This window comes from Odocoileus virginianus, chromosome 15 (assembly GCF_023699985.2).
Source record: "Odocoileus virginianus isolate 20LAN1187 ecotype Illinois chromosome 15, Ovbor_1.2, whole genome shotgun sequence".
In the NCBI taxonomy this organism is placed as follows: domain Eukaryota; kingdom Metazoa; phylum Chordata; class Mammalia; order Artiodactyla; family Cervidae; genus Odocoileus; species Odocoileus virginianus.
In genome coordinates, this window is record NC_069688.1 from 55,615,995 (window position 1) to 55,760,173 (window position 144,179).

Here is a 144,179-nt window from a genome sequence, read left to right on the forward strand (position 1 = left end):
AAGTTCACTGTTTACGTATTGCTGAAGCCTGGCTTGGAGAATTTTAAGCATCATTTTACTAGCGTGTGAGATGAGTGCAATTGTGTGGTAGTTTGAGCATTCTTTGGCATTGCCTTTCTTTGAGATTGGAATGAAAACTGACCTTTTTCAGCCCTGTGGCCACTGCTGAGTTTTCCACATTTGCTGGCATATTGAGTGCAGCACTTTCACAGCATCATCTTTCAGGATTTGAAGTAGCTCAGCTGGAATTCCATGATCTCCACTAGCTTTGTTCATAGTAATGCTTCCTAAGGCCCACTTGACTTCACATTCCAGGATGTCTGACTCTAGGAGTGACTAGGTGTGGTGTCTGTCACCACACAAAGGTATAATTTTTTTCTTGTGATGAAAACTTTTAAGATCTACTCTCTTTAGCAACTTTCAAATATACATCACAGTATTATTAATTATATTCACAATGCTATTGGAGAAGGGAATGGCAACCCACTCCAGTGTTCTTGCCTGGAGAATCCCATGGACAGAGGAGCTAGGTGGGCTGCAGTCCATGGGGTCACAAAGAGTCAGACACAACTGAGTGACTAACACACACACACAATGCTATACATTATATCCCCATGAGTTATTTTATAATGAAAGTTTGTACCTTTTGAAGCCTTCCACCATTTTTTCTCACCTCCTGCCTCTGGCAACCACCAATTTGCTCTTTGTATCTATGATCTCTGTTTGTTTTTTTTTAAGATTCCACACATAAGTGAAATCATATGATCATGTGGTATTCTCTGTCAGACTTATCATTTAGTATAATGCCTTCAAGATTCATTTATGTTATTGCAGATGGCAAGATTTCAGTCTTTTTGGTGGCTGAGTGATATTCCATTTTGAATAAATGAATATATATCTATCTCCCAATTTCTTTATCCATTCATCTGTTGATGGATGCTTAGGTCATTTTTTATATCTTAGCTATTGTAAGTTCTACAATGAACATAGGGGTGCGTACATCTTTTTGAACTAGTATTTTCATTTTCTTCAAGTAAATACTCAGAAGTAGAATTGCTGGATCATATGACAATTCTATTTTTAACTTTTTAAGAACCTCCATGTTGTTTTCCATAATGGTTCACCAATTTAAATTTCCACCAACAGTGCACAAGTGTTCTCTTTTCTCTATATGCTGGATAATGCTTCCTTCTTGTCTTTTTGATAATAACCATTCTCACAGATATTAGATGTTATCCCATTGTGATTTTGATTTGGATTTCCTGAATAATTAGTGATGTTGAGCTCCATTTCACGTGCCTGTTGACCACCTGTATGTCTTCTTTGGAAAAATGTCTATTCAGATCGTATACCCATTTTTAAATCAGATTATTTGGGAGGGAGTTGTTACTGAATTGTATGAGTGGTTTATATATTTCAGATAGTATTATTAGATATTTGTTGTTGTTCAGTTGCTCAGTCATGCCCAACTCTGAGACCCCATGGACTGTAGCATGCCAGGCTTCCCTGTCCTTCACCATCTCCCAGAGCTTGCTCAAACTCATGCCCATTTAGTTGGTGATGCCATCCAACCATCTCATCCTCTGTCGTCCCCTTCTCCTGCCTTCACTCTTTCCCAGCATCAGGGTCTTTTCTAATGAGTCAGTTCTTTGCTTCAGATGGCCAAAGTATTGGAGCTTCTGCTTCAGCGTCAGCCCTTCCAAGGAATATTCAGGACTGATTTCTTTTAGGATTGACTGGTTTGTTCTGCTTGCCATCCAAGGGACTCTCAAGAGTCTCAAGACTCTCAAGAGTCAATACCACAGTTCAAAAGCATCAGTTCTTTGGCATTCAGCCTACTTTATGGTCCAACTCTCACATCCATACATGACTACTGGAAAAACCATAGATTTGACTAGACGGACCTTTGTCAGCAAAGTAATGTCTCTGCTTTTTAATACATTGTCTAGGTTTGTCATAGCTTTTCTTCCAAGGAGCAAGCTTATTAGATATATGATTTGCATTTGGTAGGTTGCCTTTTCATTTTATTTTATTCATGGTTCCCTTTGTTGTGCAGAAGAGTTTTTAGTTTTATATAGTCTCACTAGTTTATTTTTGCTTTTAGTGTCTCAGGCATCCCATGTTCTTAACCACTGTGTTATGTGAGCCCTCCTTCCTTAAGGGAGTAAACCAAGACTAAAGAGAATACACAGTCTATTAAGCTGGAAGAGGAAAAGAGAGGTCTCAAGTTTAGTGGATTATACATATCCTCTCTTTTTTGGTTCACTTCCTTGTTTGGGCAAAGTACATACTTCACCAGCTTCCTGAGAGGCTGCATAACATGTAAATTTCAGAGAACTTGCATGTCTGAAAGCATCTTTACTCTTTCCCCACACTTGGTAGTTTCACCCCTGTGTGCTGATCGAATTCCCCAGAAATTATCTCCCTGAAGGATTTATGTCTGGCTGCCAGGTTTAGTGGGGAAATAGAGTGTTTCATGATTCAATTTCATCATTGACATGATATCCTTTTTTCTATATCGAGCCCCTGATCTCACCTATACTCATTGTCCCCTAGTCGTACTCTCTCCAGAGAATAAACCTTCGATCTTGTGCTATAGTCTGGGAGAGACAGGTTTCTTGTAGGAAGGAGCCTTAAGAGTGTGTCTTCAGGGCTTTATAAATTGATGTTCAATCAGCTATTTTCACTTCCTTCCCCAGCAGAATGTATTGAAGCCTCTGAGAACTTATTTGCTGAATATCAGGTCACGTCTTAGCTTTTTCCACTGTCAATTCACAATCCTCTTGGATTCACAAAAGAAATGATAATCTATCCATCTGCTTCCCACTTGCAAAATTTTATTGCTGCTGTCTCCTACCCTATCTTCTTCATTCTTGTCAGAAACCCTGTAAAACTTACTTTTCTGACATTTTATTAGGACTTTTGAAAGGAGTGAAAGTAAATACAGTTTAAACTGTCACCTTAAACTGGAAGTCAAAATAACCTGTTAACCTCTCTCTACATGTACATACTCTTGCCACAGTCTAATCCATTCTCCAGAACTCAGCCGGAGTCATCTTTTGAAATGCAAGTCTAACGTGTCACCTCTCTACTGAAAATAGTTCACTGGTTTTCCAGTGGGAAGCTCAAAGTCTTTACCATGACCCACAACCCCTAGCAGGGCCTGATTTCTTCCTGCAGCCTCTCATTGTCCTGGACACTCTGCCCACACTGGTCTCTCTCGGTCCTCTGTGGCCGCTGAGCCTGTGCACTTCTCTGCCTTCATCACCCCTCCTCCTCTCCGCTTCCCAGCGAGTTCCCTTTCCCGTATTAACTCATCCTTTTCTTCCAGCTCATCTACTGCCTCTCTCCCTGCCTTCCACCACCAGGCCGGCCCTTCTTACGAAATGCTCTTAGAGCAACATGTACTTCCCTTTCATAACTCTTATCCCTGTTGTAAATTTACATTTAGCTGAATAATTCTTTCATTTGTTTTCCTCTCTTCTCCTGGACTTACAGGCTTCACGAGAGCAATGACCATGTCCATTTTTGTTTACCATTGTCTCGTGGAATTGTGTGTCATGCATTATAAGCATTTAAAGCACGTTTGTTGAACTGAAAAAGAATGGGTCAAAACTCGCTTCTTTTCCTCAGTCTCTGGTTTATTGTCACCTTCCAAACTCTAAAGGGAGCTCGGTGCTCTCTCCTCTCCTTTCATCCCTGGGAAGGGGCCAGAGGACCAACGTGGGTTAGACCTAGACCACCAGGCCTCTGGTCACAGTCCTTAGGGCCAGAATTTTTGGTGTCCACATGGCATGTTGTCAAGCAGAGCACCGTGCCCTGATGATCAATCCTAGGGGAAAACTCCAAACACTTCGGCCCATTGCATCTCGGTATTGATTGGAGTTTCCAAAAAAAAAAAAGATACAATGCAGTCAAGCCCTATTTGGGACAGCATTTTACTTACACAGAGAAGAGGCAGAACAAGATCAGCTTTAATAGTGGGCATCTGTACCCCATAGCTAGGGGGTATCTCTCGCTGCCAACACAAGGTAATTCGCCAGGCACTGCACCCATTCATGCTGCAGTGAAAGGAACCCTGTTCCCTCACCTCAGAGGATGTCATAACAGTTAGGATTGGCCAGGTACCATGTGACACATGTGTTTTAAGCAGAGACAAGAGTACTCATTGAGATTATAACAAGGAAAGATTTTCCCACACAGGTAATAAACCAGATGTAGTCTGTATGGGCTCTTTAGCAGTTGATAAGGAAGTGTTGCAGACCTGAGGTCCATTCTTATGCAGCTGAGTGGGGGCTCCATGAGGCTGCCTTTTCCAACGCGAGTTCTTCTGGCTTCTCTCTCTCTCTTTTATTTTTTGGCTTTCTCCTTATGTTCTCTCTTTGGAATTTCAGTATAGACTCTTAGATCTTCCTCTTGCTTCTTCCTTTTGCTTTACATTCTTAGGTCTGGATGGAATCCAGGGGAAGAAAGCCTAAGGAGAATGAGACATTTTGTTTCACACATGGTTTTGCCTATTCACTAGAAGTATGTTCCACAGTGAGATTCAGGGTTGAAGCTTCATCAGTAAAACCCAGAGATTTTATCCAGTACCCGTTCTGCATGACTCCTTTTGGAGTTAAGCTATAGCATCTATGGACTATTCAGAACTCCGTCACCTCCACATTTCTACAGTGGAGACAAGACTGTCATTTATATCAGGTAAGAGGTTATCCAAGTTATAATGCAGGGGTCCTCCTCAAATCTGATTGACCACACATCATCCATTGATTCTGTTAAGTCTTTGGGATCTGACTTCGGTCACACACAACTGAGCCAGTTCCTTTATGGAATCAGTAGTGTCTAAACAGTGCTCCAGCGATCCCTGGAGAACCACTGCAGGGGACAAACTGGAAAGGAGCATGCAGGCCACCAGAGCGACATGTAAGATTTCACGTTATATGCTTTTCTCGGTGCTTTTATTTACACAACTACTCTACTACTGTCATCTTCATTTGATGGGTGAAGAAACTAGAGAGGTTTAGCAACTTAAACGATACAGTTAGCAAGTGCTGGATTTAGGCTCTGAACTATTGTATTCTGATTTCTGAGCCTACTTTCTTGATATCTAAGTTATACAGTTGGCCCTTTGTATCCATGGGTTTCACATCCATTGATTCAACCAACTGCAGCCTGAAAATAATTGGGGCGAAATTTCAGAAAGTTCCAAAAAGCAAAACTTTAATTTGCCACATATTGACAACTATTTAGCTTCCCTGGTGGTTCAGTGATAAAGCATCCAGCAGCAAAGCAGGAGATGAAGGAGACTCGGACTTGATGCCTGGGTTGGGAAGATCCCCTGGAGGAGGAAATGGCAACTCCAATATTCTTGCCTGGAGAATTCCAGAGACAGAGGAGCCTGGTGGGCCACAGTGACATGGGGTCACAAAGAGTGGGACATGACTGAGCTACTGAATACATATGCATGGCAACTATTTACATAGCATTTATACTGTATTAAGTATTATGAAAAAATATCAATAACCTCAGATATGCAGATGATACCACCCTTATGGCAGAAATTGAAGAACTAAAGAGCCTCTTGATGAAAGTGAAAGAGGAGAGTGAAAAAGTTGGCTTAAAACTCAACATTCAGAAAACTAAGATCATGGCATCTGGTCCCATCACTTCATGGCAAATGGATGGGGAAATAATGGAAACAGTGAGAAACTTTATTTTGGGGGGCTCCAAAATAACTGCAGATGCAGCTATGAAATTAAAAGACGCTTGCTCCTTGGAAGAAAATCTATGACTAACCTAGACAGCATATTAAAAAGCAGAGACATTACTTTGCCAACAAAGGTCCATCTAGTCAAAGCTATAGTTTTTCCAGTAGTCATGTATGGATGTGAGAGTTAGACTATAAAAAACAGCTGAGCGCCAAAGAATTGATGCTTTTGAACTGTGGTGTTGGAGAAGACTCTTGAGAGTCTCTTGGACTGCAAGGAGATCTAACCAGTCCTTCCTAAAGGAAGCCAGTTCTGAATACTCATTGGAAGGGCTGATGCTGAAGCTGAAACTCCAAGACTTTGGCCACCTGATGTGAAGACCTGACTCATTTGAAAAGACCCTGATGCTGGGAAAGATTGAGGGCAGGAGGAGAAGGGGAAGACAGAGAATGAGATGGTTGGATGGCATCACCGACTCAAGGGACATGAGTTTTAGTAAGCTCAGGAGTTGGTGATGAACAGGGAGGCCTGGCATCCTGCAGTCCATGGGGTCGCAAAGAGTGGGACACAACTGAGTGACTGAACTGAACTGAACAGATGATTTAAAATATATAGAAGGATGTGCATAGGTTATATGCAAATACTATGCCATTTCATATAAGGAACTTGAATATCACTGTATTAGGGCCTGGAACTAATCCCCTGAGGATACCAAGGGACAAATGTACTAGAGTTTACTGTGTGTTAAGGGCTGTTCTTAAGTGCTATATAGGAAATATTTCATTCATTATTTCATATTGGCCCTGCATGGAAAGTACTATTAGCTTCCTCTACAAATGGAGAAGCTGAAGAATAAGGAACCTATCCACCGTCTTGAAGCAGCAGAGCTGGGATTTTGAGTTGGATCTACTTCATCCAAGAGTCATGGCCTTGATAGTCCTAGGTTCTCCATGTCCTCCTGTATGTGATGACGGGCTGCCTGTGTGGGCTTCTCTCTCCTGTTACAGTAAGAACTTCTTGAGAAAAGAGAACTATGATTTATTCAGCTTTGTTTTTCAGGAACCGTGGCAAGATTCCTGACACACAGTGCATGCTTACTAAATGTCGGCAGAATTGCATGGAAGTCAGGATTTGCAAGAGGGTCCTTGGAGTTGAGAAGATGGAGGAACTCTGAGACCAAGTGATGCAACGCTGCTCTTGTGGATGTTGAAGAGCTAGGAGGGACAATTGAAAACTATCTGATGCTAAAATCATGCAGGAGGGTAGGGAGAGCTGTCTTGATGGCAACAAAGCTGACTTGGCAAAGCTGACTAGTTGGCGAGGCAGAGCCCCAGAATGGCCGTGCCTCAGTGCGGTTCCCATGTTTCAGGGGATAATTTCTTCTGTTTTGTTGTTCCAGAACAGTTCTTTCTGTTCTCAAAAATGATTAGGTTTTCATGTTAATACACTAAAGGCTCATGGAACTGTTCAACAACCAGAGTCCCATGTATTAAACTCAATTACCTTCTCTGGAATTTTCTTCTTTTGATGGTAATGGTGCAGTCATCAGAGAAAGGCAGAAGGCAGACTAGAAAAGACAGGCAATTACTATACTGTTTTGTTTGGAGAAAATCTGTGTGGATAGAAGGGGGATGGTCATCTCTGAAAAGCAAAGACAGCTGGCAATACCTGCCTAAGCATCTCCAAGGGAAGGAGTCTGATCTAAGCACACTTGTTCAGATGAACCTTACAGTAAGCACTCATTAGATGACAGTCATTACTTTTGTTAAGAAGGTTTTCTTAGGCACCCTTAACTGAAAAACACTTGTTGACATTAGGTAACTCCTGTTCTATTTTCATGCTTCATAAACAACCCTCTCCTCCTCTGACTTTATACAAGAAGCGTTTCGGGCTTCCCTGGTGGCTCAGATGGAAAAGAACCCGCCTGCAATGCAGGCGACTGGCTCCATCACTGGGTCGGAAAGATCCCCTGGAGAAAGGAATGGCTATCTACTCCAGTATTCTTGCCTGGAGAATTCTATTGACTGAGGAGCCTGGCAGGCTACAGGCTACACTCCATGGAGTTGTGAAGGGTCAGACACAACTGAGCAACTAATGCAGAGCGTGTTTATGGTGCTAGTGGTAAAGAATCTGCCTACCAATACAGGAGACATAAGAGATGTGGGTTCAATCCCAGGGTCAGGAAGATCCCCTGGAGGAGGGCGTGGCAACCCACTCCAGTATTCTTGCCTGGAGAATCCCATGGACAGAGGAGCTTGGGGGGCTAGAGTCCACAGTGTCGCAAAGAGTCGGACATGACTGACGTAACTCAGCACACACGCAGAGAGTGTTCACAGCCCGTAAGGTGCTGGTCAGCCTGGGATGAGCTCAGGTTCACTATACTAGTGTTTCTTCTTGTGAACTAATATTGACAATATGGACTTTTGGAGCACTGTTTCTGTGTGCTTTTAAAAGAGAGCCTGCCTCAGAGGAGAGAACCTCTCCCAGTGTGAATTAGGGCAGTGTTCTCTGGAAACAAACCACTAGGGTTCAATTCCTGGGTTATATTATTTCTGCTACCTTGGGCAAACTATGCAATCCTTTATGCCTCCGTGTCTGTTATTTGTAAGATAGGAAAAATAATAGTACCTACCTCCAAAAGTAGTCATAAGAATAAAATGAGATAATGCACAACGGTTGGCACATAATAAAGCTTCAATAAATGTTAGCTTTTAAGTTCAGATTCCTGAGCTTGCTAGGCTAGGACCAAACCCTGGAGTTTTGGAAATAATCAAGGTAAATGCTGCCTAGTCCTTGGACCTAACTCTCTGAGGTGACATTTTCCACTTGTCTGTGGGATCGCCTTGACATTTAAAACAAGTCACTCATATGGTCTCAGATATTTACATATATTTGTTCATTCAACATTTCTGGCAACCTTAAGAGAAAAGAACTCATATTCCCATTTTACAGATGAGGAGACTGAAGTGTAACGAGGCTAAGTAATTTCCCTGAGTAAATGGTGGCTTTCACTCAGAGAACGACCTTTTATTCACTTGTTAAACTACCTCTTCTTTCTCAAAGAGAATGGCTATTTTTCAGTGAGAGAAATTTTGAAAACTCATAGTTTTCTCTATGTAACAGTGCTTTAAAGTAACACTTTCTCAGTAAGCTTTGAATACACTTGTACATGTATCAGGTAACTATTAAATGTGATGGGCTGGTTTGTTATTTGCAAATAATAGCACAAGGTTGTTCCCCAGTTCTTTCAAAGCAGGCACCACAGAGCATGCCTGGAACTGTACTTCTCGTTTCCCAATTTTCAAAATTGGCCTATGTATTCTCATGTTTCAAAAAACCCCCCAAAAGGTAGAAAGAATAACTGTATAAAGGCACTTCTTCAAAAATGTCTATAAAGTTGTATATGCACATGCTTATTAACCCCCTTGGGTGCTGGCCTTGTACCTGGAACATCTAAGGCAGTAACATTAATATTTCTCTGGCCTTTTAAAAGTATTTACAAAGAGGGTTTCTGAAGATGTTTAGCACTAATAACTGGAGCGATGAAAAGATAAACAAAGTGTTGCCAAAATCTCAGCTCTCTGTGCACCAGTGCCAAACAGAAAAACGGAGGCGGAGTTACGGAGAAGGAATGAGTGGTTTATTACCTTGGCAGGCAAAGGGGGAACTCAGTAGGCTAGCGCCTCAAGAACTGTGTCCCCCCTCTCTGGTCAGTAGGGAGAGGTTATATATATAGACAGGCAGGAGTATGTGATAAGGAATAAGGCAGTAACAGTCTTGTGTTTTCTTCTGCTGCTGAGATTAGGGTGTGTGCAGGGTCTTAGGTGGTCTTTTAATCTTGATGAGCCTCTTTGGTCTTTTAATCTCCAGGTAGTCTAGTTGCTGTTCCTACTTTGATTAGGAACTGTTCTTCTGTTTGGAACTGAGGGAATGTCATGGAGGCTTGGTTTCGCCTATAAGAAGTGAAGTGAAAAGTTGCTTAGTCGTATCTGACTCTTTGCAACCCCATGGACTATACAGTCCATGGAATTCTCTAGGCCAGGATACTGGAGTGGGTAGCCTTTCCCTTCTCCAGGGGATCTTCCCAACCCAGGGATTGAACCCAGGTCTCCCGCACTGCAGGTGGATTCTTTACCAGCTGAGCCACCAGGCAAAACCCTGCCTATAAGAAATGAGGGACAAAAAGGCCTCCGTGTCCAGGAGTCTCCCAGGGCCCTGCTCAGCATCAATCCTGCCTTTTGTTTGATACTCCTCAATCTTGAGGAGCATAGAATCTTTTCCATTTTTATTCAAGCTGCTGCTCACACATTGATCTTTTTCATAATTTCTGCAGTTCCCAGTCTCCTGCTTTGAAGAGATGTTAGGGAGCATCCAGGAAAGGGGGGGACCCACGGAACACAAACCGATGCATAGTGGCTAACAATTGTCCAATCTGTTGGAATACACTGCTTAATTGTACCTCCCATGTTAAAAAGGTTTCTCTTCTTTATCTTGAATGCTTTTTATTATTTCTGTTAGCTTTACTCACATGCTTAAATTAGAATCTTCATCTCTTAAAACCTTAAATTCTTGTGAAAACTAAGAAGTAAGCAATTTTGAACTGTCGTCTACATTAGTATGTTGTAGATTGGTAAACAAACATCAATGCTAATTTCTAAAAAAAAACACACAAAAAAACCTTGCTTTTTGATTGAGAACATCTCAGAATGGCACCAAACATTAATAATTCTATTTAATAATGTATATAGTTTCTCTGTAAGAGGAAGCCAATGTACAGTCATTTATGTCTCAGTGTCTTATTTTCTTTGAGAATGACCCAGCTTTTCAATAAATTTCTTTCACTTAGTTTGCAACTCTAAAATTTCGAGTTAGTAATATCTGGAGAGACAGACATTTTCAAAGCATAAGTATTCTTAGCAGTTTATCTAAAAGCTCTTATCTCATTTACATTTTCTATCCTTAAACGTTTCTTTACATCACCACCCACTGGCAGCAGGTTACTTAGCTTGCTGATCTGCTATAAAGAGTAAGGACTACTAAACCATTTTGGACCTACTGCTTCTAATCAGTCTATGTCATGTCCTTAGGCGATGCCATTCCTTCAAAGTTTGTGCCCTCCCCCTTCTCTCTTGCTTCATTTCCCTCTGAAGAGATTTGACTCCCACATTCCTATGGGAAGCAGAGGGGTGGCATCCACCCTCTGTGACTGCTACAAGGCTGAGTAGAGGCATCAGATGCTGCCTGTCAGGGCATAGAAAAAAATCTCTGTATACTGGATTTAGGAGCTGAGGCACAAGACAGCTCTTGAAGATCATGGCATCTGGTCCCATCACTTCATGGCAAATAGATGGAAAAGCTATGGGAACAGAGACTTTATTTTCTTGGGCTCAAAATCACTGCAGATGGTGACTGCAGTCATGGAATTAAAAGACTCTTGCTCCTTCAAAGAAAAGCAGTGACAAACCTAGACAGCATATTAAAAAGCAGAGACAGTACTTTGCCGACAAAGGTCTGTCTAGTCAAAGCTATGATTTTTCCAATAGTCATGTACAAATGTGAGAACTGGACCATAAAGAAAGCTGAGGGCCGAAGAATTGATGCTTTTGAACTGTGGTTGTTGAAGAAGTCTCTTGAGTGTCGCTTGGACTGCAAGGAAATCAAACTAGTCAATCCTAAAAGAAATCAGTCTTGAATATTCATTGGAAGGACTGATGCTGAAGTTGAAACTCCAATACTTTGGCCATCTGATGGGAAGAGCTGGCTCTATAATAATTGTAGGGGGGCCCTCTAAAGTATCCTAAAGTTAGCTGAAACTCAAAAGAACTTTAATTAAAACTTGATATTTGGGAAGTGTGTCAAAAAGTTTTAAAATACTTGGTCAAGATCAGTCATTGTGGAACAATATCCATTCTTTAACCAAAGTAACCAGGGATCTCAAAAGCAAACATTAATACAAATTCCTTAAAGGCAAAGAAACTCATACAGCCATAGTCAACATCTCAAGAATACTAGAGGAGGAAATCAAAACCAGTCTTGTTCTTGCCCATTTCTAATAAAATCCATTTACCTAACTAAACAGTCCAATCTTAAAAATTCTGATAATGCATAATTCAATATCTTTTATTCCTTGCACCTTCTACTGAAAACACATATATTATTTTCCTTAAAAATTTTTTTCTTACACTGAGTTGCTTTTATTGTTAACAAATAAGTAACAGATGGAATAAGGTCTTATTTGACCTCTAGTAAATCTAGATTCAACAGATACTTAACACTGAAGACTCTTATGACATGTCTATATTAATCAAACCAACAAGCCTAAGCCACCTTCAATAGCAGATAGCAGTTCAGTACAGAATATTTCCCAGATCGTGGATTCTAAAATTTATCTTAGCCAGTTTTTTATAGATTTAGATTTAATTTATAAGCACTTAATTTCAAGTCAGTTAAAATAGTTCATTTACAAGTTAACTTTTACATAAAGACCAATCCAGAAATCTCAGTTTTTTTCCACTTGAGTTCAGACAATGAAAGATCCCACAGGAAGCAGTAAAGATCCCACATGCTACAAGACCTGACCCAGCCAAATAAATTAACTAAAACACAAAGATTAGGAGATGGACGCCCTAGGACCCCCAGTTCACTTCAGTTCAGTCGCTCAGTCATGTCTGACTCTTTGCGACCCTATGAACTGCAGCATGCCAGGCTTCCCTGTCCATCACCAACTCCCGGAGCTTACTCAAACACATGAATTGGAAGGCTGGAAGATTTCTCTGAGGTCAGGCCCTCAGAGTCCCCCTGCTGTAGGGCTGTGCCAGGGTTACACCCCATCTGGGCTACAGAACTCCAAGTTCGCTGCAGAGAACAGGGGAGAGGTCGCCCTAGCAGCTGCCTAGGCTTTCTTTGCCTTTCTCTGCAGATTTCTACTTTGAGAGGACATTAACTTTTGGAGGATTAGAAAGAGGGCCTTTGGTACATTGCAACATCGTTGTCGTGAAGTCGCTCAGTCGTGTGTGATTCTCGGCAACTCCATGGACCTTAGCCAAACGGTAAAAATGCCCCAAGAGGACGGCAGAGATGCTCAGAAGTCAAAGCCAAATGGCGTGAATGCCCCAAATATGATTTCCCATTCCCACTAGACCTGTGACCTTGTCCAAGGTGTGCCTTACAAAAGGAATTGCCCTTCACAGGGAGAACTCCCGCAGTTGAAATTAAAATTCTCCAGATTCGCACCAAAGTTCCCCAAATTGGAACCAAAGTTTCCCAAATTGAAACCAAAGTTCCCCCAGAAGAGGCAAGGTCAAAGAGGTCCTGGTGTACACTCCACAAGACTTACCAAACTGCTGGCAGATAATGTTGCAATGTAGGGATTCCCTGGTGGCTCAGAGGTTAAAGCGTCTGCCTGCAATGCAGGAGACCTGGGTTCGATTCCTGGGTTGGGAAGAGCCCTTGGAGAAGGGAACGGCTACTCACTCCAATATTCTGGCCTGGAGAATTCCATGGACAGAGGAGCCTGGCAGGCTAGAGTCCATGAGGTCGCAAAGAGGCAGACACGACTGAGTGACTTTCACTCACTCAAAGCCAATAAAAGGGTCTAAAACTAACAATTAGACCTTTACTGGCACAGGATGTGAAATTGGACTGAAGTTTCCCTCCCCTTGTGCCCAGGTCCTCAGGGGAAAAAGTGGGGAGCAGGGAAAAGCTTTTAAAACTCAAGCATAAAAAAATGAGATTTCTGATTTGGTCTTCATGTAAAATTTACTTTGTAAATGAACTATTATAACTGACTTGAAAGTTGTTCAGTTGCTCAGTCATGTCCAACTCTTTGCAACCCCATGGCAGTATGCCAGGCTTCCCTGTCCTTCACTATCTCCTGAAGTTTGCTCAAACTCACGTCCATTGATTGGGGGATGCCATTCAACCATCTCATCATCTGTTGCCCACTTCTCCTGCCTTCAATCTTTCCCAGCATCAGGTTCTTTTCCAATGAGTTGGCTCTTCACTTCAGGTGGCTGAAGAGGAGAAGTACTGGAGCTTCAGCATCAGTCCTTCCAATGACTATTCAGGGCTGATTGCCTTTAAGATCGACAACAACAAGGGCGTTTGCCATCTGCCTCTGTGGAGACTGAGTCCTGTGCTGCCGCAGCTGTTGACCTTCAACACCCTCTGAAGGAGTCCAGGGTGGAATGAGGCACTCTGTGCGCCAGGGAATCTGGTGGAACAGGTCTTTAGATATTTTCAGGAGCTGATTTCATGATCCCAATCTTTAACCTTCTTCAAATCTAGAAAATCACTTAATTCCTTTCTGGTGACATCAGCTCCTTGTGACCGGCAGCAAAACTTTTGTAAAGTAAGCCCTTGATTGCACTGAGCTCCCCCTTCACTGAAATGTTATATATTGACTTTCCCTGACTCCCTCTTTGGGGCAGTATCTCAGAGCTATCTGAGGTACTGCCTGCCGGGCTGTGGCCCTCATTTCACCCCAAATAAAACTTAACTCACAAATCTCAAGTTATATATCTTTTTAGTTGACAGTGGTATCATCTCCATATCTGAGGTTGTCAATATTTCTCCTGACAATCTTGATTCCAGCTTGTGCTTCCTCCAGCCTGGCATTGTGCACAATGTACTCTGCATCCAAGTTAAATAACCAAGGTGACAATACGCCTTGTCATACTCCTTTTCCAGTTTTGAACCAGTCAGCTGTTCCATGTGTGTTTCTAACCAGTGCTTCTTAACCTGCATACAGATTTCTCAGGAGGCAGATGAGGTGGTCTGGTATTCCCACCTCTTCAAACATTTTCCAGAGTTTGTTTTGATGCACACAGTCAAAGCCTTTAGGGTGGTAAATGAAGCAGGTTTTTCTGGAATTCGTTTGCTTTTTCTATGATCCAGTGGATGCTGGCAATTGGATTGGTTCCTCTGGCTCCTTTGACTTTTCTAAATCCAGCTTCTACATCTGGAAGTTCTTAGTTCACATACTGTTGAAGCCTAGCTTGGAGGATTTTGAGCATGACCTTGCTAGCATGTGAAATAAGTGCAATTGTGCAGTAGTTGGAATATTCTTTGGCATTGCCTTCTTTGAGATTGGAATAAAAACTTTTTGAGTTTTCCAAATTTGCTGGCATGTTGAGTGCAGCACTTTAACAGCATCATCTTTTAGCTTTTTAAATAGCTGAGCTGGAATTTCATCACCTCCACTAGCTTTGTTTGAGGCCCACCTAACTTCACACTGTAAGATGTCTGGCTCCAGGTGAGTGACCACATCATCCTGGCTATCCAGATCATAGAGACTTTTTTTTGTACAGCTCTTCTGTGTATTCTTGCTGTCCTTAATCTCTACTGCGTCTGTTAAGTCCTTTCCATTTCTGTCTTTATTTTGCTTGTTGGCATGAAATATTTTCTTGGTATCTCTAAGTTCTGAATTTTGAAACTTGAAAGCAAGCACTTAGAAATTAAATCTAAATATATAGAAAATTGGCCAAGATAAATATTAGGACCTGTATTCTGGGAAATATTCAGTACTAAATTGATATCTGCTATTGAATGTGGCTGAAGCTTGTTGGTTTGATTAACAGAGACATGTCCTTAGAGTTATCTATGTTAAGTTTAATTCTGTTGTACCTAAGTTTACTAGATGTCAAATAAGACCTTATTCCATCTGTTACAGATTTGTCAACAAGAAAAGTAACTCAATGTAAAAAAACCCACAAAACTTAAGGAAAGCAAGATATGTGTTTTTGTTGCAGTCAGTTCAGTCGCTCAGTCCTGTCTGACTCTTTGCGACCCAATGGACTGCAGCATGCCAGGTCTCTCTGTCCATCACCAACTCCCGGAATCTACCCAAATTCATGTCCATTGAGTCGATGATGCTATCCAACCATCTCATCCTCTGTCCTCCCCTTCTCCCCCTGCCCTCAATCTTTCCCAGCATCAAGGTCTTTTCCAATGAGTCAGTTCTTCCCATCAGCAGCCAAAGTATCAGAGTTTCAGCTTCAGCATCAGTCCTTCCAATGAATATTCTGGACTGATTTCATTTAGAATGGACTGATTGGATCTCCTGGCAGTCTAAGGGACTCTCAAGAGTCTTCTCCAACACCACAGTTCAAAAGCATAAATTCTTTGGCTCTCAGCTTTCTTTATAGTTCAACTCTCTCATCCACACATGATTACTGGAAAAACCATAGCTTTGAGTAGATGGACCTTTGTTGGTAAAGTAATGTCTCTACTTTTTAATATGCTGTCTAGGTTGGCCATAACTTTTCTTCCAAGGAGTAAGCATCTTTTAATTTCATGGCTGCAGTCACCATCTACAATGATAAAGTCTATCACTGTTTCCGTTGTTTCCCCATCTATTTGCCGTGAAGTGATGGGACCAGATGCCATGATCTTAGTTTTCTGAATGTTGAGTTTTAAGCCAACTTTTTCACTCTCCTCTTTCACTTTCATCAAGAGGCTCTTTAGTTCTTCACTTTCTGCTATAAGGGTGGTGTCATCTGCATATCTGAGGTTATTGATATTTCTCCCAGCAATCTTGATTCCAGCTTGTGCTTCCTCCAGCCCAGCATTTCCCATGATGTACTCTGCATATAAGTTAAATAAGCAGGGTGACAATATACAGCCTTGACACACTCCTTTCCCTATTTGGAACCAGTCTGTTGTTCCATGTCCAGTTCTAACTGTTACTTCCTGACCTGCATACAGATTTCTCAAGAGGCAGGTCAGGTGGTCTGGTATTCCCATCTCAGAATTTTCCAGTTTGTTGTGATCCACACACTCAAAGGCTTTGGCATAGTCAATAAAGCAGAAATAGATGTTTTTCTGGAACTCTCTTGCTTTTTTGATGATCCAGCAGATGTTGGCAATTTGATCTCTGGTTCTTCTTTCTTTTCTAAATCCAGCTTGAACATCTGGAAGTTCATGGTTCATGTACTGTTGAAGCCTGGCTTGGAGAATTTTGAGCACTACTTTGCTATAGTGTGAGATGAGTGCAATTGTGCGGTAGTTTGAACATTCTTTGGCATTGCCTTTCTTTGGATTTGGAATGAAAATGGACCTTTTCCAGTCCTGTGGCCACTGTTGAGCTTTCCACATTTGCTGGCATATTGAGTGCAGTACTTTCACAGCATCATCTTTCAGGATTTGAAGTAGCTCAACTGGAATTCCATCATCTCCACTAGCTTTGTTCGTAGTGATTCTTCCTAAGGCCCACTTCCAGGATGTCTGGCTCTAGGTGAGTTTTTGTTGCAGGGAGGAAGCCAGTGCTGACTGCATGTTGGAAACTGTTCCTTTGACTTGCTTTTATTTTTATAATGAGACCCACTCAGTGACTTGCCTGGAAGACGCTGACCCTCTGCTTGACTGTAAGCTAAAGTGCCTTTGTCCAGCTGATGAAGAGATAGTTTGTCCCTGCCCACATGTGAATAGAAGAGATTAACACACTCCTTCTGAAGGCTGGCCATTCCCTTGGAGATGTTTTTCAGGACTGAAGACCCTTTCACTTTAGTTCCCCATTGCTTCTCCCTCTCTATTCTGCCTTTTGTCTTAGTTCCTCGTTGCTTCTTTCTGATTGATAAAAAGAACTTGGCATCCAGACCCTGATAAGATGGTTATTTTGAGGTGCTAGCCTGCCATCTTCTTAGTCTCCTGACTCCCCAGAGATGTCTCTTCCTTGCCTCAACACCTCATTTCTTGGAGTCGTTGGCCTGTTGTGTGATGAGCAGAGCAAGCTTAGGCTCGGTAACATTTTCTGTGGAAGGTATAAGGAATAAAAGATATTGAATTGTGCATGATCAGGATTCTCTAAGGCTGGACTGAGTTTAGTTGGTCAAATGGATTTTGTTAAAAATGGGCTGGAACAAGACTGGCTACGTTACCAAGTTCAAGCTTGTTTCTCTCTTTCTCCTTGTCCCTATTTTTTGTCTCTTTTGATTTTACCTTTCTAGACATTTGCTCTCTGTATCTTTTTTAGCATTAGAATCAAACTGCTGTACATATTTTACTCATATTTATTACAAATCACTTGCATTTTTTCTAATTTAAAAATCAAATAAATACATCATATAATTATCTTAAAACTTGCCAAATTATGAGGAAATTTTTCTTATATAATTTATATCAATTATTTTTCTCTGGGTTTTGGCCCTCAGTATTAAAAAATGTCCTGTCCACTGGGTGAGACTCTGAATATAATGCTGTTTCCTCTTTCTGGTCCCCTTTATGGGCTCATAAGCCCTTGTAGGACTTACTTCCGTTAAGGCCAGGATCCCAGCTGGGTTGGAAGCTGCCATGTCATTCATTCAGTCTTGGATTCAGTGATCTTTCCTGCAAACAAAAATGCTGCCCAATTTCCCTCTCAAGTCACCCTACATCTGAGATATCTCACTACACCTGCCTGGCCCCACTTCCATCCGGGAAAAGATAAAGTGTGAGATACTATGGCCCCTCTACTTGTGGTGAAGCTGCCTACTTTTCTAACTTTTCTCCTTTGAGAAAGCCATCAACCCTGAATCCCTCGTTCTTTCGTTCTTTTATTGAGTTCAAGTTTGCTCTGCTTGCCGCATGATAGGCCAATAAATTTGAGAGATGAAGGATTAAGACAAAGGAGCCAGCTTGTTGTAGGAAGGGGGACCCCTTCCAGGGCCCGAAAATGGGCTCTTGTCTAACACTCGGAAATGAATTGTCCGAGGAGACACATGCTGACAAAGCAAGAGATTTGATTGGGAAAGGGCACCCGGGTGGAGAACACGAGGGTAAGGGAACCCAGGAGAACTGCTCTGCCGCTCGCTCGCTCAGTCTCAGGTTTTATGGTGATGGGATTAGTTTCCGGGTGGTCTTTGGCCAATCATTCTAATTCAGAGTCTTTCCTGGTGGCGCACCCATCACTCAGCAAAGATGGATGGTAGCGAGACGGAATTCTGGGAAGTGGATGGAAACGCGGTGTCTTCTTTCAACCTTTCCCGAACTCCTCTGGTTGGTGGTGGCTTATTAGTTCTGTATTCCTTATCAGGATCTCCTGTCATAAAACAACTCACGCAAATGGTTACTATGGTGTCTGGCCAGGGTGGGCAGTTTCAATCAGTGTGCTTCCCCTAACAAGCTGACCAAGAAGATGGCAGGTTAGTGCCTAAAAATAACCATCTTATTGGGGTCTGGATGCGAGGTTCTTTTCATAGAGCCAAAGAGAAAGAAGCCAGGAGGAACTAAAGTCAAAAGACAGACCAGAGAGGGAGAGGCAGTGGGGAAGTCAAGTGAAATTGTCTTCAGTCTTGCAAAACATCTCCCAGGGAATGGCCAGCCTTCGGAATAGGTGTGTTAATCTCTTTTCATTGTAGCTATTCACAGGTGGGCAGGGTCAGATCATCTCTCTGAGAATTGAACAAAGGCACTTCAGTTTACCCTCAGGCGAGGGACAGAGTCCTCTGAAGCTGGCTCTTAGGTATGATCAGAATATCAAAAGCAAGGAAAAGCAAGTCAAAGAAACAGTTCCAACACAGAATCAGAATTGGCTTCTTTACAACAGTTTTGGTTTTTCCCTCCAGTATTGTTGAAACACTGCTTTTTACTACAGACTATGTAAATATCTTGACTTTATGGGATTTGTATTAATATTTGCTTTTGAGATCTCTGGTTACTTTGGCTAAGCAATGAGTATTGTCTTACAATGATTGAGCTTGACCAAGTGTTTTAAAACTTTTTGGCAAGCTTCCCAAACATCAAATAGTAATTAAAATTCTTTTGAGTTCCAGCTAACTTTGGGATACTTTCCAGTGCCCCAAAGTTCTCCTAGTGAGAAATATTTAACTAGAATTATTTTGTAGGTTAAATGTAATCATTCATAATTCTGGTTACTGTAACCAAGTTTATCTATCAGATGTTTACCATATCTTTTGTTATTTATGTACACTTTTGTACTCTGATGCTGTTACAAAAAAGGATTCATTATTAAGGAGATTCACAAGAGGGCTAAGGAAGCAGTCACATTTCCACATCATAGTGATGGCTAGGCGAGGTTTCCATCCCATGTGAATTAAAACAAGGAGCTGTCCTGCCCCCGAGGCCCGTAGATCAGGCATCCAGAGATCTTCATTCCCTGCCAGGCAGCGTCGGTGCCCCCTACTCAGCCTTGAAACACACAAGACAGACCGTCACCCCTCTGCTTCCCATAAGAATGTGGGAGTAAAATATCTGAGAGTAGGAAATAAAATAGGAGGGGAGGGGGCTGGGCACAACTTTTGAAAGAAAGACATCATCCAAGAAAATTACGTAGGCTGATTAGAGGCAAATAGATCCAAGATGGTTGAGTAGCCCTAGAGCCTCAGTGTATGCTCTTTGTAATGGATCAGCAAAATAAGCGACATCCCCAGCTGGTGGTGGCCCAATTCAATATAAAGAAACTTTTAGGGACAGAAAATGTAAATGAGATTACAACTTTTAGATAAACTGTTAAGAATGAATATGCTTTGGAAATCTCTGTCTAAAATAGTCTGCAATTTTGCTAACTTAAAATTCTGGAGTTGCATTAAAAAAGTGAGGAAAGTTTATTGAATATCTGGGTCATTCCCAAATAAGATACTGAAACATTAATTACTGAACACTGACTTCCTTTTACAGAGAAACTAAAGATATTTAACACTATTAATGAATGTTTGGTGCCGCCCTGCAATCTTCTCAATCCGAAAGCATTTTTTTTTTTTAATTTTAGAAATTATCACTGGTATTTGTTACTGGTCTACAAAATACTAATGGAGAGGACATTAATTGCTTACTTCTTAATTTTCACAAGAAATGAAGGTTTTAAGAGAAGAGGATTCCAATAAAACTGTGATTAAAGCTAATAGAAATAAAAAAATTTTCAGCAAACAATAAGAAAACAGGGTTGTAAGTTATCAGTAAAGATGGCTTGTGGAATGGAGTTGAATTTTATCGAGGGAAAAGGAAATAGGTCTGACTTACAGCTGACTGTTTGATTGGAAAAAATAAAGTTGTTGTACAGAAAGTGGTGAACCGTTTGAGGAAAGCAGACCCCAAAGAAAACAGCTTTGGGCATGATCAGGAGTGACGCGGGGCTTCCCTGGTGGTCAGCGGCAAAGAACCTGCCTGCCAATGCAGGACACAGGAGGCACAGATTCAAGCAAAAATATTCCAGTCTCCTAATCTTGGTGAGTTTCTCTGGTCCTTAAATCCTGCCTGTGGAGACTTCGTTGCTGTTCCTCCTTTGCCTAGGAACTGTTCCTGCCTTTTACAGTTCAGGAGACAGCAATCTGCCTGCAACGCAGGAGACCTGGGTTCCACCCCCGGGTTGGGAAGGTCCTCTGGAGAAGGAAGTGGCAACCCACTCCAGTACTCTTGCCTGGAGAATCCCGCGGACAGAGGAGCTTGGTAGGCTGCATGCAGTCCATGGGGTTGCAGAGTCAGACACGACTGAGTGCCTTCACTTCACCCACCATACCGTAATTATTATCATTCTCTTATTTGCATAACTGTTGATGTTGACGGCTGCCTCTGGGAACTGAGAGAAGACCACGGAGGCTGGAGTCTTGCCTATAAGGAACAAAGTGAAAGTGAAGTCGCTCAGTCACGTCCGACTCTTCGCGACCCCATGGACTGTAACCTACCAGGCTCCTCTGTTCATAGGATTCTCCAGGCAAGAATATTGGGAGTAGGTTGTCATTTCCTTCCCCAGGGGATTTTCCCGACCCAGGGATCGAGCCCGGGTCTACCACATTGCGGGCAGACGCTTTGCCGTCTGAGCCTCCAGGGAAGCCAAAGACACAAAAAGGGGACAGAAAAGCCTCCGCGCCCAGGAGTCCCATGGGGCCGTGCTCAGCATCCAAAAGTGTTTCCTCTGCTGTTGCGAGTCTTTTCGTAGCCCTTGGGAATCACGAACGTTCGTCCAGTGTACTTCGGCTGTTACACAGGTTTCCCATCACAGCCGTGTGCTGACCGCAAACTTCTGTTAACGGAAGCTCTCTGCCAGCCCCGAGGAAAGTCCCGCGCGGCCCAGGCTCTGAGCATGCGCAAGAGGTCGGTCCCGCCGGGCCCCCAGGCGCCGCCTCCCTCCCTCTTGACAACGGGAAGCCTGCGAGCGTTAGGGCGCGTGCGCAGACGGGGCCGGGGCGGCGGGGGAGGGGGTAGGGGGACGCCTGCAGAGCGCATGGGCAGAGCCAGTGTACGTCCGTTTGTCCGGAGCGAAGGGGAGAGAGTGGGCGCCATCTTCTTCTGGGCTCGCTGAGGGCTCTCCCGGCTCTGGGGAGGCTGCTACGGTCGAGGAGTGCTCCCCACCCCCAGCCTTGGGGTTCCGACTCGGCGGCATCGGTGTGTGTTTGATCGCCCGAGTGCGAAGCAGTTACCGCAGGGGCGTCGGGCGTGGGGAGGGCTTGGCGGCCGGGAACGAAGCGCAGGGAAAGGCGGGGCCGCGCCAGCAGCGAGCGTAGCTTCTGCCGCCAGGGCACCCTCTTTTCCCTGCTAAACGCACCCGACTTCCCCGGCACCCTCCATGTGGTGTTGTGCGTGCCCTTGCCAGTCGGCTTGAGAGAGTGGAGATCTGGAAGGATTCGTAGGTACTGGTTTTTCTTTGCTATGTCATCGTAGTCAGTGGTGGCAGGAAAAGCGCTTGGAGGCCCTGCTAGTTTTAGGGTGAGGGGAGCCCGAATGTTTAGATGTAGGGACAGCTCACCCTTGGGCGAGTCGGGGCGGAATGTTTGCCCTTGAGCCGGTGTACCGGAAAGGCACGGAGGTTGGGTGGTCCAGGTTGATTTGAAGGCTGATTTGGCTGAAGGTCTGTCTGGCAAGAGCATCGGATCCCACGTAGAAACTTTGGCCTGGAGCAAAAGAAGGAAGCTCTGACCCCTGGGAGTATGGACAAAGGCTTTTTGGGCTATAGAAGCGATGCCTTCGGATGACCCCCATTTGAGGAGGATGGATGGTAACGGGAACTCCTGTGCCGTGTGGATTCGTCTTCATTTCCAGTTTCCGCTGGGGACTCGGCTCTGTCGTCATGCCTTTGGCTTATGATTTTAATCATCTACGTTATAAAAGGATAAAAAGGCAAATCGTCATAAAGCATCCTTATGGAGTGGGGTAGATTATTTTCTGCAGGGTTCACTCTTGCATTTTAAATGTACTTCATCATGACTTTAGGTTTTAAGAAATAGCAGTTATCTCCCTCACCATGTCTGGAAAATGACTTGCTATTCTCTAGTTAAGATAAATGGATCTGAGATAATACCATTTCAAGTTAGCTTTCCTCCCTTTTCCCTCTAAGACTTGATTAGAAAATAAGCATTTCGTGGGGTTTTTGTGATAATGATTAAGTAGGATGAATCGTTGGATAAAATCAGCTAAGTTATTTAAAATGAGCTTGTTAATTTCAGCCACTTACCCTTAAATGAGCTTTTAAGGATTCACTTGCCTTTTTTTTTTTTTATAGGTTAGAAGTTGTAATAGCTCACTGTCTTTAAATCAACACAGCTATAAAGATGGTTTCGTTGCATTCATAAGAAGAAACATTTTAAATGTAGAGTAGGGTTTTTTGCTTTTTGTGTAGTGTTCTAAGAATAGAGTTTCTGGGGTATTTGCTTAGGTAAATCATGTGGAAACCACAGGAAAGTTGCTCATTTTGATAGCTGGTTTCTTATAGGTGATCTCCTAAGTGTATTTCTGTAGAGGGATAAATAGTACATTACCCTTCTATTTCAAGGGCAAAAAAATTTAAGCAATAGTTATGTTTCACTGTGGCAAATTAGAAAATTTTTTAATATTCTTGAATTGGAATTCATGAATTTGTACTCATGAAACTACTTAAAATATTGCTTTCAAATTAGGATAAATTATAAGACTTTAAAAAATTTGACAGTAATTATTTTGTGAAATGTTTTCAGCTATTTTTGTAGATAGGTTTCCTTTCACATTTTAAAAAGTTTAGCAGAGATAAAATGTTTTACACTACTTTCTAAAAGTAACAGGAGTTAAGTCGTTTTGCACAGGAAAGAGTCGTGGAATGTTAATGTGAACAACTATTCCAGAAGCCATTTGTAGTTTTTATTAAAATGTTGGTGTGGTGTGGGTTTTTTGAAGAAGTTAAGTGTATACTCATTTTTGGGGTGGTTGAGGGGTACCATGCAGATATTGTCTAATAGACTAAGTTTTAGAACTATTTTTTATGTTCACAGTAATATTTAGTGTAACGTATGAAGGTTTTTGATATGTCCTATGTCCGCCCCACCATTTTCATGCATTAGTATTTTCTAGTAAACCTCACTAATACTTTTAATATCAGTTTGGCATTGATAATTCAAATGTGTAAAAAATGCCAGTTAATTTCTTGGTATCATCGTTAGTTGTAGTTTGAAAAGTAGTCTATGGACCCTTTTCAAAGGAAAATAGACTTTGCAGACCTCAAAGGCCATGTTTTCAGACAGCACTTTGTGGATGAGTGGTATTTAAGTGTAAGTACTGAATTAAAACACTTGCTCATTAAAGACATAATTTATAATCATTAACTTAACAGGTCTTAAAAAACATATTTGGTAAGAATACTTAGTTTGGGTATCTCTGAAAGTATTTGATATAAGGAATCTTGAGATTTTTCAATAGTTAATACTGATATCCCCAAATATTCCAAATTAATGTATTCTTACTATGTTTCTACCTTTCTGCATAGTCATTTGGGTTTCCCCAGAAGGCAGGACAGTTGTTCAAAATAGGGTAAATCTATTAGCATAGTAAAATTTGAGTTTAAGATACAGAGTAGCAATAGTAGACTATAAGAGTAGTAGAAATTGAGATTTTAGATTTTAGGGATATTTTACTATTTGTCTTAGTGGAGTCAGGAAATTGGGTTCCATGTTTGGAAGTGTGAGGTGTTTCTGTAGAACTTAAAATTATGTCCAGATGGTAGCCATTGGTTTGGATTTATTGCTTTAAAAATGGTTTTCTTCATTTATTGTATCATTTATTAATTTTATTTGCTCTTATGATTTGAAAGATTTACAGGAGAGTTGGAAATGATGAATTAGATATTGGTTTTTTCAAGTGGAAGATAGGGTTTCGGGAATTTTTGGTGTTAAATTGCCATTTTACTTGTAGAAAGGATTTTTAAAAATTGGTTGTAAAATTCACATACAGTCAAATGCACAGACCTTAAGGATGGATTCATTTAGCCTTGATAAATTTATACTCTCAGGTAACCAGTAGTCCAATCAGAATATATAACATTTCTGTCACCTTTTTCTGGGGCCACTTTCAATTAAGGACCAGTTGTTAAGTTTTCAGATTTTTTGTTTCTAAATAATTTGCAGATGTCTCCTTGGAATTTCTACCTTTTTGCTAAAAGATAATTAATTTTCCCCTTGGAACAAAGACAACCATTTTGTAATACCCTTAGTTATGCCTCCTTATATTGCTTCACTTTTAATAGGTAATTGTGAAGTGAATATCCTAATTCTGGCATTAAGGTCAATTACAGGGTCCAAGGATTAATTATATTTCATTTTCTTTCCACAGTTAAGTTGCTTTTACAGAATTAACAGGTCTGCAAGAAATAAAAAGGTAAGATATCCAGAGCTTAAGGCTTTTCACAGAGGCTTGACAAAAAAAAAAATTAGAATAGTACACCTGGGTATGCATGGCTTCTGTACTTTATGTCTGGCCAGTGATGCACCTAGTGGTAGGCAGTTTGTTATCATGAGCAGAAATTATATACTGTCCATAGATGGCTTTTATAAGTATGTAAAATTTGTTGTGGTTGGTAAAATTCTTTAATCTACAAAGCTCTCATGTTTCACTAGCAGATCTGTCTGAAAATAGTTTGGTCTTGTTGTGAAGTAGCACTTGGCAGACTTTCAGAGATGTGACATTTTTTTCTACTCACACTGTATAGGATAGGTGATAGGAAATGTTTCTTCAAAGTAGCTGGTTTATTTGTTTAGTTGAGAGAAAATTTATTCCATTTGTTATAGAATTAGATACAATCAATATCTTTGTGAACTCATATCTTGTTTTCATTTATAAATGCTGAAGAAGGTAGGGACCAGTAATTATTAAGCTTAGTTTTGGATTAGGTACTTCAAAAATAAGACTTGCTATTATGTGTACCTTTCTGTCTGCAGGTCATTATTGCTGTGGTTTGCGCTCAGCATGGCTGTAGTCATCCGTTTACTGGGGCTTCCTTTTATTGCGGGGCCTGTGGATATCCGTCACTTCTTCACGGGATTGACTATTCCTGATGGAGGAGTGCATATAATTGGAGGGGAAATTGGGGAGGCTTTTATTATTTTTGCAACAGATGAAGATGCAAGACGTGCTGTAAGTCGTTCAGGAGGGTTTATCAAGGATTCATCTGTAGAGCTCTTTCTTAGTAGTAAGGCAGAAATGCAGAAGACTATAGAAATGAAAAGAACTGACCGCGTGGGAAGAGAGAGACCAGGATCTGGGGCATCAGGGGTTGGCAGCTTATCTAATTTTGTTGAGGCTATTAAAGAAGAAGGAAGTAATTCTGGATATGGTTCTCCGATTAATCAAGATCCTGGGTTTCATACTAATGGTACAGGACATGGTGATTTAAGGCCAAGAAAGACACGGCCGTTGAAAGCTGAGAATCCTTACTTGTTTCTACGAGGCTTGCCTTACTTAGTAAATGAAGATGATGTACGTGTCTTTTTCTCTGGTTTATGTGTGGATGGAGTAATTTTCTTAAAGCATCATGATGGCCGAAATAATGGTGATGCCATAGTAAAGTTTGCCTCATGTATTGATGCTTCAGGAGGTCTTAAATGTCATAGAAGTTTTATGGGTTCAAGATTTATTGAAGTAATGCAAGGCTCAGAACAACAGTGGATTGATTTTGGAGGTAATTTAATTAAGGAAGGTGAGACTTCTATGAGGACTGAAGAACATACACCACCAAGAGGAATTAATGATAGACATTTTCGGAAACGGTCTCATTCAAAATCTCCCAGAAGAACGTGTTCTCGTTCTCCTCTCGGATTTTATGTTCACTTAAAAAATCTGTCTGTAAGTATCAACAAAAGAGACTTAAGAAATTTTTTTAGAGATACTGATCTGACAAATGAACAGATTAGGTTTTTATATAAAGATGAAAGAAGAACAAGATATGCCTTTGTGATGTTCAAGACGCTGAAAGACTATAACACTGCTCTGGGTTTACATAAGACTGTTCTACAATATCGTCCAGTTTATATTGATCCAGTTTCTAGGGAACAGATGCTGAAGTTCATTGAGTGTTATGAAAAGAAAAGACCAGCATCAGCAGAGAAAGAGAGACTTGGACAGGTCTCACAAAAACATTCTCAAGAAGGCTACTCTGGCCAGAAACTGTGCATATATATAAGAAATTTTCCATTTGATGTTACAAAAGTTGAAGTGCAGAAGTTCTTTGCTGACTTTTCTCTTGCTGAGGATGACATTTGCTTGCTTTATGATGACAAAGGAGTTGGTCTAGGAGAAGCGTTGGTGAAATTCAAATCAGAAGAACAGGCTGTGAAAGCTGAACGTTTAAACCGACGGAGATTCTTGGGGACAGAGGTGTTGTTGAGGCTCATATCTGAGGCACAAATGCAGGAGTTTGGTGTAAATTTTTCTTCAATGTCTAGTGAAAGAATGCATGACCATTCACAGTCTTGTGATAGAGATGATCATTCCCATTCATTTGACTCAAATGATCCACCAATATACGCAGTTGGCCCTTCGGAAAACTTTAGGCATCAGCAAGAGGACTTGAGGCAACTGGACAATTTCAAGCATCCTCAGGGGGATTTCCGACCACCTGATAGACGCCCTCCAGAAGACTTTAGGCATTCCCCAGAGGATTTCAGGCGGTCCCCGGAAAACTTCAGGCGCCTTCGGGAGGAACACTTCAGGCGGCCTCCTGAGGAGGACTTCAGGCACTCTTGGGAGGAAGATTTCCGGTACCCAAGGGAGGAGGACTGGAGGCGGCCACCTGAGGAGGATTTCAGGCGACCTCCCAAGGAAGATTTCAGGAGACCCCAGGAGGAGGACTGGAGGCGGCCCCCAGAGGGAGACTTGAGGAGGCCACCTGAGGAGGATTGGAGGCGGCCTCCTGAGGAAGACTTCAGACGACTTCCCCCAGGGGAATGGAGGCGACAACCTGAGGAAGACTTTAGGCGGCCCCTGGAGGAGGATTTCAGGCGACCTCCTGAGGAGGACTTCCGGCGACCCCACCAGGAGGACTTCAGGCGGCCCCATGAGGATGACTTCAGGCGGTCTCCTGAGGAGGATCTCCGAGGTTCTCCCGACAACTTCAGGCGGCCGCCCCCGGAGCACTTCCGGCGGCCGCCCCCAGAGCACTTCCGACGGCCGCCCCCGGAGCACTTCCGTCGGCCGCCCCCGGAGCACTTTCGACGACCACCTCAGGAGCATTTCCGGCGGCCACCACAGGAGCACTTCAGGCGGCCATCCCAGGAGCATTTTAGACGACCGCCTCAGGAGCTTTTCAGGCGGCCACCCCAGGAACATTTCAGGCGCCCTCGAGAGGAAGATTTTAGGCACCCACAGGATGAAGATTTCAGGGGCCCTCCGGACGAAGACTTTAGGCACCCTCCTGAAGAGGACTTCAGGAGTTCTCAGGAGGAAGATTTTAGAAGCCCTTCTGATGAGGACTTCAGGCGGCTCCCGGAGGAAGACCTCAGGGAAGCTCCAGAGGAGGACTCCAGAGTTCCTGACAGTTTTAGACTTCCTGGTGAGGAGTTTAGAAGCCCCCCTGATTTTAGAAGTCATCGTCCTTTTGTGAATTTTGGTCGCCCAGAAGGTGGCAAATTTGATTTTGGAAAGCGTAATATGGGAAGTTTTCCTGAGGGGAGATTTATGCCTGATCCAAAATTAAATTGTAATTCAGGTAGAGTAACACCTATTAAGATAATGAATCTTCCATTTAAAGCTAATGTTAATGAGATTTTAGACTTTTTCCATGGTTATAGAATCATACCTGATTCAGTTTCAATACAGTATAATGAGCAAGGATTACCTACAGGGGAAGCCATTGTTGCCATGATAAACTACAATGAAGCTATGGCTGCTATTAAAGATCTGAATGATAGACCGGTTGGCCCCCGCAAGGTTAAGTTAATTTTGCTCTAGAGAGCATTTCTAAATTCAGAATTATCTCCCCACAGTATTGATGCAGTAAAATGCATTTTTAAGTGTTTATTTTTAATTATCTAATGAAAAGAAACATTTTGACCTGTGAACAGAAGAAATGTAAATAGAATGTGAATCTGGTTTTCTTTTGCTTGCAAATTGCCATTCATTTTTTCTAACTTAAAAATATATATGCTTTTTTTTTTTGATGGGGGTGGGGTGGGGTGGGCTGGGGGGAGAACTAATTCCCTGAGTGCAGTAATTTTTGTTGATGTCATGGGTAAATGTCAAGACTTGTATAAAGTAGAAAACTGTTTGGGGAAGACAAGTTTTATGTTTACTTTTGTTTCCATTCTGTAGTCTACATCTCTGCTCATATTGTATAAGGAAATGGTCAGTGACTGACTGTTCAGGGTTAGCATTTTTATTGCTAACTGCCTGCAGAATTAATGCCCTCTTCCTTGTCTGAGATATTACTGTGTTAAGCCTCTCCTTAATCATAAATAGTTCAAAATTGACAGACTGTGAACTTGAAGTTTACTTATGTAAAAGGCTTAGGAAATTAACTTTCAAAGTTTTTATAAAAATAAAAAAATTGCAACTGAATAGATGAACTAATTAACTTGTATTTGTATATAGAGAAGAAAGAATTACAGCTCCTTTTGTGAAGGTTTTCAACAGCTATATTAAATAATATGACAGGAGGGACCACATATTCTATAATAGTGTATGAGTTCTTTGTGTAGTTCTGTGGTTTCTTCCAACATCTCATCAACCAAACTGGTAAGATTTGCTCAGTACTTAAAAGACAAAAAAGTAATTATAGGTACAAGGGGACCTTCAGGTTCTTGTTGTGACGTATCTGATAAATGGACATAGTTTGTGTTTATAGGAAGAATTTACTGATGATTTATATAACTTGTGGTTTTTTATTCTTAATTTCAAAACTTTTTTATCCGAAGATTCAGTGACTAACTGTAACAAGAATTTTGTGAGATTGAATTTTTACTTCTTTGATATTTGACACTGTAGAAATTTTGCAAATACTGGATTTGATTTTTCATACCATAATAATAATGTTAACATTGGGCACTTTCTATGTGCTAGGCAGTGTAAGTGCTTTACATGCATAATGTCAATCTTAATATTCCCTAAGAGGCTGACAAGTATTTAATTCACAAATGAGATAAATTCAGAGTTTAAGTAACTTGCCTAAAATCATAGTTGTAAATTATAAAGCCAGTTTCAACCAGACTTACTCACTCTAGTTCACGCTGTTAATACTTTGGCCTACTAACTTTGTTAAATGGTAGTTTTTAATTTTAGTAAGACCATGCTGGGCTTTCTTGGTGGCTCAATGGTGAAGAACCTGCCTGCCAGTGCAGGAGACATGGGTTCAATCGTGGGTCCGGAAGATTCCCTTGAGAAGGAAATGGCAACCTACTCCATGATTCTTGCCTGGGAAATCCCACGGACAGAGGAACCTGGCAGGCTGTGTCCATGGGGTCACAAAAGAATCTGACATGACTTAAGTGACTAAAGAAGACCATGCTAAAAATATTTTCAAAACAGTAAAGGATATTTTCTTACCTCCATTATTGCTTTAAAAATAGCATTAAAAAAGATGAAATTAATATGCCCAAACATCATGAATAAAAGACAAAGTTATTAGAAGTTATTATATATCCAGGGATTCTCTATGAGACAGACAATATATATTGGCTTCTAATTTAAAATTGTTCATTTTATCAAACATGGTTTGATTTTGGTTGGTCTTTTATAATTTACATAAAAGTTTATTTCCCTCAATTTTGTGATAGATATTTGCCACACTGAACAAATAATAAAATTTGAATTTATATACAGTAGTTTGGAGGGTATTGTAGACTACTTTTCAGTATTTAGCCATTTAGTACTGTAGTACTCATCTTTAGTGATATAAAGAAGTCTAAGAAAAACCAACCGAAGTTTCTGTGTTTTTAATTATGTTGAACATCCTACTTGCTAGTAAAATGAATTAACTGGTAAATTTGGTTCAGAAAAGTACATCAGTATGGCACTTGAAACTAGTAAGCTTACAAGCTAGGAAAATGACAATAGGAAGAAAAGATTTTTTAAGTGCTCAGAGATTGTTTGGTTTATTTGATCACTCTTAACTGACAAGTGTATTGGAAGACCTAAAAATGCTTCTCAAATACATATAAATAAATGAAAGCTATGATGAAGCTTAAGGTGAAGTATAACTTAATATGGAACTGCTTCTCAGTCTAGGCTAGGATGGAATGGTGGTGGTAATTAAAAGGCTATCACAATAGTAAGCACAGGCTTCGTATTTTGATTGTAAAATTACTGGATTGATAAGAATTCTACTCCATGATCTTCAGTTTAATATGTTTTTTAACTTTTTAAAGTTTGCTACAGAAAACTGGCTTCTACTGCTTGGGAGCCATTTCTGCACATCTGTTCACGACTTTGCCTTCACTGACATGTTGGTAACTTAAATTGGCCATGATAGGAGTTATTTATACCATGGAAACTGGTAAGTGCAGAATATCAGGGCATTTTCCACCTCAGTGAGCCAGTTTACCAACACACCACCAATTTCAAACATGTAAAAGAGCACTAAATCCTCATAAACCCATTGCCCAGCTTCAATAATTATCTCATAGCCAGTTGTGTTTCCTCTCCTAGATTTATTAGGTATTTTAGTGGCATATTGTTTATTAAGTTTAATATCCAGTGGCATTTTAATTATCTTAAAGCCAAACATTTTTGACTTGAGGCATCTGAAAAATATAGATAATGCCTAGAAAGTAAGCTTAATCTCATAACCAAGAGATAGTAAGACTCCTTAGGAGTGCACACTTAGCACACTTAATGACAATACTGTCATGAGTATTGGCTCTTGGTCCATATATCACCTATTAAGCAGTGACCCTATCACCTCCATCTCTGCATTAAATGTTAGCTAATATTTAGTGAACTGTAATAGGTACTATATGATCTTTATATATGAATTAACTGTATAGTTTCAATAACCCTAATATACCTATTTTGGAGACAAATGGAAGCCTGTAGCCAACCAACTAGTCAGACTGGTTGCCTGTCTTTTTATAAGGAAGCTAAAAAGGTTTTTATATTTTAAAGTATGGTTACCTAAGTATGTAATAGCCTTGATTTTGTCTCAGCTCAACAACTGTAGAAATAGTTACTTTATAACCCTTTTAAGACCTTACCTTGTGGCTTTAGTGGTAAAGAACCTGCCTCTGAATGCAAGAGATACGGGTCCGATCCCTGGGCCACGCAGATTCCTTGAAGGCAATGGCAATCCGTTCCCAGTATTCTTGCCTGGGAAATCCCATGGACAGAGAGCCCTGGTGGGCTCCAGTCCATGAGGTCACAAAGGCTGGACACAACTTAGCGAGTAAACAGCAACCCTTTCAGGTTTGCCAACCTGTTGCTGGCCTAAAAATTAATTATATGTGAAAGTACTATGTGTAATAATCCTTTTGTCCTTAGAATATTTTTTAAATAGAGCATAGGTTTTATATCATAATTTGATTGCTTTAAATATCAGGCACTATTTTAATTTTACAAATAGGGCAACTGATGCTCAAGAGAAGTGAGTTGTGATCAGAATCTGCAAGAGAAATACAATAACCTTGTTTTTTTCACCAAGCTACAATACCAAGGTTAAATACTGAGAAAATGCAGTGACAGCCTCAGTTTTTATGAATGTAAATTTATTTGTGCATGCTGTGTGCTAAGTCACTTTAGTTGTGTCCGACTCTTTGTGATGCTGTGGACTGCAGCCCTTCAGGCTCCTCTGTCCATTGGGTTCTCCAGGCAAGAGTACTGGAGTGGGTGGCCATGCCCTTCAGGACATCTTCCCAATCCAGGGGTCAAATCAACCTCTCTCCCATCTCCTACATTGGCAGGTGGGTTCTTTACCACTACCACCACCTGGGATATTTATTTACAGTTTTTAAATGTTTTGAATATTTTATTTACTTAAGTAACTATCACTTAGGACTATTTTCAGGAAGCAATGCTTTAAGAACAGATCACAAATAATTTCAAAAGTCAAAAAAGCATTCTAGAAAAGTATTTTTGTTATGAATAACTGCTTTTTGTGGTAATCCCAGATAATATCAGTTTCCTAATTTTTATATGCCAGACTGGGATCTATGAAATAATAAGTACAGTTCTCCATCCAAAGAAATAAAAGCATGAGATATACTGAAAGGCTTTGATTAGATTGTTTTCTATTTTCAAGAAAGCGAGTGACTGTGTACTCTTATTGATTATATGGTCGGCTGATAAAATATATAACTTTTTACTGATTTATGATTTGCTATATTTTTTAAGGGAAACATTCCAACCAGTTCTAGCTTTCCAAAAGTTGTGGTGCCATATATAGTGCTTTAGTTTGACAGTGGTTTTGTTTTAAAACCAGAATCAAGCTGAATGTAGCTTTTTAAAGCTAAAATTTATGCTTATGTATAGTTGTAAAACACTGATAGTGCCCTATTCCTATTATTTGAGAGTGACTATAATACTCTTGTTGAAAAGTAAATTTATATACTGAACGAGGAAACTTTAGGTTGTAGTAAAAGTGAAAAAGAAAGTACAAAGGAAAAAGAACACGTCTTTTTGATGAATGCTTTATGGAATAAAATTTGTATTTAATCAGAATGACTATCTAGGACCCTGTTCTGGTGTTGAAAGCATGGTGTCTTAATCTGAAGGAAGTAAGTGGAATTGTTAAATCTCTTTTTGTTATTTACCTACTACAACCAACTAGGTTAGTGCATTAATTTGAAACAGTTCCAAAATACATTGTTTTTAAGAAACAATGGAACCTATAAAAAAGATAGTATGATGCTAGATAGAAATGTTGAAATGACTGATGGGTAATATTTTTTAAAACTTCCATTTTTGGTTGGCATAAATTTCCTTTAATAATTTCTACATTTAGGATTTCATTTGAGGTTTAACATATCAAGCCAGTATTGTTTTTCAGTTTTAGTAATTCTGGATTCCAGGTCATTTAAGATGAAAATGGAAATGCAAAGTTTACTTAAGAAATTTAATTTTCTTCTTCTGTAACATCTAAGTCTTCATCCTCTTCATCATCTTCTTCTGTTTGCTGATCCTTTCTTAGTCGACAGGTCAATACCTGTTAAAAGTTAACATGTTTTAAAAATCATTAACTTAAAAATATCTTTTTTATGCCCTGATAGTTAGATAAGGGCACACAGAACAAATATCAGAAAAATGTCCATAAATAATATTTAGTAATGAAAATTCTAAATTATGAATTGTATTTAAAGGTTTGAAAACAATCACAAAATTTTTTCAAGAACAAAAGTGTGAAATTAGCCATTTGAACTGCAATTGGATATCAGTACTTTGATAACATACTTCCAGAGAAAAGTACATTATAAAATATTAAAAAAATTTTAAGTTAAATAATTCTTAGGTTACAAAAACATGAGAATCATCAAAGGGATGGCAGAACAAAAGGATATTTCAACTAGGCAAAAATATTAAACTTTGAACATAGTGTGATTTAAAATTAATGAGATGAGAATCTGAATTCACGACTTGGCTTTCATTTCTGACTGTTGCCACTTGGGTCATCCTGCTTCAGACTTTTCAGAGGGTGACTATACCTCCCAGGGCACATCTGCAATGTCTGGAGACACCTGATTGTCACTTCTGGGGGAGGGTAAGGGCATTACAGAGCTCCTGTAGGTAGAGGCTGGGAATGCTGCTCAGCATCTGTCCAATGCACAGGACAAGATACCACACCCCTGCCCCCCCGCCCCCCAAATCATCTGGCTCAAAGTTGACAGTGCTGAGGCTGAGAAACCTTGGCATTATGTAGTCTAAAGTGCTACACAGATCTTCGCTAACTGAGGTGATACTATTAGCTCTAAATAGTCAAAATTCTCTACGTACTATATACTACAGATTTATGGAATTTATTTAGTATTGGAATAATAAAACTATAATTTGGTTAGGGGGAGAGATGCATAAGTGCTTAGAAGATATAAATGAGAACAGAAGGTATTTGGTCACATACAACTGAATGCTCAATTTTAAATTCTGAAGGCTAGATACGAAAAAAACCATAGCTTTCTAAATCAGAAGTTGGCAAGCTAAAGCCCAGTTTGTCTTGTTTCTGTAAATAAAATTTTATTACAACATGTTGATTTGTTAATGTATTGCTTGTGGCTGCTCTTGGTTGGGGCAGAGACCATGTGGTCCACATAACCTGGTATTTTCTCTCTGGCTCCCCAGGAAAAAGGGATATCGCCTACTCTAGATACCAGGTAACTCAGGCTTTCTGGATATAGAAGAAGAAAAGAGAAAATTGATGCTTTGCCTAAAGATATGTGCTTCTAGATCTATGGTAACATTCAGGAAAGGTCCTTTCTAGATATAATTTCCAGTAAGCCATGCTAGTGGGATTTAAACCCTAGGCAGTTTGATTTCAGAATCTTCACATTATACCAGAGAACAAATGTAAATTAGCATTCTCCTGCCCATTCTACCTTGCTACTGAATGTTCTGCTTCAGAGAGTCATATATCTCACAGGAAAGAAGTATCAATAATAAAGCAGAACCTAGTGCAGTTTCACATTTTATATGTAAGAGGGGAAGAGCAGGTTATTCAAGATCCTATGATTTAAGGAGAACATTTTTAATACTGAACAAAAGGCAGTAGCTTACATTCCTTAAAATTATGGTTTCTAGCTCACCTGTCCTGTTCCAGATACACACTTAGCTGACAATGATCTTTGAAGAGGTGACTTCGAATTTGCTCTTACAATATCTAAACGGGATGGATAATCTTGGGGATACAGAGAATGTCGGAAAACCTGTTGCAATGATAAAACAATGTTATAAACTAGATACTAAACTGGAAATCTAGAAAGTCATGTTCCCTTTAGTGAAGAATTTATTGAAGCAACTCCCCTCCCCTACCCTGCCCCGGGGACATTATTTATTGCCAATTTAAAACAAAAATTTAAGAAATATTTTACGTTGAAAAGATGTAAGCTAAAAAATTCTACTGAACCATATAAAATGACGGGTCCTGAAACAGTCACTTAAGAGCTTTTGCTGGTGAAACGTGAAAAGTTCCTACCTTCAAAGAGTATGCAACCCAATGAGACAGTAAGTCACCTTTGATTCTTTCTGTTCTGCCTATCCTCAACTCTTACCAGTTTAAATTCACTACAGTGCTTTCCCAATATATCACAGAAGAGTAAATGGAGCCATTCTATGAAATGCCAATGTCAGTAGCATCTGAAATGTCATTGCTTGTTAGTTCTTTTTCCTTAAAGCAGTAGTTCCAAGTATTACTGCACTCTTAAGCCTCCTTATTTATCTTTTACACCACCACTTTGTAACGTAAAACAGGCACGTCTATCAGATGTGAATTTCTTCATATGCCCTCATTTCCCCCTCAACTTGTCATGCTCTCTTTGCTTTTTAAAAGCAGGTATCACTGAGTCTCCACAGTGCATCTTCCCCTTAGCTAAAACTTCAGACCAACAAACAAAAACTTGCTCTTTTTTCTGCTTTTTTTTAACATTAAAGAAGTACAGCACATAAAAGCAATCAAGGGATAAAACTTAACAAAAGAGCTAAGATGTGTTTTAGGGCAATCCAAGCATACTGATAATTATTTAAGAGTTTTACTGAAGACCCAATTATATTTTGGTGCTAGACATGGACCCTGGCATCCTGGTATGATATCAAAAGTGGACTGAAGTCACTGGTATTTGGGAGAAATACATTTTTGTTAAAACAACATTCTTTTCTTTGGGTTTTCTAGCAAAGATAAAGTTAAAAGTGGGAAATGGAAGATAATATATCACCCTTGGGATAAAAGTCTAAACCAGTTAAATATTAATTTACTGTAAAAGAACATATTTATAGGGATATTTATTGGCAATACTGCATTTTCCAATATATGGTCCAAGATCTTTTCTAGGAGTGAGTCTCAAGATCCGAATATGCTCTGAACTGAATGTACAGAGGTGATCTTTTGAAGGGGAATATGATAGCACTTTTAATGTTAAGAACAAATCAGGTAAGGTGGTTTCTGATGTAACTGGATGCAAAAAACTAGCTGCTGTCTCAATAAATCAGCAATTCTCATGTAGTAAGGACTAGAACCTAAGAATATGAAATTATTTCTCTGTCCCTCTCTGCATCTTTTCTCTACTTGTTTCCAAGAAACTGTATTTAAAGTTTAAAGGGTCCTTTCCTCTCCTTGGTTGCTGATGTAATTTTACTTTGGCTTGTCCCACACAACTTTTCCCCAAACTGCTTTCCTCTCCTTTCCATAAGTTACGGCATCATAATGCATTATACCTCAGGATGTTTGTATAACTATCTGTACTCTGCCTGATACTGTAGACAGGGATTCGACATACCCCTCAAACTTCTGAATAAGAAATCATTCTTTGATTCTCCAGACTATCTAGGATCCTCCATCACATACACTCATTCGCACAACAGTATGTTATCTATATTTTTTCCTTCATATTATGAAATGTATCTTTTTTTTAACACCTGAACTCTTTTTTAAGTTTCTGCTTTTTGACTACTTGGACCAACGCTATAGTGCTGAATCCTCAGCACTCACAACAGTGTCTGGCATATAACAGATGCTCAGTAAACAGCTAATGAATGTACATAAGTATCTCCATTTTAGAGATAAGCAATGAAGTGTGAAGAAATTAACTTGCTCAATAGTGCCCCATCAGAAAAAGTGGGGAAGTTGATACTCAAAAACACATCTAGACAGCACTGAGATTTTGCGTGTATGGACCTCTCCTACAAGCTACCTAGCTAGCTGATAAAGAGCAGTGTTAAGAGAAGTGGTAAAGGAAGTGCTGTGACAAAAGAAGATACCTAGGACCTATGGAACAAGAAAGAAAATCTTTGGGTCCAGAGGGCTTGAGGAACTTGAAAGTACATTAAGTCAAGGGTGTTAGAAAATGGAGAATGAAAATACTTGTAATGGGAACTTCAACCTTATAGCCAAAGTGGGGGATCAATTTTAAACCTGCCACTCAATGCAGTGTTGTTTCTTGCAGGAAACAGTTCATGTCACTCACCAAGAACCATGCTTCTGGCAGTGTAGATAGGATAAAAACAGTGTAGTCAGACTACTGTTTGGCTTACGGCTATGTTACTAGCTATGGGATCCTCTGGAAAGTTCCTTAACCTCACTATGCCTCAGTTTTTTCATCCGTAGAAATGAGGACAGTAAGTACTTTTATTAAAATTCATGGTAGGATTAAAATAATACAGTGAAAATGCACAGGTCAGTAGCTGGTTAATCACTGTATAAACATTTGCTGTTTTATAAATTACAGTTAAAAGCTTGATGGTTATTTTTTTAAAAGGATGTAAAAATGAGTGAAAATTAAGAAAGCTTTAGTATTTGGAGGGAATAGAAACCATTCTATTAACAAATAGAAATATGATTGTGTATGCTTTACTGAGGTAAAAGATCAGATTTTGGCATTGGAAAACATACTAAAACATGTACTTCTCTTCATTTTGGCCAAGCTGTATAGTCTGGTTTTACTGAATTCATGTTTCTTGAAACCAGTGGAGTAGTGGGAAGTGAAGCCTTGGGGAATCTTGATAGATATTTTACTTAAAAAAATAAATGGATCCTTGAAAATTATGGAATTAACTTATATAATTAAAAAATTTTGGCTATATCTTGAGAATACATGGCTGTTCTCACTTCTACTGTAGAGATATATGGACAAAATACATCTTGAATATTTAAGAGTTAATATTTGCATTTAACTATCAATACAAAGCAAGCCTGGAGAACCAGTATTGCCTGGAGAATCCCATACATAGGAGCCTGGCAGGCTACGGTCCATGGGGTCACAGAGTCAGACATGACTGACTGAAACAGACACACAGCCATCCCCCCTCCCCACCTGTATACAATCTACACTTATTTCATAGCTTACAGATTAAGTCTCACAAAACTAGTTAGAAACAGATTCTGCTCTTTTACTAGCTAAGTGGTCAAGGGCAAGTTAAGTTACTTAAAGCCTCTACACCTGCTTTCTTTAGTTGTAAATGAATCATCACAGCACCTGAGTTACAGGAGTGAGTGAGAAAATGTAAAGCTTTCAATGTTGTGCGTGGCATAAATACTCAAATTTTGGCTTAAATCAATAAATAGTATTTTTAACACACATAAGTGACTTACACCACTAGTCAAAATGATACCTTATTTCACATTATGGCTTTGTTTCTATGTTTTACTAGATATTAATCCTTTGAACTTAACCATGGTTAATTTGAAAAGTTAACTAGAAAGTCATAAAGGTTCAGCTATTTGGAACTGCATACAATGACATCTAAACCACGTAGTGTTGTAATTTAAGATATTTTTACCCAAACTGTAATGGTTTCTTTTAAATATTTCCATATCAATAGAAGAACTGAGCTTAGATAGACATAGTCCTACCTCTAAATCTTCTTCTTCATCAATCTTTTGTATATTTTGGTAGGCAGCAGTGTAGACCTCTAAAGCTTTGCCGTGAAATAACATTTCAATAGTGATAAATTCTGAAAATATAGTCTGAAAAAACAAGGATTTGAATTTAAACAAATTGCTTCATGAATTTAGTAGAGTTATTCTCTACTATAGTCTTGACATTTTATTCAGTACAGAGGTTTTTCAACAGGGAAAATGAAGTACAAATGATAACTGGAATAAAAATAGTTGCAGATATCTTCTGCAGCAAAACTTTCAAATTACACAAAATATTTAGTATCTTATTATTTACTTCCGTTTTTAAGTATGTTCTATTAGACATTTGTTTAAAAAAGATGACTGTCATTACACATCACTAAAATGTTTGTCACTATGTACTCTGTTATCAATGCCTATAAATACTAGCTAAAGAAGTTCAGTTCTGATGCTTTTTTTTTTTTTTTTTTAGCAACTCCAACTGGTGTTTAAAGGGATGTTTTTAGGCAAGAATTCCATCCCAACATATTATATGTTGCTTGTATTCTCCAGCCACAATTCCTACTCCTGATAACAGCACAATACATTTGCATGGAGCTTTCCAGTTTACAAATATATGACATGCTCAGCATTGCTAATCGTTAACAATGTTAAGACTTGGGTCTGATTCTTCAAGGTTATAGCTCCTGCTCATTTTACTGTGCTGTTCTCACTGGACTCAATTATTTCCTTTGCAAATACACTGCAGGTAAACTCTTTTTTTTTTTTTTTTTTTCAATTCATCTGAGTATCTCAGGTAAACTCTTATAAGCAAGATGACGACAACTTTTGGTCAGGAAGGCTATGAGAAAAGAGAATGAATAAGGGTGTGCACCTTGATCTAAGCAGGGTGGGAGAAGAACTGGTAGGCAGAAAGTATGTAAGCCAGATACGTTTTCAATAAAAAAGGGTCTCATCCTTCTATCATTTTGTCTATCAAGATAAAAAAATCGGAGCATTAACATAGAGAGCAGTGGAGAGAGTAAGAATAGGATAGAAAATACTCAAGCACTGTCCTTAAAGGGGCAGTATAGATGAAATGGGTTAGGCTCAAAGGCAATAGTCAAATACTCATTTTCCTTCATTTCTGCTCTCCTGTCTTAACCACCCAGATAGGAGTGGTCCTGCACCCTGGAAGACAGCCATACAGCTATCTTGTAGTATCATATTTAGAAATAATTTTTCTCAAATAAATACATCTTTCAATGATCACATGTAATCTGCTAATCTGGAATGGGTCAATATGGTAAGAGACAGGCATACAAGGAGTTTCGTTTACCCCCTTTTCAGTTTGACTACAAGGCCATTTGGGTGGGTACTTCAGTTTTATCGGTGGGGGATGGGGGAGCTAATGGAATTCTCTACTCATTGGTGAGTACTCAGTAAAGCAGGTGGCACAGCAGTTAAAAATACGGGCTCTGGATTAAGATTAACCTGATTTCAAATCAGGGGTTCCTAGATGGCGTTAGTGGTAAAGAACCTAACTGCTAATGCAGAAAACATAAGAGACGCAGGTTCAATCCCTGGGTAGGGAAGATCCCATGGAGGAGAGCATCCACTCCAGTGCTCTTGCCTGGAGAATCCCACGGACCTGGCGAGCAAGGTCCATGGGGTAGCAAAGAGTCGAACACGACTGAAGTGACTTAGCAAGAGTTCAAATCAAGACTGAAACAAATCAGCTGTGTAATATTAAGCACTTTATCTGTTCTTTTTCCTTAATTTCAAAACCATAGGTTTTGCTTTAAGGGTTAAATGTAATCAAAAGTATAGTATGGTTACTGGCTTAGAGTAAGTGCTCAGCACAAATTAGCTAATTTTATTGCTAAAGAAGTTAAGCCAGATAAATTAGAAATTATTCCTTATGTAACATTAAAATCTCCATCCTGGTTTAATTGGAAAGCAGAATATTTAACAAAAAAGTCATTAAAGGTCTTGTTAACAATTTTTGCAAATAAAGGTAAAATGACAGCTCTCTAGAGTAAAGGCTATTCAATAAATGATTTCAGGAGAACTTTCTATTCATTTGAAAATAATAAATTTAGACATTTAAATATTTAAAATACTAAAAAATCATACGAAGACTAGAAGAAAATACAGCAAATAGTTATATAATCGATGAATACTCCTTTCTAAATACAACATCAAGGCAGAAAGAGAAGACCAATAGATCTGGCAGCAAAAAATAAGACTAAGGTGGCAAAAACATAAGCAACAAAATGGGAAAATATATTTCAACATACCTTCTCTTTAATATAATAGGTTAATTGTCTCAGTCTGAAGAGTTTTTAAAAATTAACAAAAAATGCCAACACTCTAAAAATATAAGCTAAGGTCAAGTGAGTAATTTATTGTCATTAAATATATGAAAAAACACTTCCTCAACAGTACTAACTGAAAATTAAAATGATACTGATTTTACACTATCACACTGGGTACTATTAAAAATACTACTACTCAGCATTGTTACACTGGGTGCTCATGTAATGTTCTGCAGAAATGTAAACTAGTCAAAGATTTGTGGACAGAAGTTATAAATAGCTATCCAAATTGAAAGTGTGTATGCTCTTTGAACAAGAATGCTACTTCCAGTAATTTATCCCCCACAAAATAACTGAACCAGCAAAAGGGTGGATGTTTAATGATGCAATGAGATCTATAATAGCAAAAATAATCTAGATGTCCACCAACAGGTGATGGTTAAACATATGAATATATCCATGTAGCTATACTATTCCTCATATAGTATAGCAAAATACTATACAAGGATACCAAAAAGGACAACATGGATCTTTGTTTCTTACCACAAATATATCCATGATATATTAAATTTTAAAAAGAGATGCTACATATAGTGTGGTCCCACTTAAATATAACTGTATAGGGGTAATAATATTGCCTTTCTCATAAGACACTGTGAGGAGGAAATGAGTTTATCCACATAAAATGCTTAGAATGTGTAGCATAGTTAATGTCTTAAGAAATATTGGTTGTTGTCATTCTCCTTAGTATACTTCTTGTGTATGTTTCATAGAAAAAAAGTCTGGAAGGATATAAACCAAGATGCTGATTATTTCTCAGTAGGGAATTATGTTTTCTTCCATAATTTTATGAAAATTTATGGTCATTTTATATTTATAAGAAAAATAAAGCTGATAAAAACTAAATCTTGAAGATGTTCTTGTTCACATCAGCTACTTTACCAATACTGAATTGCTATCCCTATATGTCCCTGGAATGACCCCTGATGCAGATCCTTTTCATAAGTCAGAAAATTCCCTTGACAACATATAACTGATGACTTTTCCTATTACATGGGAAAGAAATAAAACTATGAGTTTTCTTCCACATTCTATACAACTAACTAAGTTCATAGCAACTTCTCTCAGAAAGACAAACACTTTGCAAGGTTTGTAATGAAGTCTTTTACTAAGAATTGTGCTACCTTACTAATTAATGCTGCTACTAAAATTCAGATGGACTTGTTGATAAACCCCACTTCATAGTTAATACATTATGTGCAGTGCTCACTATTGTCAATCATTTCTACTCTCAGGGAGATTTAAGCACCCAGAAGTTCTGCTTCCATCTGCAACAGTAGCCTGAAAACAGGTAACAATAAGACCATTCTTAAAAAAAAAAATGTTTGTTGTTCGTTTCTCCCAAAATATGAGTGGCATCAATGATTTTTTCCAAGAATTTGTCTCACAAATAGAAGTGTTTGTAAGACATGCTAACATCAACATAGCAGTACCTGAATACTGTTTTTATTAGAAATAAGGGTGTGGTAAAGTAACCCTTTTTATTTGATTTTTAAGGCTCTTGGGTGTAGGATTTGTGCATCCTTCTTTGTCATAAAACATCTCAAATGAAGCTTAGCTTTGAACAGGAACAGTTTGACAGATAAGGAGGAAAGATACAGAGATCAGAGATTCATAATCCTAACAGACTGGAATTGATTACTGGAACTGATAATTCTGGGATTTTGATAGAGTTTGTATTAAAAGTGTACATTTTCACAGATGACGTGATCTTATATATAGAAACCAGCCCCCCCCACAAAAGAAAATCCAAAGGAATATGCAAAAAACTATCAGAGCTAATAACAGAGTTCTGCAGGGTTGCAAGATACAAGGTTAGTACACAAAAATCAATTGTATTTCTGTGTATTTGAAATGCACAACTGAAATGAAGTAAACAATTCCATTTATAGTAGCATCGATAATTATGAAATGCTGAGGAAAACATTTAAAAAAGCACAAACATACATTATTAAAATAAGGATGCTTTAACTAAATGGAGAAACAGCCCATGTTCATGGATTGGAAGAATTCATCCAAAAAGGCACTACTCCCCAAACTGATCCACAGATTTGATGCAATCCCTATCTGAATTTGGTGGCTCAGATGGTATCTGCTTGCAATGCAGGAGACCTGGGTTCAATCCTCTGGAGAAGGGAGTGGCTATGCACTCCAGTATTCTTGCCTAGAGAACCCCATGGGCAGAGGAGTCTGTCGGGCAACAGTCCATGGGGTTGCAGAGAGTAGGACATGACTGAGTGACCACGCATGCACATGCGCACGCTGTCAGGATCCCAGCCGACTTGTGGAAACTGATAAGCTGATTCCAAAATTCACACCAAACTACAACAGATTGAGAATAATCAAAAGAATCTTAAAAAGGAACAAAACAGAGAATTTATACACCCTGATTTTAAAACTTATTACAAAGCACTGTTAAAACAGTATGATACTGGAATAAGGAGAAGGAAATGGCAAACTACTACAGTATTCTTGTCTGGGAAATCTCATGGACAGAGGAGCTTGGTAGGCTACAGTCCATGGGCTTGCAAGAGTCAGATGTGTTAGTGACTAAACCACCACCATACATCAATAAAAGAGAATGGAAATTCAGAGACAAAACATGTCAACTTTCAACAAGAGTGCCAGGACTTAAAAAACAGTCTCTTCAACAAATCACTGGAACAACTGCGTGGACAGATGGAAAAGAATGGGGTTTAACTTTCAGTTCACGTGATACACAAAAATTAACGGATCAAAGACTTAATAGTGAAAACTGTAACAGTGTTAGAAGAAAACCAGGATAAATCTTTATAATTTCAGATTTGGCAATGGATTCTTAGATAATGACGCAGTCCACAGAATTCTCCAGGCCAGAGTACTGGAGTGGGGAGCCTTTCCCTTCTCCAGGGGATCTTCCCAACCCAGGGATTGAACCCAGGTCTCCCACACTGCAGGTGGATTCTTTACCAGATAAGCCACCAAGGAAACCCAATAATACTGGAGTGGGTAGCCTTTCCCTTCTCCAGGGGAACTTCCAGACCCAGGAATTGAACCACGGTCTCCTGCATTACAGGCAGATTCTTTGCCAGCTGAGCTATCAGGGAAGCCCAAAGATAAACTGGACTTCATCAAAATTAAAAAGCTTTGTGCTTCAAGGGATACCATCAAGATAGTGAAAAGAACTCACAGAATGGGAGGAAATAACTGCAAGACATTTGATAAAGGATTTGCATACAGAATATAAAAAGAACTCTTAAAAATGAAATAAAAAAGAAATCCAATTAAAATAATCTGAATAGACATTTTTTTCTCAAGGAAGATATACAAATGGCCATAAACATCAGCAGGAAAATGCAAATCAAAACCACAATAAGATACCACTCTACACTCACTAGGATGGCTATAATGAAAAAGTCTGGTGAGCAACAAGTACTGGGGAGGATGCAGAGAAATCAGAAGCCTCATATAATACTGGTGGGAAAATACAGTGGCATAGCCACTTTGGCAAACAGTCTGGCAGTTTCTCACATAATTAAAGATAGAGTCACCTTATGAGCCAGCAATTCAACAGGGTATATGGTTGAACTAAAATGAAAAATGTCTAAGAGAAGTATGTCTCAACAAAAACTTGTACATGAATGTTTATATCATTAATCATGACAGTGAAAAGGTAGAATATGGTAATATCCATACAATGGAATATTATTCCACCATACAAAGGAATGAGACAGATATTGATACATGTTACACCATAGATAAACCTTGAAAGCACGCTAAGTGAAAGAAACCAGTTATGAAAACCATGTATTTTATGATTCCATTCATATGAAATGTACATTCAGAAGAGCCAAATCCAAAGAGACATGAGATTAGTGATAGTTGCTTAGGCCGCGGGTGGGGACTGTGGGAGCAGGGAGGTAAAAGCTAAAGTGTACTAGGCCTCACTCTGAGATGATAAGAATGTTCTAAAATGGAGTGGTGATGGTTGTAGATATCTGAACATATTACAAACTGCTGAGCTGTACGGTGAATTGTATGGTATATGAATAATCTCTCTAGCTTTTTTTAGGTTTTCTCCTATTTTTTCTCTTTTTTTGTTTTTGTGACCGCCACAAGACCTCCCTCTTCTAGGGGCATGAGACCGCAGGCAGAGAAGCATGGAAGCATGTTTTTTCTCCATACACCCTCCACTGTGCAGTTCCTGACTCCCTGTCCTGCTGCTTCAGGAAATCCAGGCTGCAGTCGGGAATTCTACACTCACTGTCTCTGCTCATTTTGTAACTGGTGGTGCTCATGGGATTATAAACGCCTGTAGAGTTCGCCAGCATGCAAGAAGCAGCACATGGAAGTGAGTCCAAAGATCAGAGACAAAGATTGCCAGGTATAAAAGAGAAGTGTGTAGGCATGAAGAACAGCGGTAGGGTGAGGAATTGGGCTCCCAGGTCACTAAAGAAGCCCTTAGGTGGCAATGAATCAGGCATATCTCACAAGTTTCCAATCATCTTTTTTAGATGAAAGCTAATTATTTCAACCTTCCTTCCCTTCTCCCTCAATTTAAGAGAGGATGCTGGCAGTTACATTACGCCCTGCCAGTGCTCCCCCATGTCGGCAAAAGGGTTGTCTCAGGCCAGCCTGCTATGGAGCTCTTCCTGGGTAGCAATCTACATTACACTCTGAGTGCTGAATTGACAGGCTTACTTTTTTTTTTTCTTCAACCTTCAGGACCAAAGTAGAAACCTTTGAGCCTGGCTATCAGAAAAAATCAAAGTTCTGGAATTCTATGAAACTATGATAGGAAATTAAAAAACATAAAAGGACAAATAAATGTTTCATTGATTGCAGACAGGAATGGTACAATTAAGTGGCAGATAATGCTGACTTTATTGATAAGGGCATAACTTTTGAAAGAAGGATAATTTGTTAGTAAGTTATGAAAATAACAAAAAATACTTCTCTTTAAAAGCTGTTCCAGAAGAATCTGCAGTGAGTGAAAAGGCATCCTTAGATGACTTGTTTTAAAGGACACAACATGGTCATAAGTAATCCTCCAAATCTTTCCAAAATATTGGTGAATAAGTCACTGAAGACCATCTTTAGGTTTGGGGATTTGGGAGGGAGGTTCTGGAGGGAGGGCATATACATATAATTATGACTGACTTGCATTGTTGTATGGTAGAAACCACTACAACATTGTAAAGCAATTATCCTCCAATTAAAAATATACCATCTCAAGTCCAGGAACCTGAATGTCTACTGATGTGTTACAATAAAATAAGGCTATTCTTCCTGTGACACTAAACTACGGTGGATGCACGTTTATGTGGTTAGCTACTCTTATTTGATAATGTAGGAATTAGAAAGCTACAAGCCAAAAAATTAGTAATAGTGTTAGGGGAAGCACACTGACTGAAATTGCCCACCCTGGCTAGGCACCATAGTAACCATTTGCATGAGTTGTTTTACTACAGGAGGTCCTGGTAAGGAACACAGAACTAACAAGCCACTACCAACAGGAAGAGTTCGGGAAAGGTCAAAAGGAGACACCACATCTCCGACCACCTCCCAGAATCCTTCTCTCTGGCACCCATCTTGGCTGAACAAGGCATGCACAACCAGGGAGGACTCTGAGTCAGAATAAAAGGCTAAAGACAACCTGGAAACTAATCCCATCACCATAAAACCCATGCAAGCCATGTGACAGAGCTGTTCTCCTGGGTTCCCTGACCCTGCTGCCCTCCACCTGCGCGCCCTTTCCAATAAAATCTCTTGCTTTCTCAGCACATGCGTCTCCTCAGACAGTTCTTTTCCGAGAGTCAGACAAGAGCCCAGTTTCGGGCCCTGGAAGGGGTCCCCCTTACTGCAACAAAACTGTATAGTAATGGAAAGCACAGGTTTTTAAAATATATAATTGGCTTATAGTTCAGACTTTGAACTGTGGGCTATGATACTGCCTTATATCTCTTCTTAATCACCTCACTTTCATGGTAATATCCATACAATAGAATATTATTCCACCATTAAAAGGAATGAGATAGATACTGGTATGTAGTATACATAGATGCTACACTATGAGGTTGCTGTAAAGATTAAAAGATAATTTATGTAAAGTGCGTGGACTAGTACCTGATACATAAAAACATAATAGACTTTATTTTTCTGTGGTTAATAGTATTTTTGATAACATCTAAATATCTAGCCTCTGTTGGGAATGTAGTACCTGTATATACTGTTGTTTCCATAAGAAAATAACATTTGATATATTTTGTTTATATCTTTCTCACACAGACCATGAGCTAAAGAAAATCAGTAATTTAAATTTTTCATAAATTTAAATAAAAAATTAATTTAGAAAACATATTTTGAACCTTAATAGTTATTTTGTTACCTTTATATCCTTTATTTTCTGCTTTTCAAAATTGTCAATAGTTTCCTCCAGATGACGAGTTGTTCGGGTAGCATCCAGTGTAGCTCTTTGTAATTCAGTTTCTGCCTACGAAAGTATTCCCCAACCAAAGATACAAAAAACAAAAATCAAGTCAGAATCCTTTTGATTGAGTCCTTCTGTAAATGCTACCTTTGTAAATACAGTGTTGGCTTTTTATAAATGCAGTTCTGTAAATGCATTTGTAAATGCAATACTGGCTTTTTGCCATAACAGTGTAAATCACTCAAAAATACATATTACCACATAAAGCGATTTATATAATAAACACAGCAGAATAAAAAACTTTAAATTTATTAGATGATATGATTCATGATCTCAAAACAAAATTCCTTCCTTTTATACAAACCATTCTTTTTCCTGCTATCACTCTGTTTGATTTACTGTAAAACTATTTTCTATATTTTCTACTGCTTTCCCATATTTCAAGTCTCTGCCATTTATTATGCTCTCCTTTTCCTCTTACTATCTCTCTCCCCGTTAATGCTTTGTCCTGCCAAAAGACCTGTGACTTAAGTATTTTCAATCTTCTAGTTCTCCAAATGCATGAAATGTTTCTACTGCTGAAATATCCTAATTAGGTACAGGAGAATATACATATAAAGAAGGCTGAGCACCAAAGAGTTGATGCTATCGAACTTTGGTGCTAGAGAAGACTCTTGAGAGTCCCTTGGACTGCAAGATCAAACCAGTCAATCCTAAAGGAAATCAACCTTGAATATTCATTGGAAGGACTGATGCTGAAGCTCCAGTCGAAATCAACCTTGAATATTCATTGGAAGGACTGATGCTGAAGCTCCAGTCCTTTCACTACCAGATGTGAACAGCCTGATTGGAAAAGACCCTATGCTGGCAAAGATTAAGGGCAAGAGGAGAGGGGGTGACAGAGGATGAGACGGTTGGATGGCATCATTGGCTCAATGGACATGAGTCTAATCAAACTTCAGTAGATAGTGAAGGACAGGGAAGCCTGGTGTGCTGCAGTCCATGGGGTCACAAAGAGTCGGACATGACTGAGTGACTGAACAACAACAACAAAAAAGAATATACACTACAAATGTTTATTTCAGTATATATTCAGTATTATATTCAGTATGAATATCCTTCTAAGCTAGTAATATTGCACTATTACTACTTAGTTAATGCTTATTACAAAATATATATATACATACACACCAATAACTAATAAATAATATGGAAAGTCTAATGCTTTGCTTCAAAGTACTGATACTGTTTAGATTCACACTGTACAATCAGTATGGTGGCCACTAGCAACATGTAGCTATTTACATTTAAATTAATTAAAAAGCTGGTTATTCTAGTTGCCATTTCATGAGCTCAACAGCCATATATATAGCCAGTGGCATATATTTCTCTTTAAAATATCACTTCTTCCTTAATGACAGCAGTTGTCCAAAAATATTTAAAATTTTTTGTTGAACTAATAAAACATGTTTTAAAAACATGGCCCAATTTTCTGATTAAGTTCTAATAATGTTTTGTTTCCTATGCTAGTATTATGTTCACTCAGAAGTATCACATATCATCTTAATAATTATTGCATAGAAAAAATCTGCCGTTTTAAGTAAAGTTTTGTGACACATAATATTGTAACATTTACACTCTTGCTTTCTTTTTTAAGAAAATGTATAAATGGAAATAAAGTAAAAGGGTTTACTACAGGGATCCATTTCTTGACACATCACTTTATTACCCACCTGTGACTGAAATTTTTCATAAAGGAAAAATACATTTCAAGTAGAAAAATTTATTCCAATAAATTAAAATCATATGCTCTGACAGAATTATATCCTCTTCTAATTAGACTATACATCATAACTTATACTGATTATATACTAACTAGCTTAATTCAGATATACAATTTCAAGAAACTAAGCTTTAAAACATACTCATATATATCTGTGTGTGTACATTTGCTATAAAGGGTGTAAAGTTTTCCTGCATAATTTTACATGCAAACTTTTAATCATAACCAGTAATCAAAAACAGTCCCCTTTATTACTGGGCTTTGGAGTTTTTAAAATGTAACTATCACAGGATTTATGATGATGAAAAACTTTCTAAATGTTATGATGTGTGTTAACCTTTTACTAATGAAAATATACAAGCAGAGTATTTTTCTAATACTGTTCAATACATGTGACTCATGCAATTTTTATCGTGACTACTTAATTTTGACATGTGTTTCCCTTCCCCATTTTTTGACAGTTTAAAATTTGGAAGGGTAGGTAGAGTTGGTTAAACTAGGAAAGAGTAGGAAGCAGAAGCCACAGCTGGGACAGCTGTATCTTAATCTCCTACCACCCTCCAGCAACTATTTTTCATTTCTTGAAGTCTCAAATCCTTTCACTCCAGCATAGCAACTTGCCCAAAGTTACACAGCTATTTTTAGGAAAGTGGATACAGATCTGTATTCCTTCCCTTTGTTGAAAATTCTTCAAAATCATATAACGTACTAATTTGGGTAGGAGATACTTTTGATTAAAATATTATGATGCTTTATGAATAGGGTATCAGTGTATTTAATGAAATTAGTCTGCGTGCAAAATGGCCTATAAAAGAGTGAGCCAGATTGGTGCTTTTCAAATTGTGCTGCAGGAAACTTTTCAGAAGCTACCAGGGGCCTTGTGGGGGGTCCAGGTAGTGCACTAGGATTCTTCATCACCCCAGCCTCTTATACCTCTTTTATTTTACATACTGAACATTAATGTGTTTCTTATTAATAGTGAGATGAATTTTAAGGGTCATCCTGGTAAATATTCTTTGATGCTATGACTGAATATTTTTATATTTATAGTGGATACATTTCTATGTAGTTCAGTTCAGTAGCTCAGTCGTGTCCGATTCTTTGCGACCCCATGAACCGCAGCACGCCGGACTCCCTGTCCATCACCAACTCCCAGAGTTAACTCAAACTCATGTCCATTGAGTTGGTGATGCCATCCAACCATCCCATCCTCTGTCATCCCCTTCTCCTCCCACCCTCAATCTTTCCCAGCATCAGGGTCTTTTCAAATGAGTCAGCTCTTCGCATCAGGTGGCCAAAGTATTGGAGCTCCAGCTAAATGTAGACTGTCCTTTATTTTCTAGTCTCAGGTTGTCAAAATCATGAGACATAAGCAAGCATGGGGAAGAGAGGCCGCAGGGTGAGCTGAACATGAAGTGAAAGTCACTCAGTCGCGTCTGACTCTTTGCAACCCCATGGACTATACAGTCCATGGAATTCTCCAGGCTAGAATACTGGAGTAGGTAGCCTTTCCTTCTCCAGGGAATCCTCCCCACCCAGGGGACAAATCCAGGTTCCCTGGATCAAACCCAGGTCTCCTGCATTGCAGGCGGATTCTTTACCAGCTGAGCCACCAGGGAAGCCCCACAGTCAGCCAGTACTTTCTCTACAATTGCACTTATCCCAGTTGCTTACAATAAGTCAGGTGCTATTTTTCTTTTTCTGTTTAATTTTGAATAGGCACATTCTAAGTTTAAGAAATAATTGCTCTTAACAGAAGAGCCCTGTAACAGTAGACAAGCCTATTAAGACTTGTGTCCAGCTGTGAATCTCAAAACTCTTGAATATCCTAAGCGTCTTTGGCGAGAAGTCATAATTGCAGTTTCACAAAGTAGTTGTTTTCCTAAGATGAAGGGAGTTTTGGGGAAAAAACAGTTTGTTCCTTTCCTCAAATGCAGGGCTGAGAAGGCATTGATATATTAGGATTAATGACAGATCTTTAAGTTACTTTTATAATATTTCATCATCATTTGTTTAGTCATCAATCATTTTTTATGTAAAAGATCTTAGAATTTTGTATGTACTGTTTATAAAACATCTATACATATAAGTGTTTTAAATTTGGAATGTCTGTCGTGGAAAACAACACAAGAAGACTGATTTAGGTTGTATACTCTCTTTAAAATTAACTAATTTCCACAGTAAGCATTTTAAATGCCCATGTTTCTTTTCAAACTTTATATTCATATTCTTTGCAGATTTAAAGTATAAATGTATAATTTTCATATATATTTACTTTTGTACAGCATACCTTACAAAATATTTTTTTAAAGACCAAAATTCAAAGGATACAATAACATGTCGATCAGATGGATTTCTCTGACGTGTTCTTTCTAACTGAGTTAACTGTTTAGCTTCTCGATTCCTTGCTGTTAATGTTGCTTTGAGATCATCCTGCAGAAAGGCATTTTTTTTGTTAATAAATATCTCTGATTTAAGAATAAAATACACCCTTCTCTGTTTTAGAATGCAAAAACATTCCCTATTTGATTCAGGCATCACTATCACTGGAATGATTACATTACCAGTGTGTGTCTTTGTACATAAGACTGTGTGCATGTGTGTATTTAATATCCTACTAAAGAATGACAGAATTGCAACACAAAATTATATATACACATACACACACATATGTATATACACACATACAAAAGTTTGATTGTGGTGGTAGTTACATGTGTATACACATTTACTAAAACATTTAAAACAGCAGAATTTTACTGCATGTAAATTATGCCTCAATAAAATTGATTTTAAATATAGAACTTTCAGAATGTAATATCTACCATAGTGACTAGAATTAATACTGTACTGCATTTTGAAAGTTGTTAGGATACTAGGTCTTAAAAGTTCTCATCACAAGGAAAAGATTTTTTAAACTATATATTGTGACAGATGCGAACTAGACTTGTTTAATCATTTCACAATATATACAAACATCAAATCGTTATGTTGAACTTCAAGAAAAAAATTTTTAAAAAAGCTGTGTTACACTGACTTTTAGTTTGCATGTTATTGCCTGCTTTAAAACAAAAATATAAGAATATTTAGTAAAATAATTTCTGTCCATATATTCTTCATGACTGTAAATATTAAATATTTTAAAGTTTCCACAATAAACAAAATAATGCTATGATGCTATAGTAGTATATAAAAATGCTTCATTATTCTCAAAGTTATAAGAAATAATGCTTCAGTGTAATAAGAATGACTGAACACTACTCTGTACCTTTTCTCAAAAGGATAGTTATTGGAAACCTTGTGTTTTGCCATAATACCTAAAAATAATAGAAAAAGATGAATTTACTTACTCGCTTCATTTTTACAATGGTTCCATAAGCTTTCAAAGGTTCAACTACTTTGGCTTCAAGTCTTTCAACCTATTGAGAATTATTATAAAATATAACTGAAAAGAAACATAGACATATCAAAATTTAAATTCTGAAATAAAACCTACACTGTCTATCCAGACCATAATCACAATGCTGATTAATATTTGACAGTTTTAAATTAAAATGTCAGCAACATTTATAAATAAAAGGATAATCTCTGGAAATTGGTAAGACTCAGAATCTAAACTCAAATACATTAAAAACTGTGACAGTGTGCAGTAGCTTTGGTTAAGTTTTAAGATCTCAAATTTTATTGCGGCTACACTTTCAGTGTGTTTAACACCTGAATGGATACTTTACGTACATTATATCTGAAACGTAACAGCCCAACCTTCCAGATAAGGAAATTGAAGCTGAAAAATATAGCATATTGGAAACATTTAAAACAACTGCATCCTCAAAAGAAAAAAAGCCTAGAGACCACTGTATTAACTGCAATTTTTTTTTTAATGGGAAGACATCTGTAAATTATCAAAGCTTAAAGAACAAGATAGATGGTCTCAGTGTTGCTGAGCTGTCAAACTATGTGGTCAATCTCTCTTTTATGTAGAACTAAACAGTTTTCTTAAACATTGCAATATTTATCAGATTCTGAGTAATTTCTCCTTTTACTAATAGCACTAGTGGAAGGCACTAAAGAAATGAATTTTTTTAAAAGGCAAGTATATAGCTTTTTATATAAATATAAGAAAAACAACTCCTGGACATTAAAATTTTCTTTTTCAGGATAGGTAATACAAGATGACATATATTTAATTGTTTAAAATGAACATGTATTACTTTTGTAGCAGGAAAAAAGCTTTATTTTGCTGATACATGTTTTTATAATCAGTGAGTATATATAACTTTATAATGGTTTTTGTTTAGTTTTTATAAACAGAATGTATACTTCATTTTAAAAGATTTTAGGAAAATAGAGATCAAGTTCTCACTAAGCATTTAAATATTAGGAATCCTAAAAACAAATCCATGAATATTCAGGATTATTTATCCCATTTCAAATAATCCATACACTGGTTATTCAGTGTAAAGATTAGCTAGATCTTTTTTCTGTTCTCCTTTTTGTAGCCTACCTTTTTTGTTCATTGTTCTTTAGCACCTCCACCATTTGGTAAGCAAGGGAAATAAAAAGGAGAACACATGTAAATCAATTCACTTTGCTATTTGATAAATAGCATAAAGATTTTCTAGAAAGGGGCACTGAAATTATTGGCTAAAGTAGGATTTTAGGATTATCTGTGAGTATAAACTACTTATGAAACAGTCAAGTTCCCAGTTACACGTAACTGAAAGTTTATTACACACAAAACATATGAGAAGAACCCACCATTTCCCCCCAAAGTAACTACTACTTAAATTTCTGTTTCATTAGCAGTTATAGCTTCAAGGATCATTATCTTCTTTTTGACTTCAAGTTTTTTTTTTTTTTTGGTAATTGAAATTTGTTTTAGGCTTTTAAAGGCACAAAAGAAGCAATACAGCTCAAAAACTGGGCAACTTCTGACAAGTTAAAAGTTAAAGTGAAAACTTCCAACCTGAGTCTTGAACCTTAAAAGAAATATACCTGAAAGTGCAAACGAGGTATTAAAGTAATGGGCTGGGTTTCCCTGATGGCGCAGTGGATAGATAGGTGTCCAGGCGCTAATGAAGGGGACACGGGTTCGATCCCTGGGGTGGGAAGGTCCCACACACAGCGGAGCCACTAAGCCCATGTGCCACCAACTATTGAGCCCGCCTGCTACCATTACTGAAGCTCTTGGGCCTAGAGCCCCATCGCCGCGACAAGAGAGGCTACCGCAATGAGAAGCCCGCGCCCTGCAAGAAGAGTAGCCTCCCTGGCCCCAACTAGAGAAAACCCAGGGAGCAATGAAGACCCAGCGCAGGCAAAAATAAATAAATAAATAAATTTTTAAAAAGTAAATGGGATTTAACAATTTAAACAATTACAACACCATCTTCTACCCCTGTCCTTTCGGGGTGGGGTGGGGAACTTCACAAAGTTGCACTGTTGATTGTAATAGAAATCAGTGCACTTTTTTTTTTTGCCCTCCTCTCAATGAAACATAGCTCAACTTCCAGCGCTCGGAAGCAGCAACAAAGATCTCCTGTATAGTTACTACTTATCCACTCACAGTACCACTCCCAATATCTTCCATCTCCAGATATACTACTTTAAAATGTACCTACCGGCAGACAAGACACAAGCCAAGCTCCTTTTCTTGACTCGGGTACTATGTTTACTACCCCCTGTAAACAGTCACCCCTTTGGCTAAAAGCTGGCAAATGAGGTGGGGAAATTCATGACTTCAAGACACCCTAGAGGTTAGTTTGAAAAGGGCAAAAATTACAAGAAGCTTCCCTTTAATAAGACTCACACAGTGCTACCGACATGACAATGCACGTTATCATCAAGTGTGTGCCCGCCACTGCAGTTGGGTAGATTACACGTCTTCACGGCTCCTCTGTCCACCACTTCAGGGCTCACTCATTAACAGGACGCTGTGACCTCACTCCGTACCTCGGCTTGTCGATAATCCTGAAGTTTGGCAAACTCGTCCGCAAAGTTTTTCAGGCCCTGCTTTAAGTGCGGGGTCTCAGTAGAGGCATACACGTTGATTTCGTTCACCAGGAGGTCCGCTTTGTCTCGCAGTCGGGCGGTTTTCCGCACGTAAGCAGCAAAGATCTGGCACAGCTCTCCGAAATGTTTCTCCACATTGGTGACAGCATCTTGCAGTTGTCTGGTCTGAGCATCCCTACAGAGAAAGGGGACACACAAAAAAGCAAATCATTCTCATCTGATTAGGTGACATGACTTCATCTTCGCGTTACACGTGATGACGCCAACATTTCCTGCGGGGGGGGGGGGGGCGCAGTTTGCAGCTTCGCAGACGCAAACCTTCAAGCACCCCTGCGTCTCCTCCGGGCCCCCATCCCGGGCCTGGTCTGCACATCCCGCAGTGCCGGCGCCCCGAGAGGCCCCGCTGGATCCGCGGCAGTGCCGGGCCGGGGGCCGGGGACCGCGCTGCGGGGCGCCGCTGGGGCCCCGGGTGGCCGGCCCAGAGCGCGGCGGGCGCCGCTCGGAGCCCGGCCTGAGGGCCCGAACTCGGTCCGGAGGCGCCTCGACCCGAGCCCTCGCGTGTGTGTGTGGTGGTGGGGGGCCCTGGGCCGCTGCGGCCTCCCGGCGGCGGTTACCGGTTTTCCAAGCTGCGCCTCAACATGCTGCCTCGCTCACTGCTGGAGACCCCGCGCTGAGGCCCAACGACAGGGTCTCGGCGCCCGGACGTGCGCCGGGGCGCGAGAGCCCGCCCCGCGCGCGCCCGCCCCCCGCGCCGCCGCCGTCGCCGTAGCCGTCGCCGCCGCCGCGAGGGCCTCGGCGTTTCCACGGCAACGAGGCGCGCGCCCCCGCGACCGGAGTCCGGAAGCGCGGGAAGGGCCCGGATGCGGGCACGCGCGGGGCGCGCCCACCCGCGTCCGCTGACCCTCGGCGTCCGCCCCGGCGTCCCCCGCGGCAGGCGCCCGGAAGCAAGGGAAGGGCCCGGGTGCGGGCACGCGCGGGGCGCGCCCACCCGCGTCCGCCCCGGCGTTCCCCGCGGGCGAAAGCCTCTGGCAGGTTGGCTGATGGTTTGTGGCAGCCGGGCCTCTGCCCCTCCTGAGGCGCCGCGCAACCAAACTTCCACCTCTGTCCCGGCACACTGGGCCGGGAGCACAGCCGGTCAGCCGGCAACGAAGGGGGAGATGAACCGAACGCCGGTGGGGCGGGTCTCGGCTAAGACGTAGAACCTGCGCTCGGCTTGTCCAAGTCTCCGTGTGGAGGCCGAAAGTGCGGGCTCTTGCAAGGAGCAGCGCTTTCCGCCCTTTTCGTTTCTTCAGCAAATGTTTACTGACCTCCCGTTTTGTGGAAAAGAGAATGTTCGACTCTGGGAATAACAAATACGAAGATAAGAATCCGTCCCTCACCACCCTCCACCAACCCTAAAGGGCCTTAGAGTTTAATGAGGAGACAGACAGACCTCAGCGATATACCCCGAGATAAACTGTGGTGTTGGAGAAGACTCTTGAGAGTCTCTTGGACTTCAAGGAGATCCAACCGGTCCATCCTAAAGGAGATCAGTCCTGAATATTCTCTGGAAGGGCTGATGCTGAAGCTGAAACTCCAATACTCTGGCCACCTGATGCGAATAACTGACTCTTCTGAAAAGACCCTGATGCTGGGAAAGAATGAGGGCAGGAGAAGGGGACGACAGAGAATGAGATGCTTGGATGGCATTCCAATGGACACGAGTTTGGGTAGATTCCGGGAGTTGGTGATGGACAGGGAGGCCTGGCGTGCTGCGGTCCATGGCGTCGCAATGAGTCAGACATGACTGAGTGACGGAACTGAACTGAACAAACGAAACCCCATGTCCTTGGCCTTCGCTTGTGCCCCTTTTCCAAGTAAACCCTAAGGGACTAAATCTTGACTTTGTCTTTCAAGAACCCTCCTGTGACAACTTGGACACTTCAATCTTCCAGGCAGTGTTAGAGCCCCTTCCAAGGCGGTATATTCTGTTGATTTTGTACTGCCTCCTAGTTTAGACTTGAAGCTCTTGGACGCAGAGGAAAGGTAATCTTGCTTTTGTAATCCTCAGCATTGTGTGCTGATAAAAGTTTGGTTTGGACAAACGGATGTCCCCAGACCTTTGTTACCTCTCTTACAGAACTTTTCTCTCTTGTTACAAATATGCCTCTCTTCTCCTCCTGCATTCATTCAGCAAGTTGTCCATTGAATGCCTGATGTGTTTCAGATATGCTGGCTCTGAGTGGTAACTGAAAACCGGAATAGTGTTTAACAGAGCGCACAGTCTCCTCCCAAGGGACAGACTAATCAAACAGATACATGTATGTAAGATTGCAACATGTAAGACTGCAACTGTTGTATCACTCTTTGCTATGTAGCAAATCACTGCAAAACCTAGTTGCTTACCGCAGTCCTTTGGCTAACTCAGGATACTGTGAGTAGGTTGGATGGTTCTACTTTTGAGTTTGCTCAGCTGGGCTCTTTCACACCTTTCTGGTGAGCTGGTGGGTCTCCTGGTGGCTGGATGATCTAGGATGGTCTCATGCCCAAGTCTTCTGGTGGGAAGGCTGTTAGTAGGGACAATAGAGACAACGTGTTAGGGGCCACTTTTGCAATGTGACACAAGAACAAAGGAAAAGTACAGGACACCAAGTGAGCATATACTGAATATAGAAGTTTGCTTTGAACTATTGGGGAAAAGGACTACATTGCTAAAATGACACTTAAACTGAGACCCAAAAATTGGAAAGGGGGTAACTAAGTGAAGAGAGGAAGAAAGACAGTCCAGAGAGAGGACATAGGCAAATACCCACCACTCCCCTTTGCCACTTCCCATTTTGAACTCAACTTCCATGTTTCAGAAAATGGTACACCCTCCAGCTGACTGTTCAAATCAAAAACTTAGCAGTCATCCTTTCTTTTCCCCACTGGCAGTTCTCATCTGTTCTACCTCCAAAACGTATCCTGAACCACTCCTTCTTCATTTCTATGTCACCATTATCCAAGCTCCTGTCATCATCCACCTTTACTGCAAACCGTCCTTACTGATCTTTCCGTGTCTGTAGTCACACACGGCAATACAAAATAAAGTGTGGGTTGGATTATGCCAACAGTTCAAAGGCCTATACTGGATGGGTCCGAATGTTTGTGTCTCCCCGAAATTCACATGTTGAAATCCTGCTCTCTAAGGTGATGATGTAAGGATGTAGGGTCTTTGGATGATGCTTAGGTCATGAGGGCAGAGGCCTAATGAATGGGGTTAGTGCTCTGATAAGAGACCCCGGAGAGCTCCCGTCTCCTTCTGTACACTGAGAAGCTGGCATCCATGAGGGAGAGGCTCTTTGCAGACACCGACTAGACCAGTGCTTGGATTTCATAGCCTCCAGAACTTAAATTTCTGTTTTTTTTATATGCTACCCAGTTTGTGGCATTTTTGCTATAGCAGCTCAGTGGACTAAGACTCATTCCCATTATGCTTAAAATAAAATTTTGAATTCTTACTGTGGCTATGAAGGCTGTATCTTGCTCTTACTTACCCATCTCCCTCCTCTCACCACCCCACTATGCTATCCCTACCATATATCAAGCTCATTTCAGAGTCAGTCTTGTTTTTGTTTTCTCTGCCTAGAACACTCCTTATATCTCCATATGACTAGCCCTTTTCATCATATAAAATTCTACTTAAAAGGCACCTACAGAGTGAGACTTTCTCTGATCACCTTGTTATTGCCATATCCTCCTTTTTTGTTTCCCCTGAGGTGCATGCTACTCTCTGAAGTTAACCTGTTTGTATGCTATTTGCCTCCCATAACTCGAACATATTCTCCATGAAATCAAGCACTTTGCTATCATGTTTATATTATATTCCCTATGCCACCACAGCCCTTGGCTCATAGTAGGAACTCAGTAATTAGTAGAGCTTGTTAATTAATAAAGGAGTGAGTGAAAACCCCATGACAGAGGAAGCATGATGCATGTGAGGATGTGAAAGAAAACTAGTGAGGCTAGAGCAGAGGAAGTGGGTGATATGCATTATAGTGGGAGAGTAGGTATGACCAGGTCTTGTAGGGCATTTGGCCATGCTAAGGAGGTTGGTCCTTCTATTAGGGTTCTCCAGAGAAAACCATATATATGGCTCTATTATAAAGAATTGGCTCATATAATTATGGAAACCGTGTCCTAAGATACATAGTCAATAAGCTGGAGACCCAGGAGAGCTGATGGCATGAATTCCAGTATGAATGCTGTCAGGCTCAAGACCCAAGAAGAGCCAATGTTTCTGGCTGGGTCTGAAGACTGGGAAAAAACCCCCAAATCTCAGCCCATACAGTCAGGCAGGAGGAATTCCCTCTTCCTCAGCCTGTTTGTTCTAGTCAGGTCTTTCATTGGATGAGACCCACTCATGTCAGGGAAGGCAATCCATTTTACTCAGTCTACCAATTCAAATGTTAAGCCCGTCCAGGAACACCCCTACAAACTCATCCAGTGTAATGTTTGGCCAAATGTGTGGGCGTCCTGTAGTTTAGTCGTAGTGACACAGATTGATCATCATAGTCCTTATCTTGGTCTCTGTATGAAGATATTGATGGCAGCAGGGACTATCTTATTCATCATGTAACTCAAATCTTTTGGCAGATGCCACATACATAGTATAGTAATTGTTGAACAAATATATATTGAACTGTACTCTTTCAGTCTCCACCCAACATATGTGTTCTAGGAACTCTTCCCCTGAGATCTGGACTCTTTGATCTTTCTCTTCTGTCAACAGACATTTCGAAACATACATCAGCACAATTATTCTCAATTCTCTTTCACTGTTGGGAGGCGCTTTCTTATAGGCTGTATTTTATCCCAGGAGACATTTCATAGAAGAGGAGCTGGGGACCTGGGGAGGCCAAGGTCACATGGTAAGATAGTAGGGAAGTTGGAATTATCCTTTATCTTCCCTCTCTTTCCACTGTACCAGGACCCACTCCTCTCATTATGCTTTTTTTTTTTTTCAAAGTTACTAAACAAACATAAACAAAAATTACTAAATAGTTAATGAATGTCTTTTCTTGTTTGGAATAACCAGTGTGTGTCCAACATTGGGTATAGCATTCCAAAATCTTTCAGTATTATTGTTCCAGGTTATAAGCAGTATAACCTGACTTCTCATAAACTACTATGCAATATTTGTATATTTATTGTGACAATAGCACAATCTTATTTTGTGTAAAGTTGAATGAATTCCAATGTGGGATGGCTTAAGAAAGGTCCAGTGAAGGCAAAGAGTTACATTAACTCCATTTACTCATTTATTCAGACCTATGTACAGAGAACTCACCATGTACCAGATGCTGTATTTACCAATCTTTAACCTAAATTCTCTGAATAACATGGAAAGGGAAAGCGATGCACATAACTGGATCATTAAAATTTTTTTCTATTCTTATTGCTTTGGAACTTTAGAGGTGATGATGCTTGAATTAGATCATTTATTTTAATTATGCTATTATTTTGTTATTCTCTTCCACTAAGCTTTTGCCCCATTTTAGAAATGAAGAAAGATGTTGAGTGATCAACCATGATATATTTATTTGCTAGTGTTTATGCCTAAATAAATGGGCTTTCCTGTAGCTCAGACAGTAAAGAACCTGCCTGCAATGCAGGAGACCTGGGTTTGATCCCTGGATCAAGAAGGAAATGGCAACTCACTCCAGTATTCTTGCCTGGAGAATCCCGTGGACAGAGGAACCTGGTGGACAGAGGAACTTGGTGGACAGAGGAACCGGTCTGTGGGGTCGCAAAAAGTCAGACACAACTGAGCGACTAAGCAATATAACTTCAAATGCAGCTGTCCCATGTTAAGAAGCTTAAGCAAATTGTTTTAATAATGATGCAGAGAGATAAAATCTCTCTCCAGTAAAATTTTAGATTTCTTGTGTGTGACTTTTTCACTTTAAAGATTCAGTACTTATGCTTCCCAGGTTGCTCAGTGGTAAAGAATCTGTCTGCCCATGCAAGGAGACGTAGGGGATGTGGGTTCAGTCCGTGGGTGGGGACGATCCCCTGGAGGTAAGGATGGTAGCCCGCTCCAGTATTCTTCCCTGGAGAATCCCATGGACAGAGGAGCTTGGAAAGCTACAATCCGTGGTGTCACAGAATTGAACACGACTGAGGGACTAGACACGCTCACACTTGAGGGGTATAGGGTCTCTCTCTAGTGGTGAACTGAGTACTTAAAACTGTTTGGTCATGCAGTAGGAGCCCAGAGTACAGAATTAAACTACCCCAGAATCCTACCTCATTTAACACCATTTTTTAAATTGAAATCACCTATAACTGATTTTCTTCTTAGTGATTAAGGGGAAACTATTATTAAGTGATAAAGCACACAGACTTTTCATTTTCTCAAGACATTTCTCAAGACTCCATCATTTTCTCAAGAATTGACTCAGAATCACTTAGCGTGCAGGATGTGCTAAGTTGCTTCAGTTGAGTTTGATTCTTTGCGACCCTATGGACTGTAGCCCGCCAGGATCCTCTGTCCAGAGGGTATGTTAAAACACAACCTTCTAAACCCTACCCCAGAGTTTCTGATTCAGGAAATCTGGAGTGACAGCCAAGAATATGCATTCATAAAAAATTCTCAGGTGTTACTGATTCAAAGTACAGGAACCCCACTTTGAGAAGTGCTGTGCTTGACTCCTAGAGTGTGAGTCTAAGCCTTGTATTAAATAAGGTTAATACTAACTTTACATTAAATATTCCTCAAGGTTTAGCCTTAGGGTTATTGTGAGGATTCAATGGAACAGTAGATGCATAGTAAGTGCTCCACAGAGGTTGGTTAGCTCTTAGTAGTCTGTCAGTGTTTTCCAGTGTGAAAAATTAAATACGGTGGAATTTTTAAAAATAATATTGTTGTTGAGCTATTATTGTTAGCTAAGTTCAGTTCAGTCTCTCAGTCCTGTCTGACTCTTTGCAGCCCCACGGACTGCAGCACGCCAGGCCTCCCTGTCCATCACCAGTCCCCGGAGCTTGTTGAAACTCATGTCCATCGAGTCAGTGATGCCATCCAACCATTTCATCCTCTGTCATCCCCTCCTCTTCCTGCCTTCAATCGTTCCCAGAATCAGGGTCTTTTCCAGTGAGTCAGTTCTTTGCATCAGGTGGCCAAACCAGGGTCTCCTGCATTGCAGGCGGATTCTTTACCAACTGAGCTATCAGGGAAGCTAAGTTATATTAGTAATTTTACTTAAGTGTGCTTGACAGTATACTATGCATTACTATCTATAGCATCATTAATGTACATTAATCTTTATGCATATTGCTCTGAAAAAATTGGTGCAAAGCAAAAACCACACAGTGAAGGGGCTATGTCAAAGGGACACAGGGGCCAACTGAAAGAGATTCCAATGGCCAAAGTTTGGATAATTTAAGCAATAAAGTGATTATAATCCATGTCAAAACCTAAATATCCCTGAGTTCATGCTGAGATAAATAAATGCTTGGAGGAAGGAAGGAATAAATAAATAAACGGAGAAGAGACAAATCTCCCGTCCTGAGGATTCCACATGTGTTTTGTAGATATTCTGCCCTGAAAGATGTGGAGGACAGCTCCCTACGTCTTAAGTGTAAGGAGCACATGGTGACTTTCTTCCAAAGAGGGAAAAAAGGGGTAACTTTACAGCGGAGAAACACCACCTCAGCCTGGTGATCAAGGTCGATATCAACAGTGGTAAGTCACGTTATTAGTATATGCTCTTTATGTGGGTGTACTGTACCCTTCTGGTCTTCCTCCTCAAAACCTGTAACCCCAGTGTAATCATGAGAAACCCATCGGATAAATCCCAGTTCAGGGACACTTTACAATATATGTGACCAGTGTTCCTAAAATTTGTCAAGGTCACCCAAAACAAGGAAATTCAGAAACTGGCGCAGCCCAGAGGACCTTAGGGAGATATGACAGCTAAATGTAATGTGGTCTAGTGGATAGGGTGGGTCCTAGAACAGGGAATGGACGTTAGGTAAAAACCAAGGAAATATGAATAAGGCATGGAAAAAAGTAAAGCAAAACTCTGACTTTTAGGGGGGAAAAAAAGGTATGTATTTGTTATTAGATGTGCCATCCAAACTTTCCAAGCATAGTAAAGAAAATAAATGCCAATGCTGTATGATAAAATGTTAATTTTAGGTGAATATTTTTCTAGATTGATCTATCTACAGAGGTAGAGCATATATATGTTTATATACACACACACATATATACACTCAGACACACACACACACATACATACATACATATATAGTAGGCATGCAGACAAGCAATCTTATAAAAGCAGGATCTTTGTATGTGTTTTTAAATTTTATTTTGGGCACAATTTGATTCTTTTACACTATGAAATATATCAAACACACATAAAATAATTAACTGACCCCTACAGCATATTTAGGGCTTCCCTGGTAGCTCAGTTGGTAAAGAATCTGCCCGTAGTGCAGAAGACCCTGGTTTGATTCCTGGGTCAGGAAGACCCCCTGGAGAAGGGAAAGGCTGCCCACTCCAGTGATCCTGATGGCTTCCTGGTGACTCAGATGGTAAAGAATCCACCTGCAATGTGGGACACCTGGGTTCCCTCCCTGGAAGAGGGCGTGGCAACCCACTTCAGTATTCTTGCCTGGAGAATCTCATGGACAGAGGAGCCTGTCTGGCTATAGTCCATAGGGTCATAAAGAGCTGGACACAACTGAAGCGACTTAGCATACAGATTTGTACAACTATTACCACAATCAATTTTAGAACATTTTTATCATCCCCCAAAGAAATTTCACACACATTAGCGTTCACTCTCTATTTCTCCTCAATCCTTTCAGTCCCAGGCAATCAACGATCTACTTTCAGGCTCTATAGATTTACTTCTTTGGAACATGTCACATAAATGAAATCATACAGAATGTGGTCTTGTGACTGACCTTTTTCACTTAGAATACTGTTTTCAAGGGTCCTTCATCTTATGTATTAGAGCTTTGTTCTTTTTACTGCTGATTAATATTCCATCCTATGAATATACCAACTTGAATTATCCATTCATTTGTTATAGACATTTGGGTTATTTTCACTTTTTGGCTATTACAAATAATGCTGTTATGAATGCTTGTGTACAAGTTTTTGCGTGGGCTCATGTTTCCATTTCTCTTGGATATATATCTAGGAGTGGAATTACTGGATCTTTTGATAATACTGTGTTTAGCATTTTAGGGAACTTCCAGGCAGTTTTGAAAAATGGCTGCACCATTTTATTAATACATTCTCACTAGCAGTCTCCAATTTCTCCACATCCTCACCAACGTTTGTTATTATCTTACTTTATTGATTTTAGCTGTTCTAGTGAGTATGAAGTGATATCTCATGATGGTTTTGATTTTCATATTCCTAAAGGCTAGTAATGTTGAATGTCTTTTCATGTTCTTATTGGTCATTCGTATATCTTCTGTGGAGAAGTAACTATTTAGCTCTTTTGTCTATTTTTAGAATGGGTTATTTGTCCCTTTTATTACTGAATTGTGTGTTCTTTATGAATCTAATTATAAGTCCCTGATCAGATATATGAATTTACAAACATTTTCTCCTAATATATGGATTGTATTTTTCACTTGTTTGATAGTATTTTTTGAAGCCCACAAGATTTTAATTTTGATGAAGTTCAGTTTGTCTAATTTTTCTTTTGTTTCTAGTGCTTTAGGTGCTTAAGTTGGGCAAAGCTTTCTAAGGTCATGAAGAATCACTCCTGTATTTTCTTCTAAGAGTTTTAAAGTTTGGGCACTTACATTTATTGATGATCTAATTTGAGCCAAATTTTGTGTACAGTGTGAGGAAGGGTCAAATTTCATTCTTTCACATGTGATTATTTAGTTGTTCCAGAACATTCATAGAAGAGACTATTCCCCGCCCCCCCCCCCCACCCCCAGATTGTCTTGGTACCCTTGTTGAAAATAATTGATTGTTAATGTAAGGGTTAATTTCTGGATCTTAACTTGCTGCCATTGACTTATATGTTGATCCTTATGCCAGTACTATGTGTGCTAAGTCGCTTCAGTCTTGTCTGATCTTTGCAACCCTGTGGACTGTAGCCTGCCAGACTCCTGTGTCCATGGGATTCTCTTGGCAAGAATACGGAGTGGGTTGCCATGCCCTCCTCCAGGGGATCTTCCCCACCCAGAGACTAAAACCATGTGTCTTACATCTCCTGCATTGGCAGGCGGGCTCTTTACTGCTAGTGTCACCTGGGAAGTCAGCACTATACTGTCTTATACTTTTGAAGTTGGGGGGAAGATAAGATATTTTTAAAGTCATTGCTTTAAACTATTAACTTTATTAAATTTAATAACAGAGAAAAAGAAATAAAATACAATCTAAGGATTCTTGAAATTTAGAAAATATTCCTGTTGCATAAGATGTTAATTCCTAAAATAGCTAAGATTTAAAAGTCATTATGAATGGAAATTTTTATGTTTTGAAAACATGTTTTCAAAAACACATTTCAGATTCTATGACTAACTGCTTTAAAAAATAAGCAAATTAGCATCTTCATAATTGCTATCACTTCCCTTTTCTCACATTTTATTTTTACTAATAACATTTTTATATCATGCTATCAATGTTACTGGCAATCTATTTGAAACTGTAACCCATACAGTGGTTTAGTCTTTGTTATACATTTACATCAACTCAATGCTCCCTACCAGTCTGTGTTATCTAGATTGTTGACTATAGGTTCAAAGTTGGGTGTAATATTTTCTTTCTTTATTGAGTTATGGTTGATGTATTCTATTGTATAAGTTGTAGGTGTATAATATAGTAGCTTACAACTTGTAAAGCTTATACTTCCATTTATAGTTATCATAAAATATTTGCTACGTGCCTTGTGTTGTATAATCTGTCCTTGTAGCTTATGTATAGTACTCTGTATTTCTTAATCACGAGATCCTCTATTACCCCCTCTCCCCAATGCTATTGAATAGCTTGTTCTCTATATCTGTGAGTTTGCTCCTTTTTGTTATAATCACTAGTTTGTTATATTTTTTGTATTCCACATGTAAGTGATATCATACAGTATTTGTCTGTCTCTGTCTGATTTATTTCATTTAGCATAATAACTTCCAGGTTCACCCATGTTGTTATAAATGGCAATATTTTCATTTTTAATGGTTGCATGGTATTGTATTGTGTGTGTGTATGTGTGTGTATATATATATATATACCTCACATCTTCATTCTTCTGTTGATGGACCCTTAGGTTGCTTTCATACATTGGCAGTTGTAAATAATACTGCTATGAACGTTAAAAAACAGAGACATGACTTTGCTGACAAAGGTCTGTCTAGTCAAAGTGATAGTTTTTCCAGTAGTCATGTATGGATGTGAGAGTCGGACCATAAAGAAGACTGAGGGCTGCAGAATTGATGCTTTTGAACTGTGGTGCTGGAGAAGATCTTGAGAGTCCTTGGACAGCAAGGAGATCTAACCAATCAATACTAAAGAAAATCAGTCCTGAGTATTCATTGGAAAAACTGATGCTAAAGCTGAAGCTCCAATACTTTGGCCACCTGGTGTGAAGAGCCAACTCGTTGGAAAAGACCCTGATGCTGGGAAAGATTGAGGGCAAGAGACGGGGTGACAGAGGATGAGATGGTTGGATGCCATCCCTGACTCAATATACATTTGTTTGAGCAAACTCTGAGAGATAGTGAAGGACAGGGAAGCCTGGCGTGCTGCAATCCATGGGGTCACAAAGAATCACACACAACTTAGTGACTGAGCAACAACAAAAACAATGAACATTGGAGTAAGTGTATCTTTTTGAATTAGTGTTTTTGTCATGTATATATGCCCAACAGTGGAATTGCCGGGTCATATGGCAGCTCTATTTTTAGTTTTTTGAGAAATCTCCATACTGTTTCCCAATGTGGCTGTACTAATTTATATTCCCACCAACAGTGAACAAGGCTTCCCTTTTCTCCACATTCTCACCAATGTTTGTCATTTGTGTTCTTTTCAATTATAAACCATTCTGACAAGTATGAAGTAAAATCTTTTTGTGGTTTTGATTTGCATTTCCCTGATGATAGCAAGGTTGAGCATCTTTTCAGCACAGTGCCTGTTGGCTATCTGTATTTTCTTTCTGAAAAAATGTCTATTCAATTCTGCCCATTTTTTAATTGGATTGTTTTTTGATGTTAAGTTGTATGAACTGTTTATATATGCTGGATATTAATTCCTATTGGTCATATCACTTGCAAATATCTTCTCTCATTGAGTAGATTTTCTTTTTGTTTTGTCAGTGGTTTTCTTTGCTGTGTAAAACTTTTAAGTTCAATTAGGTTTCGTTTGTTTATTTTTGCTCTTGTTTCCTTTGCTTTAGGAGACAAATCCAAAAAAGAAAACAAAAGAAAAAGGAAAACTACTCTGCTTCAGTTATACCAAAGTGTTCTACTCATGTTTTTTCCCTCTAGGAGTTTTATAGTATCTAATCTTACATTTATGTCTTTAATTAATTTTAAGTTTATTTTTGTTTACGGCATTAGAGAATGTTCTAATTTCATTCTTTTACATGTAGCTGTTCAGTTTCCCCAGCACCACTTATTGAAGAGACTGTCTTTTCTCCTTTGTCATAGATTAATTGACCATGAGAGTGTTGGATATGTCTGGGCTCTCTATTCTTTTTTTATATTTAATTTTATTTATTTATTTTAATTTTGGCTGTGCTGTGTTTTGTTGCTGTGCGGGCTTTCTGCAATGAGTGGAGGCTACTCTTTGTTGCAATGTGCAGGCTTCTTATTGCGGTAGCTTGTCTTGTTACTGAGCATGGGCTCTAGGGGGCACAGCCTTCAGTAGTTGCAACATGTGGGCTTAATATTTGCAGGTCCTGGGCTCTAGAGCACAGGCTCAATAGTTGTGGCACACAGGCTTAGTTGCTCCATGGCATGTGGGATCTTTGCAGATCAGGGATCAAAACTGTGTCTCCTGCTTTGGCAGGTAGATTCTTTATCTCTGGACTCTCTATTATGTTTTATTGATCTATGTGCCTGTTTTTTGTGCCAGTACCATACTGTTTTGATTACTGTAGCTTTGTAGAATAGCTTGAAGACAGGGAGCATAATTTCTCCAGCCCTGTTCTTCTTTCTTCAAATTGTTTTGGCTAGCAGGAGTCTTGTTTTGACTACTAGGAATCTTGTTCACAAATTTTAACATTATTTGTTCTATTTCTGTGAAAAGTGCCATTGGTATTTTGATAGGGATGGCATTGAATTTGTAGATTGCCTTGGGTATTATGCTCATTTTAGCCATATTAATTCTTCCAATCCATGATAATGATATATCTTTCCATCTTTCTGTGTCATCTTCAATTTCTTTCATTGGTGTTTGTCTTTTTGGCTGTGCTCCATGGCATGCAGGATGTCAGTTGGCTGACCAGGAATCAAACCTGTGTCCTCTGCCTGGGAAGTGTGAAATCTTAACCACTGGACCACCAGGGAATTCACAATCAATGTCTTATAGTATTCAAAGTACAGGTCTTTTACCTCCTTAAGTAGGTTTGTTCATAGGTATTTTATTCTTTATGATGTGATGGTAAATAGGATTGTTCCTTAATTTCTCTTTCTGATAATTTGTTGTTCATAGAAGTGCAACATATTTCTATATATTAATTTTGTATCTTGATGCTTTAATGAATTCATTGATGAGCTCTAGTAGTTTTCTGGTGGCATCTTTTCTTTAGAATTTTCTATGTATAGTATCATGTCATCTGCAAACAGGTACAGTTTTTACTTCTTCCTTTCCAATTTGAGGTCCTTGTATTTCTTTTTCTTTTCTGATTTCTGTAGCTAGAACTTCCAAAACTATGTTGAAGAGAAGTGAAGAGAATTGGCCCTCTTGTCTTGCTCCTGATCTCAGAGGAACTATTTTCAGTTTCTCACCACTGAGTATGATGTTAGATGTGGGCTTGTCATATATGGTCTTTATCTGAGACATGTTCCCTGTGGGCTCACTGGTGGCTCAGCAGCAAAGATTCTGCCTGCCGATGCAGGAGACATGGGTTTGATTCTTGGGTTGGGAAGATCCCCTGGAGAAGGAAATGACAACCCATTTCAATATTCTTGCCTGGGAAATCCCATGGACAAAGGAGCCTGGTGGGCTACCCTTCATGGGGTCACAAAGAATCAGATGTGACTTAGCAACTAAATAGTAATAACAATGTCATCAACAACAACATTCTCTCTATGCCCATTCTCTGAAGATTTTTTAAAAATCATAAATAGATGATGGAGTTGAATTTTACCAAAAGCCCTTTCTGCATCTATTGATATGGTCATATATATGCATATCTATATGTCTTCTTTCGAAAAAGTGTACTCAGGTATTCTGTTCATTTAAAAAAGTTGGAATTGCTTTACATATTTTGTTAGTTTCTCCTGTACAACAACACGAATCAGCCATAGGTATACATATATCCTCTCCGTTTTGAGCCTCCCTCCCACCCCCTTATTCCACCCCTCTAGGTCACCAGAAAGCAGCAAGCTGAGCTGCTTATGCAATACAGCAGCTTCCTGCCAGCTATCTACTTTACACATGGTAGTGTATATATGTCAGCGCTACTCTCTTGGTTTGTCCCACCCTCTTCTTCCCCAGCTGTGTCCACAAGCCCATTCTCTACATCTGTACCTCTGTTCTTGCCCTACAAATAGGCTCATTAGTACCATTTTTCTAGATTCCATATATATGCTTTAATATATGATATTTGTTTTTCTCTTTCTGACTTACCCCACTCTAGGTCTAGGTTCATCCACATCACTACAGCTGATTCAAGTTCATCCCTTTTTATGGCAGAGTAATATTCCATTGTCTATACATACCACATCTTCCTTATCTGTTCATCTGTCAGTAGACATCTAGGTTATTTCCATGTCCTGGCTATTGTAAATAGTGCTGCAATGAACACTGGGGTACAACTGTCTTTTTGAGTTGTGGTTTTCTCAGGGTATATGCCCAGTAATGAGATTTCTGGGTTGTTTGGTAGTTTTACCTTTAGTTTTTTGAGGAACCTCCATATTGTTATCCACAGTGGCTAAACCAATTTACAGTCCCACCTACAGTGTAAGAGGGTACCCTTTTCTTCACACCCTCTCCAGCTTTTACTGTTTGCACATTTTTTTATGATGGTCATTCTGACTGGTGTGAAGTGATACTTCATTGTATTTTTTATTTGCATTTCTCTAATAATTGGTGAAGTTGAGGATATTTTCATGTGCTTCTTGGCCATATTTATTTACGTCTTCTGCCCAGTTTTTGATTGGATTGTTTGTTTTTTTGATATTGAGCTGCATGAGCTATTTGTATATTTTGGAGATTAATCCTTTGTTGCTTTGTTTGCAAATATTTCCTCTCATTTTGAGGGTTATATTTTCCTCTTGTTTACAATCTCCTTTGTTACGCAGGGGCTTTTAAGTTTAATGACATCCCATTTGTTTAGTTTTGTTTTAATTTTCATTACTCTAGCAAGATCCAAAAAGATCTTGCTGTGGTTTATGTCAATGTTTTTCTGATGTTTTCCTCCAAAAGTTTTGTAGTGTCTGATCTTACATTTAGGTCTTTAATCCATTTTGAATTTAGTGTGTTAGGTAGTATACTAATTTCATTCTTTTACATGTACTGTCCAATTTTCCTAGCACCACTTATTGAAGAGATTGTCTTTTTTACACTGTATATTCTTGCTTCCTTTGTCATAGATTCAGTTCAGTTCAATCACTCAGTTGTGTCCGACTCTTTGCGACCCCATGAATTGCAGCACGCCAGGCCTCCCTGTCCATCACCAATTCCTGGAGTCTACCTAAACCTCTGTCCATTGAGTTGGTGATGCCATCCAGCCATCTCATCCTCTGTCATCCCCTTCTCCTCCTGCCCCCAATCCCTCCCAGCATCAGGGTCTTTTCCAAAGAGTCAACTCTTCACATGAGGTGGCCAAAGTATTGGAGTTTCAGCTTCAGCATCAGTCCTTCCAATGAACACCCAGGACTGATCTCCTTTAGGATGGACTGGTTGGATCTCCTTGCAGTCCAAGGGACTCTCAAGAGTCTTCTCTAACACCACAGTTCAAAAGCATCAATTTTTTGGTGCTCAGGTAGGTTTATTCCTTGGTATTTTATTCTTTTTGTTGCAATTGTACATGGAATTATTTTCTTAATTTCTCTTTCTTCTTTTTTTCATTGTTAGTGTATAGGAATGCAAGACATTTCTGTCATTAATTTTGTATCTGACAACTTTGCCAAATTCATTGAGTAGGTCTAGTAATTTTCTGTTGTCATCTTTAGGATTTTCTATGCATAGCAACCTGTCATCTGTAAACAGTGACAGTTTGACTTCTTTTCCAACTTGTATTTCTTTTACTTTTTTTCTTGTCTGATTGCTGAAGTGAGGACTTTCAAAACTGTTGAGTAAGAATGGTAAGAGTGAACATCCTTGACTTGTTCCTGTTCTTAGGGGAAATGGTTTCAGTTTTCCATCATTGAGTATGATGTTTGATGTAGGTTTATCATATATGATATTTATTATGTTGATGTGGGTTTGTCATATATGATATTTATTATGTTGAAGTAGGTTCCCCTGATGCCCATTTTCTGGGGAGTCTTTATCATAAATGGATATTGAATTTTGTAAAAAAGATTTTTCTGCATCTATTGAGATGATCATACGGTTATAATTCTTTCATTTGTTAATATGGTGTATCACATTGATTGATTTGCATGTGTTGAAGAATCTTTGCATTCCTGATAAATATGACTTGATCATGGTGTATGATCCTTATGTGTTGTTAGAGTCTGAATGCTAGTATTTTGTTGAGGATTTTTACATCTATATTCATCAGTGATATTGGTCTATAATTTTCTTTTTTTATGATGGCTTTGGTTTTGGTATCAGGGTGATGGTGACCTATAGAATTTAAGAGTGTTCCGCCCTCTGCAATTTTTTGAAAGAGTTTGAGAAGGATAGGTGTTAGTGCTTCTCTGAATGTTTGGTAGAGTTAGTATGTGAGGTCATATGGTCCTGGACTTTTGTTTGTTGGAAGATTTTTATTCACAGTTTCAATTTCTTTACATCTGATTGGTAGGTTTATATTTTCTAATTCTTTCTGGTTTGGTCTTAAGAATTTGTTCATTTCTAAGAATGTGTTCATTTCTTCCAGGTTGTCTGTTTTATTGGCATACAGTTGCTGTGGTAGTCTCTCATGATCCTTAGTATTTCTATGGTGTCAGTTGTGATGTCTCCTTTTTTATTTCTAGTTTTATTAATTTGAGTCCTCTCCCTGTTTTTTCTTGAGAAGTCTGGCTAAAGTTTTATGAATTTTCTTTATCTTCCCAAAGAACCAACTTTTATTTTATTGATCTTTGCTATTGTTTTCTTCATTTCTATTTCACTTATTTCTGCTCTGATCTTAATGATTTCTTTCCTTCTACTGACTTTGGATTTTCTTTATTCTTTCTCTGGTTGCCTTAGGTGTAAGGATAGATTGTTTATGTGAGATTTTTCTTGTTTCTTGAGATGACATTGAATTGCTATAAACTTCCCTCTTTGAACTACTTTTTCTGCATTCCATAGGTTTTGGTTGTCAAGTTTTCATTGTCATTTGTTCTGTGTATTTTAAAATTTCTTCTTCAATTTCTGCAGTGATCTCTTGGTTATTTAGCAGTACACTATTTAACCTCCATGTATTTGTGGCTTTTACAGTTTTTAATCCTGTAATTTACTTCTAATCTCATAGCATTGTGGTTGGAAAAGATGCTTGATACAATTTCAATTTTCTTAAATTTTTCAAGGCTTGATTTGTGTCCCAAGATGTGGTCTATCCTGGAGAATGTTCCTTGTGCACTTGAGAAGAATATATTCTACTGCTTTTGGGTGGAATGTCCTAAGAATATCAATTAAATCTATCTGGTCTATTGTGTCATCTCAAGCTTGTGTTTCCTTATTTGTTTTCTTTCAGATGATCTGTCCATTGGTGTAAGTGGGGTGTTAAAGTCCCCTGCTGTTTATGTGTTACTGTCAATTTATCCTTTTGGTCTTATGTATTGTCTTATGTATTGAGGTGCTCCTATGTTGAGTGCATAAATATTTATAATTACTGTGTCTTCTTCTTGGATTAATCCCTTTGTTATTATGTAGTGCCCTTTCTTATCTCTTGTAACACGTTTTATTTTAAGGTCTATTTTGTCTGATATGAGTACTCCTACTCCAGCTTTTTTTTTTTCCCATTTGCATGGTATAACTTTTTCCATTCCCTCACTTTTGGTCTGTATATGTCTCTAGGGCTGAAGTGCGTCTCTTGTAGGGAGCATATACATGGATCTTATTTTTTTATCCATTCAGTCAGTCTGTGTCTTTTTGTTGGGGCATTTAATCCATTTACATTTAAGATAATTGTCGATATGTATGTTCCTATGAGGGGCTTCCCAGGTGGGGCTAGTGGTGAAGATCCTGCCTGCCAATGCAAGAGACATAAATGATGCAGATTCCTTCCCTGGTTCAGGAAGATCACCTGGAGGAGGACATGGCAACCCACTCCAATATTCTTGCCTGGAGAATCCCATGGAGAGAGGAGCATGGTGGGCTACAATCCCAGGGGTCACAAAAGAGTTGGACACAACTGAAGTGACTTAACATATATTTCTATTACCATTTTCTTAACTGGTAATTTTCTTCATTGTTTTGAGTTTGTTTTTGTTGGTCTTTTTCTTTGTGTTTCCTGTCTAGAGCAGTTCCTTTAGCATTTGTTATAATGCTGGTTTGGAGATGTTGAATTTTCTTAGCTTTTGCTTGTCTGTAAAGCTTCTGATTTCTCCATCAAATCTGAATGAAATCCTTGCTTTCAGCACTTTCAGCCATTTGTGCCTGAGCTTGATTCCTGGTCAGGGATCTAAGATCCTACAAAGTATGTGGCACAGCCAGATTTTTTTTTTTTTTTTAAAGCAACAGATTTCTGTACATTAACCTTGTATCCTGCAACTTTATTGAATTTATTTATTGGTTATAATAGGTTTTTAGTGGATACTTTAGGGTTTTCTATATGCAATATTGTGTCATTTGCAATTAGTGACAGTTTTACTTCTTCCCTTCTGGTTCCGATGCATTTTGTTTCTTTTTCTTGATTATTACTGTGACTAGGAGTTTCAGTATTATGTTGAGTAAAAGTGGTGAGAGTGGTCATCCTTGTCTTATTCCTGAACTTCAAGGAAATTCTTTCTGCTTTTCTCCATTGAATATGGTGTTAGCTGCAGTCTAGTCATATATAGCCTTTATTGTGTTGAGATATGTTCCCTTTACACCTATTTTGTTGAGCGTTTTTATCATGAATGGGTGTTGAGTTTTGTCAAATGCTTTTCCTGCATCTATTGAGATGATCATGCATTTTCTTAACCCTCCTTTTGTTAATGTGAAGTATCACAGTGATTTATTTGCAGATATTGAATCATTCTTATATCCATGGAAGAAATCAAACTCGATCATGGTGTATGGACCTATTTATATGTTGTTGATTTTGATTTGCTTTTTTTTGTTGAGAGTTTTTGTATTTTCATTAATCAGGGATATTGGCCTGTAATTTTCTTTCTTTTTTTGTAGTATCTGGTTTTAGTATCAGAAGAAATTTAGGAATTTTCTTGCCTCTTCATTTTTCTGGAATAGTTTGAGAGATGTATATAATAACTATTCCTTTTATGTTTAGTAGAATTCCCCTGAATGGTCCTGGACTTTTATTTGTTGGGAGCTTTTGATCACTGATTCAATTCCAGTACTAGTAATTGGTCTTTTCAGATTATCTATTTCTTCCTGATTCAGTCTCAGAAGATTGCATGTTTCTAGGAATCTATCCATTTCTTCTAGATTGTCCAGTTTGTTAACATATAACTGTTTACAGTATTCTCTTATGATTATTTGTATTTCTGTGATACATTTGTAACTCCTCCTTTTTCATTTTTTATTTTGTTCATTTTGTTTCTTTTCCTCCCCCCTTTTTAAATGAGTCTGGGTAATGGCTTATCAATTTTATTTATCTATTCAAAAAACCAGTTCTTGGCTTCATTGATCTACATAATTTTCTTGTCTCTATTTTATTTCCTCTTTGATTTTTATTATTTCCTCCCTTCTGCTGACTTTGGTATTTTCTTGTTCTTCTTTTACTAATTCCTTTAGATGATAGGTTAAATGGTTTGTTTGAAATTTTTCTTGTTTCATGAGATAGCCTGTATTGGTATAAACTCTCTTAGAGTTAATTTTGCTGCCTCCCATAGATTTTTTTGAAGGTTATGGCTTTATTCTAATTGGTCTCAAGGTATTTATTAATTTCTTTTTGATTTCTTCATTGACCCATCGGTTTTTTATTGACTGTTATTGACTTCATTGGTTTTTTATTAGTATGTTATTTATTCCCATTTTTTTCTTGTAATTTATTTCTAACTTCTCATCATTGTTGTCAAAAAGATGCTTTAAATAATTTCTGTCCTCTTAAATTTATTAAGACTTGTTTTGAAACATTCCATGTGCATTTGAAACGAATATGTATTCTGCTGGTATTAGATGGAATGTCCTATAGATATCTACTAAGTCTAACTGGTATAATATGTCTTTTAAGGGCAGTGGTTTTTTTTAAAATTGATTTTCTTTCAGATAATGTGTCCTTTGATATAAGTAAGGTGTTAAAGTCCCCTATTCTTATTGTGTTATTGTTAATTTCTCCCTTCATGTCTATTAATATTTGTGCGTATGTTTATGAACATTATATCCTCTTCTTATATTGTTCTCTTTATCTTTATATAATGCCCTTTGTCTTTTATTATAGACTTTGTTTTAAAATCTGTTTTGTTTGATATGAGTATTGCTACTCAGCTTTCTCTTTGTTTCCATTTGGGTGGAATATTTTTTTCCATTTCCTCACTTTTTATCTGTGTGTATCTTGTATGTGATGTATAGATTAATTCTAGATTTTCATTTAGTCAGCTACCCTATTTCCTTTCATTAGGCATTTAGTCCACTGACACTTCAAGTGATTATTGATAGGTATGCGCTTGTTGCCATTTTGCTATGTGTGTTCTGATTGTTAATAGTTTTTCTCCTTTCTTTTTTCTTCTTTTAGTCCCTTGTTTATGACTTAATGCTTTTCTTTATGTTACGTTTGTATTCCTTTCTTTCTAGTTTTGTATATCTATTGTAGGTTTTATGATTTGTGTTTACATGTTGATCTATAACTATTTCTATTTAATACTGGTGGTCATTTAAGTTCAAACACATTCTAAAAGCTCTACATTTCAGTCCCCCCCCCCACTGTTTTATGTTTTTGATGTTGTATTTTACATTTTCATGTCTATCCCTTAATTGTTTATTGCTGTCATAGTTGATTTGACAGCTTTTGTCTTTGAACCTTTGTACTAGCTAATTTAAATGGTTGATCCACAGTTTTTATCAGCAGGATTTTCCCTTTTCTATAATGTCTTATTTCTTGTTGTAGCCTTTTCTTTCCTCTTACAAAGAATAACCCTTAACATTTCTTGTAAGACTTGTTTACTATTGATGGACTCTCTTAGTTTTTGCTTCTTTGAGAAGTTCTTTATCTCCTCTTTAATTCTGAATGACGACCTTGCTGGATAGAGCATCTTAGGTTTCAGGTTTACTTTTGCTTTTAAGCACTTATATAATGCCACCCTCTTCTGTCCTGCAAAGATTCTCCTGAAAAAGTTAGCTGATAGCCTTTGGGGCTCCCTTATATATAACTCTTTTCTTTTTCCTTTTGCTGCCTTTGTACTTCTTTTTTTAATGTTTAGTTTTGCCATTTCAATTATGGTATGTCTTGGTGTGCTTCTCTTTTTGTTCATTTGTGTGGGACTCTCTGTGCTTACTGGACCTGGATTTCTGTTTCCTTCTTCAGGTTCAGGAAGTTTTAAGCCATAATTTCATCAAATACCTTTTAAAACCATTTCTCTCTCTCTTCTTTTTTTCTGGAGCTCCTATGGTGTAACTCTTAGTATGCTTGATATATTCTCAGAGGTCCCTTAAACTATCTTCATTTTTGAAAATGTGTTTTTCTTCTTGCTGCTCTGATTGGGTGATTTCTTTATTTTGTCTTTCAGATTGTTTATGTGTTCTTCTCTGTCACCTAATCTGCTGTTAATTCCCTCTAGTTATAGTTTTCATTTCAGTTATTGCATTCTTTAGCTCTGACTAGTTCTTTAAAAAAATTTTTTTTTCTAGTTCTTTGTTCACATTCTCACTGTGTTCATCTGTTCTTTTCTCCAGTTCATCTTATTATTACTTTGAGATCTTTGTTGTTGTTGTTGTTGTAAATTATTTCTGTTTCATCAGGATTTTTTTCAGGGCTTTTTTCATTTTCTTTCATTTTAAACATATTCCTCTGTCTTCTTATTTTGTTAACTTTATTTCTATGAAATTAGGTGACTCGGTTACCTTACTTGGTCTTGAAGGCATGTGCTTATATGGGAACATCCCTATGTAGTCCATCTGTGCCCAGTAGCTTTGGTCAGAGAACTGGAACTGAAGTAAGCAGGAATCACGTCTTCCCCAGGATGTGCTACCAGCCACCACTTTGGTGGAAAGTAGGACTGGAGATGGAGTGGTTGGAGCCAGGTGAAGGTTGGAGTTTTTCCATGATTGGTGGCTGTCACTGCCGCATCAGGGCTTGGGGCAGGGCCCACGGGGCTGGGGTAGGAGTTTTGAAGGAGCTGGGTTTCTCTCAGATGTGATGGTAGTCTTTGGTTTGGGATGTGGTCTGAGCCTGAGAACTTGGGGTGCACTTCTGTGTTGATTTCACTTTTCTTTTTGGTGTGAGAGCCCTGGTTAGTTTCTCTGTGTGAGCTGGAGGGGTTGGTGTCAACACTGAGCTAGACTTATCCTACCCCAAGTGTACACAGGGATGCGTGCTATGGTGATGGTGGTCTCTGCTCTGGAGTTAGCCTCATCCCCTTTCAGTTGCATGTGATCAGAAGGCACGTGCTGGCAATGGCTGTCTCCATGCTGATTAGAGGCAGGGCCGGTGTGCAAGTTGGCTCCATTTCCTCCAAGTTTGCGCACTTTTGTTGTGTATGGCCATCTCCCTCTTAGTGGGGAGCAGTGTTGGAGCAAGAGGGACTGCAGCAGGAGCCCAGTGTGGGTGAGGAGAGTGCTCTGGGGTGGCCTTGTCATGGGGAGAGCCCCAGGCAATTTTCAATCTGCTACCTCAGCACTGTGATTGTGAATAAGCAAGTCTGTAGGCATGCTCTTTAAGAGTGGAGTCTCAGTTTCTTACAGCCCTCTGATAAGCTCCAGTGGTTTTAGACCAGCTAAGGGGCTTCACCTTCATGGGGTCAGACCCCAGGGTTGGCATGTCTAACATGTAACTGCTGCTGCTAAGTCACCTCAGTCGTGTCCGACTCTGTGCGACCCCATAGACGGCAGCCCGCCAGGCTCCCCTGTCACTGGGATTCTCCAGGCAAGAATACTGGAGTGGGTTGCCATTTCCTTCTCCAACACATGAAAGTGAAAAGTGAAAATGAAGTTGCTCAGTTGCTTCTGACTCTTAGTGACCCCATGGTCTGCAGCCTACCAGGCTCCTCCGTCCATGGGATTTTTCCAGGCAAGAGTACTGGAGTGGGATGCCGTTGCTTTCTCTGCTAATATGTAGCTCAAACCCCTTATTCCCCCAGGGTGGATCTCTGAGTCTGGTATATCCTCTCCTCTCTGTCCCCTGCTAGGGGTGCAGGTCCTGACCAGATTGCTTCTGCTCCCTTCCTACCAGATTACATGTGGGTCTTTCTTTATAACCCTGGTTGTAGAAGAATTGTTCTGCTAGTTCTCAGGTCAATTTCAGCAAGAGTAGTTCTATATGTAGTAGTGGTTTTGATGTGTTCATGAGGGAATGTGAGTACAGCATTATCCTGATCTGATAGCTTGATCTCTCTCTTTTAGTAAATATTCCTTTTCTATTGACTAGCGTGTTATATGGTACATATATATGTATATATATATATACACACATATATATGAATGTGTGTGTTTATGGTAATTATTTTATATAAAACTTCAGCCAATAAGAAAGAAATATATATTTATTTCTATTACTATAAAAATACAATAAGCCCATTTTTAATGGGATTGTACTATATAGGCTATTTTGGAAATTGTTTAAAAAATATTGACAATGTATGTGCAAATTTTTTTTATAACAGAATATACACCTAGCTCATTCAATCTAGTGGTTATGTAGTACTCCATGGTATGAATGTTTCATTATGCATTAGCTATTAACCTATTGTTGGATATTTAGGTTCAGTTCAGTTCAGTTCAGTTGCTCAGTCATGTCCAACTCTTTGCGACCCCATGAACTGTAGCATGCCAGGCCTCCTTGTCCATCACCAACTCCTGGAGTTTACTCAAACTCATGTCCATTGAGTCAGTGATGCCATCCAACCATCTCATCCTCTGTTATCCTCTTCTCTTCCCGCTTTCAACCTTTCCCAGCATCAGGGTCTTTTCAAATGAGTCAGCTCTTTGCATCAGGTGGCCTGTTAGGGAATATTTAATTTTAAGGAATCCTAGATGTTGTTTTCTGTTTCTCAAGGGCCCTCTGTTCCTTATCAGTTCCTGGAAAACAGGAACGAGCAGAGCTGCACACAGTTCTCAGGACTGAGGTCATGAGGCAGAATGCATACATGGATTCCTTTCAGTAACCTTTTACTTTTCTGTAGAACTATTTAGTAATATTCCTATTTCCAACACATGGACTGTCTTCTGGCCCTGTGATGATTGTTATTCCCCTAGTTACTGTTGTTATGGTTGTATGACTATTGTTATTCCCTTAGTTCCTGTTGTTATGCATCTGGTTTCAGTGTTTATTACTCAACTTTATTTTTCTGCCTAAAGCTTCCTTGTATAACAATATATAAGCACACGCTGCCATGAATAAAGTACCCTTGTTTCACTTTGTTATTCCCTTAGTTCCTGTTGTTATGCATCTGGTTTCAGTGTTTTTTACTCAACTTTATTTTTCTGCCTAAAGCTTCCTTGTATAACAATATATAAGCACACGCTGCCATGAATAAAGTACCCTTGTTTCACTAGAGACTTGGGTCCCCTGCGTCCTTCTTCACTTCGCCTTCTTTTCATTGACTCCTGTTCCCAGGTCCTGGTCTGTCAAGACCGTAACAAGTGGCGCCTAAAGAGGGACTGGGAGTATGCCCTTGGCAAGCGGATGGAGTGACTGTGGACCTACTGAGGTCAGTAAGTGTTTGGTTATGGGACAAATGGCTGGAAAGCCCCACCACTTTTCTACATTGCTTCATTATTTATTGAAAGTTCAAGGACTTTCAGTTTCGTGTCAGCGAATAGAGGCTTGTCTCCAAACGGTAATTGAACATAATCCCTGGTTCCCTGATGACAGCAATTTTGATTTAAATATTTGGAACTGGGTTAGAGAGAAGATGGGGAAAAAATATTCCAATAGATTTCTGGCTCTTATGGGCCCTCATTAAAGCTGTGATTTTGCCTTTTCAAGGAAATTCTAGCCTCCCTGATATTTGACAATAGGCAGAACACTTGTTACATAAATATGAATTAGATGATAAAACTTTACAAAAGGCCCAATTAAAATAACATAAAAGATTTCAAAATTATCCCACCATCCCTGCTCTGGCTGCCCCAAGTGCTTCTCCTCCTCTTGCAATGGACACCAAACCAAAAGTCCTCTTAACTCAAGGACAAAATGACTCTGACAGTGACTTTTCTGAGGCCTTTTTTGACACTAAAGCTGACAATACTTTTTTTTAATGACAATGATAAGCCTTTAAGACACACTCACATTTGTAAGAAAAAACTTTCTACTCATTCTCCTTCACAACAAAAGCTTCAAAAGACCATTGTGGCCTTTTTTTCCTTCAGTGGGGCACTATGCATGGAAAGCATAGACAAGGAGATGCGGCTATTGGTGAGTCAAATCACAACTTGGATGGCCACTTACCTAAATGACCACCTAGAGCCTTGGATTCAGGATAACGGACTCTACGGAAACAATACAGCAACTGAGAGGCCAGAGGGCCAAGAGCACTTCAACCGCTGGTCCCTGACGGGCATCACTGTGACTGGTATGGTTCTGCTGGGCTTGCTCGTCAACTCATAGTAACTATTCCTTTCATTATAGTCATTCACATTTTATACAAGCTTTTGTTCCTCTTCCTTTTGTTACAGCTATAGAGAACTTACAATTTAATAAGACTCTACCTTTTGTGACTTGTATAGATTACAAATTGTATACTTGTCTTGATTCCTGTTTCTTTGAAAAATGAATCCCTGGAAAGAGGGTCCCATGGCTACACACTAAATTACTCTGGTGATCTAAATGATTCATTGGATGGTTAATTCTTGGCATTTTGGGATTAATAGTCATTTGCACCACTGCTGCTGTCACAGACATTGCTTTACAAACCTCAGTTCAAACACATAATTTTATTCAAAATTAGATCAAAGATGCTCATACTATGTGGACCACTCAGGCTCAGATAGATGAGGAAGTTCAAGGTGAAATACAGAAACTAAAAACAGCCATCAAATGGGTCGGAGATCAATTAACAGATTTACAAAAACAAATAGTACTAAAATGTGATTGGAATTCTACTCAATTTTGTATTACCCCTGTTCAATTCAACTATAGTGCCTACAACAGGGAAAAAATCAAATTTCATTTGCAAGACATACACGATAATGCTTCCCTAAACGTACAGTTACTACAAAAAGAAATCTTTGAAACCTTCTCCACAAGTCTGCCCTCTTCCAATAATCTGGAAACTAGCTGAACAGCTAGCTGATCAATTATCTGGGCTAGACCCTCGAGAATGGTTCCAAAATATTCCTCATAGTATTGGGTCTGGTGCTGTAACATTGGTAATTGTCCTGGTAATTATATTTGCTGTATACTGATGCCTTTCAACAAAAATTGATCAAACCAAACAAACTCAATTGGTCAGAGCCTTTTTCACAAAAATGATAAAAAAGGGGGACTTGTCAGAGAACGTTTAATTTTAAGGAATCCTATATGTTGTTTTCTGTTTCTCAAGGGCCCTTTATTCCTTATCAGTTCCTGGAAAACAGGAACAAGCAGAGCTGCACACAGTTCTCAGGACTGAGGTCATGAGGCAGAACACATACATGGATTCCTTTCAGTAACCTTTTACTTTTCTGTAAAACTACTCAGTCATGTTCCTATTTCCAATACATGGATTGTCACTGGCCCTGTGACGATTGTTATTCCCCTAGTTACTGTTGTTATGTGTCTGGTTTCGGTGTTTTTTACTCAACTTTATTTTTCTGCCTAAAGCTTCCTTGTATAACAATATATAAGCACACATTGCCTTGAATAAAGTACCCTTATTCCACTAGAGACCTGGGTCCCCTGTGTCCTTTTCTTCACCTTCTTTTCGTTGACTCCTGTTCCCAGGTCCCATTCTGTCAAGAAGACCATAACATTGGCCAAAGTATTGGAGTTTCAGCTTCAACATCGGTCCTTCCAATGAATATTCAGGACTGATTTCCTTTGGGATAGACTGGTTGGATCTCCTTGCAGTCCAAGGGACTCTCAAGAGTCTTCTCCAACACCACAGTTCAAAAGCTACAACTCTTCGGTACTCAGCTTTCTTTGTAGTTCAACTCTCACATCCATACATGACTACTGGGAAAACCATAGCCTTGACTAGACAGACCTTTGTTGGCAAAGTAATGTCTCTGCTTTTTAATATGCTGTCTAGGTTGGTCAGAACTTTTCTTTCAAGGAATAAGTGTCTTTTATTTTTTTTATTTTTTGGAATAAGTGTCTTTTAATTTCATGGCTGCAGTCACCATCTGCAATAATTTTGGAGCCCCCCAAAATAAAGTCTGCCACTGTTTCCACTGTTTCCCTATCTATTTCCCATGAAGTGATGGGACTGGATGCCATGATCTTAGTTTTCTGAGTGTTGAGCTTTAAACCAACTTTTTCACTCTCCTCTTTCCCTTACATCAAGTGGCTCTTTAGTTCTTTGCTTTCTGCCATAAGGGTGGTGTCACCTGCGTATCTAAGGTTATTGATATTTCTCCTGGGACTCTTGATTCCAGCTTGTGCTTCATCCAGCCCAGAATTTCTCATGATGTACTCTGCATATAAGTTAAATAAGCAGGGTGACAATATACAGCCTTGACATATTCCTTTTCCTATATGGAACCAGTCTGTTGTTCCATGTCCAGTTCTAACTGTTGCTTCTTGACCTACATACAGATTTCTCAAGAGGCAGGTAAGGTGGTCTGGTATTCCCATGTCTTTCAGAATTTTCCATAGTTTATTGTGATTCACACAGTCAAAGGCTTTGGCATAATGAATAAAGCAGAAGTAGATGTTTTTCTGGAACTTTCTTGCTTTTTGATGTTGGCAGTTTGATCTCTGGTTCCTCTTTCTTTTCTAAAACCAGCTTGAACATCTGGTAGTTCAAGGTTCATGTATTATTAAAGCCTGGCTTGGAGAATTTTGAGCATTACTTTACTAGCGTGTGAGATGAGTGCAATTGTGTGGTAGTTTGAGCATTCTTTGACATTGCCTTTCTTTGGGATTGGAATGAAAACTGACCTTTTCCAGTCCTGTGGTCACTGCTGAGTTTTCCACATTTGCTGGCATATTGAGTGCAGCACTTTCACAGCATCATCTTTTAGGATTTGAAATAGTTCAACTGGAATTCCATCACCTCCACTAGCTTTGTTTGTAGTGATGCTTCCTAAGGCTCACTTGACTTCACATTCCAGGATGTCTGGCTCTAGGTGAGTGATCACACCATCGTGATTATCTGGGTCATGAAGATCTTTTTTGTATAGTGTATTCTGTGTATTCTTGCCAATTCTTATTTAGTTTATTTACCTTTTTTTTTTTTTTGCTATTACAAACAATAGTGAAGTGACCACCTTATATTGCCTTGTCAATATGCATACTGTATGCAATTATAAAGGAAAATTCCTAGAAGTGAACTTCTGGGTTTAAAAGGTTAAACGGTTAATAGATTAAAGTGCTAAATTATTCTCTAAAAGGATTATACATTTGTCCTTTTAAAAACATTTCATTTGTAAGTAATTTAAAAACTGCAAACACAAAAACAGTACAAGGAATGTATGCACACACTCTTTACCAGGTTTATTTTGCTTTATCATTTGCTGTCTCCATGTAGGTTTACATGGGTATTCACATGTGTGATGCATGTATGTTCATGTATGTGTGTGGACATAAGTTTTTGCTGACCTATTTGAAGGTTACATATATTATAATACTTTAAGGTATCTCCATGTATATCCTAAAAATAGGAATACTTTTTTACATAACTATAATGAAGTTATCAAATTCATAAATTAGCATTGATACAATACCATAATCTATCATTCATATTCCAGTTTCATTCATATTCTATAGTCCATTGACCTAATAATATCCCTAATAGGAATCTTTCCACTCCAATAAAAGATCCAGTCCAGGATAAGGTATGGCATTTAATTGTCATGTTTCTTTAGCTTTCTGATATAGAACAATTCCACAGCCTTTCTTTGTCTTTTATGACATTAATGTTTTGTAAGTATGTAATCCCCTGTGCCCCACTTTCTTAGTAGAATGTTTATCACTCTGTGCTTGTCAGATGTTTCCTAATAACAGACTGAGGTTATGCATTCTTGGCAAAAATACTGCAGGGCTGATGGTGTGCTCTCCTCAGGGTATCACATCTGGGGCACGGCTTGTCCATCTCTTCCTTATGGTTATGATAATAGCCGCATGTCAAGCGTTCAACATGCATCCCTTGTTTGTTAAGTCCTGGATTCAAAGATGAATAAGATAATCTCTTTGCCAAGGAGATTACAGTCTAGGGAGGAAGCAGAAATATAAACAGAGAAAATGTGTTGAATGTTGTAATAGAGACATGAACAATGGAGTAATTAAATCTACCTTTAGGAGTAACTCTGGCCAGAGAAGCTTCACAGAGATGAGTTACTTAAGAACAGGAACTCTCCCTATGAATGTTTGTTTCCTCGATAGCACCTTTCCTTAAACTCATTATATAAATATTGAATAAGTTAATGAAAAAAAATCTATGGACCTCAAAACTGTCAGAATATGCTAAAAAATATGATTTTATTTTTCTTTTTCGTTCACTATCCATTATAGAATTGAATGTTTTACACACTGAATTAATTTACTTACATGCTGAGAGAAAATGTTCCTAGTAAATAATGTGTAAAAAAATGTGGTTTATAAATTTATGATATCAGCTTTTCTAATATAGTTTTTTAGGCAGTTAGAGACTTCAATTATAAAGTTGAAGTATGTACAGAATCATAGATCTTGATGCAGAAAAGAATTTCCAGAGTGCATTCATTCCAATCTCTTCTCTTGAGGCAAGGCCAGTTAAACACACGAAGCCAACCTCAGTCTGTTATTAGGAAACATCTGAAATTTAATGCTTTGACAAGGTTAAAGTTGTACAGTTACCAAGGAGTCTATAGTCCAGATCTAATGCCAGGCATGTTCCTGGCAATAGTTGGTGCTGAATCCTTATTTGCAGAATGAATAATTCTTTCTTCCTAGTGTATTGTGTTGTCTATTATTCATAATGAACTTTTAGGAATCCCTGTGATTGCAGCTTCTATGTGTGGTCTCCAAGAGTCACAGCTAATCCTTCAGGTTATGTCCTAAAGTTACAAGTTCTATTGCTGTGAACTGATACCGTGGTCTAATAGAAATACAAAATGAGACATGTTTGTAATTATGAGTCTTGTAGTAGCTACATTAAAGAAGTAAAAGAGAGAATAAAGTAAATTTTCATAATATATTTTATTTAATGAATATACACAAAGTTTAACATTTTGATGTGTAAATAATATAAAAATTATTGAGATATCTTACATTCTTTCTTTATAATTTCTTAGAAAAGCAGTGTGTATTTTGCAACCCAATCTTATTTTGGACTATCTACATTTCAGGTGCTTGAAAGCCATGTGTGGCTACTGGTTACTGTATAGTCCAATACCAACAGTATGGAGTATGTGTCGGACAGTGCAGATCTAAAACATGACCTTTGGTAATCTACTTTATGCTTTGCATTGCTCAATGCCAGATGCCAAAGGAGAAATGTCCCAATTAAGGGTTTCTTCTCCCATTAGACCTGACTGTGACATAGTCTCAGGATTGTGAGTATAGATCTTTATACAGTTCTTTCATAGAATTGCAGAATTTTAGAAAGGGACAACACAATATAGTAGTACTTTAATAAAAACATACGTGACCATTTGTTTTTCATGCTTATGGGAGCAGCAGCTAGTTGTGATGTTTTCAGAATTAGACCATGAATAATATGTTTATCTAAACTGTTCTCCATGTTCCTTTTATAGATTGATACATCACAGCATCAAGATAAAATTGCTTACTCCTAGATTTGAGGGGAGGAGAAGAAGGTAGCTTTGATGAAAATTTGACACTCAGATTTTAAATTCTTTATTTTGTATATTGATAGTGAACATTTTTCTTTGCTATTATTAGAGACAGAAACCTTTGTAGAAGATAATATTTCAAATTAGTGGGTAAAGATAAATGGACTTAATACACGATCTTGAGATAACTGAGTACACATCTGTAGAACTGTAAAATAACAAAGCTGGGTCCCAGCTTTGCCTCTGTGTCAATCAGATGTTTTGGCTCATGCTGTTGGTGGAGTGCAAGATTAGAGGGCAATTTGGCAATGTCTATTTATTTATTGTTTTTAAATAAATTATTAGTTTTTATTTTTGGCTGCTCTGGGTCTTCGTTGTGTACATGCCAGGATTTCTCTAGTTGGGGTTACCGATTGTATGAGGTAGGCATTATTATTCTCATTAGCTTCTTTAACATGGATTAGGAAACTTCAGAGAGAGGTTCAGTAATTTGACTAAGATCACAGAGCTAGTACATGGTAGGCAGTCTGATCTAAAAATGTAGGTTCTTAATGGGTATTAATTAGTACCTTTATATATTTGGGAGGTCATAGATTTTATTTCCTTTCTTTTTTTTTGATCTTTTGGCTGCTGCTCAGTATATGGGATCTTATTTCCCCAACCAGGGATTGAACCCACACCCTGTGCATTGGAAGAGTGGAGTCTTAATCCCTGGACTTACAGGGAAGTTCCAGATTTTCTATATCCTCCCCTTTTCAACATAGAGTATTTTTTTCTTTTAAAGAAAATAATTTTACTCAAAGATAAGGAATCTCTTTACAGCCAGGGGGCAGCAAACGATTGCTTTTGAACCACGTGTAGGGCAAGGGGAAAAATGCAGGTAGATTTTTAAACTGCTTAACTGTAGCTAATAAGACCCAAAATAAGAAAAGGGAAGTCTTCCCTGGGCTTTTCTTTATGCTTTTAGAAAAAATTACTTTCATGTTAAAGGAATATTTAAAAATATTACTTTGAGGTAATAAATTTATACAAAGACTATCATCATCTTGATCTGAACCTTGATCTAAATATCAGTATCTCTAATATTTTTCCACTTTGGTTTTATATTTTAAATGCCAGAATATGTCTATTCATTACAAATATTTTAATTGCTGCTTTCACAAGAGAGTGGAATAAAATTAGAAATGGAATTTCAATTTATGTATACAAGATATTTTTTAAGGAATTCAAAAAGGAGGAAAGTGGTAGGGAAACATGAACATCAACTGCGATATTAACGTAGGTTTTCTGTGTTGTAAAAAGGTACAATTGTTAGATACTGTAAATGAAGATTTGAGGGTACTCTTAGAGCTTTTTAAAGGGATAATACAGAGAATAGAAGAATGGGACATTTACTAATAAATAACAACTCAATAATCTTTGATAATCTAATGGGAAAACTGATACTTAAATGTTATTTCTCCAAATCAATGGAAAGAACTGGAATTGAAACACAGGATTCTTAACATTCTGATGGACATGAGTTCTAAAACTGAGGGGAATTCATATTTCATTTATTTACCATCAGGCAGATACCAATCCAAAATAAGGAATGCGTTCCCTTTGGAATGACTGTGGGGTGAGAAGAGACAGCAGGAGGCAGGTGGCCCGTGCCGAGCAGGGGTGGGGGCAGAACTCAGGTGAATTTTGCTCCCTAGACTGCTGGGTCTTGCTTCAGCTCCTCCTTGGACTGGCCTGCCCACCTGAGGCCTAACCCCCAGGCTTACTGCTGGGAAGGGCTCCAAAGACCCCTCTCCAAGAACCTCCGCTCAGCAAGCCATCACCCGAGATCTGTTTCTTTTATTTAAAGCAGCCTCTTAAAAATAGTAGGTGTGCTTGAGGGAAAACACATTTATACTACCAGACATTATTAGTGCTTTTGGATAACGGATTTCCTTGGCTAATTTTCTTTAGGATAGGGAGCAGGATTTAGCCTTTCTCCCAGGGCTCAGCCTCCTGATTTTGTTTTGTAAGCCCTTCCTCCTGGGGCCTCCTCTGATCTCCCCTCATGGAGGCCAGGGACTTGCCTTTTTAAACATTTTTTAAAAACTTTTTATTGTACATTGGTGTATAACTGATTAACAACGTTGTGATGGTTTCAGGTGCATAGCAGAGCAACTCAGCCGCACATAAACATGTATCCTATACATAACATGTATCCATATACATGTATCCTATACATATACATGTATCCATGTACATGTACCCCAAACTCCCCTCCCATTCAGGCTCCCATATAACATGGAGCAGAGTTCCCTGTGCTCCTTGGTAGGACCTTGTTGCTGATCCATCTTAAATGCAGCAGTGTGTATAGGGACACCTCTTGCTCTTGTTTGACTCCTTCTGACCCTGGCATAGACTGAGCTTGGAAGAGAGGGGAGTGGGTGTGGGCATGTCACATGGAAGATGTTCTCAGAGAGGGCATGTGTCCAGCAGCCAGGGCTTAGACTCCTGGAAGGAGGAGGGCGCGGCTGAGGCCTGCAGTTGGAGGTAGGGGGCCTGTGAAGGAAATGTATACATTTCATGATAGTACTGCTGAATGGTTGTCCTTTGCAGAGGTGAGAGAAAATAATCATCTGAACTCCTCTGGGTCCTAAGTTAATGCTGGATCCCACCTCCATTAATAAGGCTTTGTATCTGACAGAGAATTTTCTACTTCTTTGTCTCAAACAACAAACCTAAGAAGAGGCCCTTTTGATATATACATCTGAGGAATCAAGGGACGTTCTATGCACAGGGAAGCATATTATTTTTAGTGTTATGCCCAAGCATAGTTTGCATATAATAGAAACATTGTGAAACTTTTATAAATTTATGCCATATTCATATACTTACATAGCTATGTAATATTTATAGTTCCCCTTGCTATGGTCCTAACTCTAGTTGGCACCATGGGTGCTGTGTCACTGGCCCACATCTTTTGTACAGAACTCCTCTCAGATTTGAGCTCATTTAGGGACACCCTGTCCGCTGTCTATAACTCCAGTCCCTCCTCCCCCCGCCTGCTGAGCTTTCTTCCCAACCATGTTGTTATGGAATCTAAACTACTGTGGACCGTGTTTATATCTCTCTTCCAGATTTTCCCTGGTGGCTCATCTGGTAAAGAATCTGCCTGCAAAGTGGGAGACCTGGGTTCGATCCCTGGGTTGGGAAGATGCCCTGGAGAAGAGGAAGAACAGCTACCCACTCCAGTATTCTGGCCTGGAGAATTCCATGGACTGTATAGTCCATGGGGTCGCAAAGAGTCGGACACGACTGAGCACCTTTCACTTTTACTTTTCACTTTCCAGCTCTTAAACAGTTGATTTGCTATTAGCTTTAAAGTGAAAGTGAAGTCACACAGTCGTGTCCGACTCTGTAACCCCATGGACTGTAGCCTACCAGATTCCTCCATCCATGGGATTTTCCAGGCAAGAATACTGGAGCAGGTTGCAATTTCCTTCTCCAGAGCAGATGATAAAAAGACCAAGTAGCTGAACCCGGGGCTCCGTAAGTACCTTCATCTGGCCAAGATGCTGGGGGTAGGACAAGAGCATGTGAACCTCCACCATGCTGTCCGGATGTCCCAAATCTCCTACCCGCCTGGCTCCCCTGCCGGAAGGGAAGGGGTTCCCTCGCTGCCTGTGTGGGTCCAGGGAAGCCCTGCTGGCTGGGAAGCCAGAGCAGCATTTCTGGGTGACAGCGTGTTGATCTTCAGACACCTTGGGTGAGATTCCGCATGTGACCTCGACTAGATGCCAGCACTTCCTCTCACTAGGGAGCAGAGGCCCTTGGGATGGGGCCTGAGTGCAGGGCTGACATACAGGGTTGTCCTGATGTTAACTCTATGACTGTTCTGGCTCCATCCTAGGTATCCATCTGTGGGCTTATCCAGGAGGGAAAAGGCTTAGAAAGGGCTGGAATGCTTTCTTAGCTGGTGAGGGTGGGATGGATGGAGCAGAAGGGGGCTGGACAGAGCAGTCTCTTGCCCGATGGAACGGGCGCCCCTACCCAGCAGAGAGCTGTTTGGCAGCCTGGAGGCCGGCACAAGCACTTGTACTGAGACCAGGGAGGAGGGGAGACCACGGGCCAGAACCCTGTTCTCAAGGCGTTCACGCGGTGACCCACGCCGCCGTGGGCCGGAACCCTGTTCTCAAGACGTTCATGCGGTGACGCACGCTGCCATGGGACAAAGACGGACATCGGCAAGGCCACGTGCCCACCAGAGGGCAGCACGGTTTCCCTCTCTCTCTGTGACCAGCTCCCGACTTCGACTCAACAAAACTCAACTGAGAAGACCCCCCCATGTGTCAATGCAAGAGGGAGACCTAGACAAGCTGGGTCTCCTGCTGGCATGCCACGCGAATGAGCGGGAAAGTGGGGGGTGGTGGAGCGGGAGGAGGAAACGCTGCTGAATCTGTGGGGTACCAAGCTGATTCAGAAACCTGCTGTTGCCTAGTTCAACAAAGCTAACCCTGCTTCTTTACATGATTTCCGCATCTTCACAAGGTCTGTAGCTCTCAGCACTGCAGTACATGTGTCAGTGTTCCTGCTTCCAGGCCTTGGCACCTGCCACCCCTTTGCCAGGAATGTTCTTCCCCCAGATACCTGCTTGGCATTTCTTCACTTTCTTGAGGACTCAGCTTAAATACACCTGTCAGTGCCTGAAGTCCTCCTGCCTGCCCCATGGCATTTTGTAGCTCCCTTTCCTGCTTTATTTTTTGTACTGAGTACAAAATACACCTAGTCTTCTATAGATTATATTTTACTCATTAATGTGGCTCGTTTTCTTTCTAAATTACATGTTCTAGGAGGACAGAGACTTTGGTCTATTTTGTTCGGAATCATATCCTCAGTGCTAGCACACAGTAGGTGTTCAATTAGTATTAACAAATAAAGGAATGAATAAATAGCAGCATTAAATAAATGCAGTAGAAATGAATCAGAGTGCCCGGGCATTGGATCTGAGCCTAGAACTGATGTCAAGGGAAATGATTTTTTCCCCAACACGTGAGGAAGGGCACTAGCTAAATTAATTCAGTTACCTGGATCTGCTAAGTTTATGAAACGCCAGCTAGTCATTTCACTGTTTCATATGTGTGTGTGTGTGTATATATATATATATATATATATATGAAATTAAAAAATAAAGAATGGATATCTATGAAGATTTCAAACTGATTTTTACAGACCAAAGGGAAACATAGATCTTTGTCTCCTGGATTGTCAGAGACATCATTATGCTTCTAAGACATCTGTTCATCTCATCATTTTTGTTTCCTCCTGTGGTTTGTACAGTTGAGCCTATTGGTACGTATTTGTTTACATAATATGGCATATGGTATTGGTCAGTTCTGACCATAGAAATGTCCTGGAGATTTGTGGTGGCACTGGGCCTCGAAATGTATGGTTTTTCTCATTGAAAAATTAAAATTTTTACTCTGGTAAACAAAATGAGTACTGAGCAATTTGACAGGAATTTTGAATAAAGCTATTTAGATTTCTCATCCCACTATACAATACTGAATTGCAAGATTTAGTGAGCTACTACTGAATAAGTTTTTTTTTTTTTCACTTATTAAATGTAAGCTTGGATCTAGGCAAATTGGGACAACTTGATATTCCAGAATGAAACTTGGAAAATATTCGGACTTTTAGTATAATCTGTGAAAAGATTTCACTATTCATGTGAATGCAGATCTTTTCCAGAAAGCACTGCTCTTGAAAAGTTGTGAAACTTTATCTTGGAGCAAAGAAAAAAATATGAGAAATACGTTTACCCTCATGAACATGGTATGATTTTGCTTCTAGAGCCAGAAGACTTTATTTTGTCATCCTGGTTTGCTTTATTTAGTCGCCAATGTCCCTCAGCTTCAATTAGAATTCTTGTTTTTATCAAACAAGAAATGGACTTAATAAGGAGAGACTTTAATTGCAAAAGGGGGAAGGGGCTATTACAGTGTTGTAAGGGGGCTATTGCCAGAGAGAGAATAGTGACCATGGGACTTGAAGTGTCTGAAGAGTGAGGCAAAAGGGCTTTTATGAGAGGAAGTCATTGTTCATGCGCTCACGTGAACTGCAGCACGCCAGGCTTCCCTGCTCTTGACTGTCTCCCTGAGTTTGCTCAAACTCATATCCGTTGAGTCAGCGATGCCATCCAACCATCTGCAGTGTCTTCAGAGTGAGGCAAAAGGGCTTTTATGAGAGAAGGAGACAAAGCTAGAAAGCGCCTGGTGTGGGGAAGTGGAATGAAAGGATGGCATATAGGACAGCAGATGAGAGAATGGTTTGTCTTGACCCCAGCCTCTTCTCCAGGAGGGACCCACAAATAGGGGCCGTACGCTGTCTCAGGCTGAGAGAAGGCACAAGGCCAGGGACCTGAGAAAAGGAGAGGGGTTTAACCAGTGTTCGGCCACCAGACGTTCTGTTCTGCTTGGTCAGTGGAGACAGGGGTTGGGCTGACCGTTTATGAAGCCAAAGCTGACCTTGCTGTGGGTAAACACGGGAGCATCTGCGAGTCTCGTCTCTGTCGAGTCGTTTGGGAAGGCTGCTTCTTCGCAAGATGCTGTTTCCAGAACACGAAGAGTGGGAGGACTCCTGCAACCTCCGCTTGCCAGGAGCACAGGGCTCAGTTCAAATTCAGCCTCATCGGCCTCTTTCCTTGGATGGTTTTGAACAATACTCTGGCTTTATTTTCTTTATAAAAAGACTACAATGAATTTTTCATTGGTGAAAAGTAACTGATGGTTACTAATTTTAACATTTGAGAGTCCCTCTCCAAGATGTTCTTGGGGGGTGGGATGTGAATATGTAAAATATCTCATTAAAAAAGAAAAAGGTGTGTTTGAAGCTTTTTACTTGCAGATGTAGTAATATATATTAAAGGATGTGATTTCCTGGTTTATATGGCTGCTGACTTGCAGAGGCACTGCATGTTTAACTGTTGCAAATGAGAATTGTAGGAGACATAAATCTTCTTTAAAATGTTGATTAATCAAAATTAATATTTAAAAACTTCATACATAAAGGTAAATATCTAGGTCACTCTAGGCTACTTCCTTTACAAAAACGTATAGACTACTTCCTAAAGTTTCATTCTGCAGTGGATGACAATATGGCAAAAAGTTGCATACAAATAGAAGGAATTAAAGATAAAAAGTTGTGTCTCGTTTGTTGTACCATGTTAAAAAAGACCATAAAAACACAGAATTTATATTTAAATCAGTTCATTCTTTTCTGAAATGGATTGGATACACAAACTCAGAGATAACTGCCCATTTTATTTTTTCTGGTAGCTATGCATTTGCATTAAATTCTGATTTCCTTCAAGGTAGCTCAAAGAAAATGAGGAAAATATATAATTTTACTAAGCCTTCGAAATTCCAAACATATGCAAAACAAATAAAAGTAGGCTAGAGGTGGGAAAACTTTTGAGGAACATTTTGTAGGTGTGCCCACCTGGCAGGAAAATTCCTTCCCATTGGGCCTGGTCCATGAGGAAAGCTTGTATTCAATCTGAGTTCTGTCACTCACCACCTGGGTGACTCCAAGGACATCTAAATTTTCCTAGCCTCAGTTTCTTGCATTCCTTAAATGTAGATGGTCCATAAAGGATAAATGTAGTTTTAAAAGTTTATTGTATTGTCTTAAACCCAGAAATTCCTTAATTTATGAGGCAATTTAAAAAATCTTGTATCATCAACAGATTTCCAGCCCTAAAAGATTTGTCCATGGGGTCGCAAAGAGTTGGACACGACTGAGCGATTGACTGAACTGACTGAAAAGGTTTGTAGAAGGTGCAATTAGGGAAAAGGGTAAGAAAGAAGAAAGAAAGACATATACAGTAAAAGGCACAGGAGAGAGATCTTCTCTGAAAAGGGCTGAGCTCTCAGGGTAAAAGTTATGTTTGCTAGTACAGCCAGGATCTTGCATTTCTCCTCACCTCATCCTGGCCATGAATTTTTACAGGGTCACCATCTATGCCAAAACAACCCCTCTCTTTCTGTTTTTCTTCTCTTCTTCCTCCTCAGTCTCGGCAGAATGCTCACCCTCAGCATCCTGGTTCAGAATTATCTGCACCTGTGACAGCCTCATCCCCTCTTTCCCGGAGCCTTCTGCAAATCGCGTATAAAATAGCTTCTGCTGCTATTTCCATTTTCAGGCACTAGATGGCGCTGGTTTACTGTTATGGAGGTCTCGGCCCGTGGTCATTGGTGTTCTCAGGTCTTCTATATGAAGTTATGTGTTTTAACTACCTTAGAGTAAGAAATATTTGATTTTCACTTGTTTGTAATCATATCTTCTAGGCAGTAATTTTATAAATTTATGTAAAATTTGCAAACAGCGCTTCCTCATTTTGGATATTTCTGTAAAAGTGTTATTTTCTCATTGTGATGCCAGAGTATGGGAAAAACCAGCTTCTTACAGATCTCATGAAATCATGCCATCTTCCATGAGGTGTTGAGATGTTGCCTTTTGGAAAAAAGATAAAAAAAAAAGTGTAGTTGACAATATCTTCCAGCTAAATATCTGAAGTTCTATTTCTAATAAAAAAAAAAAAACCTTTTCCAATTGTATCACCCATTTGATTTTTATGCCTTTTGTATATTTCTTTTTCTTTAAGCCAAAGACATTCTTTAGTCTTAAAAGATGCAGCTCAGAATCAGTTTTCTGGAGACAGATTGCCATTTTTCTCTCAATGCTGTGCCAATAAGTTAAAGGGAGCAGTATAGAGTGGATATACACATCATCATGACAGACACCTAAAATATACTTACAGTCTTCAGGAAGATATGCCTATCATTTGTAAAAATTTCAAAAATGACTTCATGAGAGATGTCTTAAGAATTTTCATGGAAAACAAAGTTATGGAGAATCTGAAGAAAATTTATCTATTCGTTAATAAATTTATATTTTTTATAGCTCTGGTGATTAATGTTACCAGCATACAATTCTATGTATTTCATTGAATGGATATTTAAAAATGTAAATTCTTTCTTTCTTTTCTTCTTGGTATTTGACCAGATGCCACATAAGACCAAAACTGTAAATGTATAAAATAAAATAGAACAAAACTGTAAATGTATAAAATAAAATAATTTCCAATGAAAAGGTCTCTAAAACTGTTTTTCTGCAAAATCTTGATTCATATAGATTTTTTTGCAAAATGTCTTTTTAATTAAAATATTAATCAGTTCTTGGTGCTGTTGTTTAAGAGGGTAACCTAAATATTTTTAAGGCTTCCAAGTGGTGCCACTGTTAAAGAATCCACCTGCCAGTGCAGGAGACACAAGAAACTTGGGTTCAATCCCTGGGTCGGGAAGATCCCCTGGAGTAGGAAATGGCAATCCTCTGCAGTACTCTTGCTTAGAAAATTCCATGGACAGAGGAGCCTGGCAAGCTACAGTTCATGGAGTTGCAATGAATTGAACATAGCTGAGCATACATGCACACACAACCTAAATATTTTAGGAGTTGAATTAAATTTTTGATGAGCCCTGTGATTAGCATTAAAAATAATTAAAGATCTTCTGTATACTCTCAAACATGAAGATTTTTTAATGGATTATAATTTAAAAATGATCTCTGATATCTCTTGCAACAGTGGAGTTCTGTCATTTCACTGTTTCCCTCTTACCTATTCAATTACCTGAATGCCTACACTGTGGACATAGTCCTTCCTGACTTGATTGTGGCTTTGTGTAGCTGTCAATTCTAGATTTATTGCTTAGTTTGGGAAAGAGCTGCTTCAACAGCACATGACCTGCAGATCTCTCTGAACTAGCAAAAACTGTTTGTCTAAAGCAAAATATTAGTCGATACCTCACATGTCTGTAATTCTGAAATTATGTAGTTTTTTTTTCTGAATAAAGTTAAAAATCTAAAATGACAACAAAATTTTCTTAACTTTATTGTAACTCTGTGATATTGCTGTCTGGCAATAGCCACGGCCAAACCCACAATTTAAATTTGACTTAGTAAGTGTGAAATCATCTTTGCGAGCCAGAATACACAAAGCAGCAGTTGCAACAATATCTTTCTACAACACATGTTAGAAAGAACATCACAAAACACATTGCCAAAATTATTAATTTTCTAGAAGAAAAACACACGAAGCAAATGTTCTTGTAGCACTAGTGTGGTTCATGCCTTGAAAATTGCTTTAACTAGCAATAATATATCGCTGTTGAATTATATGTTCAAGACATTGGAATTCTTGTTAATTCATACTTTGTTTCATAACTACACATACTTGAGAAAGCCAGATATCTTTAAAAGCTGAAGTTTTGAGGAGTCAGACAGTTTTCTGGGACCCAATCCCAGTCCTTTTATAGGTACGAATAAAAAAATATGAAAGGTAAAGGCAGGGACCATTGCTTCTTGCTCCTTCCTCTCCTCTTGTCTCCTAACCTGTCCTAATTTGATAAAATAACTTCACTCAGGGGATCCGTGCTCAACTTCAATATTCCAACCAAACTCTCTCTCTTCCAAACCGCAGTATTTTTAAACCCCTTGTCTTTGTCCCTTCCTTCAGCCTCAGAAACCATGGGCCATTGAAGTCTTCTCCCTCTCTCCTGTTTCTCTTCTAAATTCTTGTGGTCGCTGGGTTCTTTCTCTGAAAAATTTCCTCTTCTCGATTATTGAAATATTTTCATTCTCTTCACATCTGGATTTGATGGGTCAAAATTCAAATTAGCCTATTCACAACATTGTTTTTTACATTTTTTTCTCACCTTCCCCAGAACTTAGAAGTTTAGACTCGGCTTCCCAGGTGGTGCTAGTGGTGAAGAACCCACCTGCCAATGCAGGAGCCATAAGAGATGTGGCTTTGATCCCTGGGACTGGAAGATCCCCTGGAGGAGGGCATGGAAACCCACTCCAGTATTCTTGCCTGGAGAATCCCAAGGACAGAGGAGCCTGGTGGGTTACAGTCCATGGGGTTGCAAAGAGTCAGAAAGGACTGAAGCAACATAGCAAGCACACAAATGCTGGTAAGAGCAAAGACAGACTTTGCTGGTAGATTATAACAGGTGCCAGCCTTACTGGCGTGATTCTTGTTTCCAGCCCCACAATGACAGCACTTCTTGCTGCCTCTGCACGCCTTTCCTTCATCATTTCGCCTCTTGGTCTTCTTCGTACCTTTTTTGATCCAGTTTTGTCTTACTACTCAAATTCAGCATATTCTTCATTCAAAACATGGAACAAATCCCAGGAAAGCTGCACTGTTACCCAAAGAGCGCCCACATGGCCCTTTCCCTCCTGCAAGTTCTTTGCTGGCATTTCTAATGGATAGCCCGTGACTTTCCTTGTATTCTTATTATGGCCTCATATGACCACTGCAATGTCCCAAGAATATTTCAGATTCCTGGGGCTGAGAATATTATCTTTTTTTTCCAAATTACCCACCATATGTTCTTTGTTGTTGCTGTTGACAATTGCATTTGTTCTCTCCCTCAGGATTCTGATGACTGCTCCTCCAACTGATCTTTGCCCCTGAAACTATGGTTGTTATTCATTTGGCAATCTCTCATTTCTTCAGAGAGGACTGGTGTGTAATTTCAAATGCTGCTTCCTCTTTTGACTTTAAAATAAAACAGCTTTATTTAGATATAATTTGCATACTATAAAGTACACCTGTTTTAAGTATACAAATCCATAAATTTTAGTATACCTACAGAGTTACATAATTTCCACCACCATCTAACTTTAGAATATTTTCATCACCTCCAAAAGAAACTTTGTACCATTTTTCAGCCACTCCACTATTGGTTGGCATTTAACCCACCAGTGTTTTAAAATACTGAATGCATTAGGACATCTCTATTCAACAGTGTGGTTATTACTAAGGGAAAGTTATCAACTAATTTTTAATGGATTAAAAAAATCTATTATACATTTTCCTGGCACTCACTTATGATTAAAGATCCTTGATTAGGCACTCATTTGAAATTTTTGTTTGTTTTTTGATGCATCGAACTCCAATGCAGAACATTTGGCTTTTGTGCAGTGGCAGATCATTTTTTATTTTGAAAGAAACTGTGTCAACAGAACAACTAATTCATTCATCTTGATTGAATTGATGAGTCAATTTAGTTTTTCCAACACTGTTAAAAGCGATTATTTGATCAAGAACATTTGTTATTTTATTCAAGTTTGTCAAATAATTTGAGTGTGTGGATAGTCTTATATTTACATTAATTAATCTAAAAACTGGTGGGAAAGGAATAACACCTAATGCAAAAAGAATTCCAATGGAGCACCACTTTGGAATCTAGCTATGTGTCTAGTTTCCAAAGCCCCATGTGCTTGTTAAAGATTGACAATAAAATTTAAAATATTTTATTAAACAGATGTTCCTGGTGTAGAGAGTAATGATTACATTGATTTGTAGATCACAAATCAGGAGCTGCAGTTAATATGGGTACCTTGTGTCCTTGTGAACATTTCCAGTGTTTGGAAACTGTTAGGCAAAGTCTTAGTCTTCCCAGGTGGAGCTAGTGGTAAACACCCCGCCTGCTAGTGCAGGAGACACAAGAGACATGGGTTCGATCCCCAGGTCGGAAAGATCCCCTGGAGGAGGGCATGGCAACCCACTCCAGTATTCTTGCCTGGAGAATCCCCATCGACAGAGGGGCCTGGCTGTCTATAGTCCACAGGATCACAAAGAGTCAGGCACGACAGAAGCGACTTAGCGTGCACTCACTCACACACACACACAGTCAGAGTCTGACATTTTGATATTTGCTTTTACCTTTATTATTTCTTCAAGGTTTTACGTGTAACTTGTCGGTTTTGCTTTCTGAATATTCCGGGAACCCACTTGTAACATCTCTCAGGTGAAGAACTGGGACTCTCTCTTGGAGTTTCGCCATTCACGCCTGGCTTGTATCTCTGCGCGCCTTGCGGGCCCTTTGCCTGTCACCCCATCCCCAAGCCTGTGTCTTCACTCCCAAGCCAGCACGATCCGTCAAGACCAAACCCACCCGTGCGGGCCCCTTCCACGTGCCTCTGTCCCGGGGAGAGCCAAAGGCAGGCCTCCGGGCACCGCGGAGCCGCGCTGCTCCGCGGACCCTGCTCCCTCACCGTCCCCCACACGCCGGATGTTCTACTGACACCTTCTTGCTGGACGCTTCTCCACACGTGCTCTGACGCTTCCTGCTTCCCTTCAGCAGTTTGCGCTGCCTGCCCTGGTTGCTCGCCCATCCTTCTTCACACAAGTCACTTGGATACATTTTTATTTAAAGACAGTTCAGGTGTCGACTTTTCTGGAAAGCCTTTCCTTGGCCTCAGATTAGGTGAAGGGTCCCTCCTCTTTGCTCCCTGAAGCATGTAAATTTCATTTACCACCAAATTTTCTGAAGCAGTTTGGTGTGTGTCCTTCACTGGTGCAGATTCCCCGAGGGCAGGGAGCGTGTTTTAATTCTCTCTCTATTCCTGGTGTTTGGCAAGGTCCTTTATGAGGGTTTGCTGACCTGAAGTGAATTTTGCTGAATAAATGGCTAAATTTCTTGGATAATAGCATACTTGTGCTCTTTTTTGGTGCCTTCTTTCTAAACATTTGTTCATCTCAATATTGTTGCTCTGATTTACAACCACGTTTTTCTGGAACTTTATGAGTATAAAACATTTTTTTTACCCATAGTGTTTTTGTGAACGACTCAAGCCTGACCTTAGGATGAAAAATGCAAAGTAAAGGTTCTAAAACATTATTCTATATGAGCTCTTCATATGTTTACATTTATTTGTTGATCAGACATTTTCTAAAGTGAAAGTTAGATTAAAAATGTCAAGTATTATTATAGCTACCACCTTCATTTATCAAGTGCTTACTGTATGCCGGCCTCTGTAAAAAATCCCTTCACAGTAAGTTTATTATACTAAAGCATCCTAACAACAGATGCAGAAGAAATTCTTATCCCCACTTTTATATCCAGGGAAACTGGGTCTCAGAGAGGGTGAGTAAGCTGCCCAAAGTCACACAGCTATAAGTTGCACAGCTAGGACTCAAACTCAGAGGTGTTAACTCCAGAGTCCACTTTTCCACTGAGTCTCAGTGCCTTCTGGAAAGGCAATTTCTGGAAGAATGAGACACAAGGTCAGTAAATTATGAAAATAAGGAGGTAGAGAGGAGGCAGCAGTCAGACACTGCTTTGAGAGGGTAAGCACTGTAATAATAGCCAAACCAAATTTAGAATGGGAGAGTGGGTGTCTCTATGGGGAGAAGGCAAGCCTCTTACATCTGGAAGGAGGAAGTGGACGGGGGGAGGTCTGCCAAAGACACAGTGTGCCCAGGCCCCCATTTTTCAAGTGACCGTCCTTGACAGGAAATGTTTTGGTGCTTACGACTCATCACACGACCCAGGAAAAGCTATGGATGGAGGAATCTTTCCCTCGCTCCTAAGTTTTTCTTTTCTTTTCTTCTTCTTCCCTTCTTACTTTTCACAAAGCAATGAAAAAGAGGAGAAGGAAATTAAAGGAAAAAGAGAAAAGTATTTACTAATTGGTAAAGAAATAAAGAGAAAGGTTTAGGAAATAAAATATAACAGAGTTAGGTGTGGTCACCACGTAGTTTTCTATGTAAACATCATTTCTTTTGGGAGCTTAAATTATATCTGCCACAAATTATTTTTCAAGAAAATCCATTTAGCTTGATTTTAACTTCAGTATTTAAAAGACCTGCAATCATCATTCTTTTTTCACAGTTTATGATTCTTTTGAGGTCCCATTTTCTCAACATTTGACCAAATTATTGAAACAGAAATGGAAAAACATGGATTTCTTCCAAATAGTGTGAACACTGCTTTATAATTTTGTTAGCATGTAGAGGTGACAGAATGCTCAATAATTTTGTCTGCAAACTCTGAGCATGGAAATTACATTTTAAAATGAATATCAAAATAAAAAATAAAATGAATGTCATTTGTGAATGTTATTATATCACTTTCTTTTAAAATTATGACAATAAATCAGTTTCTTCTGTCTTAGTAGTATTGAGTTAAAACTTTCTAGTAGCTGATCTTCTTTCCAGATGAAGACAGAATTGAAAAAAATGGTAAGTTGTATTGATAAACTGTGTGATAAATGGTTGTGTAGAAACCATTGATATTGTATGGTGGATCAGAATTTAAAATGACTTAATATATATATATATATATATATATATATATATATATGCATGTGTACAGTCATTCTTGTACATTAGTCTCAATCACATGCCTTTGCTTTTAGCTATATATCTATGTAAAAATAATACATTAAAAATATTTAATTTTAGAACAAAACAAAATTTAAAAAAATTGACTCAGAGGAAAATTGAACAATGGGGATGATGAACTTCCTCTGACCTGGCATAACTGAAAAAGTGATTTCAATCAAAAATAACTTTTTTCCCTTCAGAGCAGGAGGGTGATATGTGGAGATACCTTTGCAACATCCAGACCTGTGATTTCAGGGTACTGCCAAGAGACCTCACAGAACTGGGTAGGAAGCATGGACATTGCTGCCTGAGTGACATGCAAGGAAGACCACTGGCCAGTAAGGAAAGGCTGCTGCCAAAACCAGAACCCCGAGAGCTGCTGGGGGAAGGGCTCAACCAGGTGCCTGCCTTGTTTTGTCCCCGTCAAACAGGAGGCAAGGCTGGTTGGGGTGGGGAGAGCCAGATCCAAGACTTGCTTATAATCCCTTTCATTGTCCTCTCCCCTAAAATGTAGGAGGAAAGGGCATGTAAAGAAACTTCAGTTATGCAGAATTCCCTTCAATTTAAATATCAGGCTGTAATGACACGAGTGCAGTGGTGAAGCCTACCTATTGTATATGTTCTCCTTTTACGCCTTTGTTACAAATGGACTGATGTAATCTCTCATTTCTTCCTTCCTTCATTTGCTTGTTTTTTTTTTAACTTGATGGGTAATTGCTTTACAGTATTGTGTTTGTTTCTACTAAACATCAGCATGAGTCAGCCATAGATTTCTTCCTTCCTTCATTTAGCTACAACCATCAATTGTGTTACCATTTTGCCAGAACCTAATGGTGAAATAAGGCAGGTGCATGGCCCACAAGGAACCTGTGAACAGGCATTAGCATCACTGCTCATGGAGCACGGTCTAATTGGGGTACAGTCAGTAAAATCAGTAAGCTGAATAAATCACTTTGTGATGGCTTCTGTGAAAGAGATGAACAGGATACGGTGACAGAGAACAATGCTGGGGAAAAAAATGACTTGATAGGGTGGTCAGGGACAGGTTTTTTGAGGAGGGGGCATGGAGGCTCAAACTCAAGATGATGAGGGGCCAGCTCTGCAAAGACAGCGAGTTGCATGTGCAAAGGCCCTGAGGTTTGCACTCCTTGTGGTGAGAAGGAGCTGGTGTTTTCAAGGCACAGCAGGGCAAATATTTTCTTTCTCAGCTGCAGCTTTTGTGAGTCAGAGAGAGGGGCATAAACTGGAGGATGGGTTTTGCAGAGTTTTTTAAGGCAAAGCAAGGAGCTTCAATTTTCTTTGAAATAAAATGTGGAGTCCTTGAAAGGGCTTAGACAGGGAAGAAATATGAGCTAGTCTATGTTTTAAAAGGAATGCTGGGGCTGCCGTGTGAAAAACAGATGGAAGTGGGCCGGTGAAGAAGCAAGGGAATCTGTAAGGGGCTCGTGCACTGGTCTGGGTGAAAGGAGAGTGCTGGTACCCGGTGGTGACAGACGTGACGGGTGGGATGGGGAAGATGGGTAGGTAGAGTTGGCCGGGCTGAGGGTGAGAAATCTCTGCTCGTCCTCTGGAGTTCTCTGGCTCTGAGAACACAGCTTGAAAATCACTAATCCATAGAGTGTGAAGATGAATTTGACTGACGTTTTCATGCACGTAAAAATGATTTGACTGAACCGAGCAGATTCCCTAGTGGTTGAAGCTTTAGTTCTTCTAAAGCTAAGATTCTAGTTCATTTTATTCAAAAGCTCCAAGATGGCTTTTGATGATGGTAGTGTATTTATTGAGGTGTATAAAAACTGTTTACCACACATGTTTTATTTAAAATGTTCTGTGAAGGAAGTAATTTCTAAATCCTTGACTTTCAATCTTATGATTGAAATCTCATGACTGAAAGTCAAGATTGAGTGGGTAGCATAAACAAGGGACGGGGCCATCAGGGGGAAGAACTAGCAAAGATGAATGGAGCCAATGATTTAAATGCATACAAAAAAAAAAAAAATCAGCCTAAGACTGCTGTGCTCAATCTTAATTTTTTTTTTTTTAAATGATACCCCTTCTTTCAATGAACAGTGTTTGGAAGGTTAAGACAATGGTTTTGTGATTTAGAGGCCTCAGGCAGGTTGTGCTTCTGTCCTTAATTTTGCTGCAGTAACACACGCCCTGACGGAGCTTCTGGCTTGATTATTGTAATTCCCTTTTAGTAGGACTTCCAGCAGGGTTCTGCCGTCACTCGCAGCTCACGCAGTAGCAGCGGCGCGTCTGCGGGCTGTTTTGAGAATGGGCAATCACATTACCCCATCCTGTATAATTTGATCTGTGTGGGTCACCGAGGACGCTGGCCACGTTTCTTTGTTTCTCACTCGCTCTCCCTCTTTCTTTTTAAAGGATGAAAATTGCATTCCTCTGTATCCACGCCTATCTATTTTCACCATCGTTTATCTTTTCTTAGGGAGAATTGTGTGCCATTTTACCTACTCGCAAGTCACATGTCATTTTAGGTAGCCGTGCTGCTTATGACATGAGTGACAAGGGAAAAACAAACAAACAAACCAATGAGATAAGATTATGACATCCTGTTTTCATACATTTTGTTTCTACTTAATCAAAGAGGCTTATCTCCCCTGGAAGGATGAAGAGCGATTCGATTTGATTCGATTCCCTTCCATCCTTCTACTCACCCCTTCTTGAACCTGATGGCGGCCTGGAAGACAGAGGCAGCTTCTGCTCATGCTGCAGATCTGTCTGTGGTTGGTAAGGTAGGTTTGGACGCACGCGGTGAGTAAATGTGAGAAAAGCTGTGGACCCAGAGGTCAGGTCAGGAGCCATGACACCATGGGCTTCTCTGGATTGCCAGGTACCCCTGTTTGTTGTCCAGTGAGCATCCTGGTTTAAGGTTGTTCAGAATGGTGGGAAATTGGATTGGAGAAAAGGTCATCCACGTGTGTACATGACTTGGGCTCCTACCCAGAGGGGACGTAAAACAAGCTACACAGGGGATGCACATCGTGCCGTCAAGGCCTGGTGAGCACCAGGCCTTCCCTCCTTCCAGACAGGACGGCTACTCAAAGCAGATGGACACAGAGGCATTCTTTTGTAATTGGTGTAAAGATCAGATTAGTGATTATGTGGCTATCCTCAATGGATCAAATTCCATGAGAAGTCTGTTCATTTTAACACTGTTTTGTCTTTTAAAACATCAAGTACTGCATCTGAAGATTTACTGTGTACAAATACAGTGGAATCAATATGTGTAAGAGATTAAAGCCTTCTCCTTCAGAGTGAGGTCACAGAAAAGCCAAAGAAGAAGGAATCTAACCAATAAGCGTTTTAATAGATGGATAGTCCTGCTGAGAACAGAGAGTGGTTTGTAGAAAGAAGTCAGATGACTATAATTAGTGCTGGATACAAATAGTTAAACAAGGAAGTCTGCTTTCATACAGCAGTGAAAGCCGTTCTTGCTGTGAAATAGCAACCCTTCTGCTGAAATAAACTGCACAGTGTCAGTCTCAGGCTGGTGATTGGAAAACCTAATTCTTGTGACACTTCTCAACCAAGGAGTACTAAAGCTTTTGAGATAGTGCAGATGTTCAAGGTTGCCCTTGGCTTTACAGACTTGCAGTGATATATTGCTGGGCTCTGTTAGGTCATAGACTTGGTTACCGGCTTTCAGAGGGATTTCAGTTTAAGTATGAAATCTCTAAGTCAAGAGTGGAACACTTTTCCTGCTAGTCATTATAAAATAAACAAGTCTTCAATTAAACCATATCCTTTGACAGAACCTATGGGACAGGGTGAAGTCAGTGAAGGCGCTGTTTCTTGTGAATGAAGGACAGGCAACACTAGGATGCTACTCTACAGTATTTTTAAACAGGTGAAATTATCCTATGATTTGTATTTGGAAGTAACAAATTATAAATATTTTGGGTGCGTATACTAGAATCGGTTACTTCATGAATCAGAGTGTGAAAAAAGAGTTGTGCTCTAACCTGTGGCTTCAGCTGTGGACAAATCCAATTGGGGGAAACTGACAGACACCATCAGTGTCACTGACGTATCTAAAGAAGACATTTTCAAAAGTCAACTTTGAATATAGAAAGCAAAATGCAAGTGGTGGTGGGACTTGAGAAAAATGCTTTCTCTTGGGATCTGGGAAGGAAATGCCAGAGAAGATAGGAACTGAGTCTTGGAAAAATGGTGAGCTAAGAGGCATCCTAGATCACTTTCGACATTGTTTGCTTAAAACGTTCCGTGCATCTTTTTTTTTTTAACAAAAACTCCTCTGAGGACCCATAAGGGGATCCTTAAAGGTAATTTATGCATATCACATTAAAAATATGCTTATTAAGTTGTCTTTCAATTTGTGATATCCTAGATAAATCAAGTCCACATGACCTTTCAAGTGATCTGCATAACCTTAGAGAAATAGCTAGATTCATGGGGAGTTTTGATTTTGATATTTAATGATTGAGGTTTTAAAAGTGTGTACATGTGTATTTTCTTTTAGGGAAATGGCCAAATACCTTATTGAAAAATAGAGTACAAGATACCTTCTTGTGACTGTGGGCAAGTCACTATGCTTCTTTGGTCCTCAGTGACTCCATTCATAAATGAGAGAACTGCTGTAGGTTCTTGGAAGTGTATAGATACTTATAAAATACATGATAATGCTTGTGTGTAAACACTCCTTTAATGCACATGGACTGCTGCTTATCTTTTTTGCTAACTATTATGAAGGTGGGCTTAGCTGGAGGAGTGGAGGAGGAATATAAACAGGGATGAGGGGAGGCGCCTTGTGTGGATTGATGATGCCAGTACTCTATGGGCTGAGGGGTCACCCGTGGCCCAAAAGATTAAAGCAAAGAAAGAAAAGCTGGATCAGAAGGCAGTTCCCAACCTGTTTAATCTCATCAGCCAGAAATATTTCAAAGGCAATGTTTGGAGACTGACCATTATATTTTGTAAGGGCATTAAAAAAATCTAATATGATGTGTTACCTTCATTTTATGAATAAAATGACATTCATAGCTGTAAAATACAGGAAGCATATGAAAAAAACCCTTTTCTTTTCTTTTTTAAATTCTACCAGTTTATTGCTACCAATCCATCTCCCTCCACCCTCATGCACACATGCTCAGTCATGTAACCCCATGGACTGCAGCCCGCCAGGCTCCACTGTCCATGGACTTTTCCAGGCAAGAATACTGAAGTGGGTTGCCATTTCCTTCTCCAAAAACCCTTTTCTTTAACAAATTTATCTTTTGGAAAACTTATCCTATGGTCCTTATTTTCCTCATTATTCCTTGGACTGGTAAGAAAGGGTCACAGGTCCTAGGAGTGGCATTTAGAAATCAGTGAGTCTTTCCAGAATTCATTCTATGATCCCTGTTGGTTTTTTTTTTCTGGAAGAGAGCTAATAAATGTGTGCTCTCCCAGGCTCAGGGTCCCCAGGGCCTTTGTTTAGTGGTGCTCGTGATGCAGGGCTTGGAGGGGAGACCAACTCTTTGTTCGGCACCTTCTTAGGGGACCAGTGAGCTGCTGTGTGTGGGGGGAGGGCTTGCAGGAGTGTGTGTACATTTGGAAACAGTGGGGAGCGCTGAGATGGAACCTTGGAAACCTGCTGGGATGATCATCTTTAGATCGAGTTTTACAATTAGCATGTTACGAATAACATAAATAAACTGATGGTGATTTACCTTGCTTTTTTATTTCATTTCCTGGAGTTTTATGACTTGAGTCTTGTGAAAATCCCCATTATCAGTCGGCAGGTAGTCCACCCATCTAAAATTATTTGTTGATTGTCTGAGAAATAATTTTCCCCCAAGGAAGTCCAGCACTGGCAAACACTGTCTTAATTATTACACAATTCTGCTTCTCTTTCCATAGCCTTTTGGCCATGTGTAGCCTTTTGGTGTTCTGAGGGTGCTCCTAGCACAGCAATGGTGCTGTCTGCATCCCTCAGTGTACACTTGATAGGAAAACCTGTTTTCAGGGGACCTGGTTCCCCCCTTTTTTGTGTTGGGGGATGATAATAGCGAGACTGTCATCTCCTGGAGGCAGAGATAACAGCATCCATCCATCGACCTGTTGTAATTTCCTGATGTAACTGCCCTCAACATCCATGTATCTTTAGACCGGGAGCTTCCCACTACCTGTAGCCAAAATTCCTTGATGCGAAGCTACAGTATACATACCGGCAAATAATCAGTGTTCCTTAAGAGGAAACTGTTAATGGAAAGCTCTTTGGACTATTTCCATTGGAACGTGTAAGACCTCTAAGCTTTGGCAGCTTTCTGATCAGTCCTCTCGTCAGGCAGGAGACGGAAGGTAGCATTGGCCCAGAAGCCACCAAAGTCTGAGAGGGTCAGTAGAGAATGTGTCTCCCTTGTTCAGAGTCACTCAGGCACCTTCAGAGAAACCCCTCTGGTGTTTAGACCAGGCTCCTCTTTCGTTCAAGCAGGAAAAGAGGAGCCTGGTCTACTCATCTCCTACTGAACGCTGTATATAACTCAGCTTACTTTTTATTTTTTAAGTTCTGCTCATGAAGTACTTTGAAGATGAGCCTTTTTGTTTTGTGAAGATAGGGCCCTTTAGATGGTATAACAAAGAAAGGGGCCTGGAATAGGTTGAAGAAATGGTAGCCTGGGGAGTGACGTGTGAGTGACTCTCATCTTGGCGGGACGTCTCGTCATTCTTCTCTTCCCGGAAACACAGCAGCCCAGCTTCACCGGAAACCGGAACTCTGCCCATGAAGCGTCTCCATTCCGCCATTCTCTAGGTCTCAATCAATGAAACCGTTTAATTGCAGCCATCCGCAGTAAAAATTTTAGCCCATTAAAAAACGTTATCAATGCTCTTGACTTTTCAGATTCAAACAGTTACTAGGGGGAGGGTGTTTTTTCCCCTAGTTTTCTCCCTCCTCATCGTAATTACTTAATCCAGGGCCCCCACCTTCTTGCCTGGACTTGGACATGGTCCTCCTCCTTGCTTCCTTGGACTCTGTGTCTTAGCCCTTCCGGTCTGTTCTCTGTGCCTATTTGAGGACTTATCTTTCCTTTACCCCAACTCAGATCATCACCTCCGCCCAGTGCATCCAGTTTCAGCCCTACTGCCTGAATTGCTCCAGAATTCACCTGCTCCACATGCATTTATTGAGCACCAACAATGCACTGGGCACGTGCTAGGACCTGCGCATAAGGAAAAGATAAAAGCCTCACTGTTGAGGAACAGTGGTTCTCGCCGAGGAGAGAAAGTGGAGTCAGGGAAGGCTTTGCCAAGGAGGTGACCTTGGAACCTGGTCTTTTTTTTTTTTTTTTTCATTTATTTTTATTAGTTGGAGGCTAATTACTTCACAACATTTCAGTGGGTTTTGTCATACACTGACATGAATCAGCCATGGAGTTACATGTATTCCCCATCCTGATCCCCCCTCCCACCTCCCTCTCCACCCGATTCCTCTAGGTCTTCCCAGTGTACCAGGCCCGAGCACTTGTCTCATGCATCACCTGGGCTGGTGATCTGTTTCACTATAGATAATATGCCTGCTGTTCTTTCGAAACATCCCACCCTCGCCTTCTCCCACAGAGTCCAAAAGTCTGTTCTGTACATCTGAGTCTCTTTTTCTGTTTTGCATATAGGGTTATCGTTACCATCTTTCTAAATTCCATATATATGTGTTAGTATGTCTGTTCTTTATCTTTCTGGCTTACTTCACTCTGTATAATGGGCTCCAGTTTCATCCATCTCATTAGAACTGATTCAAATGAATTCTTTTTAATAGCTGAGTAATATTCCATGGTGTACATATACCACAGCTTCCTTATCCATTTGTCTGCTGATGGGCATCTGGGTTGCTTCCATGTCCTGGCTATTATAAACAGTGCTGTGATGAACATTGGGGTGCACGTGTCTCTTTCAGATCTGGTTTCCTCAGTGTGTATGCTCGGAAGTGGTATTGCTGGGTCATATGGCAGTTCTATTTCCAGTTTTTAAAGAAATCTCCACAGTTTTCCATAGTGGCTGTACTAGTTTGCATTCCCACCAACAGTGTAAGAGGGTTCCCTTTTCTCCACACCCTCTCCAGCATTTATTGCTTGTAGACTTTTTTTTTTTTTTCATGGTAAGGTTTTATTTTATTTTATTTTTTTTTTCCCATTTATTTTTATTAGTTGGAGGTTAACTACTTCACAGCATTGCAGTGGTTTTTGTCATACATTGAATTAGCCATGGATTTACATGTATTCCCCATCCCGGTCCCCCCTCCCACCTCCCTCTCCACCCCATCCCTCTGGGTCCTCCCAGTGCACCAGGCCTGAGCACTTGTCTCATGCATCCAACCTGGGCTGGTGATCTGTTTCACCCTAGATATACATGTTTCGATGCTGTTCTCTTGAAACATCCCACCCCCGGGTTCTCCCATAGAGTCCACAAGTCTGTTCTATACATCTGAGTCTCTTTTTCTTTTTTTGCATATAGGGTTATCGTTACCATCTTTCTAAATTCCATATATATGTGTTAGTATACTGTAATGGTCTTTATATTTCTGGCTTACTTCGCTCTGTATAATGGGCTCCAGTTTCACCCATCTCATTAGAACTGATTCAAATGAATTCTTTTTAACGGCTGAGTAATATTCCATGGTGTATATGTACCACAGCTTCCTCATCCATTCATCTGCTGATGGGCATCTAGGTTGCTTCCATGTCCTGGCTATGATAAACAGTGCTGCGATGAACATTGGGGTGCACGTGTCTCTTTCAGATCTGGTTTCCTTGGTGTGTATGCCCAGGAGTGGTATTGCTGGGTCATATGGCAGTTCTATTTCCAGTTTTTTAAGAAATCTCCACACTGTTTTCCATAGCGGCTGTACTAGTTTGCATTCCCACCAACAGTGTAAGAGGGTTCCCTTTTCTCCACACCCTCTCCAGCATTTATTGCTTGTAGACTTTTGGATAGCAGCCATCCTGACTGGCGTGTAATGGTACCTCATTGTGGTTTTGATTTGCATTTCTCTGATAATGAGTGATGTTGAGCATCTTTTCATGTGTTTGTTAGCCATCTGTATGTCTTCTTTGGAGAAATGTCTGTTTAGTTCTTTGGCCCATTGTTTGATTGGGTCATTTATTTTTCTGGAGTTGAGCTGCAGGAGTTGCTTGTATATTTTTGAGATTAATCCTTTGTCTGTTGCTTCGTTTGCTATTATTTTCTCCCAATCTGAGGGCTGTCTTTTCACCTTACTTATAGTTTCCTTTATGGAACAGAATAGAAAGCCCAGAGATAAATCCACAAACCTATGGACACCTTATCTTCGACAAAGGAAGCAAGGATATACAATGGAAAAAAAGACAACCTCTTTAACAAGTGGTGCTGGGAAAACTGGTCAACCACTTGTAAAAGAATGAAACTAGAACACTTTCTAACACCATACACAAAAATAAATTCAAAATGGATTAAAGATCTAAATGTAAGACCAGAAACTATAAAACTCCTAGAGGAAAACATAGGCAAAACACTCTCTGACATAAATCACAGCAGGATCCTCTATGACCCACCTCCCAGAATATTGGAAATAAAAGCAAAAATAAACAAATGGGATCTAATGGAACCTGGTCTTGAGGGAATGGAATTCAAAACACAAAAGGGATTTCCAAGAAAGAGGAAGTGCGAAAAGAGACAAAAGGGCACAGTTTTGCGAGGTGGCATGAATTCTGAAGTTAGCTCTGGACGGCCTGAGGGTGGGTGAGCCTGGAGGGGTAGGGCAGAGACAGGGGCTGCTACCAGACTTCCTCACCATGGTCCTGCTCTCCCCAGCAGACAGTCTGGGCTCTGACCGGCCGTCTCATGCCCTCCTGTTTTCTTCCCCACCTGGGCCCTCACTCGCGTGCTCCCCTCACTCAGAACATGCCATTTCCCCAGATCTTCCTGTCTTCAATTATTGTGCCACTTTCTCTAAGGTGACACCCTAGACTTCTTTAACCCTCTTTATGTGCCGTCTGTTTCTAAACTTTTTTTGTGTGGTAAAATTAAAGACTTAAAATTTACCATTTTAACCACTTTTCAGTGTAGAGTGTGACATTAAGTACATTTGCATTGTGTCTGTCACCATCATCCATCTCCAGAACTTTTTCATCTTCCCCAGAGACTGTATACTGCATCCCTCCAGCTTCTGGAAGCCACTGTGTTACTTTCTTTTTCTGTAAATATTACTTCTCTCAATGAGGTATATACAATATTTGCCCCTTTGTAAATGGCTTCTTTCACATAGCATAAAGTCTTCAGCTTTCATCCATGTTGTAGCATGTGTCAGAATTTCCTTCCTTTTTAAGGCTGAGTAATACTCCATTCTATGTATGTACCACCTTTGTTTATCTATTCACCTGTAGACAGACACCTGGTTTCCTTCTACCTTTTGACTGTTGTGAATAATGCTGCTATTAACATAGATGTATAGGTTTGAGTCCCTGTGTTCAGTCCTTTGGGGGTGTTTCTTTAAAAAAATTATTTTAGACTATGTTACATAATTTGATGTGAAATGGTTTCTTGTCTCATTTGTTACTGATATTATTTTATAATACTTTAAATATCTACTAAACGGTATGATATAGGCACTTTATGTAGAGAAACAACCTGAGCCACTAACATCAGTTGAGCTTTTATGATGTACCAAGCTCTCTTCTGCATGTTTTACACTTAATAACACATTTAATCTTCAGAATAACATAAGAAGAACACTTACAGTCCCCATTTTGCAGACTGAGGAAATGGAGACACTGAGTGGTTATGTAATTTACCCAAGGGCATATAGTAAGTAAGAGGTATATGTTACTAACTCTCAGCTACTCAGAAAGGCAAATATTATCCTCACTTATTTAGATGAGAAGATGATTGTTCTGAGAAATTAAGTGTCATACCTGATACCACACAGTTAAGCAGCAGCAGAGTTCAAATATAACCCTGGTTTACTTGACTCCTGGGTTCCCTGGGTTGGGAAGATTCCCTGGAGAAGGGAAAGGCTACCCACTCCACTATTCTGGCCTAGAGAATTCCATGGACTGTATGGTTCATGGGGTTGCAAAGAGTCAGACACGACTGAGCGACTTTCACTTTCTTTTACCTGACTCCAATTCTTATTCTCTGCAGTGTATTTTTATTTTATTTTTAAACCAGATTGCACATTCTTGAGAGAGGAAAACATCCTTCTAAGTATGGCACATTTCCAAGTATATAATCCGTGATCACTAAATATTTGATTTCTCGTTGTTAGGTTAATGAGTGGGTGAATGCACAGGATTTAAGGAAAGGACATCACATTTTTGAGTGGAGACTTGAGGAATTTGGGGACAGGGGATTGGGAAGACATCATTTAAAACAGTACTTTCATGAAGACATTAGTGCTCAATAGCTGTTGTTTTTCCAAATCTGTAAGTAAGTCATAATACATGGAATGCAGTGTTTCAAATGCTGCATCCCATGAAAAATAGTTGTTGATGATTTGCAGAGTTACACTGCTCTCGTGAATTATTAACATTTGCTAGTGGGATGAGAAGCCCCAAACTCTCACCAGGCTGCTGCTTCTGCTCCTGCCATGGAGGGGGGCCTTTTCTGTGAAGAAGGGAGACCTTGGGGAAAGCCAGGCTGGGAGGGGATGGCTGACGGAGAGTCAGTGTGAGGATGGACGGCCCCGGTGGGAGGAGGGCACGCGTGAATTGACAAGTAGGATCCATCCATTATATAAAAATAAACAATAAGCAACTTTTGAATCGTGGTGTTGTATTTCCTTCTGGGATTCAAATGACTACACAAACCACTTGAGCTTCATTTTTATGGTTTATGAAGCTCAAGGGAATTATATGCTCATAATTTATAGCTGCTGGTTCCACGTAGTGTTTATGGCTCCGTATGCTATGTATGATGATATCGTGTGCATGTCTGTACACAGGCTTTAATTAATGACCTAGAGATTATCCTTGGCTTGACTTATTGATGCCTCTGTGTTGGAAAACATGTGCTCACATGCTGAAAAATAAGAGCAGCTCAGGGCCATGAGCAGTAGCCTTGAAATTTGGAGTGAAATTTCACGCCACTCTGTGCTTATCCCAGCTGCAGATTCAGTATTTGGAATTCTTCATAGGTTGTGCACCTTTCAAGCTCATCTTCTAAGCTTCTACAACAAGTGAATCAGTTGAGAGTTGAATTAGGTTCTAAGTCCCTTTGAGTCTGTTCTTTCCTATGTTTTTTAGAGAGTGCAGTGGACATAAAAGTTGCCATTGCTTTCTTAGTTTTTCTTTCTTTGAGAAACAGGGAATCTTCTTCATTCTCTGCAGTTGGGGGAGGGATGGTGTCCTGCTGTGGAATTTGCAGAGATGTCTTTAAGGCTCCATGTGTAAAGAGAAGAGCAAAGATGAGGGATGCAGTTTTACTTTCTCCTTTAGAGTAGCTCTGGTAAAGCTATATTTTAGACTGTTGAAGTGACTTAATTAGATCTAGTTCCACGATTTTCAAACTTTAAAAAATTTAGAGACCCCCTCTTTAAAGAAAAGCAAGTGTAGACACCAAAAGATAAAACAGATAAATGAGCACCTTCCTTTGTCCCTATGGCCAAGTGACAGGCAGTGTGTACAGCGTTTCAAGTATGAACTGTAGCATTGGACAGCTTAAGTTCAGGTCCTGACTTGTCCCACTTACTTAGAAGGACAAGTTATTTAATGTTCTTGTGTCTCAATTTTTCCATCTATAAAATGGGGAAGATAATAAAACTTCTTTTATGGGGTTGTTGATATAAGTTACATTTTTAGGCCATGCCTTGAAAGTGAAAATCACTCAGTCATGTCTGACTTTTTGTGATCCCATGGACTATATAGAGTCCATGGAATTCTCCAGGCCAGAATACTGGAGTGGGTACCCTTTCCCTTTTCCAGGGGATCTTCCCAACTCAGGGATTGAACCCAGGTCTTCCTCATTGCAGGCAGATTCTTTACCAGCTGAGCCACAAGGGAAGCCCAAGAATAGTGGAGTGGGTAGCCTATCCCTTCTCAGTGGATCTTCCTGACCCAAGAATCGAACTGGGGTCTCCAGCATTGCAGGTGGATTCTTTACCAACTGAGCTATGAGAGAAGACCCCAGGCCATGTCTTACAAGTGGTATTGATACTATCAACTACTGTTATTGTTATGTAAACTGCTCAAGCCTCGGTGAAACAGCCTGAAAACTTTGAGTTCTTCAAATATATACTGAACACCTGCCTTGTGCCAGGTCGAAGTATTGGAGGGAGAGTGGTGAACTAAGCAAAGTCTGCTTTACTGGCTCTTATATTCAGGTGGTCTAGCCCAGGGGCTGGCAGACTTTTTCTGAAATGGGTTGGGAATGTAAGCCTTTTAGGCCCTGAAGACTGTCCTGTCGCCATCACGGCTCAGCTCTGCAGCTGCGACACTAAGCAGCCCTAGACAATGTGCGAAGAACAGGAAGTGGGCTGGATCTGGCCTCAGGGCAGCCTCTTCCTGGTCTAATCTAACCTCTACTTTTATAAACAAGAAAATTGAAGCCCAGGTCACACAGAGGTGGCCAAATCAAAACTAGAATCCTGTTTCAGACAACCTAAACTGTACTCTGAGACATTACTTTGCCAACAAAGCAGAGACATTATTTTGCGAACAGAGGTCTGTCTAGTCAAAGCTGTGGTTTTTCCAGTGGTCATGTATGGATGTGAGAGTTGGACTAGAAAGATCTGAGCACTGAAGAACTTATGCTTTTGAACTGTGGTGTTGGAGAAGACTCTTGAGAGTCCCTTGGACTGCAAGGAGATCCAATCAGTCCATCCTAAAGGAAATCAGTCCTGAATATTCATTGGAAGGACTGATGTTGAAGCTGAAACTCCAATACTTTGGCTACCTGATGCAAAGGACTGACTTATTTGAAAAGACCCTGATGCTGGGAAAGATTGAAGATGGGAGGAGAAGGGGATGATAGAGGATGAGTTGGTTCGATGACATCACCAACTCAATGAATGTGAGTTTGAGTAAACTCTGGGAGTTGGTGATGGACAGGGAGGCCTGGCGTGCTGCAGTCCATGGGGTTGCAAAGAGTCGCACATGACTCAGCAAGTGAACTGAACCGAAGCGGTACCCTTCCCCTCCGCCAGGCTCTCTGGTGCACTGGCTCTCTAAGGCCCTGTCTTCCTCCCTCCTATCTTCTATTAAGCACAGAGACCTGGATGAAGAAGAAGGTGACCAGGAGCCTTACCACCAGATCCTATGATTTACTAGCTTTTGTACCTGTTTTCAGATTGGTGTTTTCGCTCACTCAACAAATAATTTATCAAGTGTTTATTGTGTCCTAGATAAGTAGTTAGCAAAGCAGGCAAAGATCCCTGCCCTCAAATAGAGACACAGACATAGAAAACAGACTTGTGGACATAGCGGGGACGGGGAAGGTGGGATGAACTGAGAGAGTAGCATTGCTATATAAACACTACCATGTGTAAAATTGGAGAAGGAAATAGCAAGCCACTCCAGTATTCTTGCCTGGAGAATCCCCTGGACAGAGGAGCCTGGCAGGCTACTGTCCATGGGGTCACAAGAGTCAGACACGACTGAACGACTAAACCACCACAAACCACGTGTGAAATAGATCCCTAGAGCAAAGCTGCAGTGTAACCGGTGTTCTGCAACGACCTAGAGGGGAAGGATGGGGGTTTGGGAGGGAGGCTCACGAGCAAGGGAATGTATGTTGGATGGCTGATTCATGCAGTTGTATGGCAGAAACTAACACAGCATTGTAAAGCAGTTATCCTCAAATTGAAAAAGAAAAAAAAGAAAGATGCCTCCCCTCTTGGAGCTTCCATTCTAGAGGAGAGGAGGGAGACAGTAAACAATACACACAACAGATAAATAATTCCTGATGAGGATCAGGAACGTAGGGGTAGATTGTTTGTAGGGCTTCCTGGTTGGTTAGAGTAGACCTTACAGAGAAGGTGAAATTGTTACCGAATCAAACTTGGGTCTGCTCCTCTGCACACAGTAAAGCCAATTTACTGACACTATGTTGTGGTGAAGGAAACTGCAGTGTTTATTGCAGGTCCAAGGCAAGGACCTGCAAGGAGTCCAGGGCAGCTAATGCCCCAAACACCTCAACTCCCTGATGGCTTTCAGTACCGGATTTTTATTTTTATTTTTATTTTTTCATTTATTTTTATTAGTTGGAGGCTAATTACTTTACATCATTACAGTAGTTTTTGTTATACATTGAAATGAATTAGCCATGGATTTACATGTATTCCCCATCCCGATCCCCCCTTCCACCTCCCTCTCTACCCGCTCCCTCTGGGTCTTCCCAGTGCACCAGGCCCGAGCACTTGTCTCATGCATCCAACCCGGGCTGGTGATCTGTTTCACCCTAGATAATACACATGTTTTGATGCTGTTCTTTCGAAACATCCCACCCTCGCCTTCTCCCACAGAGTCCACAAGTCCGTTCTATACATCTGAGTCTCTTTTTCTGTTTTGCATGTAGGGTTATCATTACCATCTTTCTAAAGTCCATATATATGTGTTAGTATACTGTAATGGTCTTTATCTTTCTGGCTTACTTCGCTCTGTATAATGGGCTCCAGTTTCATCCATCTCATTAGAACTGATTCAAATGAATTCTTTTTAATGGCCGAGTAATATTCCATGGTGTATATGTACCACAGCTTCCTTATCCATTCGTCTGCTGATGGGCATCTGGGTTGCTTCCATGTCCTGGCTATTATAAACAGTGCTGCGATGAACATTGGGGTGCACGTGTCTCTTTCAGATCTGGTTTCCTTGGTGTGTATGCCCAGAAGTGGTATTGCTGGGTCATATGGCAGTTCTATTTCCAGTTTTTTAAGAAATCTCCACACTGTTTTCCATAGTGGCTGCAGTACCGGATTTTTAAAGGCAAGGTGGGGAGGGGCATCCCAACCAGCTCATGCACAGTTCTCCAGTTGACTGAAGGTGAAGTAACAAGGGAAGTGACATTTTCAGTCCTCAGACTCCAGGATCTCCAGCAAGGAGATCCAACCAGTCCATCCTAAAGGAAATCAATCCTGAATATTCATTGGAGGGACTGATGCTGAAGCTGAAACTCCAGTATTTTGGCCACCTGGTGTGAAGAGCTGACTCATTTGAAAAGACCCTGATGCTGGGAAAGATTGAAGGCAGGAGGAGAAGGGGATGACAGAGGATGAGATGGCTGGATGGCATCACCGACTCAGTGGACATGAGTTTGAGTAAACTCTGGGAGCTGGTGATGGACAGGGAGGCCTGGAGTGCTGCAGTCTATGTGGTTGCAAAGAGTCAGACACGACTGAGCGATTGAACTGAGCTGAACTGAGCTGAACTGAGGCTCCAGGAGGCCTGGGGGCTACGTGCTCTTGGTCATCAAGTGGTTACCATCTTCCACGTGGTGGAAGTTTTCAAATCTGTAAAACAGCTCAGGAAACATGCATCAGATGCTATTGTCTGGGTCCTTCAGAGAGGAGCTAAAGCAGAGGCTGTTGGGGAGGGGTCTGTCCCAGGAAGGCCCCCATAAGCCCAGTGACAAAAGTTGAGAAAAGCCTTGAGGGAGCCAAGAACAGCAGCAGAGTGAGACCGGAGCAAGGGCCTTTCTGGCAGAGGGGACTGCTGGAGCAGAGACAGGATATCCAGCCGAGAGAGTTGGCAGAACGGCAAATAGGCCAGAGGTGCTGGAGAGGAGCGTGCGAGGGGGTGTGAGGGGATCGGAGGCCACGTGGAGCAGAGCGGTGTAGCCTCCCTGAGCCCGAGGGCAGCGGGAGGCACTGCAACGCTCTGGCAGAGGGCGGCCATGCTCCTGGGGGATGGACTCGCTCCTGTTTCTCTTGAGGATGCAGTATAAGAAGCAGCCTGGTGAGGAGGCTGTAGCGTTAAGGCAGACAAGAGGGGATGTTGGCTCAGCCCCAGGGATGTCTGTGGGTGGGGAGAGTGAGAGGTCAGACTCTGGATATAGATTTTGAATGAGAGGCGTTTCCAGCATTTTGAAGGTGGAGTGTGAAGAATGAGAGGAGTTAATGACGCCCCTCTGCTTACAGGATTCCCAGGATTCCCGAGCTAATTACACAGCCCAAGACACTCCTCTGATGCCTGGGACAACTGAGGTCCAGAGAGTTGTCCCTCTGGTCGGGGCAACTCTGTCTCCCTCTTCTGTTCACCATCGTTTGTCTCCCCGCGTTTATCTTCTTCCTGCTTCCCTGATGCCACAGAGCTAGCTGCCCCTTCTCTGTCCTTTCCCAGTCATTCTGTTTTTACTTCCTCCTGCCGTGAAGTGTACGCCTCTGTTTAAGGACTCCCCCTGTGGGTTCACTCTCTGAGGCTCCTAGCATAGGGCTTGATACACCGTAGGTGCTTAGTTAATGCCTGTTGTGTGGATATGAGTTTGAGCAAACTCTAGGAGATGGTGAAGGACAGGGAAGCCTGGTGTGCTGCGGTCCATGGAGTTGCAGAGTCAGACATGACTTAGCGACCAAACAACAACAACATCAATGAAGAAATGAATTTTTTCAAATAGTCTCCAAATTTCCGGCCATTCTGAAGTCTCCTTTATAAGTTATCCTTTTATAGTTCTTCTTTCACTGACTTTCCCCTCAGTCTTGTCTTTCTTTCATTTCTCACGGAATCTTTACTTGGATTTGCTTCATATTTTCTACTTTAAGAGTTTCCCTTGGGCCTGTCATATTGAAAGGATAGTCCTTTGATTTTCATTTTAAATTACATCCGTTAAACAGTAACACATCAGGCAGTAAGGCATTTGATATTTTAAATCTCTCTTTTTACTTTCTTTTGGTTCCTCAACAGGTCTCTCGGGGGGCATTCAAGCTCAGAGCGTCTTGAAATTCTGCCAGGACTGGGGCATGGTTGCTGCGGTGTGTATAATCCTCGCATGTGTGAAGTGCAGCTGGATAATGCAGCATTTACTCACGCCCAGAGTGTAATACATCTGTCTAGGCCTGGTCCTCTCCTTCGCCATTACTCTTAGTTGAGCATGTGCTATAAAAACCACCAGGTGTTAACCGTCTAGGCAACCGAGCCCTGACTAAATCTTCTTAGGATGAAGATGCACCTGCTGGAAGCATCTTCCAGAACTGCAAATTCATACAACCCTTTGCCTTTAGCTGAATTATTGCTCCAAATCCTACAAGCTACAACAAGACAGCATCAGGGTAGAGCACACAGTGGGTAAAACACCCATTATCTACATGACTTGAGAGGTTTTTATTCTTATCGCATATTGTTTTTTGAAGGATACGTGAGTCTTTTTATTGCTGTAAAAGGGCTGTGAGCTAGCAATAGATTATTGGTTGCCCTACTTTGGGCTTTATGACTCACTGATCATAGTCTCATTTTTTTTAGTCCAGTGATAAAGTAATAGATAATATTTATAGACTGGTACCATTCTGAGTGTCCTACATGTGTGTTTAATTCTCACAACCCTAAGATAGGTGCTATTGTTATTATTCTTCCTATTTTACATTTGAAACATGAAGTTAAGTAATTGACCCCAAGACACAGTTGTTCTCACCAAATGGTATTTGCATATCTACAGGCTCTCTGGTCTTGTGCAGGCTCATATTCAGTTTTTATTCATTTATATTTTAAATTCTGATTCTTTTGGGGATACAGGGTAAATCTCGATAAACCCTAAAGTTAATTTGTGTTTCATGTGGTATATGATGTTTTATAAAAATTTCAACTTTTATGTATCACTATAGCACTTACAACTTATTTTAAACATAATATCTCCCTTACTTTTAATGTTCTGTGGACACTTAGTTTTCTATTATCAGAGTCATACTAATCATCTTAAATGTGGAGAAAGCTTCCTTGTCCTTCTTTTTCCTTTTAATTCTCCCTAAGTCCCACCTCTCCTCACATCTATTGCTTCACAGTATTCAAAATAATTTCATATCTATTATTGAATTTAATCCTCAAATCAGTTATCTGATGTAGTTGCTATTTTCCTTATTTTTCTGTTGAAGAAATTGAGTCTCAGTGACTGATTTGACTGTCAGAGAGATGAGGCAGAAGGGAAATCAGAGAGATTTGAAGTCTGGGAAAGATTCAGCCTTCCATCTCTGGCTTCAAAGATGAATGGCTCCAAGCCTGGGAAGATGAGCAGCCTCTAGAAGCTGAGACCAACCCCTGGTCAAAGGCTGGCAAGGAAATGGGGATCTTAGTCCTACAACCTCAGGGACCTGACTTCTCCCCTAGCACCTCCAGAGAGGAAAGCAGTACCTTGATCTCAGCCTTGTGAGACACTTGGAGAGAACCAGCTGAGCTTTGCTATGTCTGGACTCCTGACTCATGGAGCTCAGAAAATAAATATGCAGTTTTAAGCTGCTAAATTTGTGATGATCAGTTATAATGACAATAGAATACAAATACAGTCCCATATTGTTTTCGGGGGCTTCCTGGACAGCACACAGCTCTGTGGTCTCTGATAGTGAGAGAATCATGTCCTGGGTGTGCCCAAGATAATCCACTTAGGTCACGAGAAAAAGCTCCACTCTTAAACTGATAGTTTTGTGTCATTTTTATAGTGTAATTAATGTATTGGTATAGTAGAATATTTATAATGCCTATATGTGTTGTCTGCTCAATTGTTTTTTACTAAAAGGGTTACATGATCAAAAAAGGATATTGAACGGTGATCTAGCAGAGAGGGGAGTGGAAAGTCAAGTCAGCATGTTTTAGTGGAAAGCTCCCCGTGTTTGGAGTTATAGAGATGGATTTCATTTCCACCTGTGATGGGATCAGCCTGGTGGCTTTGGCTAAACCATTTCTCATCTGTGGCTCACACTTCCCCATGGAACCTGCGGGAGATTTCTTAAACCTCCTTGAGAGTATAGTGATGCCATGTTGATGTCCAAATCAGTAAGTACCATCTTCAAACCCTGTCTTTGTTCTGATTAAGGAAAAAGGAAACACAGACCAAAAAACGGGTTTTACTGAATTGGCTGATTGTTCAAACAGGTTGATCACTGTGTTTGACTGAGTTTACTTAATACAGTAAGTTACTTCTGGACAGGTATTTTTATGATTCACTTCTTAAGCTTGCCAACCTCTAATCTGGTACTTTGCACTGGATTAATAAGATTTTGCAGAATCAATGGGTAGACTTAAATAGGTAGAATGAAAAATTTAACAAGAAGCATTAATAATGAAGTTTAGTGATGTATCTTTAGTTATTACCAGGGCACACATTGCCTGCCAGCTTCTGTTAGACCACAGAATCTCAAGGAGACTGGCAGTAAAACTATCTCTAGGAATATTCTAACAGGACTGTCAGTTTCATAATATGGCTCCATGTTGTACTGTATACAGTACATATCATGTGCCAGATGTTATTCTAAGTACTTTCTTTTTCTATGTTAACTCAATATTCACAATAACAATATTGGTTTTGTACTAATACTACTTTATTACAAGTGGGTAAAGCAAGGGACAGAGAGGTTAAAGAACCTACCACAGGTTACACAACTAGTAATTGGGAGGGCAGGGGTGGAAAGGCAGGAGGCTGACTTCAGAGTCTGTGCCCATCACCACTGAGCTCTGCTGCTTCTCCGTGGCCGGAGGTTGTGAGGTTGGCTTAGGAGGACTCTTCTCCTGAGTTCTTCGAGCACAAGTATTTCTTAAACTTCTAATCAGGAAAAATTGAGGACCACCTTTCTTCCCCAAGGACTCAGAGCATGAGACTAGATGGGGAGAACCCAGAGTGGGGCGTCCAGGGTTGCTATAGAGACGAGTAGTGAGGAGAGAATGGCACAAAGAACTCTCTGGCCTTGGGAAAATTAATTAAGCTTTCTGAGCTACAGCTTCCTCATATGTCAACGTGGAGCTGACAAACCTATGGGATGAGGCTGTAGATGAAGTGAAATAATGAATGCCTAGCATTGCTTCAGGCATGGAACACAGCAGGTGTTTAATGAAACTGTTGACCCACTCTGCACCCCTGTCTGAATGGCTCTTGAGACTGAAAGGTGTTATTACACGGGAAAGAGGATATGACCTACTGACTGCGGCACAACTTTGGCTACACGGAGCTTGAGTGTACCATGGCCGAAGCCACTTCCATGAGCTTCCTCCCCCCTGACCTTCTGTCTTCCTGTGTTCTGACCTCTCTCCAGGACTTCACAATCCCCCAGTGTCCTAAGCTGGAAACCTCACCTGCATCCAAACAACTGCCGAGGTGTGTCCAGTCTGCCTCTTTACAGTCAGCAAGACTCAGCTTCCTCTTTGCTTTTTCATGGCTAAGGATTTAGCTCAGGTTCTCATCACTAGGCTTAGATTATACGCACAGCCTCTTAATCCATCTCCCCAACTCCATGTCCTCCATATTCCTGCTGGTTATTGGCCCAAAACGCAAGCAACATATTGCTTCCCCATGAAAACCTCTTTTGATCTTTGTACTGTTCTCAGTGAGGCTGTGTGTAAACCGGAGACTTTCACGGTTACATCCTGTCCAGGAACAAGACGTGCGCTTGGCAAAAGTGTCTTATTATCCCTGGATAAATGAGTGTGACGTGGCCACTGGATAAGGTGCTTCAGCAACTGGGTAAGGGGGCCACCCACATGGGTTGCTTAGAATAACTGGTCAGAGATACAAGGTGACTAGTGGCAATCTTCACCAGGGCCATAGATTTCTCCTTCCTTTTGACTTTCCACCTTTTAAATGATTCATTGTTATCAACTCTCCCACCAAAGTGTATATAAGAAGAACAAAAACAAGCCTTTGAGAATTTGCTGAACCCTGGGAAGGGCTCTGGAGACAATTTCTATGTCCAGAATCTGGGAAATACTCTTTATATAAGCTTTGGTTTTAACATACACAGTTTGTAGGCCTGAGATCATTTTGGTCACTAGGCTATAATTTAATGTATTTAAAAGGAATGTATTAATAATTATTTTAGTGACTTCTCAAATATAGATACGATAATCATCACTACTTTATTTACTAAACTAAAAAATACATTTAAATATTAATTTGCTTTCTTTTTATTAGTAGAATCTAATCATGTCATTCCCTGCTAATTTCTTCCCATTGCTTAGCAAGATATCAAAACTTTACTTATTTGTTAAATTAAAATCTTTTCTGTAATACTAATTGCATGTTAGTCATTATTCTAAGAACTTTACAAATCATAGTTCATGAATAGTCCCAGGTATGTACTATTATCATCATCCTGATTTTGCAGATGCAGAAGCTAAAGCCCAGGAGGGTTAAGTAGCCATCTGCCGTAACACAGCTGGTAAGGCTTCATGATCTGGCTCCTGCCTGGCCCACAGACCTCATCTCATTGCTCCCTCTCACTCTTTCTTTCTGGTCATCTATATATTCTGTGCACATATAATCCTAAAAGATGATGCTGTTAAAGTCCTGCACTCAACATGCCAGAAAACTTGGAAAACTCAGCAGTGGCCAAAGGACTGGAAAATGCCAGTTTTCATTCCAATCCCAAAGAAGGGCAATGCCAGAGAATGTTCAAACTACCACACAATTGTACTCATGTCACATGCTGGCAAGGTAATTCTCAAAATCCTTCAAACTAAGCTTCAACAGTATGTGAACTAAGAACTTACTGATGTACAGATAGATTTAGAAAAGGCAGAGGAACCAGAGATTAAGTTGCCAACATCCATTGGATCATAGAAAAAGCAAGGGAAATTCAGAAAAACCTCTACTTCTGCTTCATTGACTATGCTATAAAGTCTTTGACTGTGTGGATCAAAACAAATTGTGGAAAATTCTTAAAGAGATGGGACTACCAGTCCACCTTACCTGCCTCCTGATAAACCTGTATGCAGGTCAAGAAGCAACAGTTAGAACCAGACATGGACCAACAGATTGGTTCCAAATTGGTAAAGGATTACCTCAAGGCTGTATATTGTCACCCTGCTTGTTTAACTTGTATGCAGAGTACGTCATGCAAAATGCCAGCCTGGATGAATCACAAGCTGGAATCAAGATTGCTGGGAGAAATATCAATAACCTCAGATATACAAATGAGACTACCCTAAAGGCAGAAAATGAAGAGGAGCTAAGAGCTTCCTGATGAAGGTGAAAGAGGAGAGTGAAAAAACTGGTTTAAAATTCAACATTCAAAAAACTAAGATCATGGCATCTGATCCCCATCACTTCATGGCAAATAGATGGGGGAAAAAAATAAATGGAAGCAGTGACAGACTTTATTTTCTTGGGCCCTAAAATTACTGAAGACGGTGACTGCAGCCATGAAATTAAAAGCTGTGACAAACCTAGATAGCATATTAGAAAGCATAGACATCACTTTGCTGACAAAGGTCCATATAGTCAAAGCTATGGTTTTTCCAGTAGTCGTGTATGGATGTGAGAGTTGGACTATAAAGAAGGCTGATCACTGAAGAATTGATGCTTTTGAACTGTGGTGTTGGAGAAGACTATTGAGAGTCCCTTGGACTGCAAGGAGATCAAACCAGTCAATCCTAAAGGAAATCAACCTTGAATTTTCATTGAAAGGACTGGTGCTGTAGCTGAAGCTCCAATAATTTGACCACCTGATGTGAAGAGCTGACTCATTGGAAAAGACCCTCATGCTAGGAAAGACTGAGGGCAGGAGGAAAAGGGGATGACAGAGGATGAGATGGTTGGATGGCATCACCGACTCAATGGACATGAGTTTGATCAAGCTCCAGGAGATTGTGAAGGACAGGGAAGACTGGCCTGCTGCAGTCCATGGGGTCACAAAGAGTCAGACACTAGTGAGTGACTGAACAACAGATGATGGTCCTGGAATATATTCTTTCCCACTTTTCACTAGTTAGTTCCAAGAAGTGGAAGTATTATATTATGAACATACTTGGAAGGGGCAGAATTCTAACAGCTGTGATTCCCTTGACAGGCAGAATAATGAATCTTAATCAAAGGGTCTAATGCGGTGTTCGCTTACCTCCTTCACATCTGTGCTTCCTTCAGTCTTCCCTATCTCTGTTGGGTGGACCCCCATTCACCCTTACGTTTTTCCTCCTTTATGTTGGGAGGATCACTATTCATCCATCCAGTCTCTTTTCACTGTCTCTAGGACCACAATTCATCCTTGTGTTCTGGCTTCCCCATCTGGGTATGGAGGACCTCTGTTCATCCTTGTGTTTTCTCTTCCTCATCTCTGCCGGGAGGACCACCATATATCCGTGTGGAGGCTTAGTCCTTTGGAGCTTTCCTTGACTCCTCTCTTGCTCCTTTACTCCACATCACATCCTGTCTGTTACAGTTTCATAACCTGTCCTGAATGTAACCACTTATCTTAACCACTGCCAGGTTAATCCCAGCCACTAGCACCTCTTGTTGGCTTCCACTAGGACACTTTGTGTTTACTTGCTAATCCCTCTGAAGCTTTCTTCCCAGATCTGCCCGTGGCTGCTCTTGTTTACTCTTCATGGTCCTGCTCAGACTTTATCTCTGTAGAGAGGCCTTTCTGCCCCCATTGCTCTCTCTTCCATAACTAACCCTGTTGATTTTCCTTCATGGCACCTGACTTATTTCCTTTTTTTAAAAACTACATATTTATTTGCCTTTTTGTTCTCTATCTAGGATGTACAGAGATTCAGCACCTGGAAAAATACCTGATACATATTAGTTCAGTTCAGTTCAGTTGCTCAGTCGTGTCTGACTTTTTGCGACCCCTTGGACTGCAGCATGCCAGGCCTCCCTGTCCATCACCGAGCCCTGGAGTCCACCCAAACCCACGTCCATCACGTTGGTGATGCCATCTAACCAGATCATCCTCTGTCATCCCCTTCTCCTCCTGCCCTCAATCTTTCCCAGCATCAGGGTCTTTTCAAATGAGTCAGCTGTCCGCATCAGGTGGCCAAAGTATTGGAGTTTCAGCTTCAACATCAGTTCCTTCAATGAACAGCCAGGACCGATCTCCTTTAAGATGGACTGGTTGGATCTCCTTGCAGTCCAAGAGAGTCTCAGGAGTCTTCTCCAACACCACAGTTCAAAAGCATCAATTATTCAGTGCTCAGCTTTCTTTATAGTCCAACTCTCACATCCATACATGACTACTGGAAAAACCATAGCCTTGACTAGATGGACCTTTGTTGGCAAAGTAATGTCTCCGCTTTTTAATATGCTGTCTAGGTTGGTCATAACTTTCCTCCCAAGGAGCAAGCGTCTTTTAATTTCATGGCTGCAGTCACCATCCGCAGTGATTTTGGAGCCCCCAAAAATAAAGTCAGCCACTGTTTCCACTGTTTCCCCATCTATTTCCCATGAAGTGATGGGACCGAATGCCATGATCTTCGTTTTCTGAATGTTGAGCTTTAAGCCAACTTTTTCACCCTCTTCTTTCACTTTCATCAATAGGCTCTTTAGTTCTTCTTCACTTTCTGCCATAAGGATGGTGTCATCTGCATATCTGAGGTTATTGATATTTCTACCAGCAATCTTGATTCCAGCTTGTGCTTCCTCCAGCCCAGCGTTTCTCATGATAGATATTAAAACTTTGTTAAATATTTGGAACAGTGGATGAATGAATTATTGTAGAATTAAAAATGAATTTAGGAGAAGAGGGACTTGGATATTTCTGGGAAGACTTCTGCTAAGAGCAGCAGGGAGCTAGAAGGCACTCCACTTTGGGGTAATTCCCTTCTCTTCATAGCAAGAGAGAATTCAACTGTTCAAGGAACACAGTCAGCCCAGCTGGGTGAGCCCTCCCCTCCACCCTGTTTTATTCCCCCGTGGCTGGCCCCCTGGGTCCCCTGTCCTGCTGGCTGGAGGCTTAGGGCCGAGTGCTGCTTTGCCGTCAGTAAGCAGAGCAGCTGTGCTTTTCTCCCTTCCCTGGTGTGTGGGTCTCGCCACTGGGCACAGGCTTACAGAAACTTGGGGCCTGGACGCTCTTCCCTCCCCAGGTGGTCGGGGAGCAGCACAGAGCCTGTTTGTCCACTTGGGAGTAAGGTCCTAGGGGAGATAATCAGTAGTGTGGCTGAATAGCAGAGCCTCTCAGAGAAACCCTCCAAGGAGTTTCCGCTCAGGCCTCCTAGGGCAGAGCAGTGATTTGCAGCCATTTCAGGCCTCTTTATATTCCAGTTTCATCTCTCGCCATTGATTTTGCCATTTGCAGCTTATAATAAAAATGAGGCGAGTGGGCACAGACGGAGTTAGTTACTAGACGCTTCTCTCTTCTGTTGCCGGGCACTCCTGGGGAATCAGCTGCATGGGTGTTTGCTTCCTTAACTCTTCTCTGGGTTTCACCAAGTCAAGGTCGCCCAGAAGATGGTGATCAATTCTGTTGACTGGTTCATATTGTACAGAGTGAAACGAGCTGCTCCTAACATAAAAGCTTAAAGGAGAACATAAGTATATGAGTGGTGACCATTTGTACTAATTTTATGAATATCCTTTGCGAGAACTGGGTGAAGAATACATAACGTTGGAACAACTTCCCTCTATCAAGTTCTTGGGGGGCAATAAATTGTTTCTTTTGTTGCAGCTTGATCATGATGCTGGCATCATAAAGAAGGTTGGTATTTATTTTGCTGTAAGAAAACTTGAGATACGTATGGTGATATGTCATTTATGTAGAGGCCAGTCTGGAGCACAGCTTTGGTCTAAAAAGGTAAATGGAAAAGGCCTTAAAGATATGAGGCAGGAGAGCCAAGTTTGTGTAGGAAAGCCGGGCCCTGCAGCACTTATTCTCAATTCCCACTTAGTATTCTAGCCTCAACATTTGCAGATGTCTTTTGTCCCCAGCCCAGAGCAGCTAAGAAACAGCAGATTAGGAGAGGGCAAGGAAGTTACAAGTCGCAATCATACTAATGGAAGAGGGAAATGACAGCTGACAGTAAGAGAGGAGACAACAAAACTCGGCCAGCAGCGCAGGTCTGCTGTAGACTAGTTCAGAATTGTTGACTGTTGTCTGCAAGCCCAGGAAAGACTGTGTGGGGATTGCCTTTAGGCACCGCATGCAGGAAAGGGACATCGGAGGGAATGGCGCCAGGAGGACGTGAATCTCGAAATGTTGTTCATCAATTTGCCAAATCAGAGAGCTCTGACCTGGGAAGGAATCTGGGATAGGAAACTGGGCAAATGTTGCTTGGCTCAAGATGGACGCTGGAGGACCAAGAGTTGGTCTCCAAGGTATGTGGGCATGCGTGTTGGGGACAGCTGTGCTAAGGTCCATGTGGCTGGTCAGGTTGATTCAGTTACTAAGTTGAAGAGTTAGGCTTGTGGTAGCTGAGTTCGTCTCACATAGCCATTAAAAAATTAACTGCTGCAGACCGGTACCTTCCACATGCTTGCTGTAGGGAGGGAGCACAGTGATCTTAGGGTATGTGGCGTATGGAGTATACAATGCCTTTTAATCTAGATACAGAAAGAAATTAAGATTTAGCTAAATAAATATTGACAGTGGCATTAGTGTGATATATAAGTAGATATAGGTATTTTGAGGAGGTGTTCCAATCAAGTACAAAATGAAAAGTGTTTGAAAATGACCAGTCTACAGAATAATCTGGCTCTCTCAAGCAGTCTGCATGGATTCTTTGGTATCTTGCCTCTGCACACTTAACTGTATCCATAGCATCATTTCCCCCTTCACTCCTGCTATTGAGAGATCTTTCAGTGGAAGGAATGGCCTTCTTTCTGAAGGTGGTTCTTTCTCCTGCATTTAGGGTTCCAGTCCTACCAGTTAATATTGACTATGTCCTCCATAAATCAGTTCTCTTTGTACTGACACATTTAATCTTTTGTGCTAAATTTATGAGTAATCCCACAACTCTTGCATTTTTAGAAACCTTCTCCAGTTCTTCATCCTGAATCTACTGTTCTCCGCCCCGCCACACCCCACTCCCATCAGGAGTTTTCGAGAGGAGCCCAGGCTCCCTGCATGCTCTCTCACTCTTCCCTGACTTCCCCTTACCACCCCCGCGATCTGGATCCTGCCCCAGCATCCCGGAGAAGCTGCCTCGGCTTTTATGTTCTGACTCTAACCACCAGTAACCATCTAATGCCAAACCCAGGGTGTGCTTTTACAGTTTTTTTAAACCACTTTTCTTTTGACATCATAACCATTCCTTCGTTTTGAATGTCTTCTTTCAGTTTATCTGTACTTGTTAGCCCTCATGACCACCTGCTGGGGAAACCACCTCTTTGAGGTCAAAAATGAAAAACATCATCTTTGGCCTAAGCTGGTTCCTCTGTCTGTGTCTCCCTTTCTTGCTGAATGCCAAAAGCATCTGCTCTGTCGCCTATGGCTGAGCTTCCACTCTCTTTACTGATGAAAAGACATTCTTCATTTCTATTCTTGTGTTATGATTTCCATCATTTCTTTCTGTTTCTTTTTCTTTGAATTTCCATCTCTTTGTTTACCTGTCCCATCTTTTCTTGTATGAAATGCAGTGAAAGTTGCTCAGTTGTGTTTGACTCTTTGCGACGCCATGGACTATACAGTCCATGGAATTCTCCAGGCCAGAATACTAGAGTGGGTAGCCTTTCCTTTCTCCAGGGGAATCTTCCCAACTCAGGGATTGAACCCAGGTCTCCCCCATTGAAGGTGGATTCTTTACCAACTGAGCCACAAATTTTTTTGTTAGTGCCCTTTACATATTATGTACTCAGTCGCTCAGTTGTGTCCAACTCTTTGCGACCCCATGGACTGTAGCCCACCAGGCTCCTCTGTTCATGGGATTCTCCAGGCAGGAATAGTGGAGTGGGTTGCCATGCCCTCCTCCAGGGGATCTTCCCAACTCAGGGATCGAATCCAGGTCTCCTCCCTTGCACACGGATTCTTTATCATCTGAGCCTCTAGAGAAGCTCAAGAATACTGTGTGGGTAGCCTTCAAACTCAAATATGAGTTGGAATTTGTGTATGGTTTTGATGATTTTTTTTTCTGTACAGACTATTTTTTCTGGTCTTTTGTCACACCTAGTAATTTTTGTTGAAAGTCAGATGTGTTGTTTTGGAAACTGTGAATTGAGAGAAATGGGTTTTTAGGGCAAGGATTTATGTTAATCTGGGTAGGAGCTGGGCTGTGTTTAGTCTTTTCTTCGGCTGTATGTGCCAGAGGCTTCAGTCTCCTCTAGTTCTTGTTTTTGTTCTCTTTGGCTTTGAGGCTTCCCTATGTTCTGCTCCTTGGAGGGAGTTTTCATCTCTCACCTCTTTAGCTGTCAGTTCAGTTCAGTTGCCCAGTTGTGTCGAACTCTTTGTGACCCCATGGACTGCAGCACACCAGGCCTCCCTGCCTATCACCAGCTCCTGGAGTTTGCTCAAACTCATATCCACCGAATCAGTGATGCCATCCAACCATCTCATCCTCTGTGCTCCCCTTCTCCTCCTGCCCTCAATCTTTCCCAGCAACAGGGTCTTTTCCAATGAGTCAGTTCTTCGCATCAGGTGGCCAAAGTATTGGAGTTTCAGCTTCAACATCAGTCCTTCCAATGAATATTCAGGACTCATTTCCTTTAGGATGGACTGGTTGGATCTCCTTGCAGTCCAAGGGACTCTCAAGAGTCTTCTCCAACAGTTCAAAAGCATCAATTATTCGGCGCTCAGCTTTCTTTATAGTCCAACTCTCACATCCATACATGACCACTGGAAAAACCATAGCTCTGACTAGATGGACATTTGCTGGCAAAGTAATGTCTCTGTTTTTTAATATGCTGTCTAGGTTGGTCATAGCTTTTCTTTTTTCCAAGGAGCAAGCATCTTTTAATTTCATGGCTGCAGTCACCATCTGCAATGATTTTGGAGCCCCCCAAAATAAAGTCTGTCACTGTTTCCATTGTTTCCCCATCTATTTGCCATGAAGTAATGGGACCAGATGCCATGATCTTAGTTTTCTGAATGTTGTGTTTTAGCCAACTTTTTCACTCACTTCTTTCACTTTCATCAAGAGGCTCTTTAGTTCTTCTTCACTTTCTGCCATAAGGATGGTGTCATCTACATATCTGAGGTTATTGATATTTCTCCCGGCAATCTTGATTCCAGCTTATGCTTCATCCAGCCCAGCATTTCTCATGGTGTACTCTGCATCATGTTAAATAAGCAGGGTGACAATACACAGCCTTGAAATGCTCCTTTTCTGATTTGGAACCAGTGTGTTGTTCCATGTCTAGTTCTAACTGTTGCTTCCTGACCTGTATACAGATTTCCTGGGAGGCAGGTCAGATGGTTTGGTATTCCCATCTCTTTCAGAATTTTCCACAGTTTGTTGTGATCCACACAGTCAAAGGCTTTGGCATAGTCAATAAAGCAGAAGTAGATGTTTTTCTGGAACTCACTTGCTTTTTTGATGATCCAGCAGATGTTGGCAATTTAATCTCTGGCTCTTTAGCTGTAATCCACTATCATTATACTGGAGCCTCCTGGTGCAGTGGTGGGGGAGGGGGAGGGAGGCGCTCTGTCATCTTCAATTCAAGTCTCGGTCAGAGGCTCATAGGGAACCTATACCTCGAGGTTATGGCCTTTGCAAAGGTTCCCGTCCTTTCCCCAGTGGTATGTATACCCCCTACTCCATTCCTGGGCTGCGGTTTTCTCAATCGATTTTCTTGAAACTTGATTCTTTGTGAATATGGGATTTCTGCCCCCACCCACCTTAATCTTAAGTGTGACAGGAAGACTTGAGGAGTCTGGATGGGAAGGAATTCCTTTCCCCAGATGAGGTAAGGTTTCAAAGCTGTGTTCAGGTGAAGCCCTTTCCTCTGGGATGAGGATTTTGTGGAGATGGCTCTGGGTAGGTTGCACAGCAGTTATTCTTTCCCTCCCCGTGCCAGGGCTCGGAGAGGAGAGAGGTCTTCCTCAGATCCTCAGTGTGAGACCTGGTGGGGTTCCTGCAGGGGAAGCTCAGGAAGGTCCCCTCCCCCAGGAGTCTCTCACTCTTACACGTCGACACTGCTGCTGCTGCGGCTAAGTCGCGTCAGTCGAGTCCGACTCTGTGCAACCCCATAGACGGCAGCCCACCAGGCTCCCCCGTCCCTGGGATTCTCCAGGCAAGAACACTGGAGTGGGTTGCCATTTCCTTCTCCAATGCATGAAAGTGAAAGGTGAAAGTGAAGTCGCCCAGTCGTGTCTGACTCTTAGCGACCCCATGGACTGCAGCCCACCAGGCTCCTCCGTCCATGGGATTTTCCAGGCAAGAGCAATGGAGTGGGGTGCCATTTCCTTCTCCATCGTCTACACTGAGCCTCCAGCAATTTGTCAACATTACTTGTTAAGTGTTGCACAAGTTTATGGTTCCTGTGGCTTCTGCTCCAGGGGAAACTGATTTTGATCATTTTACTTCCCTGGGATGTGCCTCTCTCTCTAGATGGAAGGGAATTGGGTTTAGCCCACTACCTCAGTTCTATGGCTTCCCAGGTGGCACTAGTGGTAAAGAACCACCTGCCAATGCAGGAGAGGCAGGAGACATGGGTTCAATCCCCGGAAGGTCCTTTGGCAAGCCACTCCAGTATTCTTGCCTGGAGAATCCCATGGACAGAGGAGCCTGGTGAGCTACAGTCCATAGAATCGCAAAGAGTCCGACAAGACTGAGGCGACTTGACACGCACCCATTACCCCTGTTCTATGATAAATCCGAGAAAAGGGACTGTCAGTTTGTTCAGATTTTTCTTGTTTAAGGATGAGAGTGATGACGTCTGAGGTTTTTATATGTGAGAGCTAAGGTCGAAGTCTGCCTCATTCCCAGAACCTTATTGTCCATATCCAAGTCCTATTGCTTCTTTTTCCAAAATATCTCTTGAAACATCCTTAGCATTAGTCAAAGCGTCATGCTTTCTTGTCTGGAACCCTGTGGTTGCCTCTTGACCATTCTCATCTCCGGTAACGCCCTTGTTCAGTGGCTCCTTTAAGTGGCATTTTAGGATGGTCCTTGCTAACGTCCACCCACCTTAGTAGAGACTACAGCATCTTTCCAGGGCCCCTGCCTTCTAGTCCTTTACGTTTAGTTAGAAAAGATGAAAGGTTCAGAGTCTGAACCCAGGGATATGGATGCATTTTATGAGAATTTTGAAATTATTCCTTTAATTTCTGTTGCTTTAGTTAAATAATTCCTTTAAATTGGGACACGTTCACAGAAGTAAGAAAACAGAACAAAGAGAAATACAAGTCAGAGAGCACACATTTTAATAAGTGGTCTATTATTGATGCAAAATATGTTTCTTTGTGATCACACTGACATACCTACACTTGTACAGAGGAAGGGACTGGGTTGAAAAGGTCTATTATTTTGACCCCAACTGCAGCTCTGAGGGCTGTGATGTTGACGCAAACTCTGTAAGAACATACCTGAGCCTGCACATGGGTAAGATGAGGGGCCCCCCACATAAGGATTTGACCCAGTTTCAACCTCAGGGGCTCTTACTTCACTTCCGAGGACCAGAGGAAGTGATAACCGTAACGCGCCAGCAGTCTAGAATTTAGCTGGCCCTGGAGAACGCGACAGGAGTGTCCTGTGGGCGAGGTCTAAAGTGGATGGCAGGCAGGTATGTACACAGGAGTGGTCACTACTGCGGGCAGATGTGCACGGCTAATGGCTGGCAGTGGCGATGGCTGCAGGGGGAATTCCTTGATACAAATGAGTTAAAATGAGACAATGGATTATCCTGACGGGTGCTTTTCTACAGACTACCCTTTTATTGGTGAAAGCAATCAAAGGAAAAAAAGAACCCGAGCCTTTAAAAATGAAAGCCACCATAATGTATTTATTTAATATCATCTGTGTAGCACACAGCTGTATTGTATGCATACATGTGAGTCTGAGTAAATTAAAGGAAATACTGTTTTTATTTTTTTTCCCAAATAAATGGAAATGGGAGGCTGGTACATTAAGGCGATGTAAGAACCTAACATACAGGGGCAGAGGGACTGCTTGCAAAAGAGCTAAATTTTTATCCTCGTAAGCCAGACTGCCGACCATCTCATTACACTGCAGAGAGCTTACAAGCATTGCTCCCAATCACAAAGAAAAATCAGCGTGCAAGTGACCTGTGTATTAGCATCTCTGCAAATCTCAGGCAGGAGCTGAGATTTATATACCCTTTACACACCCCTGAGGAAATACCCATTTTATGCCATTGATAGGCCAGATGTATTTTCCTCTGTGAAATGTGGTTGGAATGTAATTAGAAGAAAATACACTGTGTATTCAAAAACAAATGCACTGTTTTCTTTAAAACTCCACAGTAATTTAGAACAGGCAGCAATATCAAATTAGAGGAGCTATATGGAAGGGTTGTTATTGTGTGATCAGTCCTGTGTGGTTACATTTGTGACAGTGCACTGATTTACTTCTGTGGCCACTGAGCTGAATTGAAAATTTCACATGTCTCAAAAAATGTTGTCTGAATATGATTACCAGTGTGATGAAAATATCTCACATTAGGTAGTGTGATTCCCTGAAAATGACAATGTGGCTTTGAATCTTTTTTTCTTTTCCAGAACCAATTTTACATGGAAGGAAAGAAATGGAGATGGCTTTGGGGGAAAAACACACACATTTCTAATAAAACTTGCTAGAGCAATCATACAGACTGCTATTATTCTATCGCATCTGTGCATTTTACTGTAACAAAGTGATTAATATGCTTCGAAATTTGAACTTATGGACTCAACTATTTTAGTGTCATATCATCAAAACACACAAAACCCTGACACATTTAATTTCTATGTAATCCCAAGTAGTATAAAATTATATGTTTATTTATAATATTTAGGCATTTGAATGGATTGTGTGACATAAGCATGGACAATTATATGCAGGAATATGAATAAAACATGTTCAAATGCATAAACAAGGCCGTCACTAGCCAAAAGAACTATATACGTGCATGATGAATTAGGATGAATATTCACCCTTTAATCTCTTCTAGACTTTGGATCACAATATTTTATACAAGACTGAGTACTTTATAGGAAACATCTGGGGGAAAAAGTCATCATTTATAACCTGTGTACTACAAGGATTTTAATTTTTAGTTTTATGTGAACCGAAAAGGTGAGTAAAACATTGTTAGTGTTCCAAAACTTCTCTGAAGAGGCCCAAAGAGAAGATGGATTAATGGCACTAGCTTTAAAGATAGGTTTAACAGGAGCTGCTTCTGAATTGAAGGCATCAGGAAGCAACTTTGCAAAGCAGAATATTCTCATAAGCAGATTCAGGCGTCATCTGGGATGACTGCTGGGTTCCAAGGAGCCAGTTAGATCTAGCCTTGCTCTGGTATTTGTCAAAACCTTACATACTTGAAGAACGTCTAAAGAAAAGGAGTTTTTTTGGGTGTACATTAAGGACTAAAACAAGACATGGTGGTTTAGAAACACGGCCCCTAATTCTTTCACATTCTTCCTGTTGAGAGGTGGGGCCTTGTCCCTTCCTTCTGAATCTAGGTGGGTCTGTGGCTGTTTCAACGCACAGGATGTGGTAGAAGTGATGCCATGTGATTCCGAGGCTCAATGAGAAGGGGCTGTAGAGAGTCACTTGGTTCTTTTGGGATATTCGCTCAGGGGGATGCCGGCCACTTTACGAAGGAATCTCCGCTGGTGGCACCTCCCAGCTCCATAGGCCCTGGGGAGCAGAGACAAGGCGTGCTTCTTCCCCTTCTCAAACTTTCTGGTTCCCAGATTTTGTGAGAATAATAAAGTTGTTACTTTATACCCCTTAGTCTTGGGGTATTTGGTTCTCAGCAGCAGTAAGTGGAACAAACTAGTCTTTCCCAAGCTTGTTTTTTTTTTTTTTTTGATAATTATCACTTGGGCAGCATGTAAAAAAACAAGAGTCACACGTTTCACCCATGGGTATTCTGATTTACTAGGTCTGACCAGGGATGGAGAAACTATTTTTTGTCAAATAGTGAGGAAAGCTAGCTGTAATAAAGTGACTCCAAGATGCTGCACGATTTGTCGGCCACTTTTGACACATGACATTTCCATGACAAATGTATTCCTTTGATTACTTGGACTAGCTCCTGGGTCCATTCTCTCCCTTGTTTTAAGGCTGTAGAACACCGCTTACAGGCTGATCTGTTGTTCAAGTCCCACTTGTGAAAAAGCAGTAAACAAGACAAGATGCTTTCTTTCATTCAGCACTAAACTGGAGCAGTGAGGGGGAGGATGAGCTTTGGATGGGAGGGAGTTTCACAGAGGAGGTGCTACCCGTATTAGGCCTTTAATGCTGACAGTGCTGGGACAGGCTTGGGGGAGATGCATATATCACAGGTGGGTTCGGAAGCAGGAGGGAAGGCAGGAGGTGAACGAGCTCCCAGATTCCATGGTCACCCCATGGGCACTCCACTGTACTTATTGCCATTATTACTTCTAACAGCAGCAGCAGTCACCCAAGCCATCGTTTATTGCCTCCTTCGTGTGCATTGCCTGCCTTCGTTCACGTCTGTCTCCTGCCTTTCCGGTGTCAGCATTACATACTACTCTTCTTTTTTTTTTTTAATCCTGTGATTAGTAAGTACCTAGTGCAGGGTGGGCAGGCCCATACATGTTTGCTGAATAATAATAAAATAATAAATGATGAGAGATAATCTTTCCAGGGTTCTTACTATGTGCTGCCTGCACTCAGTCGCTCAATCATGTCCGACTGTTTGCGACCCCATTGCTATAGCCCTCCAGGCTCCTCTGTCCATGGGATTCTCCAGGCAAGCATACTGGGGTGGGTTGCCATGCCCTCCTCCAGGAGATCTTCCCAACCCAGGGATCGAACCCAGGTCTTCTGCACTGCGGGCGGATTCTTTACCGTCTAAGCCATCAGGGAAGCCCAGACTGTGTGCTGGGGCACGTTAAACAGATGATCCTGTCAGTAGGAAATATGTCACAGAGTAGGGTCATGACACCCACTTGGCAGAAGTGAGAACTCCGGCTGATTTGTGACTTGCCCAGGGTCGCACGGAGCAGGCACGAGGTCTAAGCCTGTGTAACTGCGTAACTAGGTAACAGGATGTGAGAGCCAGACTCTGACTGCCTTAATAAAGCTGTAAAAGAGGGTGGACAGAGTCGGTCCCTCTTGAGCCTCCGCACCCTGCCTCTGCTGGGGGCACCCTTCTCGCCTTCCTTGCCCAGCTGACCCTGCTCATCCTGCCCTTGTGGGCCCAGGCGTGACAGAGCCCCGAGCTCTGCTTGTCCAGAGCCCTCCCTCTATACCTCCTCTTCTTTTTATTATCCACACCACAGTGGAAAGGACTAGTGTAATGTCTGTGTTTTCCTCTGGACACAAGGGAAGGGCTCATGTCCGCCTTAGTCCCAGGTCCTACCATGTGGCAGGCCCCCCGGGCAGTGCCATTGACATGCTTTATGCACGGGGCGCCCTACGGTGGAGCATGATGTATGCTCCAGTGCACAGAGCGCTAAGTACTGAGAAATCCGAAACGGGGAAGCCAAACTATTTCCAGGGGTCCCAGTGGTTTAACGGGGGGTGGGGGGAGACCGACCATGAACAAACAGGAGTAAAATCTCTGAGTGGCGGCTGAGATATGGAGACTCTGTCAGGACATGCAGCCAGAACAAGGAGATCCTTGAGCTGTCCTTGCAGGGTGGGTCCCAGTTAGTTGGATAGGTGAGGGATGCAGGGACTGGAAGGACATCTAGGCAGAGGGAGCAGTTATGAGAAGAAGGTCTAGGGACAGGGAAGAATAAGGCACGTTTGTACGATGGCAGGGAGCTTGGCGATGCTGGAGACAAAGGTACGTGGGGCCACAGCAGGAGATAAAACTGTCAAAGGCAACAAGGTAAGTCAGGAAGGACTTGATCAGGTTTGAACTGAAATGTGGGAGTCCTAGATACTGACTTGGTAAGAATTTAGAATCGGTTCTGAAGGGGAGTAATAAGTGAGGATGTTTTGGGAGGTCACTCTGGATGTACCTTTGCGTTTTAGTGGGGACAGGAATTGTATATGTCCTGCAGTGCTGAGAACCATCCCAAACAAACTGTTTGGTGCTCTATTGAGAAATAGCTCATGGTAACCCACTCCAGTGTTCTTGCCTGGAGAATCCCAGAGATGGGGAGCCTGGTGGGCTGATGTCTGTGGGGTCGCACAGAGTCGGACACAACTAAAGTGACTTAGCAGCAGCAGCAACACTAACAAAAACTGGAAGGAAAGCACCCTGATATTTATAGGGTTCAGGTGGTGAATAATTTTTTGTTGACAAGGAGAGGACCCTCTTGAAGTACCAAACATGCAGGGAGCAATTTACTTATGGATTAGTTCCATAAAAACCCCACACAGCAGCATTTTCATTTTTGGACGTGCATCCAGTGATATTTCAATCCTTTAGCTCTTAGGTGAAACTGTTAGTCACTCAGTTGTGTTTGACTCTTTGCAACCCCATGGACTGTATGGCCTGCCAGGCTTCTCTGTCCATGGAATTTTCCAGGCAAGAATACTGGAGTGGGTAGCCAATTTCCTTCTCCTGGGGATCTTCTCAATCCAGGGATTGAACCTGGGCCTTCTGCATTGCAGGCAAATTCTGTACTGTCTGAGTCACCAGGGCAAGCCAAAGTATTTAGCACTTAAAGTATATTTGTTTATCCACATTGCCATTCATTTAGCTGGCAAATATTTATTGAATACTTTTTACAGGCAAAGAACTGTTCGAGGCTTAGGAAATCCAGTGTGAAGATGATGCTGTCCTCATGCAAGAGGGAGTTTACAACCCCCCAAATTCCAAGGGGGATAAAGCTTGAGAGAGATGACTCAATTGCTTCTTTTGCAGCCAGAAGTTATTTATGTGGGATCTCTGAAAATATAACTAGGGCCACATTTCTTCATAACTAGACAAGCTTGTAACCCCAAGGGTGTATGCACTGTCCGTGCCTTGCAAGAGAGGTAGATGGAGACTGTGTCATTAAAACCAATTGCTAACACATATCCAGTGCTGCTCAGGGAGTGAGAGAATTGAAGATTTATTTAAAATTGGGCAAACAGAAGAGTTGGCACTTGTAGGAAATCTTGCCAGTGCAGTTATGTTAACTGCCATAGATATTTCAGTAAAATCAGTGGTGAAAGGATATCAGCATTGGCCTAATTGGTTGCAAATAAGGCAAAACCTGAAGATTGACAAGAATCCTTTTAAAGCAGACTTAGTTTCCCTTTCTTTCTGCTCATTTCTCCAAACTTCTTTGTTGAGACAAGCTATCCAGGCAAGAGGAAGAAATATATGTAGGTTACAAAGAGAGTGTTCACTGTCATCATCATCATTGTTATTTTGTTTTTTTGTGGTGGTACTTCAGATAATGTTCTTAATTTGATGGATTGGAAGAAAGAAAGCTCAGATAGTTTCCTTCTCATTGGCTTGATGTAATTGAGGGAGAGAACAAACGAAACATTCCTATGTACAACTAGAGTCAAAGATACAAAAGAAGGGGGAGGGTAAAGAGAAGTCACCGGTAGAAAAGTAAACAGAATCGCAATGCACCGCCCTAAGTGGTCACCATTATGGCAGGATCCTTCACTGAGACACGAGCTGCATTGTGCCTTTCCTGCACTAGATAGAAGGTGGCCACTCCTTGGGTTCACTTACCTCTGGGGAAACTTGGCCCAGAAGGGGACTTCTCTTCCTGTCTTTGGTTGAAGCTGCAACTTGTCGAGGTGAAGAAAGAAATATGACACTGCTTAAAAAGAATCTTTGAATAAGTATTATATCTAATATGCTAAACACAATATGCCAGGCACAATGCTAATGCTTTATGTGATTGATCTCATGGAAAAGCAAGGATTTTGGAATCAGATGGATCTGAGTTCAAATTTTGTTAATCACTTCCTGAGGAAGTTGTTTAACCCTCAGCCTCAGTTTGCTCACCTGTGAAATGGGGATAATTTCTGCCTCAAAGATGTGAGGAAATAACAGGATGATGCCTGGGAAGAGTCTAGCCTATTCTGTGGCATAGGATAGGCACCAAGAGTTTGGGAGCTAATAAGCAGGTCTGTATAGTCAAAGTTATGGTTTTTCCAGTAGTCATATATGGATGTGAGAGTTGTACCATAAAAAAGGCTGAACGCTGAAGCATTGATGCTTTTGAACTGTGGTGCTGGAGAAGACTCTTGAGAGTCCCTTGGACTGCAAGGAGATCCAACCAGTCCATCCTAAAGGAAATGAGTCCTGAATATTCATTGGAAGGACTGATGCTGAAACTGAAGCTCCAATACTTTGGTCATCTGATGCAAAGAGCCAACTCACTGGAAAAGACCTTGGTGCTGGGAAAGGTAGAAGGCAGGAGAAGGGGACTACAGAGGATGAGATGGTTGGATGACATCACCGATGTCATGAGTTTGGGAAAACTCCGGGAGACAGTGAAGGACGGGGATGCCTGGCGTGCTGAGGTCCGTGAGGTCATAAAGAGTTGGACATGACTTTGCAGCTGAACAAGCAATGCCAGTTACATCTCAGAAAAGAATGACTCCTGTTTTATTTGTGTTCCATGACATGAAAATTTTGGAAAACACCGATTTAAGGACTGAGCACTTTCGATCCACAATGGGGAGGATTGTCAGTGGAGGTCAGACGAGATGGAGTAAAGGATCATTATTAAAAAATTTAAAAGAAACTCAAGATTTATCAAACCCAAGCAAGAACAGGATAGGTGAAATCCCAGGATTCCAGGAAGGCAATATTTTTACTATGGGATTGGGAGTCACTCACTTGGGATTGGGATCTGGGACTTATCTGTAGGGCAAGATACTGTCACTTGGTCACAAAACAGAAAACTATCTGGGAGCTAGGGTGCCAGTGCTGAAATGAGCCCAGATCAGAAGCAAGTCCTACCAACCACCTAGGCTATTGGCTTAAGGCTCCATGTACTTTGTTAGCTTAGGGCAAGTGGGCAAGCTTATCTCCCTAGTGTGGAGCAGGGCCAGATATTAAACTGAAGGCTTAAGTGGGTTTAGGTTTGAATGTTAGGAAGGAAGCCAGGCAAGGAGCTAAGCAGACCACAAAACCACCCTCTCTTTGGGCTCTTGTGGTGGCTGGGCTGTCAAGTCTGGAATCCACCAGCTGATCACCCCACTCCCATTACCAGAGAATAGCTTTGTTTCTTGCTGAAATTAAAGAACATTTTGGCTCTGTTCTGCCACATCAGATTGCAGAATTTTTTTTTTAATTGAGTGGGTTAAGTAATAAACTCAGACAATCATGCTCAGCCCTTGCAGCAGCATTTGGAGTCATTTATTAATGCAGGGACATTAATCTGCTCCATCATAAATACAAGACAATTACCCAGATGATGTGCGAAGCTCTTTCTAAATTTCTTCTCTTTATTTAGTCCAACATAAGAACTGACATATGGTGCCTTTGCCAGGGGTAAATGTGGATGAGGTCAGTTATAAAGAAAACAAAAAGTGATTGATCAGTGAGTGTGGGTTTGAGAATCAATCAATCAATGAGGACATTACGGCCTTCTAAGACTTGGAGTGGGTACTGGGGGCACATGGTCAGGAAAGTCAAGATTGCAGGCATGTGCCCCAAAGGATTTCTACTTGAGCAGGAGACAGGCTAAGATGTAGGAGTTAATTAGGTGGGTAAGAACTTGGGAACTCTTAGACGGGGAACCCTCATTTGTGGAGGAGCTTGGGAATGTTGATCACACATTGGAGGAAAGTAGGCCCAGAGACAATAGTTGACAGCTTGGGTACTGTCCTGGATACCCTTGTAGTTACCAAAGAGAGCAATAACCCTCATGCGCTATCTACCCCCAGAGAAGGTGCCACGTGGCAATGCATGCATTATAAGTTCAAAAAAGAGGGTAAGCAGAGTGGCAGAAACTTCTTGGTGAGCTCTGTCTTTGGTTTGATTATGAAGAATGAGAGGGATTTGGCTAGACAAGGAAGAAAAGAATTGAATGATAGCTCCCATCTTTATGTATTTCCCACGTGCCAGGCCTGAGCTATTTTGCATATGTTATTTCATTTACTCTTTGGAAATAAGCGAGAAAAGTGAGGTTCAGAGAGATGAAGCCCATTTTTTGGTAGGCTGGAGGAGCTGAGTTTTGCGTCTGAGGACATCTGGTGCTACTGTTTTTGGCCACACTACTCTGGGGTCTCATTAGGCCAGACTGTGGGGTTTAAAACCCATTAGTTCCTCCCTTCACCAGGCTTCCTTGGTGGCTCAGATGGTAAAAAATCCTCCTGCAACGCAGGAGACCTGAGTTCAATCCCTGGGTTGGGAAGATTCCCCTGGAAAGAGGAAATGGCAACTCACTCCAGTATTCTTGCCTGCAGAATCCCCGTGGACAGAGGAGCCTGGCCAGCTGCAGCCCATGGGGTCGCAAAGAGTCGGACACGACTGAGCAACTGAGCACGCACACACAGCATGGCTCCTCTTTCGAGAAATGCTGGAGGGAAGAGAATAACCATGGGAGATGAAGCGTGGAAAGTGGGGATCGCCAGCAGTCCTGGGAGGAGTGGGATGGAGATCGGTCCAGTCAGTGCACAGGCTCAGACAGGGGAGATGAGATTGCTTCTCAAACATTCCAAGTACTTCCCACTTCTTCCAGTGGTCCCCTTAACCCAACTTTCCTTTGCATAATCATCCTTGTTCTTCAGGTCTTGGAGCAAATATGATCTCCTCAAGTAGTT

General features: G+C 40.5%; 2 protein-coding genes and 1 long non-coding RNA gene across 6 annotated transcripts; 2 read left to right on the forward strand and 1 right to left on the reverse strand.

Annotated features, from left to right (window-relative positions):
* The first annotated feature begins 21,933 nt into the window (after nucleotides 1-21,933).
* RBM12B (RNA binding motif protein 12B) lies at nucleotides 21,934-30,788 on the forward strand. 2 transcript variants are annotated; one of them, XM_020886663.2, is made up of 3 exons: nucleotides 21,934-22,025; nucleotides 25,215-25,259; nucleotides 25,820-30,788. In XM_020886663.2, the coding sequence occupies exon 3, from the start codon at nucleotides 25,848-25,850 to the stop codon at nucleotides 28,824-28,826; it is 2,979 nt and encodes a 992-aa protein (XP_020742322.1). In that variant the 5' UTR covers nucleotides 21,934-22,025; nucleotides 25,215-25,259; nucleotides 25,820-25,847; the 3' UTR covers nucleotides 28,827-30,788. The 2 variants fall into 2 exon arrangements, with proteins under 2 accessions (XP_020742322.1, XP_070333506.1); XM_070477405.1 differs by lacking the exon at nucleotides 21,934-22,025 and adding an exon at nucleotides 22,182-22,270.
* Nucleotides 30,789-33,761: 2,973 nt separating this feature from the next.
* Nucleotides 33,762-56,614, reverse strand: CIBAR1 (CBY1 interacting BAR domain containing 1). 3 transcript variants are annotated; one of them, XM_070477406.1, is made up of 8 exons: nucleotides 56,530-56,614; nucleotides 55,856-56,090; nucleotides 53,257-53,325; nucleotides 52,238-52,339; nucleotides 48,082-48,186; nucleotides 39,352-39,465; nucleotides 35,594-35,713; nucleotides 33,762-34,005 (listed from the first exon to the last, which is right to left on the reverse strand). In XM_070477406.1, the coding sequence occupies exons 1-8, from the start codon at nucleotides 56,553-56,555 to the stop codon at nucleotides 33,916-33,918; spliced, it is 861 nt and encodes a 286-aa protein (XP_070333507.1). In that variant the 5' UTR covers nucleotides 56,556-56,614; the 3' UTR covers nucleotides 33,762-33,915. The 3 variants fall into 3 exon arrangements, with proteins under 3 accessions (XP_070333507.1, XP_070333508.1, XP_070333509.1); XM_070477407.1 differs by lacking the exon at nucleotides 39,352-39,465; XM_070477408.1 differs by lacking the exons at nucleotides 52,238-52,339; nucleotides 53,257-53,325.
* Nucleotides 56,615-57,080: 466 nt separating this feature from the next.
* On the forward strand, nucleotides 57,081-96,521 carry LOC110132992 (uncharacterized). The gene is made up of 4 exons (XR_002312629.2): nucleotides 57,081-57,940; nucleotides 63,467-63,617; nucleotides 81,094-81,187; nucleotides 81,849-96,521. It is a non-coding gene; the product is annotated as an uncharacterized lncRNA (long non-coding RNA).
* Nucleotides 96,522-144,179: the final 47,658 nt, after the last annotated feature.

What these genes read in the sequence shown, in the direction of transcription:
- RBM12B (XM_020886663.2), top strand. Translation starts at nt 25,848, where the DNA reads ATGGCTGTAGTCATCCGTTTACTGGGGCTTCCTTTTATTGCGGGGCCT.
- CIBAR1 (XM_070477406.1), bottom strand. Translation starts at nt 56,555, where the DNA reads ATGTTGAGGCGCAGCTTGGAAAACCG. An exon ending in ATGAAGAAGAAGATTTAGAG is followed by an intron (nt 35,714 to 39,351) that starts GTAGGACTATGT and finishes TCATTGCAACAG; the next exon opens with GTTTTCCGACATTCTCTGTA. An exon ending in GTGTATCTGGAACAGGACAG is followed by an intron (nt 34,006 to 35,593) that starts GTGAGCTAGAAA and finishes AACTTTTAACAG; the next exon opens with GTATTGACCTGTCGACTAAG.